This window comes from Sardina pilchardus, chromosome 10 (assembly GCF_963854185.1).
Source record: "Sardina pilchardus chromosome 10, fSarPil1.1, whole genome shotgun sequence".
Lineage (NCBI taxonomy): Eukaryota > Metazoa > Chordata > Actinopteri > Clupeiformes > Clupeidae > Sardina > Sardina pilchardus.
This window is the reverse complement of record NC_085003.1, coordinates 20,615,037-20,755,929: the sequence shown is the minus strand read 5'-3', so window position 1 is coordinate 20,755,929 and position 140,893 is coordinate 20,615,037. Positions and strand designations below refer to the sequence as shown.

The 140,893-nt window shown below is 44.6% G+C and overlaps 9 protein-coding genes across 17 annotated transcripts in view; 6 read left to right on the top strand and 3 right to left on the bottom strand.

Moving 5' to 3' along the window:
• The window catches only part of LOC134093424 (chitin synthase chs-2-like), an 8,689-nt gene extending 556 nt beyond the window's left edge, over nucleotides 1-8,133 (bottom strand). Inside the window, exons 1-17 of the mRNA XM_062546476.1 lie at nucleotides 8,102-8,133; nucleotides 7,500-7,635; nucleotides 7,203-7,391; nucleotides 5,517-6,571; nucleotides 5,333-5,422; nucleotides 5,055-5,213; nucleotides 4,752-4,926; nucleotides 4,179-4,280; nucleotides 3,732-3,873; nucleotides 3,308-3,508; nucleotides 2,256-2,540; nucleotides 1,910-2,089; nucleotides 1,345-1,750; nucleotides 1,126-1,160; nucleotides 943-1,007; nucleotides 736-846; nucleotides 108-325 (exon numbers count right to left, since the gene is read on the bottom strand). Of these exons, the coding sequence (XP_062402460.1) occupies nucleotides 108-325; nucleotides 736-846; nucleotides 943-1,007; nucleotides 1,126-1,160; nucleotides 1,345-1,750; nucleotides 1,910-2,089; nucleotides 2,256-2,540; nucleotides 3,308-3,508; nucleotides 3,732-3,873; nucleotides 4,179-4,280; nucleotides 4,752-4,926; nucleotides 5,055-5,213; nucleotides 5,333-5,422; nucleotides 5,517-6,571; nucleotides 7,203-7,391; nucleotides 7,500-7,635; nucleotides 8,102-8,133 (3,581 nt within the window). The remainder of the gene's footprint in view (nucleotides 1-107; nucleotides 326-735; nucleotides 847-942; nucleotides 1,008-1,125; nucleotides 1,161-1,344; nucleotides 1,751-1,909; nucleotides 2,090-2,255; nucleotides 2,541-3,307; nucleotides 3,509-3,731; nucleotides 3,874-4,178; nucleotides 4,281-4,751; nucleotides 4,927-5,054; nucleotides 5,214-5,332; nucleotides 5,423-5,516; nucleotides 6,572-7,202; nucleotides 7,392-7,499; nucleotides 7,636-8,101) is intronic.
• A 1,926-nt stretch (nucleotides 8,134-10,059) lies between these two features.
• nr1h4 (nuclear receptor subfamily 1, group H, member 4) lies at nucleotides 10,060-28,380 on the bottom strand. Of its 2 annotated transcripts, XM_062546936.1 has the most exons (10): nucleotides 28,165-28,380; nucleotides 25,544-25,742; nucleotides 23,656-24,036; nucleotides 20,533-20,673; nucleotides 17,629-17,771; nucleotides 17,035-17,133; nucleotides 16,656-16,755; nucleotides 15,884-16,030; nucleotides 13,021-13,134; nucleotides 10,060-11,059 (listed from the first exon to the last, which is right to left on the bottom strand). In XM_062546936.1, the coding sequence occupies exons 2-10, from the start codon at nucleotides 25,638-25,640 to the stop codon at nucleotides 10,821-10,823; spliced, it is 1,461 nt and encodes a 486-aa protein (XP_062402920.1). In that variant the 5' UTR covers nucleotides 25,641-25,742; nucleotides 28,165-28,380; the 3' UTR covers nucleotides 10,060-10,820. The 2 variants fall into 2 exon arrangements, with proteins under 2 accessions (XP_062402920.1, XP_062402921.1); XM_062546937.1 differs by lacking the exons at nucleotides 25,544-25,742; nucleotides 28,165-28,380 and adding an exon at nucleotides 24,792-25,439.
• A 4,261-nt stretch (nucleotides 28,381-32,641) lies between these two features.
• On the bottom strand, nucleotides 32,642-43,449 carry slc17a8 (solute carrier family 17 member 8). The gene is made up of 12 exons (XM_062546475.1): nucleotides 43,344-43,449; nucleotides 40,113-40,365; nucleotides 39,606-39,724; nucleotides 38,581-38,695; nucleotides 37,698-37,785; nucleotides 36,449-36,535; nucleotides 35,701-35,837; nucleotides 34,695-34,844; nucleotides 34,199-34,331; nucleotides 33,761-33,871; nucleotides 33,164-33,291; nucleotides 32,642-33,016 (listed from the first exon to the last, which is right to left on the bottom strand). The coding sequence occupies exons 1-12, from the start codon at nucleotides 43,442-43,444 to the stop codon at nucleotides 32,642-32,644; spliced, it is 1,797 nt and encodes a 598-aa protein (XP_062402459.1). The 5' UTR covers nucleotides 43,445-43,449.
• A 2,408-nt stretch (nucleotides 43,450-45,857) lies between these two features.
• Nucleotides 45,858-64,777, top strand: bmal2 (basic helix-loop-helix ARNT like 2). 2 transcript variants are annotated; one of them, XM_062546984.1, is made up of 18 exons: nucleotides 45,858-46,183; nucleotides 47,800-47,954; nucleotides 53,547-53,676; nucleotides 53,873-53,926; nucleotides 54,033-54,074; nucleotides 54,302-54,459; nucleotides 54,831-54,910; nucleotides 55,173-55,265; nucleotides 55,429-55,546; nucleotides 56,008-56,157; nucleotides 56,865-57,102; nucleotides 58,252-58,358; nucleotides 58,875-59,025; nucleotides 59,159-59,226; nucleotides 59,550-59,664; nucleotides 59,983-60,073; nucleotides 60,429-60,525; nucleotides 60,951-64,777. In XM_062546984.1, the coding sequence occupies exons 3-18, from the start codon at nucleotides 53,588-53,590 to the stop codon at nucleotides 61,106-61,108; spliced, it is 1,809 nt and encodes a 602-aa protein (XP_062402968.1). In that variant the 5' UTR covers nucleotides 45,858-46,183; nucleotides 47,800-47,954; nucleotides 53,547-53,587; the 3' UTR covers nucleotides 61,109-64,777. The 2 variants fall into 2 exon arrangements, with proteins under 2 accessions (XP_062402968.1, XP_062402966.1); XM_062546982.1 differs by lacking the exon at nucleotides 47,800-47,954.
• A 1,671-nt stretch (nucleotides 64,778-66,448) lies between these two features.
• Nucleotides 66,449-69,974, top strand: si:ch211-245j22.3 (uncharacterized protein LOC563798 homolog). Its single transcript, XM_062546473.1, has 5 exons — nucleotides 66,449-66,519; nucleotides 66,863-66,995; nucleotides 68,867-69,016; nucleotides 69,276-69,381; nucleotides 69,772-69,974. Exons 1-5 carry the CDS (start codon nucleotides 66,449-66,451, stop codon nucleotides 69,972-69,974), a joined length of 663 nt encoding a protein of 220 aa, XP_062402457.1.
• A 688-nt stretch (nucleotides 69,975-70,662) lies between these two features.
• Nucleotides 70,663-101,975, top strand: ppfibp1b (PPFIA binding protein 1b). Of its 6 annotated transcripts, XM_062546924.1 has the most exons (30): nucleotides 70,663-70,822; nucleotides 78,875-78,959; nucleotides 81,123-81,328; nucleotides 83,160-83,246; nucleotides 83,377-83,490; nucleotides 83,920-84,051; nucleotides 85,843-85,935; nucleotides 86,194-86,286; nucleotides 87,611-87,728; nucleotides 88,037-88,081; nucleotides 89,344-89,405; nucleotides 89,661-89,745; nucleotides 90,045-90,184; nucleotides 91,437-91,522; nucleotides 92,323-92,383; nucleotides 92,556-92,588; nucleotides 92,741-92,770; nucleotides 93,195-93,372; nucleotides 93,911-93,943; nucleotides 95,473-95,614; nucleotides 95,828-95,956; nucleotides 96,498-96,648; nucleotides 97,024-97,135; nucleotides 97,482-97,570; nucleotides 98,095-98,217; nucleotides 98,357-98,482; nucleotides 99,061-99,249; nucleotides 99,847-100,014; nucleotides 100,572-100,637; nucleotides 100,819-101,975. In XM_062546924.1, the coding sequence occupies exons 2-30, from the start codon at nucleotides 78,896-78,898 to the stop codon at nucleotides 100,900-100,902; spliced, it is 3,039 nt and encodes a 1,012-aa protein (XP_062402908.1). In that variant the 5' UTR covers nucleotides 70,663-70,822; nucleotides 78,875-78,895; the 3' UTR covers nucleotides 100,903-101,975. The 6 variants fall into 6 exon arrangements, with proteins under 6 accessions (XP_062402908.1, XP_062402911.1, XP_062402910.1 ...); XM_062546927.1 differs by lacking the exon at nucleotides 86,194-86,286; XM_062546926.1 differs by lacking the exon at nucleotides 86,194-86,286 and having other exon boundaries at nucleotides 88,028-88,081.
• Nucleotides 101,976-102,684: 709 nt separating this feature from the next.
• Nucleotides 102,685-106,606, top strand: endouc (endonuclease, polyU-specific C). Its single transcript, XM_062547288.1, has 8 exons — nucleotides 102,685-102,778; nucleotides 103,077-103,139; nucleotides 103,381-103,480; nucleotides 103,584-103,695; nucleotides 104,252-104,373; nucleotides 105,261-105,373; nucleotides 105,483-105,633; nucleotides 105,853-106,606. Exons 1-8 carry the CDS (start codon nucleotides 102,768-102,770, stop codon nucleotides 106,111-106,113), a joined length of 933 nt encoding a protein of 310 aa, XP_062403272.1. The 5' UTR covers nucleotides 102,685-102,767; the 3' UTR covers nucleotides 106,114-106,606.
• Nucleotides 106,607-107,677: 1,071 nt separating this feature from the next.
• polr3b (polymerase (RNA) III (DNA directed) polypeptide B) lies at nucleotides 107,678-134,352 on the top strand. The gene is made up of 28 exons (XM_062547161.1): nucleotides 107,678-107,868; nucleotides 108,094-108,126; nucleotides 108,374-108,430; nucleotides 108,515-108,579; nucleotides 108,669-108,744; nucleotides 109,211-109,311; nucleotides 109,442-109,533; nucleotides 109,652-109,769; nucleotides 109,910-110,018; nucleotides 112,395-112,517; nucleotides 114,513-114,629; nucleotides 114,768-114,902; nucleotides 116,840-117,001; nucleotides 117,387-117,587; nucleotides 117,782-117,944; nucleotides 119,207-119,360; nucleotides 120,255-120,329; nucleotides 121,056-121,154; nucleotides 121,298-121,425; nucleotides 123,225-123,434; nucleotides 124,117-124,275; nucleotides 124,561-124,678; nucleotides 124,841-124,983; nucleotides 130,749-130,852; nucleotides 132,348-132,514; nucleotides 132,667-132,780; nucleotides 133,147-133,320; nucleotides 133,828-134,352. The coding sequence occupies exons 1-28, from the start codon at nucleotides 107,797-107,799 to the stop codon at nucleotides 133,955-133,957; spliced, it is 3,399 nt and encodes a 1,132-aa protein (XP_062403145.1). The 5' UTR covers nucleotides 107,678-107,796; the 3' UTR covers nucleotides 133,958-134,352.
• A 4,761-nt stretch (nucleotides 134,353-139,113) lies between these two features.
• Nucleotides 139,114-140,893, top strand: part of rfx4 (regulatory factor X, 4) — a 19,267-nt gene continuing 17,487 nt past the window's right edge. For both annotated transcript variants that reach the window (XM_062547287.1, XM_062547286.1), the window contains exon 1: nucleotides 139,114-139,494. In XM_062547287.1, the coding sequence (XP_062403271.1) occupies nucleotides 139,452-139,494 (43 nt within the window). In that variant the 5' untranslated portion in view covers nucleotides 139,114-139,451. The remainder of the gene's footprint in view (nucleotides 139,495-140,893) is intronic.

The following is a 140,893-nucleotide window of genomic DNA, read 5'->3' as shown; positions in this document are numbered from 1 at the left end:
TAAACATGTTTTGAAAGGGTCAAACATAGATGACTAGCCAACAAATGAACACAAAACCCTCCAATTTGTTACTATAATAAGATAAATTTTGCCAAATTTGTAATCACCTGTGATATAGCATGGCAACGAATTGGACTAGTAGAAGACATGCAAAACTCAATAGAAACATTAGCCCAACAGGGTCTATTGAATAGGTCTTGACTGGGTCAATGGTGCCATTGATGTATATCTTTGGAAATGTTATGGTGACAGCTTGTCCAATGGCTTGAAGAAAAAAAGTGGCCACCAGCCATAGAGCATTGGAGAAGAAATAGATGAAGGTCACCTATGGAGATAAAACCTGAAAGTTCATCACATGCATCATTCACAAACGGCAACCTGGACCTATCAGGATGAAATATACTGTAGCCTACTGACTAGGTCCTCATTCACAAATGAAATCATTAACTTTTCTGCACCTACAGCACTTTGGTTGGCAGCCTGGAAGTGTTGTTTGGTAAGTATGACGTTGTCAGGATAAATGAGTGTCCTGGGTGTGTTCCAGTTCAAAGTGTTGCATGTCTGTATTCTTTTCTCCCTCTTGGGCCTCTCCTCTTTTGATTTTACTTTGTTTTGACATTTTGTCTGACAGCAATATTCTATTTAATATTTTCAAGTCCATCTAAAATACACAATGTTCTTTAACATAGATTCAATATATATACTGTGAAATAAACTTAAGTGTTGTCAAATCACCTTATTTCGTAGATCTTTTAAATCATCTGCTATTTTTCTCTGCTGGTCCCTATCCTCCACCAGTGGTTCCAGATATCTTTTTAGGAGTTCTCTCCAAAAGTCTTCCTCATCCTAAAGGGAGAGAGATTTGTTAGTGGCTTTTACTGTACCTCAGGAAATAACATAATCATGATTCATGCACAGTAATTGTGCTCAAAATGAACTCACCCTTGTGAGGTGACTCTCAGCTAATCCAAAACCATATGCTTTTTTCTGCAACTGTGCAATCCAGTCTATAAAGGAACAAGTACAAGAAGAGAGCAGAAGCCTGGTTATAACCTGAACACACATCTAAATTGTTGTAGGACATAATGGTGTTTGTGAATGGTGCCATATGCATCTGGTACTTACTCTGCTCAGGATATGGACCCGGAGGCTCCAGGGAACTACAATTTGAATGTATTTTAGTTTAATTGAATGAGCAAAATGATTTGTACATCAGACAGACAATGCACACACTGGTATCATGCTATTGGCTCAAATAACTACATTTTAGTTACTGTAGTTTAGCACTGTAGTTACTACAATAGAAAAAAAAAAAACAGTAGATATAAGGTGATCTTACTGTACCTCTCTTGCGGTTGACAGTCACGGTGGTCATCCAGGTCTTGCATTTCAGTCACTGCTGTTGTCTGAACCACCACTTCTTGCTTGGGCTCCTCCACTGGGGGGGCCTTACAGCAGAGGCAGTTGCACAGTTTGGCCTGCAGGGCGCGCCGTTGCAGGGCCGCCACGGGGGCCTTGGCGGCGCCAGCCCCGCTCTCGCGCGTGCCCCACGTCACGTTGTTCATGTTGACGATGGAGTAGATGGTGAGCAGCAGGTAGCCGCTGGGGATGCACAGGAAGTAGAGGAGGCCGTACACCACCAGCGAGAACTCCTGCGGGTGCAGCGCTGCCGTGGTGACGTACATCAGCACCATGCTGATGAAGAAGATGCCCGCCGGCGTCACAAACGTCTGCTCCTCCACCATCTGGCCTGCACAGGGACATGCGCTTTTGTTACCCAAATGGATGGATGACATGAAACTGTAGCCTACTACGGTAACCTTCATGGGTTCTTGTTAACATTTTGAAGTCTTTTTTAAATGACTGAACTCCTTTTTGTATAAAATGAATTCATTCTAAAATAATTTACCAATGATTGCTGGAATTGTCGCTGTCATGAATAAGGCATATATGATGCTCATCACTGCAGCTACTTTGATCTGCGTGTCTGACTTCAGTTTGAAGCAGAGCCCGAGGTAGACAGCAGGGGGCACTACTGCGACTACCAAGGCAAGATTGGCTCCCATGTTGAAAATGTAGGTGAAACTTCCTGAAAGGGAGAACCACAGAAACTTGAATTAATTTCAGTATTTTCAGGAAACTATTGTAAGTTGCAATTTGTAGTGTACTGTGTTGTTTTGTTGTCACTTTTCATGAAGACCTCTTCCTGACATTATATAATGTGATCTTTTTTTAATCTTTTCATTTTTTTTTACCTGCGATCATGAGGCAGATGGTGGACGGGCCCAAGATGGAGGCCATCATGGTGACGATCTGGTAGAGGATGAAGGGCATGGAGATGGAGCTGTTCTTCTTGGAGGTGACCTGGCCGGAGCCCAGCAGGTCGATGGTGTTGGCCATGGTGGAGGGCCCCCAGCGGCGGCGCTGGTTGTAGAACTCCTTGAAGTCCTGCGGGGCGTTGGTGTAGGCGTCCGACGCCGCGTTGTACTCCACCCTCCAGCCCTGCTGCAGCAGCAGCGTGCACAGCCAGCGGTCCTCCCCTGTTCACATAGATAGATAGATAGATAGATAAATAGATAGATAGAGACTTTATTGATCCCCAAGGGGAAATTCTAGACACACAGGCAGGGTACAAGTCCTGTGTTAGTTAGTAGCACATGACAGGTCTTTGTCTTCTGTCCGGAACACGCTTTAGGATGCCCAGCTGTAGGAGACATAAATACAAACACTCTTTCCTCCCTTAGTCTGTGTCATCATTACTCAATCAACAGAGGAGGGTAAAGTAGATCCCTCACTCCTAGGGTGCCTCTCATTCGTCTTTTATACATCCTCCCTTCCTTCCTTGGTCTTTGTCCTCACTGATCTACATAATGGGGTGGCACCAGTGGGATAGTCTATCCAGTGTTAGTTACAGATCAGTGGGAATGAGCCTGGAGGACTGAGCATCGAGGATCGAGAAGAGAAGTTGAGAGGCACCCAGTCTATTGGGCATTATCTGTGTGTAGGTAACACCTGTTACATGTGGTGTGAATGTATGATCCTGAATGTAATTTGATTTTAATATCTTTCTATGCTGATTGCTGAGCTGAAATGCAAGACAAATTTCAGTGTAAATGGACATTAAAGTATCATCTTATTATCTTATTTTAAATGCAATGTCAGATAAGCCTGATTAGTCTGTACAAATCATTTTTGGTTTAAATTTGCTATGGTATACCAACATTTTCTTCTGTTTTCATAAACACATAGGCAGTTCTACTGCGCGACAGCACACACAGAGAGTGCTCCTAAAGGTGGATTCACTGACCTTGGTCATACTGCACGTAGTGGCCTGCCTCGGAGGCTTTGGTGGTGTACCTCTTCATGACGTTGTCGTCCATGAGGGCCGAGGCCCTGAACAGACTGAAGCAGCCGGGGCTGCAGAGCACGCAACCCATCACATGCTCAGCGGTCTTCTGCATCCAGTGGCCCACCGCGTACTCAAACTTCTGGTACCACACCATGGGGCCTAGACACACACACACACACACACACACACACTCACATTTCACCTGGATACATCCCACAGCACACACTACACACCGTAACTAGGAACTGACATCAATGTAAAGATATGTATATATTGCACAGAATATTTTGAATCCGTCTCAGGTATTTGAACTATAGGAGCAAAGCAGGACAGAATGGTGCCCGGCAGAATGATTGACATGCGTTGCCCTGGAAACACATACCTGCGCCAGTAGGGTGAATCCTGCCACACGCTGCGCCCACCTCGGAGTACAGCTTCAGCCGGTCGATAAGAAGCATCACTGCACATGGCTGGAAATCCGTGTCCCCGTCCAAAGCCAGGATGTACGTGTCGTCCTTTTCTTTCTGGATTCAAAGAGAGCCTCGTCTGGACTGGTTCATAGCATGATGACTTTACTGGAATATACTGTATGTGTGACTTGGAAAACTCCAGCTTCAGTGAGTAAAAGTCCAACCACATACTGTATCTGTGCCAACCATTCATTTAAACCATGTTGATTCTAATTAGCACAACTCTTCAGCTAGGTAGAGCAGCTAATTGATGAGATCACCAAGTGCACAGGTAGAACCAATACATGGTCGGACTTTTGCTCACTTAAGCTGGGGTTTTCCACCTCTGGTGACTTGTGTACAGTATGTGAGGTTTTTACCTTTAGTTCCTCTGCCAGAGAATTCTCATCTACTCCCCGCTCAAACATTCTAGCATACTTGTTGTTTAGTCTCCAACCAAGCAGATAGTAGAGGTACATTATCTGCAAGGGAACAAGATAATCGACACTGAGTGTGTTTACTTGCACACAAAAAAAAAACGATTACTGGCATTGATCGGGTAACTGGAATAAACTGTTTAAGGTGTGTAGGCCTACATGTCTCAAAGAATCAGAATATTGACAGAAACCTGGGTGCGTTAAACAGATTGTTTATAAATCGATAACGGCAGTAAACCGATAATGAATATCCATTTACTTCCGTTTACATGAGCACTTGAATAACCAGAGAACTATAGTACAAAACACCAACAATAATCAGTCTTTATCTTCAAATCATGTGCTCTGAATTAATAATTGATAAAATATCAAATATAAAACGGAGAGTTAATCAGTATCTACTCCTGTCTCTATCTGACAGATCAAGAGTGGTACAGTATGACAAGACCTTGGTACAAAGTGATATGATGAAAGCCTTGGAAGCAGCCTCATTTCTGTGCCAATGCCAATGCCTACCTGTGACCATCGCTTCTTGTGCCGAATCAACAGCTTGTCCTTGAAGTGCACCATGAGGGTGTTGCCCTTGGGCAGAGTGTACTGAAGCCGCCCGCCATACGGTGTGGTGATGATCTTCTGACTGGGCAGCAGAGGCCTCTGTGCGAATAGACTCCGGTCGTCCTCACTGAAGATTCTGTCGGGCAAATGTGGCACACAGTGATTCAGACGCTATCATGATTATCATGTTGAGGTACACTGCAGGACACTGGGCCCATTCCCAGTTGTGGAGACTGAGAGGTTGAACTCGTGCTTTTGACTTACATGTACACTTCCCTCAGGACTTCCACGAGAGTCTCTGCATATTCGTTCACATGCCGTCCACTGCTGTCTTTGACATCTCTGAAAGCATCATCGAAGAAGATGTGGAACTCAAAACCCACATCACGGCTCAGGTTCCCCTTTGGCCTGTACTTGTCCAATCTAGCAAAAAAAAAAGTAAATCAGAGTATCTTTGGTTAGTAGCTTAGACACATATCTGAAATTGAATTTGTTTTCCTTATTACCTCCGCCAAGGAGGTTATGTTTTCATCGTTTGGTACCTGAACATTGAGATGATAATCTTCATCATTTCGCTGTAGTTTTCGTGCCACATGGTAGCACACAAATAAACAGTCACCTTCTGTTGCGTTCTACAGAGGACAGACAAGAGAAGTACTTTATAATTTAACACAATTTTGATCAACTTCATTTTCAGATACGCAATGAAAGGATTAGAGGACTAACCTTTTAGACTTGCTCATTTTCAAGATCTCAAATCGTGTGTTGAGCAGCATGGACTGTTCTAGAAAAGCCCCTTCATAGAGCCTTCTGACAAACAGGTCTTGGGTTCTCTCGATGCGCTGAATGCGCAGAAACCAGATGTAGACGGTGCTCAGGATGAGCCCCAACCACCAGTTAACGGTGGAGCAGAACAGGAAAGCGAGGGTCGCCGTGTCCAGGGTCCGCACACCCGGCCGCGCACACAGCGTGTGTGTGCCGTCGACCACTAGCTTCAAGGCCCATTCTGGACCTCTGAAGATTTCGTTGAAGTTTTTGATGTCTTTCAGGTTCTCACAGTGAGTAGCAGTGTCTTCCGACGCTCCAGAAATGAAGATCATTGGACCCAAGAACACCGCTAGGACGGTCACTGAAGCCAAGTACATGGGCACGGCAAAGCTACTTCTCAGGGCGTGCATCTTGCAGGCCACCACCACAAACCAATGACACAGGGCAGAGGACGCTATCTGTGAGAAGAGCAGCCAAAGGATGAATGTTCTTTCTTCATGTTGGACGGCTGTGACTGAGGACCAGTCTTGGCCTGATAATGGAACATATGCTCCAACTACCCCTGCTGTCACTAAGACCCGCACGGCACTTGACAATATGCACACCATGTTCCGAGATTTGGCAATGTCCTTTGAGATATTCTCTAAGAAGGGAATGTTGAAGAGGGTGGAGTAGTTTTCCCACCAGTTTAGGGAGACGAGGACGGACCCAAGTATGGCTATTGTCACCGATACTACCATTTGAGTTTCGATCTGAGAGTCATTGCTGTTTTCTAGGAGAAAACCAAGGGCAAAGAGCAAGTACCCCAGGACGATCAGCACAACGGCCATGATGGGGATGGCAATGATCCTCTTCCTCTCTCGGGCGATGCACTCAGCCCCCACCTGGAACGCTGCAGAAAGGACACTGACGCTGTTCAGCAGCGTCACGTTGGTGATGATGTCGAAATGTGGCATAGAGACCACAGTGAGAAGAATGATTCCTAGAGCCACCACAGACTCCACACACAGCACCTGTGAAAACAGCCAAGATATCCATATGCACCATTATTCAGACATTTAGAAGTACACTTGATCCTACACAATTACATGAACTTCAGGTTTTCCGCAGGGGAGTAGGCTGTTGCCCTGGCTCCAGTGTATCTACCTACAGTATCTCATTCAGATAAGCCAGAAATGAGGCCAAGCACTGCTGTGTCATCAGCAAATTTAGCAATGGTGTTGGAATCATGTGCAGTCATGCAGTCATACAGTCATACAGTATGTACCATCATTTCCCAACTATTGCTAAATTTCTTTGAGGTAAATGCCCTTAATATGTTATATGGTTTTGTGTCTTTTAGCTTGCATAAAACATTGCCCTGCGGCTTACACCCAATGCGGCTAATACACAGGAAATCACTGTATATATGGAATACAGCAGAGGACCAAGAACACAGCCCTATGGTGTCCCGATGTTGAGGGTAAGAGATGAAGAGGTGTGACTACCACCCATAACACCGGGGTCTACCGATCACAAAGCTGAAAATCCAATTAAACGGAAAGTTGTGCAGTCCAAGGTCCTTGTAATGTACAGTAATGGGTGTAATAGGTTGGATTGTACTGCATGCTGCGCATATCCAACAAAGAGCGGATTTTTACTCACCCACAGTATGGTTTTGCCTTTGGGTTTGTTGGAGTCTTTGAAGAAGAGTTTCCACAGGCTCTTGATGAAGAGAAGGACACTGGGCCCAATCACAGCACAGCCGATGCTTAAGAACACAAGGGGCTTCTGGTCTGATTGCACCGTCTCTGTCGCATTGCTCGCCAGGGTAACCAGAACCAAAAAGCTGGACTGTTTCGAAGAGAGAAATAATATTGGTTTTAGCTTTTCAAGTACAAAATATGTAAAAATCAGATATAGAATGCAATTATTTATAAAAACAAGCTCTTACAGCCGTACCTTGCTTATCAATGCAAGAGCAAAGACTAGTAAGCCGACAATTATGCATATGAACCACTGGAAGCATGTCACTCTTTTTCTGGGTCTCTGCTCATCCTGAATAATGGGAAGTTCTCGGCAGGCATCCCATGCCCTCCTGACACAAAGAGACATAAAGCATGGAAAACAACAATAAGTGAGCCTCCAGATTTAAAACAGATTTCAAAAGAATGTCAGAAAATTACTCAGGAATGTGATTTGTAATGGATACAAATGGAACAAACAAGTTTAAGAAAACTTCATACAAATTTCACTTTTGTTCATACAAAATAACTATGCATAGTTATGAATAGTGTTTATTGTTGGCAAGACTTATATAAAACTTATACTAAAAACTAAAATGTTAAATATGCTATAACAGTTGTGACCAGAAATAACAAATGAAAGAAATCAGAAATCATCCCGGCTTTATTAATTATTTGTCATTTACAATTAAATAAAAAGTTACTGATTTATTCTATAATGTTTATGATAAGAAATACATTCTATTTCATAAAATATCTGGAAAAATATGGTTAATATCATGGTAGCATTTCATGTATTATTATCAAATAGATTTCTACCTGACACCAGCCTCTGTCTGCTCTCCCTCCATGATCTTGCTTAGAGATTGCTTTGGACACCGCTGGCACCTCTTATATGTAGCTACAGACAATCGTCCCCTCTTTTTTTTAAAGGGGGATGGACTTTGTCCATTTCCTTAGATTTTGTCAGGGATAAATAGTGAAGGAGGCGTCATTTGTGATAAAAAGGAAGGTTAACGTGTATCAAACAAGGAAGGAAAGAAACATTAGTGTCCCTAGGGTAAAACCCCTAGAGTCCAAAGTAGGAACAAGGAAAGAGGCAGGAACAAGGACATTATTTGTAATGCTATTTTTCCAGAACAAAAGTCATTTGAAACCTGTAGTATTTACAGTATTTTCCACCGTTCCCATTCCCAATATCCCTAAAGAACATGTGTTTGATTCACATTTCCTTCTGTATCTAATTTCAAGACTTTACTCATGACTGGGACCTGGCCATTCACTCACATAGTCACTGCATTTTTGTCCATTTTGATCTGTTTAAGCAAAAACATTAGGTCAAGGAATAACTAAGTTAAGTTTATTACTATATTTTTATAGATCAAGAAGCACCATTTCCATTTATTTCCTTGACACACATCAGGTTGGTGATTCATTAAGGATTATTGGAGTTTCATGCGCAACATACCTCTGCACATCAATTCATGGCAATTCATTATTTCCAAAAGGCTGAGCATTCAAGGAAAGACAGTTTTAGGATGTGATGTTTTACTATCCAGAGACGTGACTGTGTTTAGTAACGGTGTGGCACCATTTTCTCCAAACGTTTCGCACTGAGGATGTTTTCCACAAACAGCCCAATGAGAAGACAGAGGGTTAACTATAGTTTATATGGCAGAGTGAATCATGTGAGGGTAAGATTATGTTGCATTTATGTTGTCGTAATGTACACATAACATAATAAAATAACCCTACAATAAGATAAACTCAAGGAAGCTAACTGTAAGGGGGAGGAATGCCAGTCCCTGAAGGGCCATAACCTCATTTTTACTCTTTTATGATTGTTATATGACAGCGTGACTGACACTGATCCAACAGCCAGGTCCTGTTATTGATTATCTATTCCATCACTTTTGCAATTAAACCATTCCAATTAAACACAACTTAATCTTATCAAGTCAGTCAGTCCTTAAACACACAAATGACCATACCATCGAGGGATGAGGTTACCTGCATGAGGTTATCTTCATGAGTTGGGAGCTGCTAACGTAGCCAGGAAACTACTCCGTGGGCATGTAGCCTACATGGGGACTCACGGACATGTCCCCAACTTTTTCTCCAATTTTGATTCATTGATTTGTTCCCAAATCTTCAAAATGATGTTGGTCAGCAATTCTCCTTTGTGGTATGAGTCATTCTGTGTCAAATACAATAAGGCTATTGCTGCACCGACTCAGATTTTGTTCAACCCTTGTCGATATTATCAGTGGGTCGCAAAATCCCAGCATTAAAATATTAAGGATAAAACAAAGAAAGGTTGCAATTTTCAGTCATTTTCAAAGGACTGAAATGGCACGTGGGGTAACTAATAGACACATGAAAATCTATATGGAAGTAGTTCAATGTATGGGCAGGGACAAGAATGTGCAAGACAAATTTCCCTTTGGAACAATAAAGTATCATATCCTATCAGATATCAAACCAGGTATTCAATGCAATTATAAGTGTAGCCTATTTATCTATAAATGAAACATGGTACAACATTGGCAGTTTATACAACAAATGTCTATTTCTACATACATTTTCGTGTTCCAGTAGCCTACCCCATATACTTTTTAATCCTACTAAAATGACCCAGAAATGCATCACACATTGTTTTATCATTACTATCTTCATATGCATTTGTTGTGGAGGCATCAAATACTGGCACAACACTAAAGGAACATTGTGGGTTGATGCATTGTGGGTAGAAACACAAAAAAACAGGACTCTCAATATTACTCCAAGGCCTATAAAATTAATGGACATGCAGTACAAATGTTTAAATAGTCCAGTCATGCTGCGAACATGTCGTCCATCCTACAAAGTCTGAGCAGGCTGGAAATAATACTTTTAAGATACTAATGTCCAAACATGGCCTCCAAGAGATAAAGGTGATAAAAATGAATTAAAACATCTGAATTGTGTAAAGGTGAAGTGCTGACTTCTGCGGGAAAAGTGTGGACCCCAATTAATTTGAGAAAACAATAGCTGAAGAGATATTTGGAGTTACAATAACAACAACAACAAAAACAACAACAATAATAACAATAATAATATTCTCAGCCTTGATATGCCATTAAAAAACAGAGATTGATTCGAAACAGTCTATTCAAACATATTTAATAAGAGACCATTACTTCCAGAACAAGGGGCCGTTTTATCAAAACTCCTTACACCTTTAAACACTGTAATAACTATCTTCAATCTTTCTTGATGTGGCCTATAGTACAAGTAGTAGCATGTAGTGACAGCACAAGCCATTCCCACTGTCTGCCAGCCTATGCATTTCCATGTCAGTGTAAAGTTTTTTGCTGAGACAGTTGCATCTCCTCCCATCCTCCTCTTCTTTCTTCCCGAATCTTTTTCTTCCGCAATTTGTTTGCTACTCCTCCTCTTTCTCTCGCTCTTGTTTCTTCTCTCCATCTACCATCCTTCTTCTCTCTCTCTCTCACTCTCCCTCTCTCTCTCCATCCCTCCCTCTACTGGCTGTCCGTGGTCACTGCACGTCCCAGATCTCGCAGAGCAGTGGTGTGAACTTGTGGTCGCTCATGCGCCAGGAGGTGAGCATCTCGGCGTGGTGGTGGTTGAGGGTGCGCAGCTCCGTCAGGCGGCCCAGCAGCCGGGCGAAGTGCTGCGGCTCCCGCGAGTGCTGCAGCTTGCAGAACTTCCGCAGAACCTCCAGCATGGTCTCCTGCAGCCGCTCCACCGCCGCCTGGTCCCGCACGTACGGCCGCTCTAGAGGGGGGGGGGGGGGAGAAAAGATCGGTGTTATCGCTGTGAAACGTTCTCCAGCAGAGCTTGTGATGCATACTGTAGCAACTCTACTGCCAGTGAAACACTCCAAAAGACTATCAGTGCTATATTGATTGCTTTGTGGGCCATTGTCATGGGTGCACGTTCATGAGTTCTGTGGAACAGTAGGCTTCCTTGCCCTCTTAACCGCTCTGAATTTCTCTGGTATTTGTGCGTTTGTCTTCCTGTTATCTGAGAGTTATAACAGTTAATCTTTTCTTAAAGATCCAACAAAAGGGGCAGCTGGGCAACGCTGCAGTGCTCTCCACTGAAGTAGTGCCATGAGCACACATGCACACCCAGAGCAGCGGGCAGCCCTTCACACAGCCAGGGAGCAGTTGGGGGTGTTTGAGAGGGGGAGTGGATATACAGTAGAGCGGAGAAAGTCAATGTGTGCTTCTTTTACCGATATCTTTACCGATATCTTTTGCATTACTAATCCAAATATTGTTTAACATGGCACTGCACTTACTCCTGCCCGTTGCAACCCATATGAAAAAGAAATAGAAAAAACGTATACTGCCAGCAATGTGTTTTATATGGTTATGGTTATGGTTATGGTTATGGTTATGGTTATTTAGCAGACGCCTTTGTCCAAAGCGACATACAAATAAATAACAATACAAATTAAATAACAGTGAACAATTACAAAAAGGGGGAATAGCAATATTATCAATAAAACAATCAATTAAGCACTAACCTAATGAGAAATAATGAGAAATATATACAATTTATATACAAAACTTGTATGATTTACTCTTGAAAGTGGCCCCTTTCTCGTTTTCCTCATACATGTATAGCCCTTACAGTTTACAAAGTTTTATATGTTTCAGGTTACACAGATTTACTAAGGATCTTATAATGGTCTTATATGGGACAAGCTTCCAACCCATATGGAAAAGAAATAGACAAATCATACACAATTTTACCATGTTTTATCTGAATCCTGATAGATGTTTATATGACAGTGAAACCATTATAAGATCCTTAGTAAATCTGTGTATGACATTGTATGAGGAAAACGAGAAAGGGGCCACTTTCAAGAGTAAATCATACAAGTTTTGTATATAAAACACATTGCTGGCAGTATAAGTTTTTTCTATTTCTTTTTCATATGGGAAGACACCTGCTACATTGGAAATCAATCAGAGAAATGGTTTGAGAGATAAAAACAGACAGACAAATGAACAGACAGATAGACGCTCCTGTAATTTATAGATAGATGGTATGTAAATCAAAAAGATATTCTAAAACTCACAACTATTCTATTTTGATTCTGATTTTACAGATGAAACTGGATCCAAGAATACTTCCACTGGAAAGGTGTTGATTTTGCCATGGCTATGGGCAAAGATCCTTAAGGTGGAGCAGGATACGTCGTCGTAGTTCATGTCTATATGGGCGCAAAACGGAGATCACTTCCTCTGCATAAAGGGGTGTGTCATGCCCATAGACTTCAATGGAACAGCTCTGCATAAAGGGGGATTTTGCCCCCCCCCCCTCCCTCTTGCGATTCGGGTTCCAGGAAGTGGCTTCTCATGAAGTATCTTGCTCCGCCCTTAATGATCTTTGCAATGGGCTCACCTGGCGTGAGGTGTTGATTTTGCCATGGCAATGGGCTCACCTGGTGTGAGGTGTTGATTTTGCCATGGCAATGGGCTCACCTGGTGTGAGGTGTTGATTTTGCCATGGCAATGGGCTCACCTGGTGTGAGGTGTTGATTTTGCCATGGCAATGGGCTCACCTGGCGTGAGGTGTTGATTTTGCCATGGCAATGGGCTCACCTGGCGTGAGGTGTTGATTTTGCCATGGCAATGGGCTCACCTGGCGTGAGGTGTTGATTTTGCCATGGCAATGGGCTCACCTGGCGTGAGGTGTTGATTTTGCCATGGCAATGGGCTCACCTGGTGTGAGGATGGTGATGGCGGTGAGGAGAGCATGTTCCTCCTGCAGCATCTGCAGCTCCCCGATGCTCTTGTAGAAGTTGAACATGGGCGTGATGAACTCCTCAGAGATCCCTGGGGAAACAAGAGGGAGAGACAGATGCCATTAGACACGGACACTGAAGAAATGCTTTCCCATCAGGATCATTAACTGCATTAAACTGTAATGTATATCGGAGAATTATGCAAATGAATATTTCAAGGGTTCTTTGCTAGTTATACTGACTTATTACAAATACCCATTTTATGTTAAGGTTTCCCATTGTGGTTTACTTATTATGGTCTACCAGGAAATTACATGTTTCCTGAGTATGTGAGCAGAGGACACTGAGGGGTCAGTTCAGGACATTTTCTCTGAAACTTCAGGAATCAGGAAGACGCTGGCAGAGGTGGAAAAGGCCTCAGAAATTAAATATCCAACCATGCATTGGTTCTACATGTGCACTTAACACAGGTGATCTCCCGAATTAGCTGCTCTCCCTGGCTGAATAGCTGTGCTAATTACAGTGCATGAAAATGCACTGTACTATTCTTCCTTGGCTTCATCTTCTTATTACAGTGCATGAAAATGGACTGTACTTTTCGTCCTTAGCTTCTACAACTTCATCTTCTTATTATTATAGCGCATGAAAATGCACTATACTGTTATTCCAAAGTCTTCTTAGTGCATGAAAAGGCACTGCACTGTTATCCCTAGGCTTCTTCTTCTTCTTTTACTTCTTCTTCTTCTTCTTCTAACGCAGCTAGTTGCTAGTTTTATTGTCAGAAGCTGCATTTTTACACCTCTGACAGCAAACAGTGATTTCCACAAGGACGACTTTGAATTCAGAGTGGTAGTGATTAGTCAGTTTCACCACAAGGTGGCAGTATTGTCTACCTTGTTCTACACACATGAATTGAAATGGGACCCACTGTGTTGAGAAAATAAAATAAAACATTGGTTGAAATATTGATCCTTATCTCATTCATGTAAAGTAGTTCTAAATTGCGCCAAAAACCTGTTCTGTCATTTGTGTCACCGAATTAGATCATTTCCTCTTGTGATATGATAGCCTTTATGGAACATCATGCTTATGTTAGCTTATGTTTTTGTTTCCTGCCACCACCCATGATTCCTATGCTCAGATCCAGACATTAAAATCGTTTTGAAACCCACTCACACAACTGAGGCAATTGAAATGATGGCTCAGAGGGTCTCCCCCTCTGGTTTTGTTTGAGGTCTGTATCATCCACACACAGATATCTGTTATTTTGCCCATGGTGGGATCTTTTCTTATGCAAAGCAGTGGTGCTGCGATGGACAATCTCATCTGAGAGATACAACTCTGTCTCTGTCTCCGTGCTCTGGAAAATGATATGGTCAATTGACTGTGGCTCCAGTGGGAGATCCTCACCATGAGACCTATACCACCACACCAACGCTCAGATGGCTCAAAATTATGAAAACGTTGGAGATGTCCTCAAAATGAAAAAAAAAAAAAAAAAAAGTAAAGTTGGCATGCAGGCCAATACACCTGACACCTGTCACTTTCTTGTGAAAAATAAACAAATAGTCATGGGGGGAAAAAATGAAATGAAAGAAGCTTGAGTGTTTTGACATCACAGGGCTCTCAGTCGGAAGAAATGTCATAAGTGGACAGGGGAGACCGAGACCAAGAAAGATGGCAGGACAATAGCCCCTTGATGTTTAGATAGAGAACAAAAGCTTCTTTAGACAGAGCCTCTCATTCCTCCCTAGGCTGGCCTTTCCCTTCACCAGCGGAATAGAGTGACGTGTTCAAAACACAACCCCCCCACCACCGCCACACACACACACACACACACACACACACTCACTATCCATTCAGCTGCATCAGCCGGATAGCACAGGGTTGACAGGGGTATATTAAATAATCGTCAAATAATTCTGATATTTGATACTCGCAGCCCAGTTAAAAGTCTTAAGCTCGCTGTTTCTTAGATGTAAGCCATAAGTATAAGTAATACAAATACAGAAGTTCATAATAGGGAGGGTAACAACTGGTGGTAATGGAGGACACAGGCAGCATATGGCAAAAGCCTTCTCTGTCTCCTAGACTGACTTATGCCCACCTCCACTAGCTTTTTGATCCATTGACCATAAACCTGATCACAATCACACTCTATAGCAAGAACACTACACATAATTCAATGTAGGGTGTGTATTCTGCATAATGTGTCTACAACCTGTGTGTCTAAACCACACTGGAGCAATGGTATGAGAAAGGCTTCACTGAGATGTTCCTCCATTATATTTTAATGCCACCCCTGTCTGTATTCATGCGTCATTGCATGTCAGCACCCTCTCAAAATCACAGGACTGCGCAGACTGTTCTCATTGGCCACACAACCCCGGGTCTGAAGCCATTCCTGAGGATGTTGTGTAAGAGTGAGGCTGCCACTCAGTGCTGAAATGGAGCCTGCAGCACGGCGCTACCTGTGTAACACACACCTGTGTGCAGCCGGTACTTGCTATAATTCCTTCCTGTCACATTCATTTCAAGTGAGAGATCGAATCATTTATGATGAACCCTATGAAAGTGTCAAACTTCGCCAATCGTTTGCATGTAAACAGACTGGTGATGACTTTGTTGTTTGAGTTGTCAGTGATGTGTACTGTACTATAGGACAGTCAGAAAAGTTTCTGGAGTCCTCTAAGCGTGTGGGAATCTGCTGCACTGAACTGTGATGAAGTAATTGAGCAGGCCTATTAGTCTGCTCGTGTGTGTTCAGGAGGCCTATTAGTCTGCTCGTGTGTGTTCAGGAGGCCATATTAGTCTGCTCGTGTGTGTTCAGGAGGTCATACCGCTTTTGCGGATCCGCTCCTCCAGCACCTCCGTGTGTCCTTGCGGTAGTTTCCGCGTGAAGACCTGGGCCGAGCGCAGAAACATGGCCTCCACCGCAGAGCCCTTCAGGAGCGCAATCTGGTCTTCATGATCCAAGCTCTGGAAACCTGCCAATCACCATGGAAGAGGAACTATGCAATTAGCTACTGGCAAAGTACACATATAAGGCCTACACATATTCTAAAACTCCAATGCTAGTAGCTGCATGTTTGCACATTGAATTAATCACATGGCTGAAAGACAAAAATATCATCTATAAAAAAAAAACAAATCAATAACACAATCACTTATTTAGTCTTGTCTGTGAAATCCAGTAATGAGTAATCCATCATAGTGCCTCAAACATCATGTTAGTTTGCAGCCCTGGTACACGGCAACCTTTTCTAGTCTATTCCAGTTAGCTTAACTGATACCAGAATGGATGGACCAAGTTATCTTTGTCTGCTGTTTAAAGATTCACAGAAGAACGTTCAGCTTCCCCTAACGGTGGTCTATCAAAGTATGCTAAGTTATTATTTTTTTACATTGTCCATGGCTGTGTTCCATAAACCACATATGATTGAAAATGTAAGGACTATCTGAGAGCCAAAATGAGTTTGTGGTGAAATACTGTAGGAGCTACACTCCTTTAATTAAACATTAGTCTACATGCATATTGGATTTTTATTGGCACAGGTGATGATAAATAGATAGCAGGTTTGAATACAAAAGGCTTCCAAAAGGCTTCCAAACCTGGAATATTTTTGGTGAATTCCACCAAGACTTGGACATGGCTCGTGGCCATTTCTGTGAGGAGCTGGAAGTTCTCCTCTGCGTTGAACTGCTCCTGGAGCTGAAGACAGGCGAGGGGAGTGGGAGCGGGAGATCAGATGGAGGGAAAAGGTGAGTCAACGTCCCGCTCAGTGGAGCAATAAGTTACATAAGCCCAGAGAACAGTGGCAGAGGAATGACTTTTACTGCCTTTAGTTGGAACGCCAACACTCATGCGGTGCTAAGGAATTTCATACCTTAACGTTTGTAACACTATTATTGTTTCAACTCAAGACTCAAGACAGGAGCCACTGGGGAATTCATTTGCACTTTACCAGTTGTACAAAGGAAAGTCACATACCAGTTTCTTTGCCATATCTGGAGGGATTCGATGTTTATTGTAAGCATCGACAATGTAATTTAGGAGAGCCTGTTCTTCTTGACTGAGTTCCACTTTTTCCTGAAGATCAAGACAAACCAAGTTACACAGTGAGTGGCATCATACTGAACATCCCCATAGCTGTCCCATTCTAGCTCCAACACACGCAGTGGCATCATACTGAACATCCCCATAGCTGTCCCATTCTAGCTCCAACACACGCAGTGGCATCATACTGAACATCCCCATAGCTGTCCCATTCTAGCTCCAACACACGCAGGTTGAATATTACACAACGTTTGAGCGCTATCCTTGAGATAGGAGAACGACACCACTGAACTATCATAAAACCTGAGCATACTGCTGTGCTTGCCAACTTCTCGCATATAAAATGAGTGACCAGGTTCAACGCATTGCAGTCGTCCTACACACCACTGATAACATGTGGGTTTAAGGCAGCATGTTTTCAAGCCAGACATTTGGCAACACGTTGATGTAACTTCCTGTGAATTTCCCGACTACACACGTGTCCTCAATGTGAAAAAAAAAAAAAAAAAAGAGCAGAGGTTGGGTCACCTTTGGGAGTCTGGTGGTGGAGGTGACCTGTTTGGTGTCGCCGCAGTCTGCCCCCTCTGGGTCGTCCCCTGCCGACTCCCCCGGGGAGCTCTTTGTGTTTTTTCTGAGCCTTTTGGACTTGCACTGTATCTCCGTTAGCAAACCTGAAGAGGACAACACATCATTATGAGTGCCAGTAACTTTTAGTGAACCTTTAGTGAACAGAAAATACTGCACTGAAATCGCAGTTACCCTTAACTCCCTTAACATGCTGGATGTGATTTCTGATGGTACAGTGATAATAAGTGGCAGTAGACTTTCCGTAATTCTGAGTGATGAGGTATCAAACCAGATTAAAGCAGTGGAAAGGGAAACATCTCTGATCAAGTCAACGACAAGAATTCAGGTTTGGTATCTGACAGATGGCTGCCAGTTCCCTTGAATTTCATATTTGATGAATTACAGCACTATACTGCAGACATGATAAATTGATAAGTGAAATTACGGTAAAATATCTTTGACAATGGGGAACATGGTTTATTATTTCAAAGAAACACAAGCTTTTCAACCTCATGAAAATACTCTCAGACCTGACTCGCTGTAAAGTGCCAACAGACAGGTTTGTAAACGCCTGCTGCCTACAATATTTATAAACACCTCCATACACTATGCATGAGCAACAGGAGCTCCGGAGGACTCCCTCTGCCTCACAGCTCCCCCCAACACACACACACACACACACACACACACACACACACACACCCTCCTCCAACTCTGTCAAATGCCTGCTCAAAATTCCACTACTTGCCTCCAGTTTATACTTATTCATTTACATACATTTGGGCTGGCAGTCGCCAGACAAGGTGTGCATTCATGTCCTGGCTGTCTCTGGTGTGCCCTTCAGCAAAGCACTCGACTGGTCCTTGTGATAACTGACATAATGCAAGTTGCTATGGATAAACGCGTCAGCCAATGAGTAGGTGTAACGATGTGTCGTGTAACCAACTGGGTGAGTTTGTGCGCATGTGGGTTTGTGTGCGTATTTTATTAAGTGCCATGAGGTTGGGCCTGCTAATGTAAACCCAGTGTCTTTGACCTTTAATGAATTCCTCATTGAGCCTACCTACCACTCAACCTGACCTCCCCCCACCCCGACTCTCTTCCCCCCATCCTACTCTCACCCTCCCTCAGCCTCTCCAGCCACATCATCCCTTCAGGAACAACAATGGCAGGACCTTTCCATTGAGTGTTGTGTGACAGGCTGCATCTCAGTGGCATTCACAACAGAATTAGAAATGAGCTCTCTCTGTGGCAGACACTCACACACGCACACACTCACACACACACAGAGAGACACACACTTGTATGCAAAGAGGATTGGATGACATTGAGTTATATAAAAAAAGGTGTGTTTGTGTTATGCACATGCATATGAGTGTGCATAATGGTATGTGTGTTGCCAATACAAAATGCTGTTCAAATGCATTGCATGACTGCCTGATCTCTTTGAAGAATAATCAGAAATAAGTTGAAAGTTGGGATCTTAACAAGCCCCATACCACGCCAAAACACACTCCTCACCCTCGGTCTCTGTCAGTTACTTTTGTTTATCCTTGTGACGTCAACGAGCCGCCATATGTTCTGACAGATGACATAGCAGTATCATTCCAATCCGAACATCTGCCAATTTGCAGGTATTCTGAGTTAGTTGCTGAGGTGTGCTAACGTGAGCTTGTAATTTGCAGTTTAATGTTGTGGAAAATGGTTCGTCACGTTGCATAAAAGGCTACAACACAATTCTGTAACAGCACTTCAACATGAAGCTTTTTTTTTTATAAAAAGCACAGAGCAAAGTGTTATGCCTTTTCATAAGCTCTCAGAAAAAGGACCAACAATCAGAGAAGGCTCAAAGAGGCTGACGAAAGGCTCACGAAAACCCTGTGAACTCCATCGATAGCGCACTTAACACTGATAAACCTTGCTTGCATTTCTTCCTTTGTTATATTTATGTCTTGTATGCCATTACCATCTTCATTCTCCATTCATTTGACACTAAAATTAGTTGCCTTCGTAAAACTCTCTCAAAAGAGGTGAATTGTTTCACAGTGTCACTTTAATAATTCAAACCCATCCAAATTGCAAAAGGCCCAAGATGGCCAGGTCAGTGGTGATCCCAGATCTAGTCCACTGACGCAGGACTAATATCACATAATGTACAGTATCATAATTTATCAGGTCTAAGCTGTGAGTGGTGGCAGCAGCTTTCTCCTGGTACTGAAGCAGAGCATTTCTTTTTGTCTTTTCCCAGAAAGCACACAGACACACACACACACACGCACACGCACACGCACATGCACACACACACACACACACACACACACACACACACACACACACACACACACACACACACACACACACACACACACACACACAGACTCACACACCACACCACACACACACACACACACACACACACACACACCACACGCGCACACACACACACGCACACACACACACACACACACACACACACACACACACACACACACACACACACACACACACACACACACACACACAAACAAATAGACGCTGCTCCAAAAAAGAAAGTAAATACTAATAGACCCCTTGCCCCTTGGCATGGGGCCTGGTACTTTGCCATACTTCAGCTCTGATAGTGTTTCCATCTTTCCAGGCATCAGGTCACTCTTTCTCAGATTATCCTTCAACAGGAAAGGCGTGGATGCCAGCAGCCAATGAACAACACCGAAGCTGAATATCCATACCCCAGCTATCATGTTGTTTACAGTACAATGGTACAGTACAAGCCTAAACACATGATGCCAAAGTACTCACACATCACAAAAGTGTGCTTGTATTCCCATGCATGTATAGTAGTATTCCCAGGTCATGTGTACTCACACTCTGCCAGCATTCCCATCTCTTTGCACTTCCGGAGTCGGCATTCCTGGCACTTCCTGCGCATGTACATGTCCATTTCACAATTGCCGCCGCTCTTGCACTTGTACACGGCGTTCTTTGTGATGCTCCTCCTGAAGAAGCCTGTGGGCAGAGGTTATCATGAGCAAATGTCATAAAACCGTGCACACAGACAGACACACACACACACACACACACACACACACACACACACACACACATGCACACACAAACAAAGACAAAGGCGCACATACTGATATTGAAGCATATTGTTAGATCGATAATACAGTAAATGCAACATTAACAGGTCATTTGATACTGGTGACTACTACTGTATATCATAACGTGCCAGTGATATTTGATTCAAGCCCTGCATGTCATTGTATCGTGTAACATCTTGTTTGCCCAAAAAGAGCCACACAGATGATTATTTTCGGTTTGGTTTTTGTGCACGTCTGCAAGTTACGTGCTATTATGGGCTCCTCGTAGTAAAAATGTCCTCAACCTCAGTTCCCTCACTTTGGATGGATTCTAATCTCACATGAACAACTGAGAACTGATCTCAGATCAATTCTCAATATACTGTAGCCAGCAGGTACAATAGGTCAATGCCCTTAATATCAACATGACCCATATTCACGACACTGAATCATCACGTACAGTAGAACTGTGATGACTGAGTTGCCAGTAATCAGTGTGGACTACTGTACATAACTTTGCACGTGCACTCTCTCCTCAGGCACCACTCCATGTATTACATTATGGTGTGATTACTGTAATACTTTCTGAAATATGGGACTAACCACTTTTCTTTTAAATTAGCATTTTTTATCAGGGTCCTATAGGTCTTTGCTCACATCTATATTTGAGACCAGGAAGAGAATGATATTTAGCAGGTTTTGAAGCGAAATTGTTTGATTACAGTAATGTATACTATGTGTGGAGAGCATTCCCTCACCATTGTCATCTCATTTTTTTGATGGAGGAGGCATTTAGATAACCTGACTTTCGCCAGATCCTGTAGTTCGCTGTCTGCTTCACACAAGGATCTGGGACTTCTCGATAGGAGATGTATTTATGAAGGCGGGTCCTTGTAAAACATCCTCGCATTTGCCTGTTATCTTGAATGACGTCCTAGGCTTCTTCAAGCTCTTGCCAAACCCGGTCGGAAGAAGAGTAAAAACATCCTTGCCACCAATAAATGTCTTCAAAACTATTCTCTGTTAATCTTTTAAAGAATGAATACTCGATAGATTCGACAAAACGGTTGAAATAGCAGAATCAATGTCAGCACAAGACTCCTCGCTACGTGCCGCCATTGTTATTTGAATCAAACACTCGCTTCGGCGCTCTTGATTGGTTGCTCATTTTTTGAGCACTGGCAGGGGTTTGGATTGCCCTCGCGTCCAGACCCTTGTGTGGAGCTCAGCGAAACGCCTCTGGTGGAGCATGGCGGAACTACAAGGGTCTGGCGAGAGTCAGGCTAGCATTTAGAGGCATTTGCTTCTGAACTCTTCATTTAGAGAACAGGAAAACAGACAGTGCTCCTAATCAAACATTCCAGATGTGATAAACATCAGTCTCATGACGTCACTGACATGGTTGGTAATTGTGTAAGTTACTGTAGATGCCTTTGAAAATGTGTCACTTTCAGCTTCACAATTAAGTTCATAACATAAGGAACTACAATACAGCTACTCAGGATACCTGGGGTCATTCTGAATGATAAAGTACAGCACAGCACCACAGCATGGACATTCACTGCCCTCAGTGAGATATTTAGCCCCAGCAAAGTCCTGTCAGAGGTTCTAGTGGTGATACATCACAAGTATTACCCTCCTGTGCCCATACTCACACATACACACACGCACGCGCACACACACACGCACACACACACACACACACACACACACATATGCATGCACAAACAAACACACACACACACACACATACACAAACACATACACATACATATACACACACACACACACACATACAGTACGTATGCACACAATGCACACGCCCACACATATGCGCACACACACACACACACACACACACACGCAGGCTCAAAAAATAGTTGAGGCACAGGTAATTACACATTCTAGCGTAGGGTGCTGAACACAATGACACACATTAAGTTTGCATGGCGCGGCATGGCTCTGGTTGCCGGTGCCTTTATTCAGCAGAAAGCCGAGAGGGAACCCGAGCCCGGCGGGCCGAACAGGACGCACGGAGGCGGCCAAGCCCGCAGCGCAGAGGACACCGGGCCCCGAGCCTGCCCTCCAGCCTTTGTCCCCGCGCACAGGTGGAATTACACTTGCAGTCGCGCACGGTGACGCGCGCCATTTTGCCACAGCTACAAATAGGACAAGGGTCAGATGTCATGTCATCCCTCTGCACAAAAAAACCTGTCCACGTGAAAGCTAATATTGAAGCAATTATTACTGCTTTATAAATTGCATCAGATCTATGGAACTCATGCACAATGGGACTCAGGTGTATTTCCAGGTCCCCCTTTCTTGCATGTCCATCTTGTCTTTTGAATCGCATGCTTATAATCTCTCCTTTTGTATCTCCTCATGGCTCTGCACCATCAAATATGTCAAGTGTGTGTGTGTGGGGAGGGAGTATGAATGGAAACCTCTGCTCATGCATTCTTGATGCCATCTGGCATGACAAGCACTCAGGGCAAACTGTGGACTTGTCTAAAAACTCTCTGCTCTAGACACAGTGGCCCTTAATCTAGTTAACTATGCTAGTGCCAAAGAAGGTGTGTTTTTATGGTCATTTGTTGGTTTGCTTGTCTGTCCATAAGCAAAAAACGACCTTGCCAGTTATAAAGAAACTGGGAAGGATGTGGCAAGGGCCACAGGAGATGGCAGACCTGGAGCCAGGGGCAGAACACGGAGTTTTAACATTGTGAGATGTTTGACTGAGATCTGCATTCTCTCAGCACCCCTCTATTCTACGTAACATGTTATCACATCGGCTCTGATCAATCCCACTATTATTGCATTGTTACATGATTATTACTGCTGTAGAGATGTTTGGTTGTGTGAGAGTATGTTGACTGTGGCCACAGGGGATGAGTTCTGGCCTTACCTTTGCAGCCTTCACAGGTGAGCGCGTTGTAGTGATACCCAGAGGCCTTATCGCCACACACCACGCACAGCTCCTCCCCTTTGACCCTGCCGGGATGGGAGCCGTGTCGGGTCCTCTTGCACACGGAAGGCACTGCCACGGAGGTGTCCTCCATCTCAGCCTCAAAGCTGGCACCCTCCAGGGGCCCCTTCCTCAGTTCGTACAGGCTGGGCTGAGAGTACCAGTCCTCTGAGTTGTACGGTGGGTAGTAGTGCTGACTGGAGTAGTACGACGGGGACGACATTGTGGGCTCCATCGTGGGGTATTGCATGCTGGGATAGCACGTGAAAGGAAGCACTTCGGGATCTGGTAGAAGGGGGCTGCCCTGATCTGCCAGTATATCTGAGATGGAACACAAGACAGCAGCAGTCAGCACAGAGGAGTAGAGAGATCACTTGGGTTTGAATGGTTCTGTGAATGCTGTGATGCAGAAGTCATTGTACATTTCTACTGGAGAGATATTACAAAATAAGCCCTTAAAACATTTGAATTCTTCCACCTCACACAGAATGGCGCTGTCTTGGCTCTTACATAATCTTTGCTACTCACACCGCTGTCTGTAAGGAGCTGTTGCAAGAAGCTGATTAGTATGGTATTACAAAGTCAAACCTGAACATTTACCATGTCCAGTTAAAACATCAACAAATACTCAAATGACTGTTAATGTACAGGTAGCAGTTAGCATAGAACAGATACCTGTGGCAATAGTAGTGATGATGACAGGAAAACAATTTTCAAATCTAATAATAGATTGACGATAGTTTATTGAATACATAAGTGAAAAGGGTTATATAGTTATCTCCCTTCAGAAAGTAGATCAAAACTATCAGTGGAGCTTTCATAGTCGAGGTGAAACACCAACATTCATGAACCAAAGATGTTTTTACTATTGTAGGCCTAATATTATTAGTTGCTTTGGACAAAAGCGTCTGCTATGCAGCCATAAATATAACCATAACCATAACATGTCACAGTAGTTTCCCTCTACTCTGGTAGTAATCATGCTCACAAATGGTCATTGACCCGCCATCTGATCAGACCACAATAGACACACTGAACTGCATGCTGTCCACCGGGCTTCGGGTGCCGCCACTGACCTCCTTGGGACTTCTCTTGGACCATGGCCATCTCAGGGTGACCCCAGCAAGGTAGGGGGAAATATATCCAGCCCCTGTTCAATCCAGTGGCTCTGACAACCCAAACTCAGCCTATTCCATGGCACAGGAGAAGATCCACTACCCCGAAGAGAAGATCCGCTTCTGTGAAGCACTTTGCTGCCTACCTCAAGAGTGCCAAGGGGACCAAAGGTTGCCATGGTTGCTCATTAACTGATAAGTCACATTTTTGTGCGTTGTCACAGGTGGTTGGCTTGTTCCTCGTCAAAGGAGCTCACACTGTGACAAGCCTCTGTCTAGTGGTGTGATATTGAGACAGGTGTGGCTGTTTTAAAAGATAGAGACTGTATGACTCAAGTGGCCTGACCAGGTGAGGGAGGCTCCAGTCAGTTGTCCAACACACTATCACTGGACGTTACAGCTACTCCTACTGCCCCTAGCTCTAGGCATTAATTACTTTATTTCTGTGGGTGTTGTATAATGATATTTCAGCAATTAGTCTTCAAATGCTGAGAGACTTGGACTTTGCACTGGTACACAGTATTACATAGCAAGTATTTTTCCACCAACATCGCCCTATGAAATTGTATAAGACCACCTATTCCAGGCATCACCCTGTCTCAGGCATACAAACTACAACTCACTTAGAACAATACAGGATGAAAGAGGTTAAAGGGGTGGGCAGTCATTCAGTTCCAGATGAGATGATTTTAAAGGGATGGCAAGTAACTAACCAAAGAAGTGGGAGCTCTCTGCGAGACAGAAGCCATCGCTGGCTGGCACCTGCAGGGGCCCCACCACGTTGACGTCTGGGCCCACCCAGTCATTCATTCAGAACACTTCCTCAGGTTCAGCACAGAGGAAAAAACAACTCTCCGTCAGGATGCTTGAAGAGAAAAGAGGTCTGGGAGAGAGCTTAGATATCCAAGGATCCTGAAAGACAGAACAAATCATTAAAAATCACCAATTAGAAGAATGATAAAGGCATGTAGATCTGCATGTAACAGCACTTACAATGAGAGTGACTCTCTTTAAGAAAACAAAAGTCACGTCTTGCGTCATCTATTGTACCATACTGTAATCTCACCATATCATAACATGTAAAATGTATATATAACCTATAAATATAATATAAATGTAAATATAAGCTTTGGTAAAATATATAAAACATAAAACATAATTATAATACTATTCTATCATACCATTTATTATGATTAACACTCTTTTTTACTTTTATTGACTTTGCATTATGATTTTGTCCCCAATGGTATCAGGGCGATAAACAGTGCAGGGACTCTTACTGGAAGTACTTCAGTTATTTTTTAAGTCAGTTATTTATCATATTTATTAGCTAGCCTAGCAATGCATGGAGTGCTTAGGCCTATTTATTTATTGACTGGTATTTATTGACTGGCCAGGCTTGTCTGTTTTTCATACGATATGCAGTGCTTCTGAAATTGAATGTGTGGTGCTTGTCTGACCTGTATGTTGTATGTTGTATGTTTTATGGTGAAACTAAAGACGAATTTCCACTTTGTGGATAATAAAGTTTTTTGTATTTGTATTTGTATTGTAAAATGTGCATGTGTCTATGATTTCCAATAGGATTTACTCTCACCTAACCATTTGCTTTTGACCTAATTCACTCTGTATAGGTTTGTGACCTTTGATCTTAACAGTGCATTTACTGTAAGCAATATGGCACGAGTGAGATTGGGGTTGATAAGAATGTGGCACATTATAAACTAGATAAAATATATAAATACGTGACTAGCTAGCTAGACTGGCACTAACTGTTGTATTATATGATGTCCAGGTATGCCTCCATGTTGTGCCATTCCACCATTGCTGGATGGTAAGGCTCTGATGACCTGGCCCTGAGGGTCAGCTTGGCCCAGCCAACGGGTTTCACTCTCAGGCTGGTCCCAGAGAGTCTTAACTCCTTAAGCCTTTGGTGATGAGACTGCACAGAGCATTAGGTGACAGGATGCCTCCACACACGACACGCGGCTGTAAGTCTAGTACTTCCTGACTTCAATTCAGCGAAGGGGAAGATAGGACGGTACAAATTACACCCTTTTCCGTGCTCATGATAGGCGTTTGCTCCTGATGAGCCAATGAATGTAAGTGGGTCCATAGATAGGATTTTCACCACAACACACTTGAAGCTAACAAGGCAGAGAAACAGGTGTGTTCATTACAACCAGGGCTTTTCTGTAATGGAGACCAACAGGGTTTTTGGGCAACTTCACACATCCATTGTCTAAATGGCTTGTATTGCATAACTGACACAAAATATTCAGTTGTATACAGCACTGTGTTTCCGTATTCAAGATGTCGGTGGTAGTGGTGTGTGATATTATGACACACCATGGGTGGCCAGCTTGGAGCCTCCTCTCCTATCTCCTACTGTTTGTCAAACCCCAATCCACCCACCCACCCTCATGGCCTTCTTGACATGACATACCAGACCACACCATACCAGACCCGTGTGACAGCAACACTGCGCTGTCACAGTGACATCGGCAAGTACGTCAGCTGTCCGTTAAAACTCACAGCATACTTTACTGTTTGCTTTGAGGCTACATGTAGGCTAATGTTGTGTTTTGTATTTTATTATGTGACTTTACGTCATAAAGATGAGAAGTCCTAATACATCAGTCAGCCCACTAATTTGCCATGCTTAACCAAGGAAGGACACTAGAAAGGTTGCCTTCTCGGATAGCATTCACTGGCCACACTGCAACCTACAGTATATCAATAATCTATAATCTAAATACATAAGAATCTGCAATGTATATCAATACTAAACAATCCCACTGCTAAAGCAGTGCTCACAAGGTCCCCCGACCAGTCCTGGTGACATGTAATATGTACCATGACAGTGAGATACAGAGAGAGGTAAGAGGCAGAATTAAAACGGGTAGTTGCACTTGGAGCCAATCCAGCAGCCCTGAACACTGTCATCATATCAATTGGCAAAGACATGTCATGCTGCTTTTCTATTAGAAATACTAGTATATGTGGATCCCTTGATGTCTGTACAAAAGACTCATGGTTAAAACTGGTGGTGGTGGGGGTTCTTTAATATTTCCCTGCTGAGTCTGGTACACCATATAACAGTAGAGTTGTAGGCCACAGGCTTGGAGAATGCTAAATCACAGCTACACATTTGTGCCATAAATCTAATCTCCGAGAGAGGAAATTCAGCCTGTTTAATTTCCCTGGAGTGCGAGCAGACCCCCACGCGGAAATGAAAAGACCCTCCGAGCGTCCTTATCCCCGCCGCTAACAAGTCCACAGGCAGCGGGGGGCCCGAGCAGCCCCATGAACACCAAGAATTGCACACGCTCACCTTGTTCTCCAGTCATTTGAGCTCCAGAGTTCCTCTTTTGCTGTAAAAATGTGCTCCGCCGCCGGTGGCCTTTCACTTAGATCCACGTTTAAGCCACACCATTAATATTTGCAAATAGACATCTCTCCTGTGTAGTCTGGGGCTGCTACAGACCGGACTGGGGTCATGGTGAAAGGGGACCGTGGTTATTAATTAAACTATCCTCTGCGCTCTTCACAAACGCACTGCACTGCCCGCCCTCCATCTCCCAGCTCTAATGGCCATCACCAGCCCCCCCCCCCCCCCCCCCCCCCCAAAAAAAAAAAAGATTTTGGGAAAGAGGGAGGCCCTAATTATTCCCTGGAGGCCTGATAAGAACCATCCCACGCCTACACTCTTATACACATCATATCAAAATAAACACATCAATTCACACATAAACTGGAGTCTTGTTTGTTTAATAATCTGATTTTGCACATGCTTTATATGATGCTCATGTGATGGTCCATCACTGTAGTATTCTAGTGTTATGATTTCACCCTTTGCTGTGGACCTTGACTTGCGATAAATGAAAAGAAATCAAGTACCAATCAGCACACAGGTAATAGTGTACTGCCACAGCGTAAACTCACTTTGATCCAAACTGCACACTGTTTGCTGTGTGATATCTCTTGCCAGCACCAAGTTCAGCGCATGGTGTCTGCGATGTAGGACAGGTGGAGGCTAGTTAGAGTGCCTTGGACATGCACGACTCACATTCTTACCTTACGCACAGATGCTGAAAAAAACAAATCAATAGGACGTGCGGCGCAAACTGAACTAAACCTCTGCTGATTTCATTGGTTGCATGCAGACATCAATGTGCCCACCTAACTGGGCAAGGGTGATTGCTGCTAGTGTACCTTGGCAAACTGTCGTACACTTTTAGTTTGCCCTGAGAAAGAAGCTCTTCATGCTACAGGGAAACAAAAAAAAAGTGCACCCTCAGCTCCTCTGCTCTCTGGAGCCTCATTAAAGCTCCCTTGTGAACTGTTTGGAGCCTCTTATCACTGTGAATGGAGTTTGCCTCTGGTCATTTCTCCGCATTGGGCACGTGACATGTGAAGGGTCCCTCTTCACTCCCCACTCCAGCTCTGATCAGCCATGCTGTGGTTTATGGGATTAGGGATGGGGCCCGCTGTGATGCAGCATAGCTCTGCATATGTCTAAAAACAACCTCTTAATCATTGACTGGCTCTTGCTCCATCCACAGAGGCCCTTCTGTGTCAACAGACGGCACCCGAAATAAACAGAACCTTTGCCATTGGCTGCTGGCTGTTTGCGTACACGTCGCTCAGTGGCGGGGGTGCCGGGATGGCCTTGTGAGAAGGACACGTCCCTGGATCCTTTTCCAAAAATGTCGGGAGTCTCTGGTCAGTGAGAGAGATCACACTGGGCCAGAGGAATCCGTCAGTCTAAAGACATGTTCAGAATTCATTACTCCCTAACTACAGAAATCCATTCCTCGAAAAACAGGCCAAACTTTTCTATTTGTCTTTTCATTTTTAAAAAACAGTTGTGCTAAAACCATTTTCTAACTTGGATCTAGACGGGACTGCCCATCCATCGCCCGTGTTAAAAAATGTCACTGCGTCATGAAAATAGTTCACAAAACCTTGAATATCTGGTGATATCTTCAAAATCAGCTGTAGCAATCTACAGTGTCTACTGTTCTGTTGCCATTGCCAAACCATAAAATTTGACGAGACATAGAGATAGAGATAGAGATAGAGAAGACAATCAAACAGCTGAAGAGAGGTTGGTTAACCACCTTTTCAAATAAAAGTTTCCAAGGTCAGTAACAAAATAAATTACTGAAAATGTGTGCTATAACAAAGTCCATGACCTTGAACCTTCCTGAGATTTATCTACAGAAGGACTCGCATAAAAGCAGATAAAGTAAAACACTCAGCGACTATATACAGAACTAAAGTGTAAATAGCAGTTGGATTCTAGCTCGTACTGCATATCTTTCAAAGAATGCATTTCAATACAGTTTAGTTTAGTGTCTACACTACAGAAAAGAATCAGACGAATGGTAGCCTACACTGTCAGTGATACAGCATGAAACTGAAAGAGAAAGCAAAGCACTCTAATTTGAGAATTTATCTTCTTGTATAAAATAATTACTGTGGCTATTGTGTATGTTTCCTAAGAGTGTGATAAGTCGGAAGGATGTTTACTCAGAAGTGATGGAAAGCAGAGAGAACCGAGTCCTTAGCAATCTTAACAATGACTAAGTGGGCTCTTTTGAACCTTGTAACGTAAATACTGTGTAATGTGTTGTTTGAAACACATCCCAGTTTAGCTGATAAGCTCGAGTGATAAGAAGCTACTGGTGCTATGGTCATGCCTGCAGCATACCTCATTACTGTGCCATGAGTCAGGGAGATGTTCTAAGACATAGCTGTGTCCATTGTGTTCTCTGCATTTTATTGTCTTTCTGTTTCACCTGAACCAAACTACTATATCAATTTGATTGATCATTGCACATGTTTAGGTGTTTTTCCTTTATTTCCCTGCAATTCAGGTTCAGAACTTTAACCTCATAAATGAAAGTATATCTGGAGTACCATCATTATAGTAAACTGTCTTTTATCTCTTCACAAGTAAAAAAAGGTTCTCAAACGTGATGAGGGAATAATTGCACAGTATGGTCTGATGACCACTTTTTACTCATTCTTCAGTCATGTAAACAGTACAATTAAATAAATAGTCAAACATTCAAAACAGTGGGCAGGCCTCCACATTGAGTGATAAAGCTAAATATCCTGTCTTACATGTCTCTGTCACAGCACCATAAGTAGCCTATACAAGAGTATGATTGGTTGCTCCTGATGAGCCAATGGGGTGTGATGTGTGGGTGCAGAACAGAGACGTACTGTACAGGAGGTCCACCACAGCACACGTAAAGCTAACAAGGCAGAGAAACGGGCGGGTTCGGTACAACCAGGGGCTTTCTGTATAGCGGAGACATACAGTGCTTTTGGGCATGTTCACACATCCACCATCTAAATGGCTTGTATTGCATAGCTGACACAAAACATTCAGCACTAAATGTACACTATTCTCACTACTGCGTTTCATATACAGAATCAAGAAGGATTCAACCAAAGAGGGCTGGGGATGGTGAAACATGGTTGTTATGATAACAGGGGACTAATTCTTTTGAACAGGAAAATAGAAAAAATGAAAACGAAATAACCCTCTGACTTCCACACTGTTTGTGGCCTTAAGGGTCAGCTAGTCCATATTCAAGTGAATCTGCTGCTTTTATTGTCAGGAGTATTTCATGCCTTTCAGGCTGCAAGGCAGTATTTTATAAATATTTAATGAATCTGAGCATGGTTTCCTCAATAATGTACCTCTGTGCAATAAATGTCGTACTACACTACACAGTGTGCTGAGGTGAGAGTTAATGAAAAGGTGAATGCTTCTACCCAAAGAGAGTATAACATCCTTTACCTCAGCAAAAACACACATGCCAGTCTACTGAACTCTACCCACTTAATGTCTATTCAAATGCATGTACTGTATAGCACAGCATCTCTTTTCACAAAGGAGGCCAAATTAATGATGTTAACTTGAAACAGAAAGTGCATCTGCTTTGTGGGCACCAAGACATACCCTTACAGTTTGCTAACTCTATCCTACAATCTCAGAGAATACTGAACTGACATGCTTTATGCCATAATAATATAGTTTGGATTCTCCTAGCCACTACAAGTCTCAGAGAAAAGCTATACCTCTTCTTTCTGCCATATAATTTTTTATATAAGGGAGTTTAATATGAGTGATGTATAAAAGGGATTCATGATTCATGATTCAGGATTGAATGGTTGAATCTGAATTGAAACATTGAATCAGAAGGTATGTACAACTACTTCAATTAATTCTACAGAGTAAACAAACAAATAACTCTTTCTGAGGTACGGAAAAATCAACACATCACAATTCAACAATCGACTGCTAAGTCAAATCTACTGCATTTGCAATTTAAACGTGACTGGTCACAATGTCACATAAGGAGGATTCTGTAGTGTGTAATGTGCCGTGAGGAGACATTATTCAGCAAACTGTACATCATTGACTCTCATTCACCAGTTGCTTGATTCAAAGTCTTGTGCAAAGCAAGAACTGTAGCCAAAACTTCATGACTTTCAAAAGTCAGCCGACTTTACCATATCTGGCACCGTGTTTGGTCACAGGAATCAACATGCTAATTTACAGGAAAAGACAGTCCCAGTGTTCAGGGTGCCTACAAAATGAATTGGGTTTGTTTGTGTTTGGAGCAAAACATAGTCAAATTCAGCCATAAATATGTAAATGAGTCAATTCATTAAAGCAGCAAAATTGTCCTTTCTTAAATCACTCATCTTGGTGAGATGGGTCTACTGATGAACGATGCCACTCTTCTGAGTGAATGCTTGATAATCCAGTGGACTATCCTCTCTCAGTGTCACTGATATTGTTCCTGAAAGTTCCCGTTCTCGTAGTGGTACTGGCCCTCCTCGTCCTCCTCGTCCTCCTCCTCCTCTTCCTGCGTGGTCACCCCTCGTTTCTTCTTCCAGCCTTGCTTACGTCCCGACTCGTGGTCCGTCGTCACGGCACCGTAGGTCTTCTTCCTGGCCGAGGCCGCCAGGGAGCTTTCGCAATCTGTTTCGCCGTCGTCGGCGAGCTCGTCCTCGCCGAGGATGCCGCACTTGTCCTCGCTGGTGCTCTCGGGGTCGGCCCACTCCTGCTTCTCCCCCGAGGCGAAGATGGCGTAGAAGATGACGCCGGTGTAGTGCACCATGGACGCGATGACAAACACGTTCTGCCACTCCAGACGCGTCTGCAACAAAGCCAATGAGATCGTATCATAATCAGTCAATCAAAGAATACATCATTCATGGCGTATTTTGGGCGATAAATACACACACACACACACACACACACACACACACACACACACGCACACAGTTGTAAAAAGAAACTTCACCTTGTTCTTGGTCAGCGCTCCTACAATGAGTGGACACACCATTCCTGACAAGGTGCCCACACCATTTGAGATGCCCATGAGGATACTGGCGTAGCGAGGGGCAATGTCCAAGTGATTCACATTAAAGCCTGATGGGCACAAACATGTGGAGAAAGACAAGTTCATACCAATTCTTCTGTGGAGAGAGAGACACAGACATCTACATTCTCATGAAATACAATGTTTACTGCGTAAAGGGTGACTGAGAGTTAGAGCACAGAAACAGTTTACTGTTTTTCGAGGGGTAAAATAAATCTGTTTAAACCTACTGGGTGCTATGACCATGAGGATTTATTCTGACAAATCACCTCAGTGCAAATGCAGGCCCACACATCATCCATAGCTACTTCATGTAACACTCCACCAGATGATGATAATAGAACCATAAAGGCCACATTTACATTTAGATCATTAACATGAATCAGCACTTATATCAGCACCATTCTCAGAGACAAATTGCTCTCTCACACAAAGGAAGCATACAAGAAAAGCCTTTCAAGCTCCAGCGCACTATATCCGGTGTTAGTCCCTGGACAGCCTGATGAGAGCCCGTCCTACCTGAGATGGCGAACCCACTGAACCCCACGGCCAGCACCAGGAAGGAGATGGCCACTCCTCGCGTGTGGGAGAAGCCCACCACCAGCAGCAGGGTGGCTTCCATCCCAAAGCCTGCAACCACAAGAGCAACACCTCAACGTCCATGGGATAGTTAATATGTCAAGCAATTACATTTGGACTTCTAATCGAAGGGACTAATAGTACTATATATCGAGAGGCAGTCCAATAATAAACACAAAATTCAATTAAATAATTTCACCAACATGCATATGTGATACATTCATTGGGGACAGCAGCAGTCACAAGTTACTATGGGACTGTCTGTCAGAAAGCTTCTGTGAAAAAAGGTGTCACTGTTTCACTGTGTTACTCTGCGGATCTGAAACTGCACACATCATCACTGGGGAATCCATCCACAGTGTTGTTTGCTTCACTCACCTCCACAGTTCATGATCTTACGGACGGCGGTTGTGGACAGGATCTTATGGGTGCGGAGGAAGTCTGCCAGCTGACCTCCAATGGGCACCACGATGGTCATCACCATGTGGGGCACCGCTGAGAGAAGCCCCACCTGAGGGAGACGCACAGCCAAGTCATTGAGAGTCAAAATGTTAGTACTCAACTCATTAAATGTATCACCCCACAAATGCTATCTACTGTTATATACATGGCTACCCATAATTACTACAGTAATTATCCGCATATAAGCCGCATTGTGCATAAGCCGCAGGACAGTGTTTTATGCTAGTTAAAAGAAACAAACCTATATGAACACCATATTAACTGCCCCCCTGTATTAACCTCATAGCGGAAGATATACATTGATTGCAAAATCAATGTATAAGCCGCGGCTATAATAGTCGGGGAAATGACGGTCAAAGTCAATTTGAGATGACATGGCTTGACATGTTGCAGTGTGACACATATCATGCACCTTGCTGATGGGGAAGCCGAAGACCTCCTCGAAGTAGGCCGGCTGGCTGATGAGCAGCAGGTAGAAGGTCCAGCTGCGGCAGAAGTTGGCCACGATGATGGCGTACACGGGCATGGAAGTGAAGAACCTGCGCCAGGGAGTCTTGAACTTCTACAACACACACACACACACACACACACACACACAGTTAGAGTTATACATGTACACACAGGCATGGATGTGAAGAACCTGCGCCAGGGAGAGGCCAACGCCCACCAGAAGCGTACGCGCCGCGCCGCACCACGAAAAAAAATAGAATTTCATTGTTTTCAATGGAGCAACGCCCACTGGAAATGTCTGCCGCGCAGCAGCCGCACAGAGATAGAAAACTATTCTAAAATCCTGCGTGGCAAGCCCAGACCGCCCAACACCGCTGAACGCCGCTTCTGGTGGGCGCCGGGCTTTAGAGTTATACATGTACACACAGGCATGGAGGTGAAGAACCTGCGCCAGGGACTCTTGAATTTCTGGCAGAAAACAAAGACAAGCATCCATGTTCTAACCATGCCAGAGTGAAGGGGGCGGAGTCATGTTCACAGAATCAATTCATTAGGCACCTAAATTGTTAAGCCACACTTACAGAATTGATTTACTGGGTTTCACTAGGAATCAAGTGGGCTTGGGTTATCACTATGGGAGTGTCTCTGAAGTGCTCCCCAACCCCTCTTTTGTTATTATTTTTTCTATAGTGTCTATTTATTTATTTTTCTTTTTAATTTATTTCTGTAGTTGAATGGACACTTGCGCACAAGGAATTTCATTACTTATAAATTATTTTAGTGCTGTGCTGTGCTGTGCTGTGCTGTGCTGTGCTGTGCTGAGCTGTGCTGTGCTGTGCTGTGCTGTGCTGTGCTGTGCTGTGCTGTGCTGAGCTGTGCTGTGCTGTGCTGTGCTGTGCTGTGCTGTGCTGTGCTGTGCTGTGCTGTGCTGTGCTGAGCTGAGCTGAGCTGTGCTGTGGGGGCCTCACCTGAGTGGTACTGGGCATATTGTTCCCGATGCTGGTCTCGATGAATAGCTTCTCCTCTTCACTGATGGTGGGGTGGATCGCTGGACTGGTGTAGGCCAACAGCAGCCAGAAGATGTACCACAGCATCCCAAAGACACCTGAGCAGTGCACACACACACACACACACAGACACACACACACACATTACACTGTCATGCTGGGTGTTGCACGTGGGTCCAAAGCATAAGGATGCTGCCTGTAATACGTGGTAATTACATTGTAACACATAGTAATAACATGCATCATTCTCCCTTTTACCCTTGTGATGTATCAAAGGCATGAAATATGGACTCTTCTAAAAGTATGAAATTCAGTGAAGAGATACAGGGAGAAAATTAAAAGTGCTTTGGATCTGCCCTGCACTTTATCTGATGTTTCATTTTGTAAATGTTCTGAAAGATGAATGAGGCGGGAGAGCAGGCAGGAAAAAGCTCATTTGAGTCAATTAATCTTCTGATTAAATCAGGTATGATGTGGAAGAGGAAGATAAGAAGTTCAGCGCAATGTTGTCACAGCTGCACCTGCAGTTTAAATCTAAATCAACCAATTCAATGTAGTGTTCAGTGCTGTAAAAATGTCCTCAAGAGCAGGCCGAGGCATGAATCGTCTCTGTGTATGTGTTGTGTGTCTGCACTGTTCACTGTCACTGTAACTGAACTATTGTGTGTGTGTGTGTGTGTGTGTGTGTTTCTTGTCTCGTGTCTCTCACCGTATATGTAGAACACCGAGGGCCACCCCACGTACTGCACCAGCACTCCCGCCAGAGGCATGGCAATCACTGCGCCCGCGTAGGACCCTAACACACACACACACACACACACACACACACACACACACACACACACACGGGCCTGTCAGTCAATCAGCACGGCACAACACATCAGCCACGCAGTCATCAGCGAGGGGAGGAACGACTGGGAAAGACTGGCAGGTGGTCACTGATGACAGATGACAGAGTCTGCGGCTATGTTATGTGCATGTTTAGACGCTAATCAGGAGGCGAGTGCGTAAAATGGAGATGCGGTTGGGCACGGCGACATGGCGGTTTGTGAGAGAGCAGCCGGTTGGCTGGGCTGATTCCAGAGATGGAGCACCCATGAGGGTGGCGTCACCTGCACCCCACCGTGAGTGTTTGTGAGGGAAATGAGCTTTTAATGAAAAGCTGTTGTAATGTATATTTCATTACTTGGTGTGCACACACACACACACACACACACACACACACACACATGTCCATGCACACACACATTCATACACGCACACACATCCATACACATACGCCTGTGTGTTTGGAGTTGGGAGGCAGCACGAGTGTGCTCTTGAGAGTGACACTTCATTTGGCTGAATATGCGAGCGCCTTTTCCACAGGAGCGGGCGAATCGTTGTGTGGCCTTCTCCATTCAGACGCCATGTCAAGAGGGTTTTGAAAAGCGTGGGTTGCCATGGCAGCAGTTTATTGAGGGGCTGGGTGTTACGGGGCGGCGGCGGTGGCGGTAAGTGGAGAGGGGGAGCTGGATGACAGACAGTCATCTGCAACACAAAACACACCGCCAGCCTGCTGGGCGGGTTTACACCAGGACAGCTCAGCTGGGAGGGAGAGCTGGGATCAGGTGGCCCTGGAGCACATCTCATGAACCTACAAGCTCCTCGTGAGCACACTGGACAATCACGTGACCTAGTGGGGATAAACAGTTGGGAAAAGGGCCTTCACAGAATGAATGCATTTTCTGGAGGCTGAAGTCATAATTGCTTATTTATATATTGCTAGGCCAAAGCTCAAAACATTGTTATTTTCCATTTAATTTTGATATGGCAATGAAATACCTCATGTAGAAAATGCTAAGTTGAGTTCCCTGCACAGAATTCATATTACAAACATGATTGTTTTCAAATGCTTTCTGCTTATTCGTAACTTGTCGATATGCTCCACTCATGTAAAGACAAAGATTCCAACTCACCACAGAATGACGTGGTGGCCAAACGACTTCTCTCCAACGGGGGAGCCCATTTGGCCCACAACCCATGGCATGCTGGGTAAGTGACACCCTGTGACAGCAATGTGAGCAGGGTCAGAGGTCAAGGCTCTGTGCTACCTGAGTATGTAGCAAATTAGCCCTGCTGGGAGGGTCATTCTACATACTGTATACTGTACATTTAGTAATGAACATGTCACAATTGTCAGAGCTTTTAATCAGAACAAATGTATAATTTATTTGTATTATTTATCAAGCCTCAAATTATTTATCAGTTCATCGTAAGAGTTTTCAAATAAAATGATGTCTTCATGATGTAAGTCAGAGGGGAGGAGATTCACTAAAATATGGGAAATAACTATTTAGATTATAGAACTATCTTGAAAGGAAATGTTGAAAGTACAGTGTTTATAAGAAATTTGCATACACATTAGTCTGTATTGACTGATGGCAAAGCTCTCTAGCTCACAGCACATGTTTGTGTTCACTGACACCACCCGCTCATCTAAAATACATGTGACTCTGGCAGCAACGCTGGGCTTACACTAAGTCGCCAGGACACTTTGTTTGTCTGAAGCACCAGAGCACCACTAATACATACAAGATGTGAAATACTGCACACACACCATTTCTCAGTCAATGTAACTGATCTGGTGCTATGATCAATTACAATGGTATTGCAGATTAAAATATCCATACATCATAATCTATTTACTAATATAGATTTAGAGATTATAATTATCAAGGTCATGGCGTATGATGTACATGCAAGGAAATCCAGAATTTACAAGCTTGAATAACAATAATCTGTAAGGAAATAGCACTAATGAATTAGTATGCTCCTAGTGCTTATGTTGTGTGTCCTCACCTCCACCAAACCCTGCAGGATGCGGACGAACATGACGCAGCCATAATGCACCCTGGCAGCGGACGGGATGAACATGTTGAGTATGGAGGTCAGGACGATGGCTGCCCCAAACACCCTACAGAGGATGTGTTGAGAGGTCAAAATACTGTATAGGCTACCATAGTGTTATAGTGTTCTCATTACCCTACACAATCATTACAGTGGAATAAACTGAAGAAAGACTGGTTTGTTTCTTCCACATGAATCAGTTCCCTTATTGTACGCTACACATTTATTTTTGGTTGTTTGTGGGGTTTTCTGATTGTGATCTTCAATATGCGCTTGTTTCCATATGACAGCCTCATTGTGAGTGACAGCAGAGGGTGGGGTTCCACTAGACGCTGCAGTCTCTCGCTGCATGTCTGGCACATTAAAACCAAATTAAAACCAAACAGAGAAGCAGTTGTCAGCTTCTGGTAGATGACTGTGCCTCGCCGTCTCTCACTCATATCCTGTTCTTTGGCGTCCTGTCCCATTCTCCCACTGTCAGCTTGATTGGACATTTGACTCCTGCACGGCTAACACTGCGGCCCAGAGCGGCCTCGAACCTGAGTCACCGGTGGTCTCGCCTGATGAGATCTCTTTATCGCCTCACACACTCTATCTATCGCTCCGCTGCTCTCTTGCGCTCTCTCTCTCTCTCTCTCTTTCTCTCTCATTTTTTTTTTCCAAAACAGGGTGTAAGTGAGACTTGTAATATTGCCGTGGCTGGTGTTTCGGGAAGAAATCAGAGGAAGGATCTTTCATTATTAACTCTGTCAATGACGTGTCCTCCTCTCCTGTGAAGCTTTTATTACACAGACGCTATCTCTCCATCAGTTCCCCTCACCTGCACACTGCTCAACATTAACCCTCTCAGAGCAAGCAGCTATTCCACTGCTATTCTGAGGATGCATCTTTGTGGTGCTTAAACTCTGCTGTTGTGTCAGTGTGTTTGGATCATTAGGATATACAGAATAGTGGCACACCATGCAGTGATCTCTCACCTGTCGGCAGCCAGCTTGTTGGCTATGAAGCCACCAGGGATCTGTGTGACGATGTAACCCCAGAAGAAAGATCCGTGGATCAGACCCACTATCTCAGGGTCCCAGTTAAACTGTGCTGGCTGGGAAACAAATGGAGAAGTTACATAGATGGAGAGGAAAACACATAGATAGACCCCACTTTGAGGAGTTAGAAAGTCATGATGTTCTTTGGTGCATTTTGAAACCATGTCCTGTTTTTCATCATTGTCAACCTTTCAGGCCCTAATTTAAATGCTGTGCAAAGTGCAAAGTCGGTGTATGAGCAAAGTTCTTATACATGAACTTACGGCATCGACAGTTTTTAGCCAACTCATCACAGTGCATAGGATCTTAATCATGATATTAAATTTGCAAATAGATTTTGCAGTTATTAAACAAGCTTTAGTTCGACTTTAGACCTATAGGGCCTGAGTTGAAACTCTATTTTGAATATTGACTATTTTGATATGGTGCTCGTCAGATCGTGACCTGCATGACAGCTGTGCCGTTGATGTAGACGGTGTTGTTGTTGACCATCTCCACGATGGCCACGCCCAGGTTGCAGCGGATGCCGAAGGAGATGCAGAAGCCGAGGCCGCTGAGCATGGCGATGATGTAGCGCTTGGGCAGTCCGCAGCAGCTGCAGTCCAGCAGCGGGGCGCTACGCTTGGGCATGGACACCGGCCGCCCGTCCTCCGTCAGCTCCACCAGGTCCTCGTCCACGTTACTCCCATCGATCTTCCTGTGATGCACAGTAATCAATTAGGTTATATATCCTGTGTGAGATATCAGGGCATTGTAACACTGCTAGTCATGTTGAGTCATTTTAAAGTATGAATATTGATCATACGTCATAACTTCAACTACAGACATGTTATTTCATTTTGTTATGACAGTAAGATTATTAAGCTGACACTATTAACTGAAGTATCCTGGAACATATTTAACATATACCTGATCTCAATAAAATGTGTGATGCCATTGTGCCAGGACATGCAGTGAACAGCAGTGAATGTAAAAACAGTGTAATTCTTGCCTTTCTTCAAGGCACTAGTCTGGAGTTGTAAACATAGAAGAGTAATGCACTCTCCTGACTCTCTCGTCACAATACAGAGGGAGTTCTGGAGTGTCCAGAGAGACCAGGAGACTCTATCATGACAAGTGTGTCCTGTGAGGGTCACGGCACGTCTCTGAGTCGCCCCTCCACCTCCATCCACCTGCCCGCATCCTCACACCTGTTCCACTACCACTCTCATCGCCTGACGCTACACACGGGAATGGCTTTCGTCTGATCTCCCTCACTCACACACTCCCTCAGTTCCCCTCAGTAGAGATGGCTGAGGGGGAGCAGGGGAGCTGATGGAGGCCCTGTCAAAGGGCAGCTCTTTCATGAAGCCAGAGTGAAGCACTTTCCCTGGTGCACTCTCTCCATCACACACACAATAGTGGATTTGTGTTGAAATGTTACAGTCCAAACTGATTGAACAAAGAGGCTGAGCTGCATCTTTACTTTCTCAACAAATGATTGTACCTCGCTATCCACAATCTTACACTTACACACTGTTATTGGGAACCCTATGTGAGAATAGACCAAATCCATAGCGTTCAATGCCATGAGAACAGTTGATTGTGATCAGGAACATAAAATGGTGCTCATAGCCACTCTGCACTTACTGTAGTCTCACTCTTGGTTCATAATCAGAGTTGAAATGGTTCATTTATAACTTTATCAAGAAGCAAACAGTAAAAAGGTTTAAATTAAAAACAGACTAAAATAACTGTAAAATAAAACTGAACCATTAACTAATATTCAGAACTTCGAAAAAACAGCAGTGAAAGGAACAACGCACATACTAGTAAAATGCTTCACACCATATAAAGCACACCTTATATATCACTCAGCTCAAAAGACTCTCTGTCTAATAGACACCTGTCAGATTGTTCAAAGGATTAATGTCCATGTTTAATGTTTAATGTTCCTTTTGTAATTCTAACTGAGGTATGAATAACACAATGTACGGTAATGACGTGATGAATTATCATTAATTATTTACAAATAATGACATAACGGGATCAAACTACTTATGTAATGCCCTAAGAGTGACAGCTCGAGTTCTTTACATCTACTGTATAGCAATGCATATATTTGTATAATAATTTACTCGGGCATTTTGTGTAATTGCTTAACAAAAATGATAGAACACTGGATTCTGAAAAGTGTCAAAAGTGTCCAAATCCAAAATTAATTTTATTTTCGATTTCCTTCTTTACGTCGCATTGCATGTCATTCAAGTGTGCAGCTGAAAGAATTACTTGTGCCATTAATGTTTGTTTTTGTCTCCTCAGTGGAATGGAATTTATCATTAAGACCTTGGTTACAAATTACAACACATTTTAAAGTCTGAATACTATAATCAATTATGAATAAGTCTCTAAATAATGGAAGTTGTTACCATAAATTCTGAGTTACCTTCTGGAAATGGACCAGGTCGCCCTAAACGCATTACGTTCCTCTCTTCCCTTGTTCCTTCTGCAGCCTCTCTATCTTTACATTTGGCCAGGGCATTTTATTGACGTGATTGTTAAATACATAATTTGAAGAAATATCTTCATTTAGATTTTTAAAAAAGTATTTCACATCATACAACAGAGGGGATCCATCATATGACATTATTGTAAGCATTTGGTAATTATCACTTTAAAGGAATAGTCTATCTTCTTATATTTTCTCCTTTTCAGTTTCACAGATGGGAACCTGCAAGTGTTTTATCTATGAACAAAATAATATGGGAGTGTTTGGAAGACCTCTCAATCACCCATGGAGCAATTTCACACCACTACCGGATATTACCTGAGATATCAGCGTTTATCTCCAACACAAGACAGCAATCGACTTATTAAATGCAATTTCCATATTACTTTAGTTGTACCCTTGTGAAATTATGTATCAGATTGTTGCTTAAAGAGGATTATAGGCATACTTTTGACACATCTTTATTGTTTTACACAACTGAAAAAAAACATACAGTATTAACCTCGCCAGAGGAGAGTAACGAACAGTCTGCTCCTCAGCACTATCACAACTTACAGGAGAATCTCACATACAGTAGTTCTAAATCATGCAAGGGTGGTGCTATCTGAGTTGATGCTCTGGGCAAACACAATCTTATGAACCCCCTCCATCATAACGGCTTAAAAATGCATGTGTGCTGTGCTATCCCCCTGCCCACATTATGCATAGACTTCAGCATGCCTACAACAGCCACTGATTTTGGAACTGTAGTTCTTTTATGATTGTGGTTATGGTCATAAAGTGTTTGTAATTAATATATTGAGATAAAAGCCATGTGAATTTAATATATGAACAGTCGGTATTCATTTTATACTTTCACCAGTGTAAAGGAGATATTGGCCTTATCTCCTCAACAATATTTCAACAATTTACAAAACTTTACGAATAAAGCGTCATGAATTTCATAGAATTAGAGAACCTTGCATCTCCTCTCTGTGTTTTGTGCTGTTGCATGTATTACATGCTTTTTGACAAAGCTTTCTTTCTAAACACATTTTCTCACTCTTTTTACTCTCTCTCTGTCTCTTTCTATCTCTCTGTCTAACTCTCTCTCACTTACACACACACACACAAACACAAACATACACTCTCAGACACAGACACAGACACACAGACACACACACACACACACACACACACACACTTACTTCTGCAGGTTCCCCAGCGAGTCTCCAACAGTGTTCTTCACCTCCTCCTTCCCTGGCTTCAGCACCCGCTCCTTCAGACCTGCGAATCCTCCGAAAGGCATCTCGCTCCTTCTCTTGTCTATCCTCTATTCACGCAGAACCCTTTAATGTCTCCAGCTCCCTTGTGTCTAATGGACACCCAGACCGGACTGACTCTCTCGGTAATATCCTCTAAAGGCCGCGATGGTACATCCTTGCGGTACTGGACGTGGGTGTCTTGACAGGCTCTCTGGCAGGTGTGTCCATGCGGAAAAGTCGGGCTGTGCCAACCCACAGCTCCCCTGAGGGTAGAGACACACCACAGAGAGAGTGGAGGATGGAGCTTCAGGTAGCACTGGCACGTGAAACCTCAAACTGTCCCTTATAGTCCAGGTGTCTAAGTCCAATCTCGGAATGACTGTATTCCAAATCCTGAAAGTCCAATGAGGGCTGTAGCGAGGAGAAACACAGGGAGAGACAGACAGGGAGAGAGAGAGAGACAGAGAGAGAGAGAGAGAGAGAGAGAGAGACAGACAGACAGGGAGGAAAAGGATAGATGTCTGAAGACCTTCTCACTGGATCAACATGTTGCTCAGTTTGCGCCTGTTGCCGTAGCTGGAGTGACGGACTACATAAATGCTCACCTCTCTGGCTAACAATAGAGTTTGAGAGGATGTTGGGTACCTACCCCCCCAAACCCCGCCTTCCATGGCCTCTCCTATCTGATACCAATGCAGAAGAATAGGAGAGCGAGGAGATTAAATATTGAAAGCAGAATGGGGAGCTAACACAATCACAGTTGCTGATCCTATATCTGCTCAAACATATGCTCTATGGCATTTGGTTTGCTACATGTGATAACCCTTTGGGAGAATTATGTCCATATATTCTACTATATTTTTACATTTACTTCTATAGGCTCCATATCTAAGGCTGTCCTGGCCATGCAGATTCAACTCTTGCTGTCTTAGTATAGTAGTTGAGAGAAAATGCTCAACATACTGTGAATCTTATAATTCATGTGAAAATATAAGGAAATATTAATTAACATTTACTCATGAGTGCAAATCCAAGTATGAGCCAGTGATACATGGTGTAAAAATCTGTGGTCTGCTACAGAAAAGATATCTCATTCCATAAATGTCACCTTATTTATTCTGCCAATACATTTTTGTCAATGAAGTTGTGAGCTACTTATCAAACTTTGACTGCCATCTAGTGGATACACCAGCAGGGCTCTGAAGGCATATGAAACACAACGAAGTCCTCACAAACCCGAAATATCTCTGGTGGCTCCTATGAGATTTGCAGATCTGCGTTGACAACATGTATATTCATTTTCACTGTTTTTCATTAACATAAAGCCTAGTTGTTGTAACAGAGTTGTAACACTCTTCTGGACAAATGTATTAAGTTAAGGTTGTCCCATAAAACTGGAGGCCACAATACAATGACAGATTGACAGGCTGATTTAACAGATTAGGACTTTAATTTAATTTACCGGTGAGGAAAGAATGCATTTCTGAAGATTTTTTAAGCCTTTACCAACCTGACAAGACCACTAGCATTCAAAGTAGGACAGCAGAGCATTGTCAGAGATTTCATGGCGACAAGAATAACGAGGGCCTCCATTATACTTTTTAATTTAGTTTGAAAGATTGGATCTGCTCTAGGCCTACCAAAAGCAAATTCCATCATCAGTTGTGTGGTAGCCTAGTTCTAGAGTTATTTATTGTCTTACTAGTAGCCTATAGAGTAGAGTAGTATGCAGGTATAGCCTACCTTGGGTCTCTTGCAGCCTGGGCCCAGGGGGTCTGTTCAGAAATCCATCCCATGTTTTTTCCTCATTAAAATCCCGTTTGAAAATTACAAATGATGAAAAATGGATTATCATTAGTCCAATTTCATCGCAGTCTCCCCTAGTTTTGCTATGACAAAAAAAAAAAGAAAAAGTTTTTGAGGGAGAAAACACAAGATATCATTTAACAGCAACAGATTCATTACATTAAACTGCACACAATTTACAAATAATAAGTAGGCTATTTTACAACTGCCCCAATGTTTTCTCAGTGTCATGTCCTGCCTCTTCTACGGATAGGCCTACTACGACACATAGCCTAACAAGTGCCCTTTCAGAGAGAGTGAAATAATTTTCATTGTGGGAAGATGAGTTAAAAAAAAAAGTCGACTCTGTCACCCAAAAATATCCCAGCAAAATAAGTTATCATGATGAAACAAAAGCATGTCTAAAATTGCATTACAGACAGAGCACAGTTATGGCTGGCCTAGGCTATGTTAAAAAAAATAAGTCAATTCTGTCACACCACCATAGTCCTGAAACTGATATTAAAAATGACTTCGAGAAATTGGGGTAGGAGTTTGTGAAAACATCCTCGTTCACAACCTGCACACCGCAGCCAGGGGTCTCTCTTTACTTCAGATAACGGTACGCTTGGCTTGAGAAGCCCCTGGTTGTTTTTCTATGCTGCCCTCTGCTGTATTGCCTAAAATATCGCGAGAGTTACGAAGTCCCAGAAGAGAGAAGACAGGAGTAGGCTATGCTTCTCCTTCCGCATTTTCCCGGATTCTTCCTCAGTGTTCTCTTTTTACCGTGTATTCTTTCGCACGTTTCTGCCCTCCCCTCTCCCATCCAACTGAAAGGGTGGAAATAAAATTACTTTCCAACAAACGCTAGTGTAGCTAGTAGTAAGCTGCTTCGTCCACATGCATTGGAGTCCTGGGCCCCGGCGTACCGGCTCCAGCCATGTCGGCGAGGAATGCAGTGGTGAGCGACGGTGACAGAGCATCAGAAAAACAGTCAGGTAATTTACTACATACGGCGAAACTGATATCTTTTGGGGAAAGATTTAATGGGGTTTTTAATTTGTGTACTGCGAGGATGTCTCATGTTAGCGCCGTGCGGCCAAGTGCGGGGCTGTTGGTGTTTTTCAGTGGGTACATTAGTTGTACTCCGCGTTCTCATCGAAACTAGGTCAGTAGTTCAGTAGAGCAAACTCTGCAGCTAAGTTCTTCTCAAATAGTCAAACCCGTAAGGGTACAATTATTGGCAACTCCATTGATGATCCATTATGGGTATGCCTAACCAATTCATAAATGGTCATTTCAATTGATTTTAAACGTTATGTCAGCCAAGAATGCGGGGAGATAATCATTTATTAGCCAGCTGAGGCCTTTCCAGAAACTCGAGTTTACGGAATTGTGGCTAGCTTGCGTTGCGTCCTTTGCTAACATAGACCGTCTAATTTTTGAAAAGATGCTAGTACTACAGTGTGAGCAAACTCGTATACCATTGTTGACGTGTCTTCATCGTAACCCATTCACAAATCGTTAGTTTCAATGCCTTGACTGTTTGTAATAAGCTGGTGAAGCCAGGTATCCTACTCTGCAGTTATCTAACATCATGTCGCCGAATAATATGTGAAAAACAAACCGTTGCCATCGTAGTAACAATAGCCGAACTGAAGGATGTGACAGCTGAAAAACAGTGTTGCATCATGGTTCAGTGTATATCAAGCCTATGACCGTGGTGAGTCAAAATCAGTAGCTAGAGAATGTTGTTATCTATTCACTATTTCCTCTCTGTAGTAAAGTGTGCCATTGGCTATATTAACTGTTAATGCAACATACTCACAACACAGGATAAATGGTCTCGTTTTCAATAACATAAACAACTTGTAATTTGCTGTTGGATGTAGATGAGAGCTAGCTGACCTTGGGCAACTAAATAGTGTAGAATGTGTGCCTGACGTTATCCGTTTAGGCTACCCAAATGGCAAAACGCTATTATGCTACCATACGGAACGTGTTTATGTTTATAATGTCTATTTGTTTTTTTTCTTTGAGTGTGTGTGTGTGTAACCTATATGCATTTAACGTCATGTGCTGGTAATCTTTTGTGTTGGTGACTTATTTTGATGAATAAAGCCGTTATTGCAGTGTGATCGTTATGTAAGGTAAAATGTAGGTCAAACAGCGAAACATTGGGCCACTGGTGTAACGCAGGCTCTCTTCCTCCTCAGGTCGTCGCCTTTCACCAAGATGTCTGTTAATTTCACCGAAGATAAATTGAACATACTTTGTGCGTGCTGCGCCTGTTATTGTGTATCCAAATGTATTTTGTCGGCTGAAACGTTCGAAGGAACAAAGTAGCTCGTGGATAGTGTGTCAAGTTATGTGTGACGATTCGAAAACACTGTTCCCGTATTCATCTTGGTTGTGGCGATGTTTTTGTAATTTACTCAAATATTTGCAGTGAAACTGTAATAATTCGGATGAATTGTTTTTGACAAATATGTGGACTGCGAAATATAGCCTGTAGCCTACATAGTGACCCGCATTGTATAGTCTTGAATCTTGGACTAACTGTCCCCTTCCTTCAAAGAAAATAACACACTTTCCTTTTACACTCATTCCTAAGTTAAGCACAAGAATGGGCTGCTGTAGTGCTCTTCGGATGGTGCGAGGTCTTGACCACACCAGGGAGGAAATCTGCACTGTCTTGTAAGGACACTGTCCTGTAAAGACACTGTCGTATTCACCTGGAACTGATGGCTTGAAAGAGACCATCACAAGGCATGTTATCAATTTTGTATTCCACATGGAGGTGGCTCTCTTACCAAAACAATGCAATCTGGTTACAATCTGCTACAATCAAAATGATTATGATTTTGGAAGTAGGTCAACCCATTTGAATTTTTTTTTTTCTGGTATATTTTCTGTACATATTACAGTTTGTCGTCTGACAAACCTGACAGACAGTGCTGTTACGTGCAATTACAGCACCCATGTAGCAGTGCTTCACCAACATATAGTTACGATATACCATATATTCCACACACAGAGAACAGAAGGGCACCTCCTCATCTAACTATGAGGTAGATGGCAAATGACCTGATGAACCCCAACATTTGGTGTGTTCCTTTAAGTTCAGCTCTTAGATTTATGCTAGAAGTTTCACCTTGACCTTGGCTTTCCGACCCCTTTGGTGACGAGGATTTCTTGCTTCATAGGAATTTTCTCAGGGGAGCTTAAGAACACACCACTGGCACATCTTTGTTCACACTGCAGGAAATGGCGTGACCTTTCTTCCATTCAGAATTGTTTTCTGGATTAGTAGATACATGCCCAACTCTATTTAAACTGTTGTCAATACTTTAAAATGTATATCTTGTATGTGTGACTGACTTCCCATAACTGGAGTTGTTCAGTTATACCCCAGTTGACCATTTTTTTAGTACACTGTTACTGTGTGCTGGCAAGATTTATAGGTTTTTTTTCTAACTCAATTGAGACAGTGGTGTGAAAATCAACACACCACCCAGGTGTCAATGTTGTTTGCAGGAAATTGACACTGAAAAAAACAAAAACATATTTGTTAATCCAGGCATGATGAATGATTTGTGGTAAGGAGTCATCAATGTGTGTCTTGAAATAATAGAGCAGTTCACCAAGTGTAATATGCAATCTGAAGTGTTTGTTTGAGCTACCATTATCATCAAAGAGACTTACTTTTTTTTAATCAGAGAATCAATCCCTTAGTTTTTACACTTCTGGATTTGTTGCGATATATTTGGACTTTATTGTGGAACGCTGTTTTACACACACGGAAGCGGAAAGGTGGATTGATGTGACCCTCCAATTTTACCACCTATGAGGGTACCGTAATTTCCCGACTATTAGCCGCGGTTTATACATTGATTTAGCAAAATTTCTTCAGCTATGAGGTTGATACAGGGGGGTAGTTAATATGGTGTTAATATGGTTTTGTTTATTTTAACTTGCATAAAACACTGTCCTGCGGCTTACACAATGTGGCTTATATGCGGGAAATTACTGTAGTCATAGAGGCGAAACATGTGGTTCCGGCACAAATGTAAATGCGTCAAGGCCTGCGTCATGGGGGGAATCTGGGCAGGCGTTTTGACGACGCTACTGTACATGTCCAACCCACCTGGGAGATTTGTAATCTGACTGATCGAAAGGCGCAACAGCAGACACAGCACAGTACAACAACCTTTAAATCCAGTCATTTAAAGGGATATTCCGCCATTTTTGGAAATACGCTCATTTTCCACCTCCCCTCGAGCAAAACAATCGATATGTACCTTGTTCCCGTTCATCCAGCCATTCTGTGAGTCTGGCGATACAACTTTTAGCTTCAGCCTAGCATAGATCATTGAATCGGATTAGACCATTAGCTTCTCGCCTGCTAGCTTCATGTTTAAGAGTGACTAAGATTTCTGGTAATTTTCCCATTTAAAACATGTCTCCTCTCAAGTTAGAAAGTGCAATAAGACCAACTGAAAATGAAACCTGGCGTTTTTCTAGGCTGATTTGACATGGAACTACACTCTCATCTGGCGTAATAATCAAGGCAACTTGCAAACGTACCATAGGCGCAGTGATATCTTACGCAGCATCTGAAAATAGTCCCCATAGACAACAAGCAGTAGTAGTGCCAGTAGCTGCAAGTTGCCTTGATTATTACGCCAGATGAGAGTGTAGTTCCATGTCAAATCAGCCTAGAAAAACGCCAGGTTTCATTTTCAGTTGGTCTTATTGCACTTTCTAACTTGAGTGGAGACACGTTTTAAATGGGAAAATTACCAGAAGTCTTAGTCACTTTTAAACATGAAGCTAGCAGGCGAGAAGCTAATGGTCTAATCCGATTCAATGGTCTATGCTAGGCTGAAGCTAAAAGTTGTATCGCCAGACTCACAGAATGGCTGGATGAACGGGAACAAGGTAAATATCAATTGTTTTGCTCGAGGGAAGGTGGAAAATGAGCGTATTTCCAAAAATGGCGGAATATCCCTTTAATAACTCCTGCTAGAGCGGTTGCCTCTAGGTTGGAATGCATCGGGGGGCAATATATCCTAAAATCCAGTGATAAAATAAAGCATGAACTCCCTGGAGCGTCCGTCTTAGCAAAAATACCTCTCACATGTTTGCTTTTTCTGTTCTGTCAAACCCAAATATGTGTATGCATCACCTTTTGGGATTATATACAGCCAAACTAAACAATGAGTGGGATGTCTGATCACAGATATATGAGTCTGAAGTGTGATGACCACCTTGCCAGAAATGTAATCATAATAGATAACCTTTTGTAGCATTCCAAACATTACTGCTACTTTGCATGCTACTTGCAGGCTTGTGTTCTGTGTTGGACTGTGCTCAAAATGTATCATTTTATATCAAGCAGGACATTAACGTCTAAACATCCATTAATATGCCAAGTTATGTTACGTGCAAGACAACAACAAAGACCCCCCCCTGCACACTCTACAGTATAAACTACATAACATCAGCACATTAGCAAAATTTCAGTTTAACAAACAAACTTTCTAGATAGCAACGGGCAATGCTTACTTTGACAGGAAACAGGCAAACACAGCTAAACTTAGTGACGCTGAACTGTTACCTTTTTGGTCTACTGCATGTTATCCAGTTATCCATAGTTAAGTCCTCCATTATTTCAGTCATGCATTCTTGTCAATGTGAACTAGTTAGCGATCGTGAGCCTGGCCGTATTCTACCATCACACAGATCTGACAGCATTCAACATTCTCTCAAAAAACACTTTGTATGTTGGAGCTGGCAAACCAAAACTTGCGATTGTAACCAGAAGGCTTAATCCTTACAAACTGTCATAGCATGATGATGCACAGTTTTTAGCAGCCATAAGAAAAGCATTTTTAGATGAATGGCCAACATATCTATAGCCTACAACTGACTCCGGGAATAGCAATGTTACAATCCTTCACTAACGTATCCCACAACTTTATTGTCATTAACAGGCTACATGGCAATTTAAAAACACATTGAAGAGGATATCTGTTAATTGTATCACTTTATTTTCAGTTGTCAAAAAAAGTGATGGTTAGTGATGGTAAAATGCTCAGCTAAACTGATGCATGTCAAAGATGTTGTTTTGAGAATCATGCACAGGTATGACAGTGGCTTCATTAATTACTCTACACATCCAGTGTGGCACGTGACGTTTCAATTTGCTGTTTGATCTAATTTTTCATTATGTAAAAATTCAGACTGGCAAAAAGGCACCAATTTTTCACCTACTTTTACATTACATTAATACACAGGATTAGGTGTTAACATCCCTTGTGCCAAAATCCAAGGTAAAAACATATTAAGAAGCCCCTGTCCAAAATTTACTTAAAGAAGCAAGCTAATCACGGTCAACCAATGGTCACAAACGCAAGACAAATGGCCAATCTCACAGCAGTATACAGTATATAGCATGTCATCAGAGAGAGATTAATCATGAATATAGCATCTGTTGGGTAACAGAGCACCAGTGAAATGCCACTGAGCTGTACGCGTGATGTGAACCACATGTCTTGTAGCTGCTGTCAGTGCTGACTGCTGGTCACCTGAGTTCAGTAGCCACCATGAATAAGATTAGGAGGGATGGGGAGGGAGGAGCTGAATGAATGACTGAATGACTGAATGAATGAATGAGTGAATGAGTGAGTGAGTCAAGTCACATTTATTGATACAGTGCATGTTTGTATGCAAAAATGAGTGCAACCTAAAGTGCTCAAAGTTTGTGTGTCTTCTCAGGGTCTCGGCACCCCCCCTGTCCGCAAAGTCTAATAATCTACCAAACAGATCTTTACTCGAGATCCCAGGATTAAAAATCAGGCTGTGGTTGATCTGTTAATGGTTATTTAGGTCACTGGGTCTGTGGAACAGGGTTAAAAATAGGAGCCGCACTCAGCTCGGCAAGCCTCGTCATCGTGCGCTGAGCTCCTTTCGCGCACGCACCCTTTTTGTGTAACGCACCCGAAACGCAGGCCGGCGCGGGAGAGCTGGACCTGGAGGTGTCACTCTGCTGGACGGCCTGGCCAGTGGGGAGTGTGTGTGTGTGTGTGTGCCAGGCGAGATTAGGTCATGAGGCGTCTCCAGCTGTTGGCCCACACCCAGCCCCCTCCCTGAATGAAGGATCTCATATTCTGGGTCTGAATCTACCAACATGGACCTTTTTCTAAAGTAGCATTATCATAATTAATAGGATTCAAGCTAGCAGCAGTGTTGGGGGATGTTGTGTACAGTCTGACCCAGGACTAAACCCTTTGATGTGCGGAGTTGAGTATCCATGAAAGCGTAAATCAGGCCAGCTGTGCTGCGGATTATGATAGAATATGAGCAGTCTTTATGAAGCATGTTCTTTAGATTTAATTCTGGTTTTTGCAATTGATCGGAGCTTGGGACAGATACCTACTGTATGCTCGTTACTGCTCGCCCCAAACGAAAGGTCAGTGGATTAAGAAGCCTCATTTAATCCAGGTTACTGGATTAATACACCTCAGTTAATTAGGGCTGCAGGAAATTAATCGATTAGTGGTCAACTATTAAATTAGTCGACAGCTATTTTGGTAATGGGTTCATTTGTTCCATTTTGCCAAAGAAAACTCCTGAAAATTCCCTGATTACATTCTCTTAAACTTGAATATTTTCAGCTTTGCTTACTCTTCTGTTGCCTTTAGTATGTAGACAAAACAAGGGATTTAACGACACAATCTTGGGCTTTGGGAAAGTTTATATATCTGGAATAAGAAGAACACACCTACATAAGGTGTGGTGTTCTTATTCCATTCCATTCCAGTTTCATGGGAAAGATGTTAATTGTTTGGAGCTATTGAGTCTATAAATGCTTCCTCTGAAATAAACAGCTAGGCCTATACAAGCGCTAGACTACTGACTTGCTTTTTGCTCACCATGGCCTTTTAAGGTCACAGATGTTGAAATCTCTCCCTTTCTACAACTGCATCTGTTTGTAGACCTCAGACCCCCTAGGCTGTCCTTCAGAGGCTGCCTAGAAACCAAATTGCTGTAGGGCTTCAATTATGTCTCCCTTTCCTGTACTGTCCTGGTGCACATACAGAAAGACTAAACTTCCCCATTTCGCTAACACGGTGGTTTATTTGGCCTCTGGCCTCATTAGACTCCATTTTGACACATCTAGATATGAGCAGACCTGTTTATACGGATGTTCTGGTCTAACAGGCATCCTTAACGGCAAAGCATTTTTTTAAGTATTGCATCATAATATTTTGACTTCAGTTTTTTTTACACAGTGTTGTTGGCTTGAAGGCATTTAACCGTATTTACGTTTGTTTCTCTGTCTGTTTGGCCACACAGGGGATGTGCTGGGGGAGGAACTCCAGAGCAATTCTCTCTCCATGTCGGGCCTGATGACCCCTAGCTCTGCTGCTGCTATGGCCTCTGGCGTCGACATGCCCAGGAAGCGCAAGGGCAGCATGGACAACCAGTAAGTCTGAGGGTTCGTTGGGTTCGTAGGGTTCGTAAGTCCACCAGTTGATGAGGCTAGGATTGCCAGTATTGGCTTCGTCAAGACTGTTTTTACATTGGATATTGTGAAGGTGTGTGCGTGCGCGTATGTCTTGTGTGTCCATGTTCATGTCCGTATCTCGGCAGTAGCATAAATATATCTTTTTTGTTTCCAGGGAAACTAAATCTGCAATGCATGTGGACGAGGACACGGAGGAGGACCAAGACAGGTAGAGACTCCAGCTGGTGCACACGCACCGACATGCCTCACAGCGCTCGCGCTCTCTTCTCGCACCATCTCGTGTTTGAGCCGTGTGATCTTTTCCTCTCTTCCAGGTCGGAGGGGGACGACCAGCATGCCAAGATCAAGTGCTTCAGGTACTAACTCTGATTATTTGCATACACCCAGTAAACACTACATGGTTTATATTAATACGATAGACTGATGGGCATGTTTGTATGTGTACAGATACAGTACAACTGAAAACATCAAAGCACACATTTCTTATTTGAGCATACGCTGTCGTTTCTAGCACCCCTCCACACCAGGCGGAGGGACGTTGTTCTGAACCCCCTTTTCTGAACCCCCTTTTCTCCATCCTCAGGGAGCCGCACAGTCAGATCGAGAAGCGTCGGAGGGACAAGATGAACAACCTGATAGACGAGCTGTCGGGCATGATCCCCTCCTGCAACCCCATGGCGCGCAAGCTGGACAAGCTGACCGTGCTGCGTCTGGCCGTCCAGCACCTCAAATCTCTCAAAGGTGAGCGCCACGCAGCTAACGCGAGACACGCTCGAAAAATCTGTGTGTAGATGCAAGGATGTATTCTAGCTTTTTGTATTTGGTCGATGTGCTGGAAAGTAATTGCGTGTTTGCTTTGTAACAATAGATGTCCCTCGAGTGTATGAGTGCTTCAGATCACCTAAAGAATGTGAGGAATGCCTTGCTCATAGATGCCTTTCTGCATGAATGTAAAGCTGAACTCATGAAGTCAGTGTGTCAAAGAGCCTTCACATCAACAGATGAACTGCGTACTCTGCTCGAGTGTTGCCAGACCTTGATCTGTTTAAGTGGCTTTTGAGCCGTCCACCAGAAACGGTTATTTCAGTCACTTATATTTTGCGAACCTCCAGGTACCACTAGTTCCTTTGCGGAAGCCAATTACAAGCCTTCATTCTTGCCTGATGACGAGCTCAAGCACCTTGTTCTCAGGGTAAGGACTTTGGATCAGTTGAAATGACAGATTAAAGCAGTAGGTTAAGAGGTTGGTGATCAGTCATTAAAGGATGATGTCACGTCTCCAGGGTAGTGGCACACATGTATTTTATTCTCTCCATGATGTACAGTATCTGTCTTTAACAGAGGATTTTTTAAATGAATGAAAGCATGCAGACTTGCCTTTGTAGTCTTGCACAGTCTCTTGATTTGTCCGTTTGCGCGCTTAACCTTCCCATAATCCTCCTCTTCATGGCCAGGCTGCTGACGGCTTCCTCTTCGTGGTCGGCTGTGACCGTGGAAAAATAGTCTTTGTCTCCGAGTCTGTTTCAAAGACCCTGAATTACAGTCGGGTAAGTGACCATTGCCAATCAAGTACTGTGTGAGCCGATACAATTTGAATGTTTGTGTTAAAGTCTTGAAGCAGAGAGGGAGAAGGTAGAAGCGTCGGACATCTCTCAGACTAGAGAGATGGTTAATTTGAAAAGTGTCCTGTCTTTCTGTGCTGTCTCTCAGGCGGAGTTGATTGGACAGAGTCTGTTTGACTACATTCACCCAAAGGACATTGGGAAGGTGAAGGAGCAGCTGTCCGCCTCTGAGCTGTACCCTCGCGAGAGACTCATCGATGCCAAAAGTAAACACTGCAGTGCATCTACTCCTGATGTTTTGTGTTTTTTGTGTGTGTGTTTTGTGGCTGCTACAAGTTGGTATGTTTTTGGGGACATGTCTTTTTTTGTTTTTGTTTGTGTTGTGTGCATTGTGTGTGTGTGTGTGTGTGTGTGTGTGTGTGTGTGGTGTGTAAGAGTGTCCTAACCGTGGCCCTGTGCTCCTCCCTCAGCGGGGCTGCAGGTGCAGGCAGACCTGTGTGTGTGTGTGTGTGTGTGTGTGTGTGTGTGTGTGTGTGTGTGTGTGTGTGTGTGTGTGTGTGTGTGTGTGTGTGTGTGTGTGTGTGTGTGTGTGTGTGTGTGTGTGTGTGTGTGTGTGTGTGTGTGTGTGTGTGTGTGTGTGTGTGTGTGTGTGTGTGTGTGTGTGTGTGTGTGTGTGTGTGTGTGTGTGTAAGAGTGTCCTAACCGTGGCCCTGTGCTCCTCCCTCAGCGGGGCTGCAGGTGCAGGCGGACCTACCTGTGGGGGCGGCGCGCTTCTGCTCAGGGGCGCGGCGCTCCTTCTTCTGCAGGATGAAGTACAACCGCATCACGGTCAAGGTGGAGGAGAAGGACTTCCCCTCCGGCTCCTCCAAAAAGAAAGGTGAGGCCTGCTGGCCTGCTGGCCTACTGGCAGAGTGGGGAAACCGGTCCAGTAAGCGGCCAGTTCCTCAGATTGCTGCTTTTGTCTACCACAGCAGCAGAGTTACTTTAAAAAAAAAAAAAAAAAAAAAGCATGTGGAGATTTTCATTTCATCAAATCTCACATGCTTATCTCCAACGGGCCTGCCTGTTGTAAATGGGGTAAAAGCAGTTCGTACATTTGGTCAAAGTTTTCATTCTGGCACCAAAAGCCAAACATGTATATCATTGCAAGCCAGTGGGAGCGACAGGTATGTAGGGAACTAATTCTTATAACACCCTAGACACACCTTTAAAAGCCCCTACAAACTTGCATTTTTTTAAATGTCATTTTAAATAGCACAGGCTGAAATGCCTTTCTGTCACTCATCTATCTAAATGTTGCATGAAGCCACAAAATCATACCCCACTGTTCAACAGTATGACTGAAAAAAAGTCCTCCTTGAGGTTGTTTCCTGGCATAGCCATTTTAAGTGCTGGATTGGCCTGTAAATGCCTGGTTCTCTCTTGACTCTGGCTAATTTAAAATACCCCATTTGGCAGTGATTTGTGTGTACACACAGCTCCAAAAGCGTACAGTTGGCACAGTACAATATTTTGATTTCATGCAGTTTTGTGCACTCTGTTGCTGAGAACCACAGCGATATCATACGTGCGTGTGTGTCACAGAATCCCAGAGATACTGCACCGTCCACTGCACGGGCTACATGCGCACGTGGCCCATGAGCCAGCTGGAGCTGGAGGAGCCGGAGGTGGACAAAGAGAGCTCCCATTTCAGCTGCCTGGTGGCGGTGGGCCGCGTGCACCCCCACTCCACGCCGCAGCTCAACGGCGAGGTCAAGGTCAAGCCCACCGAGTTCATCACGCGCTGCGCCATGGACGGCAAGTTCACCTACGTGGATCAACGGTACGAACTCTTGAATTTCCCCTTGGGGATCAATAAAGTATCTATCTATCTAACTCGACACCGCCAGAGCCTCGCATCAGAAGTGACGCACGTTTGGGGACCGACATGAGTCACGCGAGCTCATTAAGAGGTCACGTTACCGTGTCGGTGTTGTCAGGGGAGACACATTTTGCTCAAAGCCAGAGGGACGTACAGTAGGGCGTCTTGCGCAGTCTGGTGTCTCAGAGCGCAGAGTTATTATTGACTAAACGCTAGTGTAGCAGATGGGGCCGATAAACTAGATTTAGCATTGTGGATGCCTGGCTCATCCTTAGGATATTAAAGATACACACATCAAGCTGTTATTCGCCGTATGTTGCATATACAGTACACACACTAGAATATCTTTATGTATAACTTCTGTAATGGATACTCTATGTTTAAATTTGTGTGTGAGTCCTGGGTGTTCAAGGCCTTAAGCACTGAGCGGTTTGGGTCTGTTTCTGTGAGTCGATTCATATGAGTCATATCTTTCACCCAGCAGCGGAGATAAGAGACAGCATGACATTTCAGAAACACACACACACACACACACACACATTGTACCTGCACTTCACTGCACACTCTCTGTTCACAGTCCCATCTGGTGCCCTTTGTACACAAATGAGTGTCAACAAACAGTCACCCTCCATTCACACTGACCAACTGCCATCGCACATGGCCACCACATGCTGAACCACATGCGCTCACACTCCCAGTAGCCTAGTCTAGTGCTCAGGAAATATCAGATTATGTTTAAGGTTGTTTCAGTTGCAAAGGCTAGCTCATAACACTTTTGCAGGAGTGATATCAGACTCCTGAGTGACTTTGTAGGATATATCGGTACAGCTGGTGTCTTGTGTGGTCCTAGATAGTCTAATCTAAAGCATGTGTGCGGTGAAAATGAGTACTAGTCCTGTGACTAGAAAGTATTTAAATTAGAAAGCTGACTTGAAGAGACACACTGTTTCAGAAATAGTAATGTCGTAAGTAGTAGGACTTTTGGCCCTACTTTAAGTAAGCTGTTTGTGGGGCACATGTGACTTGAAGTGAAAGTTGCAGGTTTAAGTCTCTCTCTCTCTCTCTCTCTCTCTCTCTCTCTCTCTCTCTCTCTCTCTCTCTCTCTCTCAGAGCTACCACTGTTCTGGGCTATCTTCCTCAGGAGCTACTGGGAACATCATGCTATGAGTACTTCCATCAAGATGACCTGCCCCACTTGGCGGAGAGGCATCGAAAAGGTAGGGTCCATAACAATCCTTTCTGGAAAAAAGAATGTAAACGTTGTCCTCCTCTGACCCAACCAGAGTGGGATTTATTACGTCAAAACATACCATGACAAGACACTACATGAAGACACAACAAAGTCCAAATCAAGAAAAGACATGCCACGCCACGCGTACAAACAACACTAGAAAAAACATACAGCCGTAACACATAACATAGCACCGTAACCAAAGATTATACACACGCGGAGCAACATATTTCATCAGGAGACACTTCTAGGAACCTGGATTGCACAAGGGGGCGGGTCAGAATCCCCCTATATGCAGACCAGAGGCAGCTACTGCTCCATTCAAGTCTATGTGCCTCTTATTACAGACAGGATCCCATTTCACGGCCATAGACATGAACTATGAGGAGCCATCTTGCTCCGCCTTTATATAATCTTTGCCCTAACTCTGCCATATTGAACACAAACCACAGAGAAAATCTAATCACAAATCTAAGAAATTGTTTTCTTTTACCTTCCACAGTTCTAAGGACTAAAGAGAAGATTGAGACAAATTGCTACAAGTTCAAAACAAAATATGGCTCTTTTGTCACCTTACAAAGTCAGTGGTTTAGTTTTATAAATCCCTGGACCAAAGAAGTAGAGTACATCGTATCTACAAATACTGTCATATCGTAAGTACAACTTTTTTTTGTTCTGTGTTTTCACGTTAATGCTTGTGCTAATGTTAGCGCTAAATTGTGATGTGCAAAGTCTCAAAGTGCGCCGGAGGTTCCACTGCCCTGTGCTCTCCCTTCTCTCTGACAGTGGGAAGAGCAGTGCCAGTGGGTCAGGGGACCGGTCTGGACAGCCAACCAACTCCAGGACCTCTGAGGGTGAGTGCACTCAGAATGACCCTGTGCTGTTCATTACATTACATGACATGACATTACATGACATTTAGCAGACACTTTTTGTCCAAAGTGACTGTATTGTCCCTGGAGCAACTTTGGGGGTTTTGCCTTGCTCAAGGGCACAACGGTGGAAGCTGGGAATTGAACCAACAACATTCAGGCTACTACAAGCTAGCCCAGCTCCTTAACCACTACACTACCACCACCACCCCATGTTAATTAATTAATGAATTCACTGCTTCATCATGGGACTATCGCCCCCAGTGGATTGGATCAGGTTGAACGCAGCAGTTTGTCTGTTTCAGATGACTCTAAGAAGACTCTGCCCATCATCCCAGGCATCTGCACCACTCCAGGGACCATGATCTATGCCGGGAGCATCGGGACCCAGATCGCCAACGAGCTGCTAGACTTCAACAGGTTAGGAGTCACTGCAACAAGAACAAAACCCCTTTGTTCAGAACATTTAGTTCAGAGTGCCACATTGTAAAGATATACAGTATGCAAGTAAATGTAAAGCAGTAAAAATGCCAAATCATCTGAGACAGATCACACTGGCCTTTGCAGTGCTAAACAGAAGGAAATGGAATAATTCTCAGAATGTTGACAAGTAAAAAGTTCCTCCATCCTTACTGTACATGTGCTCACATCATCACAGAGCCACTGTTCCACTACATTGCTACTTTTAGTGTTGTTTTCTTTGCACGTTTGTGGTGACGGTGGTGTATCGTTCTCCAGGATGAACTCCTCGCCGTCCAGTGGGAACGCAAGCCCTTTCAGTATGCTGCAGGATAAATCCCCACTGGCCAGTAGTCAAGCCAGCAGCAACGTGAGTGTGTGTGTTGTGTTGTGTTGTGTTGTGTGTGTGTTGTGTTGTGTGTGTTGTGTTGTGTGTGTTGTGTGTGTGTGTTGTGTGTGTTGTGTGTTTTGTGTGTGTTGTGTGTGTTGTGTGTGTGTGTGTGTGTGTGTGTGTGTGTGTGTGTGTGTGTGTGTGTGTGTGTGTGTGTGTGTGTGTGTGTGTGTGTGTGTGTGTGTGTGTTGTGTGTGTGTGTGTGTGTATGAGCACGCACATGTTCTCATGTGCTCTAGCAGTCAGCTCTGTTACTGTTGTGTGTGAGTGAGTGTGTGTGTGTGTGTGTGTGTGAGAGAGAGTGATATGACTGGTTGTGTTGTGTGAGTCACAGATGCAGAATGGCGAGGTGGCAGACATGGAGGTCGCAGGCAAGTCCAGCACTGAGGACGAGACGAGAAACGCGCCGTTCAGTGGCGACTCGCTCATGGGTAAGAACTTTATTCACGTGCGCCTCACAAACACGTACTGTATCTCATTTAGACCACTCTGATGTCCTGACTCGCTCATGGGTAAGAACTTTATTCACGTGCGCCTCACAAACACGCATCTCATTTAGACCACTCTGATGTCCTGACTCATTTCCAAACCAACAAGTCCTCAGCACTACCGTAATTTCTTGACTATTAGCCGCGGCTTACACGTTGCAAAATGTCTTCCGCTGTGAGGTTAGTACAGGAGGGCAGTTAATATGGTGTTGATATGTTTTTTTTTCTTTTAACTTGCATAAAACACTGTCCTGCGGCTTATACACAATGCAGCTTATATGCGGGAAGTCACTGTATCTATGGCATGCCAGAAATCCACCTTATGTGTAACACAAATGACCTTTGACCCCTTTGTCTGTCCGCTCCAGAGGGCAACCCCCAGCTGGATTTGGATGGGGTCGGGGTGGCGGGCCTCGGGAGCCTGAGCAGCGACGAGGCGGCCATGGCGGTCATCATGAGCCTGCTGGAGACGGACGCCAACCTGGGCGAGGCCATGGACTTCGACGACATGCACTGGTCCCTGTGACGTCCTGCCACCAAGCTCCATTTTTCAAAAAACAAAAAACAAACAAACAAAAAAAAAACAATCGTTCTTTTTCACTTTTTAAGGAAAGACTTAAACTCCCCATTCACAAAGCATCAGGTGTCCCCCTGAATATTCTCTATTTGTTGTGTTTTTTTACATACAGTATATATATAAATATATATATATATATATCTACGCATAATTTATTGGGTTTTTAATTTCCCTTCTGGACAAACTGCCCCACTGTGGTGACCAGAGACTGAAGCCCAGTGATATCCCCCCCATGGCTGTGGTGGTAGTCCTGCTTCTGGGACACAGAGTGGTGATGAACTTGTTACCGCTTGGACTTCCTGCCTGGATCAGGAGGCATGGGACATAAGGCAGTGCCTGATGGGATACTGGAGGACCTTACGCTACCCGCCTTTACCAGACTGTTTAGCAGTACTCTCTGCTTGATGTCAGAGGTTGTTCAGCTGGTTCCTAAAGAGACATTGAGTTTCGGTTTTCCTCTGGTAAGAGGAGTAGTCTACACTTGAAGCATGGATGTGATCAAGCGAAAATGCGCTGAATGGTATACTATTTTGGAAGGTTCCTACTTCCTTAAGGGACAGCAAGGGAATATTGTGTGTTTATTGCAACTTAAAGTGCAAGGGGCAACTGTTTGTGTGTATGTTTGCGTGTGTGTGTGTGTGTGTGTGTGTGTGTGTGTGTGTGTGTCGTAATGACAGAATTTGTGGCCATAGAGATTGGAGCGACTGCATTCATTTCTGTTATCAAGTATTTGAACCATACAGGATCTGTTCACATTTTATTAAGGAACATTTATAAATGTAGATAATATATCAATGCTGTGATTTCAATATGGCCCTTAAACAAAATGAGTACAGACCAAACGCCGATGCAAATATTAATATACAGTAGTATATGACAACATTTCTCTTACCTCCACCCACTATTCAAAGGAATGAATGATTTGAATGAATGAAGGAATGAATGCGTTTATAACTGCCCCCGTATTTCTGTCCACTACACTTGAATTTAGTTTGATGGTAAACTCGGTCCAGGGCCTTCCCCTAATGCCACAGACACCTCGCCTGCCCTCCAGCCACGCCGCTGGTCCCCAGCCAGAGAGGACAACCCCCCGAGCACTGGCCGCAGCAGAGACCCGCGAGGACGAGGACGCTAGCTACAGTACGCTGTCGAAGAACAATCAACGGAGGACATGTTTTTAGCTTTCTTTCTGACACAGTCATTCCAGCTGAGGTCACTTCTCAGGGAGCAATGCAGTGGGGGAACCCCCCCGAGACCCCTATACCTCCAGGCATACACCCCCCCCCCCCCCCCCCCTCCCCAAACACACACGAGGTCGGACACTTGCGCTAAACCACACCTGTCAGCCATGTGGGCGTCCCGCTGCTTATGCTACGTGTTGCGTCGTCACCCGCTTACATCTCTGCTGCTGCTGCTGGTGAGCTCGTCATCAGTGATGGATGAGGAAGGAACAAACGGATGTCTGCTTTTGGTCCCGTGAGAAGGCTGTTCAGCTGCTGGGGTGATGACTGCTAATCACCCCTCTGCTCCCCCCCACCCCCACCCCCACCCCCACCCCTACCATACGTATCTTCTTATGCACTGAGGGATTGGGCTCCGTGAGCAGGCTAATGTGATGGGGGTGGTCCACGGTGGAGACGGCCAAGGCAAAGCTATGCAGTTTATATTCCTTAGTAGCTCAGAAACTGTCTCTGTTTTCCATGCTTGCCCTTTTGGTCCCCGGCACTAGAGCAGAAGACGTATTTTACAGAGGCGTTAAGAGTGCTGAAAACACTCGGCCACATGACTCTCTTTTTATACCTTTTTCTGTGTGAATTGCGAAATGTATTATGTGAACAATGAATATTAGGACACTGTCAAAAACGTTTTTTTCCCCACGGTAAAACAATATTCCATTGGAAGATTAAGGAATCTCCATGTGGACTGAGTTCAGAGCGGGGAATGTCTGGACTGCGTATGTGATCATTGTTGTGCTAAGGGACAAACCAAAGGTACTGTACTGTACGCGAGGGCATTTCACAAAGTCACATACAGTGCACCTCGAGTTTCCATGCCCTCCACAATGACTAGTTTTAAACTAAGTTGTTGGACAACCGTATAAATGACAGCGGGAGTTGGTCGTGTCTGGACCCACATGCGTGTAGCGTGCTTGGGTTGAGAACTTAATGCAAAGAAGGAACAAACTAGACCCACCCTGAACCTTGCTGTGTGACTCTGGCATGCCTAGTGGTATTTCTGCACAAACACAAGCGCTGTCCACCAATTTTTTGCGACTGCTTACTGAGGTCACAGGAGACCAGGTGAAGGCCTGACCACACAACCCCCCCACCACCCAAAATGGAGACCCCGACTGAATGGGAGGACTGTATGATATTGGCTGCCTGGCAGTAGACAGGGCTCAACAGGCAGAGCTGTGTGAGACCTCAGAGGTCGTCGTCACAAAGGTCACTCACGCATCAGGTCCTGGTGGGGGCTGGGGCTTGACCAGAAGGCTCCCACAGCCTTAACCCCAGCGACGGCTCACCACCCAAGACAATAAAGCACTGACTTGTGATGCATGTGCCATAAAAACAGGCTGGTCCTACACAAGGCAAAAAGAAGTGACAGGATTTGTTTTTATTCGGGTCTTTAAAAAATATATTATACATTTTTCATTTTGTTATTGTTTAGTTTTTTTTTAATCACTGTACTGTACATTTTGATGCTTTGTATGTATGTGTGTTTAGTGTGTGTGTGTGTGTGTGTGTGTGTGGCTTTTTCCCAGAATAATTCTTGAGTCTGACCACCGATGACTGTTTCCAGTATGTGTGCATCTACTGCTCCATAGGCCTCCAGTCAGGGACACCATGCAGACATTGAGTACTGTACTGTAAATGGGTTAGACATGCAGACCTGGCCATAGTTACCCGTCAGCTGTAATGTCCAGCATAGTTATTTAGTCCCCTCCCGTTTCTGTTCTTTTAGCTTTCTTTTCCCTGCAATCAGCATGCCGCCTTCCGTACATCCTTGCTTTTGTAGATTTTTTTTTTCCAAAAAGGTCTTGGTTTTTACTTTCAACATCTGTTGGGTCATAGGATAAAAGTTTGTTTGCCTTATGGAACATGCTGGGCTTTTCTTACATATGTGTGTGTGTCTGTGTGTGCGTGTGCGTGTGTGTGTGTGTTTAGTGCAGGATGTTTTGGATCTGCAGTAGTGGCTTGTTATGTCGCGGTGGTCGAGCACTCGGTGGCTAGTAGCTCGGAGCATTTCACTGGGATCTTCGCATCAGTGACTTTAATATTTCTTTGCTCCTGGAATTTCTTGAGAACTTGGCGGGAAAGTCTCGACTGGTCATAGCTCGGCCTGCCACGGACTGCAGTTGTCGCACACAGGATGGCTAGATGGACATCTTGTCTTGTGTAACAAGACACACAAGGGGCCCACCTAATGCCAATGGTAATTCCTTACCTTTTTGTGTATTTGTTTTAATGTCATTTTTGTTGTTGTCGTTGTTGTTGTTGTTGCTGGGTTTACTATGAAGCGCCATTGCTGCTGCTGTCAACACAGCTGATCTGGTGGCACAGGGCCCATGTCTCTCCAAGCTGTCATGTACAAAGATTCTTAAATAAACATTAGTTTCCTGTATCTTGTCTCTGGTCAATGAGGCGCTTTCACTCACATACACACACACACACACACACCAGGGCCCATGCTGATGCAGAGTGTGTGACTCTGTAAATGGGCTGGTTGTTATATAAACATTATGGGGTGAAGCTGCTGACATTTGTCTGAAGCTCAGTTTCCATCTGGAAAAAAAAACCTTTGAAAGGAAAATTGAGGTTAATGTTCTCCCATCAAGTTTTGAATGTGGTGGTCAAAAACACCATTAATATTAGTTGGGCATGTCATAAATGTGCTGCTATTTACATTCTTAAACATCTGGGTAAAACGAACCTCAGTGCCCTATATCCTCGTATATCATTTTCCTTACAGTGGCTTGCAAAAGCATTTTATTGAGAACACTTGAGCTGTAGTGTGTTTATAGGCTAAAAGCTACATTTATTTGTCTGCTAAAATAAGGGAAAAAAATGAATAAACCCCCATAATTCCTTTAGCATAAGTATTCAACTTCTCGACATCAACTCATTGATGGAGAAACCTAATGCTGCAGTAAATCCTTTGAAATAAGACTGTACCCGCATTGTACATTTTTTTGCAGTGTTTCCTCTTCTTCTTTTCAAAACAATCTACAGTATATCGAGGATGATGGAGTGGTGTTCAGATGTACCACAGATTCTCAGTATGAATTTGATCAGGTCTTTCATTGAGCTATGCAGTGTTAACTTCAATGTCTTTCAAATAGTGTTTCAGATTGTCTTACTGATAATCCCTTTCCCAAGTCTTTTGAACAACAAACTGCAAAAGGTTTTCTTGTGATCATGTAGAATCTATTTCTGTATCATTTGTAGAATCCTCCTTTCAAATCCAGAAAGTTTCCCAGTTTCTGCTGACCATACTGTACCTGCATCATGATTTCATGATTGAGGCAATGTTATTTTATGCCGCATCTAGAGTTGTTTTTACAGATGGCTCTTAAGATTGTGGACTCACAATCTGCACCACAATCCAGATTTTGTCCATTTTGGGGTGTTAACGGTTAGATTGGTGGTCCTAGAATATCTTCGTTGGATGCTTGGTTTGGGGGACAACTGTTGAAATGTATGAGAGATGTTATGCTGAATGGGATATCACTTTTTTTTCAAAGTTTCTCTTTCACTCTAACACTTTTAATCACCTTGTCTCTTAATTGTCTCTTGAATGATATTTTGCCATCTAGCCAACCCTAAGAGATGTCTATGTCCAGAGGGAGAAATCTTTTAACCACTTATTATATTCAAGTAAGTGGCTCTTAAGTGGCCATCATTTGTTGTATGACTGAATCTGAAACAAGTAGTATATCTCCATTTCTAATGAATCATCAAACAAATAGCTTTATACACACATACATTTTCATCTATACATAAGCGCAACAGAACTCACCCCGTCTTTATCTTGTTGAAAATAGCCACAGTGTGCCTCTCGAGTGGTCTTTCCCCAGCAAGCCCCCACAGCCCAGTCTGAGCTACAGTAATTACATTTGCCTCGGCTCTCCTCTCCATCCTTGACCTCCCACGGGGAGATTATACTTTTGCCTTTTATCTCCTCTGCAGAAGGTCACTGGTAAATGTGATTAATTGCGTGAAAGGTAAGCTGGACGCTGGTATATAACGGGACCCGGGGTTTGGGCTCTGGCTTTGGGTTTAGAGAAGGATGGGTCAAGCGGCCTCACTACCCTGCAGAAGAGGAGGCACATACATCACCGAACTCTATGACTGGTTCAGGTAAGAGTCTGGATCATGAGTGTAGACTAGTTGCATTATCATTTCATTTATTTGCAGGTTTTTAGGACAGGTGGTGGAATGGGAAGGAAAGTTAAACTGGGATAGCTGGACTGGGCTTTGTAGACCATTAATCTACTTGTGATTCATGTATTCATTGCTATTTAAATGGAATTTAAATGGAATTTGTTCTAATGACTCGTGTAGTTATAATACTATTTGAATGGGATTTGTCCTAACGGAACATCATTTATTTCTCTTAAAGTCAATATAATCTGCTTAACATGAATGCAATACTGACATGGATATCAAGCATTATAATCACACATTTAAATATCATTGTCAGAAAGTTCATGAACGAGTGTCCAAGTGGTCTGATCACTCTGCACGAGTTCAGGAGGCACTTTTGCGACGGCACCGCAGGGTCCGAGTCGGCCGAGTATGCCGAGCAGATCTTCCGCACGCTGGACAACAATGGGGTAGGCAGCACCTGCTTCTGCCTGGCACCGTCTACAGTACCCTGCTAACAGTGCAGACCCTCACATACCTCAGATAATGCTGGGATTATCCTCTCCCCTGACAGATCTAACCAGCTAGCTACAGCAACAAAAACAGATGTAATGAACATTTACAGTTTTTCTCAATTGTTTACACACAATTTCTGGTACTTGAGACACAATTCCCATAATATGTAGCTCATGCACCAACCTCCTGAACCAATTCTGCTGAACTATAAGCACAATTTCTGCTTTACACTCAAATTGCAGTTCTATAACACACTGTTTTCAAAACACTACACACAATTCTGTGCATTAGACACAATTTTCATGAAGAAAATCTCTTATTTTCACAAAGAACACACTGCCATTCAAATTCTAAAGCTAACTGCCCTACCATGCACACTGACTCATCAGATGGGCAAACTCCTGTCACACAGTCTTACAATTAGCAATCAGAGCTTTAGTATTACAGTAGTAGTACAGGCAGAGGCAGAGCCAGAGGAGTGAGAGTAAGAGGAGGAGGATGGGGAGGCCAAGGACGTAATCTCTGATGAGATCAGAGCCGCTAGAACATTGCTGCGTATCAATACAGTACAGTACCGGACAGTACAATACAGCTCAATGAGCACAGTAGTATAGTATTGCCTGTGGGCTGTTCTGTAAGACTGTAAAAATAAAGTATTTGGGGAAAGTAACCACTTTGTATTCCTACACAGTTTACAGTATTTTACTATTTGTTTGGCAGCCGAAAGATTACCAACACAAGGGCTTCTGTCTCCTAAACAGGAAACTGAAATCATGAGCATTGAAAAAACGGCATAACATTACAGCAAATACAAAGAAAAATAATAGAAAACAATGAGATATTTCAAAATATTGATAGGGTAAGCATATCAACTTACTGTATCAGCTTATCTACTGTTTGTAGTACTGTTTGTAGTGTAACACTGAACAAAAAAAGGCCCAAGTCATTATAATGAATGGAGAAGAAGTGTTTTCAATTCATCGCAGTGTTTTACACTGAGCACATCAGTGTTCAACTGGTCCTTATAAATGTCTTGATATATGATGGTTTGTGTGTGTCTCTTGACAACAAAAGAGCATTTTGAGGTGAAATTACATTGTTTTGAAGGTAAAGTGTCATTTTGCAGGATAATTGTGGAGTTTTGCCCATTGTGTGTGTTGTTTTGGATTTGTGTGTAGAGTTCTGAGAATATGAGGCATGTTTTCAGAAAATGTGTGTTAACAATCGAGAAAAACTGTAAGTATAGGGAAATGAGAAAAGCAAATTAGCTTATTTGGAATTCAATTAAAGTTGTTGTTGTAGTTTTTTGGCTTGTGTATCTGGAAATGTTGTATTCCAGTCCCTTGAGTGGAATAGGCTTAGCTGAGGGTTTCCTGGAGATGCTCTGTTTTTGATGCTCAGTGAGCTATTTTTTGACCAAGTTCTTTTGTATTATATTTATCTCAATTCTATGTGGGAGATCAGAGGAAATAGTTAAGATGTATAAGTTATTCCTCTTAAGATTTTGAGTCGTGGGATGGATGAAACTGGCCAAGTTAAATGATTGAGCAGCTGTCATGCAATTCCCAAAATAGAATTCAATTTCTCTGACCACAAGAATACTACAATGAAGGCCTTCCAAAATTACCTTCTGAACTTTTTCATATTTCTGAAAACAGCTGAGTCAGACAAAATAGTCAATTTCCTTTTTCACAGTTCTGGTTCAATCCTGTCAGGTATGATTTAACACTGTAGCAAATCATCATCAAGGTAATGTGTATATTGGGTGACCTTTTACATACATGCAAACTGATTTTGAAAACTGTAATTGGGCTATGCTTTGCAGGATGGAGTTGTTGATTTCAGAGAATATGTGACAGCCATCAGTATGCTGATAGCAGGCTCATCAGTGGAGAAACTGCGTTGGTCTTTTAAGCTCTATGACAAAGACAAAGACGGAGCCATAACCCGAGGAGAAATGCTGGAGATCATGCAGGTATAGCGCCCTCTTCCTGCCCATGATGGCATTTCACAGTTCTTTTTAACTTGTAAAATGTGTATTTATATTTACACACATGCCACATAGTTGTACATGTACAAAGATATATTCTGTATTCTGTTTTGGTTACATTAGTCTTTGTATTTTCAAACTTCTCATGTCATATTATGTATGTAATATCTAGTTTGTCCACAAGGAGTCAGGAGAACATCTGTTTTCTATAGTTCCTCACTGAATCTTCCCTATTTGATCTCAGGCTGTTTACAAGATGAGCGTGGCCGCCTCTATTACCGAAATCAACCCCCTCACAGCAGAGGAGTGCACCAACAGGATCTTTGTGCGACTGGACAAAGACAAAAACGGTGAGGATGCTTTTGGTACTGGTAGCCTACAACATGAGTAGGCCTAAATCATACAGTTCAGTAATCCTTTTGGCAGCAGATATATAGCCTACTCCCAGATCACACAGCTAATCATGGGATAACATCCATTATATGTTGGTCAATATGGTTTCTAAATCTCAAACCATCTGAATTCAATGTGGTCATGTTTGGGTTCACTAACTTAATCTAGAGACCTGAGTTGACATGCCGTAAAATGAGGCCTTGCCTTAAAATAGGCTACATAAATAACTCAAAGCAGAAGAACTTGATTCATGCCTTGCATCATGCCAACCTATTAAGCCACGACTCAGCTATTTCAACTATGAGTCAAACTCCTGTGTTGACTAACTCCTCTGTCCCTTCCTCAAGCTATCATCAGTCTGGAGGAGTTCATTGAGGGAGCTCTGGGTGACGAGTGGATCCGAGAGATGCTCGAGTGCGACCCCAACACTGTGAAGGTCGAGCGGCCACCAAAACGGTCTCTGCCTGATGAACATGCAACTGGGGTGCTGGACGACCTGCAGCTCACATCTACACCCCCTGATAACAATCCGAATCCAAGCCTGCTGTGATTATTAGGCTACAGTACATAAATTATTTTCTGATTCCAGGTCAAGAGACTGGACAGTGAATGCACCCATTATTCACCACCTCAAGAAGAACTGAACCCAGATCATCTCAATTTTAGATATGAATGAATCAGGCAACAACTTTATTTTTCTTTGAAGCTATAACAGAAAAACAAAAGAAAACACAATCTTACCTATGCTTTTTTGCTCTTACTGTGTGGCCCAATGAGAGAAAATATCACTAAAATGAAAGAAAAAGGTGTGTTGACCATAATTCGTTTCAAAAACTTGCCTTGATCTACCTTGACTTAGAGCTACAGTGACTAGACAACACAGTCACAACTCTACATAACTGTTTCTTTTCCATTAGCCCACAGCGATTATATCTTCAAAGCCGTTTCAATGATGAATGGCTGTTTGACAAGCAACCCACCAGCTGTTCTGACAACCGAGTGGTTTTAAACTTATTTTGTTCTTTAAGCCACGTATAGGCTACATTCCAGGATTACGTAGTCTAAAGAAACTAATATAGGCAGGCTTAACAATAATATATCTTTTCCATATATAGCCTACGTACAGTAGGCTACATTCAATGTGAAATGCCATGCAAGCCGCCTGTGTGATCCCACAACTGGTGCGTGCCCCCGTGGCGGGATGTGAGCGCGCCATGACGTACGGCTTCCCTTCCCATCCCTAGCTCTTTACCGTCATGGCGCAGGCGAGGGGGCACTACGGACGACGAGACAAGCAAACTGGACTAAGTTAAAAAGAAGAAAAAGTGCAGATTTGTTATCGTCTTGAGGAGTACTATTGATCGAACATAGGTTGACGTTTAGTTTCATCGATATTTGGTAAGTAAGCTTTTTGTTTTAACGCCTATCGTGTTAAGCCTGACCGAAAATCTTGACGAGTCAATTCAGAGAAAACTTGGTTACTTGAATGTAAGGCAAAAGTTTGCAAATTCGTTCAAAAGTAGGTTGTGCTGTAGTTACAGTATTATAAACGTATTTTAACAGAGAAAGGACTCTGCATTGAAGAGAAGAAGTTGCTTACATAGTACAGGAATTCCCTTCGTGATGGCGTTAATTGTCTCCAGTTATTAGCGTAGGCTACAAAATGAAAACATGAATCAAGTGAAATCGAACGCCGGGGATTCTCACAGCTGCGGAAAGAACACTTTGTTACTTCGGGTTCCTCTGCTCTAACATGTCTTTCTTTAAGCACTCGTAACTTGTGAAACGTAGCCTAAAGATATGGATTTAATAAATGGGCTTGGCAAAAGCTCAGCAAACATTTTGCGAATGTTGCGAAATCGCGTTAGACTCATATTATGGATTTAGGCTACATATCCATCATAAAGTAGCCTAATCTCAGCTCTGTTACTTTCTCTGACTGAAGTTGTTCACTTGAATGCTCACTTCACTGTCGTGATTCACACATTCCACGTAGCATGTTCCGAGAGACACCTCCGAGCCTGCAGTAATAGTCAAAACCTGCTGCCGTTGGCACTGCAGTTGGCGAACCTCACCAATCCATATCACCAAACGTCCTCTTGCATACAATTCAGATTGTTTCTCAAATCGGAATCACGTAGCTGGTGGTATAGAATTACAGATTTTCAGCTGTCAGCTTCCTGCAGTCCACCACCAGCTGAACAAGCATGACGACGAAGCATAAACTTTATGTTCTTCTGTACACGTTGGATATTGTAAACATCAGGTGATTTGTTTAGTGTGGCTGGTTTCAGTCATTACATAAAACTATGAAAGATTGGCAAAACATCCAGCCATGTGTAGGAGATCTGTTTTTCAGATCTGCATCTGTTATTGTCTGTCAACTCTTGCTGTTGGCAGTGTAGAGAAGGAAGGTGGGATTTGCCGATGTTTATATTGTCTGTACTCATCACAACTTTGAGAGAGGTTTCGGTTATGATTCATGACCTTAGAGGACTTATAAGGATGTGCATGGACTCTGAGAAGCTGTGGCTCTTAGTTCACAGCCAAAGCCCTTTACTGAATCATCTGCCTTGTCAGTCACACATCTGGACAGTTCAGTTTTTTCAGTTCCCGTTAGAAGAATTTGCTAAATGTCTTAAGACAAACATTTGGCACATGGCTACTTATCTGCATTTGTATGCTTTAATTCTGTGTCCTCTTGCAAACCTTGGGCTTTTGGTCATTCCATTGCGGGGTTATATTGAAAAAAGAGTTTTCATCAGTAGCTAGATTTTATTTGCTCTTTTAAGCATAAGCTGTTTCTAAGACAGTCACCCCCTTAAAGTAAACATAGACAGTTAGACCAGCCAGCTGGGTCAGCCATAATTTACAAATACGTATGTTTACTTAAACCCTCGGGCACTTTTATTTTTACTGTTGGGGCTATATTTAAGCAGTTGGAAGCCCCCTGCCTCCTCAGGTGCAAGCCGCATGTCTCACTCGGGCATTTGTGATGAGTGTAAAATTAGTGATGAATAACTCTCTCTCTCTGCCTCACTGCCCTCTTGGGCTCTCATCTGTGTTTATTTCCGATGCATGCCTGATGGGCGTCCTCTAGGATGCCTGGAATGTGTGCCGATGTTGGCCACACTGTCGACAAGATATGAAGGCTATGGCTCCTCTGGTGTACCCTCACAACCCTGCACGTCAGTCTGCTGTGATGCTTTTGGTCCGAGTATCCTGGAGTTCTGAAACGTGCTGACCGCCTTTAACCTGAGCCCAGTAATGCAGCATCTGTGACACGGGTTTCTCGGGGTCATGAAGAAAAGAGCTTTGCCTCAGTGAAAGGCACACTGTTATGGAGGCTAAGTAACTGGAAATCCAGAAATAGTCCTTTCTTTCACTGTCTCAAGTGCGGCACAAATCCCACTGCCTGATGACACTGAGCGGTCTAGCCTGGGGACAACGTTGTGATCCAGGCTTTTGTGCACTCATGGGAAGGCAACAACAGCATTTGCCTCGGATAGCTTCGGTTTCCCCCCCTCTAAATCCCTCACAGACCGTTTTACTGTCCTTCACATAGAATACCGCTTAGCATCTCTCTTTCACAGAATAGTTTATATTTATAGCTGCTTCACTAAGCATGACACAATGAGTTTGAGCTTCTGTACTGCGCCCAACGCGTTGCGGGTGAAAACAAGATTTGCTCTAAATCCACCCTTTGCAGACGCGTCTCTCTCTGCCGCTGCACATCTCCGCTCAGGCGAGGCCTGTCGACTTAACTTGCCTGCCACAAATACTCTCTTCCTCCCTCCATTACAGAGATGAGTGACCTGAAGGCTGACATTTCTCTCCAGATTGTGCCAGAGAGGGGCTTTCTATCAGAGATCCAGGGTTCAGAGCAGAGGCAGTAGTGTGTGTGTGTGTGTGTCTGTGTGTGTCTGTGTGTGTCTGTCTGTGTGTGTCTGTGTGTGTGTGTGCGTGCCAGTACCAGATCCCACTGGATGGACTCTGGTGCTTTGTTAGGCCTTTAGGGCTGATGGATTTGAGACCTCATTAGGGCTCCTCCTCCCCGCTCACACACTGCTACGCTTATTTCTCTTTGCTCAAGCAAATGTTAAGCCTTGTTATTACTCTAGTGGTAAAACATTTTAAGCCAATCGGTTAGCATTTTCTTGGACTTAAAGGAAGCGGAGGCAGGTGGGTTTTTAAAGCAGAACTATGCAAGGTTTTTTTTAGCTTAATTTGCCCTAACTAATCAGCTTCGGAGACATTGGAATGGTTATTTGACTTATTTCAGGTTGAATGACGGCTGTCTCACTTCCCCCCAGCGCTTCTGAGCGGAAAAACCATGCATGCAAGTTTTGTGTCACCGGGATGGTGGCACTTCCTAACAGAAAGTCTCCAGCCTCGCGATCATGCTCATGAAAAGGCAGACTGACCGATTGAGGAGTTTTGTAAACTGTACACGCTAAAGCTGTAGGGGAAACTCTGCAGAGAAATCTGCACGCATAAAACGAAAGCGAAATCGCCAAACCTAAACCTAATTTTGTATTGAAATGATCAATTAGATACTTTTATTTTCTATTATTTTCTATTCAAACAAGACATGATGAATTAGTCTAAACAAGGCGCCGTAGGTCTTGGACATTCAAGGCTCACCCATGTATTATTAAAGGTTGAAGAACCCCCATCAATCTTGTTGGATGTCCTTGTCAGTGAAGCATATTTTACGTAGTTGATCTGCTCAAGTGTACCATACCAACTGAAATTCCCTTAATGACTTGTATTAAATCAATAGTAGACAACAAATACATGCTGATGTGTAACGCCGGGCGCATACTGTAGGACTGGTGTCTCTGCCCCAGGACTCAGCGCTTCTTTAAGGGGCCATTCACAAACACAAGCGTCAGGGTGGAGTCTTTTGGAAATTCCACCCTTTGCGGTGAAGACAGGCCAATAAGGAGCCTTTTGATGATGATGGCAAGGTGGCCAACACTCCCATTGTCCATGAAGCTTCAGTCTGAGCTTCACCCTCCATCCTCCGTGGCAATGAATAGAAAATCTATTTTGATTGTCAGACACACGTCATGATAATCAGTCAGCTTGTTCTATTTATATGAGGAAGACGTAATCCATCAGTAACATCAGCAGCCAAAGGCGTCTCCGGGTTTGTCTGATATACTGTGACACTAAATGCAACCTTAAGCAGGATAGGTTCACCCTAACTGGGGAAATGCAACCTTAAGCAGGATAGGTTCACCCTAACTGGGGAAATGCTGTTCCCCAAACCATGCTTCCCACTCATGGATTGATGAAGGATACTTGCGGCTGCGGATGTGATTCGGCTGTGCAGGCCCCTGGCCAGAGGTGGAGTGCTGCAGATGATATTCTTTACTAACCCCAGGATCACAGGCGGCATGAAGACACCAAACTTTGATTTATTTAACTCTATTTTGATTATTCATTCTCAACTACAACATATATTTCCAACTGGAGTGTTTGGTGTAATGCATTGCCAATATAACTCTGCAGCCAAGATTAGGCAGAGGCTAATTTGTACATGTTTTGTACTAGTTTGTACACTTGTATGCTGCTTTGTACACACCTACTATATTTGCTCTTTTTCCTCACTGGTCAAGTGTAAAATTAAAACTCGCAGCCTATTTAAGTTTTCACTCGGTTTTCACAGATGTTTGAGTTCTTAAAACAGTGATGAATGAATGCAAAATGCAAGCGGGAAAAATTCAAAGATAAACGTGGCTCACTCTCCTCTTTCACAGGTCATCTTTCTCTTATGGCACTACAAGGAGAAGAACATGTTTCCCAAGTTCTCCTTGCCTAGTTGACAGTATCAACATTAATAAGATACTCTTCGACAATCCCCAGAGGGGTTCTTGGGCCACCCTGATCTTTCTCAGCAGACTAAAGTTCAGTTGGATCTTATGGCTGTCATGTCCATGACATGTTATTTAAAATGTCATCTGTATGGTAATGTTTGTTGACGTGCATTTCTGAAATGCCTCGAATTTTCTCCTATTGTGAAAGGCTGGGATTCTTGAATGCAGATGCTACAATAGTAAGCCTGTGTTGGGCCATGTGATTTCAGCCCGAAAAGAGCGAAACTTGAGCCCCACAAAGGCCTCATGTGTTATCGGCTCCACGGCTCGAAGCCATTGTGTGTCGAGGTTCCAGGAGGAAATTCCAGCCTTGCAGGGTTCTGCTATGCAAGGCAACCAGCCCTCTTTAACCAGAGCTCTCCATATATTTGGAATGCTGATATGACATGGCATTCCAAAAAAGTGACAGAAGCTATTCTGCAATTATGCCCCTGTTTGAGGCAGTGTTGATTTGCCATTGAAATGTTGTTAGAGTTTCAAGAGACTTGAGCAAGACAATTTATCTATTGTTCGTTCCTGCCTCAGGCAGCCTCTCAAGGCTGGGATGTTGTCCGGGCCTTAGATCTCTGGTGTTTGAGCAATGGTATCCTGTTTAATATTGTTTGATTTGGACATTCAGTTATTCCTTTTTTTTGTTTTAGTGTGTTGACTCCGGGGCCAGGGCCAAGATAGCCTTGCAAAATGGACTTCTGTTTAGTTTATGTTTTTGTCAGCATCAACCCATAGACTCAACACAAGCTCTCAAAGCTACTGCCTGCGCGTGGTTTACTACCAAGGGGAAGGCATTTTTTCTCTCCAAGCAGCTCTTATCAACTCTCTTCTGCTGCTTACCTCGAATAGCCCAATCTGCCAGCGCCTTGAGAAGAGAAGCCCCAATAAGCGATTTGTTCCGACCTTGGGGATTTTCATGGCCTCGCGGGCATGTTATGCACTGCTGCAGCTGCCTGTGGTGTGAAGTGGCGAGACAAACATGTCCTCGGGGCAAGTTTCCTTTCTCTTCATCCCCATTCAACAGGAACTCTCCCTCCTATGCCCTGCCCTCCCTCTATAACCCAGATTAGCCGGATGAGTTGAGAGCAAAGAGGCATCTAAGGGGAGTTCTGTCCTGAGTCATCATGGCCAAGTGGAATTTGGGTTTTGCTGAAACATGCTGAAATGCCTACATTTCTTCAGGGCAACTAAACGTGGGCACTCTCTTATATATGGCTCAATATTCCATCTCCATTCTTTACGTCTTCGGGAGAATATCCAAGCAGTTACCTCAAATTCTACAGTAGAATTGCCACACAAAAGTGGTAAATGTTTAGCTGAGTGACAAAAAAGGCTTGACATTTTGAAAAGATTCCTGCCCTACTAGTCACTCCCCTAAACCTGCATTTGTGCAAAATTATGGCTTAGTGCCTTTGTGGCACCCTCTGTAGAGGGTTACCACCCTAATTAGCAAAAGTACAGTATAAAACATATGCATTTAGACTGATGTTAAAAGGGTTCTGCAATCCACACCCTCAAGATGATGATTGTGTGGAAAGTTTTTAGGGTCTCTCTTCATTTGCAGATGAATATGTGTGATGTCCATCTTGCGGAGGACCTCCGGAATTTCTAGGAGGGGTCTTTCAGGCCAGTCCTAAAAAGAAGAGAAGAGACACACACTGTCAGCACTGCTGTGGGGAGTCCTCAGGAAGTCGGGCAGCTGGTTAAATAGCAGACTCCACCAACAAAATGACTCAACACTTTCTCCAACCACTTTGACTGTTGACTGTTCTGTTGGAAAGCACTGACGAGTGGAAACACTAGGATCACTTGTTGTGGGACTCTGTGGTGGGTAGTACGCTTTCGTGTTACATTGCCCTGGTCAACAGAGGTGAATATGTCCTCTGTGTAAAGTGTGGAGATGTTTGGTCAGGTCCTTGGGTGCACCACACCCCACCTACTCAAAAGGTCTGTTGTGAATGAGGTGGCCTTTGCTTAAGTGCAAGTATGTGGTGATCAAGCTTTTGTTGACGGGCAAGTACACAATGGACATTCCTATACCCAGGTATCGATCATTTAGTTGCTAGACATTTCTAGGCCTTCACACCATTTCATATGGAAACTGACGACTGGAGATTATTACAACGTAAAATTATGAGCTGTGGAGAATGTGACTTTGAGCTTGGTGTGGCTGTGACTGTTGAGCAGAGGTTAGACTGAGAGGCCACTGTGTTTCTGGGCGGTTGTCCAAAGGAGGCCCCACTATGTGTCCTCACTGTTGGCCAAACAAAGTGCCCAGTGTCCATCGGCAGCAACTCGAAATGCAGCGCCAGGGACTGAGGCGACTGGTAGCCACTCTGCTCTGGAAAGGGTGTCTGTTGGTGTGAGGCCATCTGGGTAACCCAGGGAAAGGCGGAACAGCCAATCCCTCAACCTGAGACAAGTGGAGCTCCTGGGACGCTTTTACTGCACTCTTAACGACCACGCTGCAAAGCCCCGAAGATTCCCCACATTCCAGACGCATCTCAACAGACTGCAGACACCTCCTAGACACCTCCTGAAATTCAGTAGGTTAGGGTGGTGATCTTCCTCACTTTACTTGCAATCTTCTGAAGTTACTAATTATATATCAAGTTGATAATTGACTGAAGACAATGTAACATCAATGTAACATATAGTCAAATGCACACCATTCTGCCTTAAAAAAAAAAAAAAAACTTTTCTTTTGGAAGTACTAATGCATCTACATCATACATTGTAGTGTATTATTTGGGAGCTAGAGCTCTCTGTGTGGGCATAGCCCAGATCTAATTGGTGTCCCACTCATTGGCTAGCGCTAAGTAAAGCTCTCCTCTCGGTGAGTTCCTGGTGCTAAATGACAGGCCCCGTGGTGGGAGCCGCTCATTAGGGACCGTGTGAGCGCAGCACAGCGTCGCTGACAGCCTCCCCCGCTCCCACTCGGCCCCAGCTCCACCCTCTCCAGGCTTTATGACAGAGTCAACACACAAAGAACAGCCATTACGCCGAAATGAAAAGGGTCGGCTTCTCAGCCCCCATTGTTTTTGGACCTCTGATCTACCAAGGTCCCATTTGCCGTCTGACACGTGTACAGCTGATTGTCAGTGTTTCCGTTGGTGTGTGGTTGGGGGGTGAGGGCCAGCTCCCTTCGTGCAAGCTGCGCCCTAAAGCACTGTAGTTGCTAGCTCAAGTTTTGTGGTTAGTGCAAGTGTAGTCTGTTGTGCTTTACTTGCCATCTTGCCCCAGTACCCTTTAATATGAGTTCCACCTCCCCATGGTTGCCAAGCTAGATGTATTATCATTCCTGGTGCCTTTTGTTATACTATCCTATTGTTAATGTGACCTGAAAAGACCTGCTTGCTATATGATATTGTTATCATCTTGTGTTTTGTGTAATGCATTGTCATTGTTAAGTTTAGGGTGTGTTGTGTTCTCTTGAATTTCCCCTTGGGGATCAATAAAGTATCTATCTCTATCTTTTGCTTGGGATTGTGATGTTTTATACTGGTCTGTGGGACATGACATGAGCATTTATTCTATGTCTTGACATCATGTGTCGTGTGCTGTGTTTGTTTCTCAGGGTTGTGGCTGAGCTGCCAGAATGATGTCGGACGCCAGTGAGATGTTGGCGGCGGCGCTGGAGCAGATGGATGGCATCATCGCGGGTAAGGGGCCGTCGCCGTCGCTGTGCCTAACCAGAACACCTGCAAAAAACTTCTTGTCTAATAAAATCTAACCAAGTGTTTTAATCTTATATCAAGATAAATAAACTAGTTGGTATTGTTTTCAGTACAAAGAGACGTACCTAGTGCTTTCTTTTGAAATCATTTGACTTAATTTAAGAAAAGTTTGTCTTATTTTAAGTCAATTCTTCCTGAACACAAGCAAAATTATCTGTCGGTCCGTGCAGTAAGTAAATTTGTCGTAAAACAAGCAAAATGATCTGTCTGTGCAGTAAGTCAATTTGTCTTGATAAGACTCCAAGTCTTCTTAAATTAAGAAATGTATCTTTTGAGAGAGCGCTTGGTAAGTATTTCCATACTTAAAACAATACCAAATAGATTTTTTATCTTAATATAGGTTAATTACACTTTGTTAGATTTATTTTTTTGCAGTGAACACCTGCACAGCTGCCCAGCTGCCCAGGCTCCACCTGTCAAACCAGACATGCTAATGTGCTTCAGCAGGACTTTCTGTTAGCATAGAGCTCCTGACCAATATGCAGAGTTTACAAGCCACAAGACTTAAGATTAGTGGGTTGTATCATATATCAGAGCTGTCTGCACATTTTAAATGACAAAAGTGGAAAAGCAGAAGGTCCATGTTGCAGCTGAGAGGTTTGTGTGTTTACTATAGTGAGCAATATGTGTGTTGTTAACTGCTGGTATTTCTTGCCATTTACTGCTTTCTTTTTTGAAGATGCTGCGTTACATCATCAGTGCCATCCACTGCATGAGAGTATGAAGTCGGGTCATGTTTCTGTTTCACTTGTTCCTTAAGTCATTTGAGTTGAAGCTGGCAGCTCGGTAACTCAAGCTCAGAGGAATAGGCAAATGTGCTGTAGTAGTGGCTTGTTTTCCCTGTCTGTTAATTATAGCTGACATTTCCAAGTGGAAATGGCCTGTCGGATCACATGATAGCCCCAGGTTCCTGTAAGACCACGGCTTTTCTTCTGTCCTGACCATCCCTGTGGTCTGCTCGGCCGCCGTCTCCTCTATCTTTGCCCGTCTCCACGGGGATTAGAATAGCTTTCCTCTCACGTCATGACCGTACAATAATGTGCTCTCTTTTATGGCTCTGTGACGACGAGTCCCTTGTCTGGGCTCTGTGTGCCCAAAAGTCTCAAAAAAGGGGGTGGGGGGGAAGCTAGTTCTCAAGGGATGAACCAAGGTTTAGGACTTCTCCCTCTTTCTGATCAAGCAGAAATGCTGCAGTGCCATTCTTTAGCCACGAAAGAATAAGGCTAACTTGGATAACACCGGGGCCTTAAGTGAGACTCCGTTGTTGTGGTTAAAGGATTAGAACTGCTAGCGCCCCTTTTCGGGGTGCCTGTCCAGTGACGTGATGTCCTGCAGCGGAGCAGTTACTGCGCGCCCCGGGTGTCCGGAGCCTTTCTGTTGGCCTCGAGCGAGCCTTCTCGTTTAGCGAGCGTCCGTCCGCTGCTAATCTGTTCCTGGCTGAGCACGCTCAGTCCCGCTCAGCAGCTCATCGTCCTCACACGCGGTCCGCCTCCTCTGGCGCTGCACGGCTGAAGGCCTGGTGGGCGCTCGGAGATTACATCACAGTTTTCCTTGGCTGAGCAGCCACATGGCGGTGGATGACTGTTTTAGAAGTGAACAGATACAAAAGTGTGTGTCTGAGACTCCACTTGTAAAGTAGTAAAGTGAGGAATACTTGCCAGGAGCAACGTTTTGGCTCCAAATGTTGACATCTTGTGGACCTAATGCTTCCAAAGACCTTTTTCTTTTCTGTCAAGGGATGAAGTTGTTGAACGTTTTGTTCATTTCAGTAATTCTTCTTACATCTAAACCTTTAATTGGATGACAAAAAAAGATACAGTAATTTCCCGCATATAAGCCGCATTGTGTATAAGCCGCAGGACAGTGTTTTTGTATTTAAGTTAAAAGAAACAAAACCATATTAACACCATATTAACTGCCCCCCTGTATTAACATTGTAGTGCAAGAAATTTAGCAAAATCAATGTACAAGCCGCGGCTAATAGTCGGGAAATTACGGGTACATATGTTTTGTTGTACTTTGTTCAGAATGTTTCATTTTAGACAGGGTCCTTTTATACTGACCCTCATGACCTTTGCCCCCACTCAGGCTCCAAGGCTCTGGACTACTCCAACGGCATGTTTGACTGCCAGTCGCCGACGTCGCCGTTCATGGGCGGGCTGCGGGCGCTGCACCTGCTGGAGGACCTGCGCGGCGTGCTGGAGATGATGGACGGCGACGAGAGGGAGGGCCTCCGCTGCCAGATCCCCGACTCCACCGCCGACAGCCTGGTGGAGTGGCTGCACGGGCCCTTGGTGCGTGGACATTCATGTGCTCTTAGCAGGGGTGGAAATTAAAATTTGAAAATGTGACAATCTATCAGCCAATAGCAGATTTCTGGTCAAATTAACCAGCCACTCAATGTTAAAATATGACTTTGTGTCTGAAATCTACCAGCCATTCTCACATTTTACCAGCATTTGGAATCCCATCCCTGGCTCTTAGTCTGGTTTTCACCATACTAAGCTCCATTTTTTAAGATTGAACATTAGTCTGGGGAGGCTGCGCTTTGTTTCTACTGCACTTCATGTCGCTTACTGTAAGTTTCGTTATCGTCACGTCACCGGCCAATAGCGTGCCAGGACTAGAGTATGGCCGTTTATGATTGGAGCCAAAGGTTCTGGCAGTAAACAGAGAGAATACTGTAGATCTGCTGGTTCACCCAGCCTAATGTGCTCTTATAATCATAATATGTGTCCACTATACATACATACATGGATAGGCAATGTATTATGTGTAAACATGTGTGTCTGCTTGCCTGTCTGTGTGTGTGTGTGTGTGTGTATATGTGTGTGTGTGTGTGTGTGTGTGTGTAGTAACTTGTGCACACACACATGCATCCGTATGCAGGCTATGCACCCATATATCTTTACATGTATAAATGTACACACATGCACTTCCATCACCCATGGGGGTATTCCCTTATTTCATCGCCCATGGTCTAAGTCTGTGTGTGTTGTGTTGCTATGCTGAAACCAAACAAGAGAAAAGTTATTTATATGTGGCCACATAGGATATGCCATCAGTGTGAAGTTGAAGTTATGTTGAAAGTGCTACAGGATCTTATTTTTATACATGCCAATGTTAATTTTATGGGAAGATGCAACGTCTGCAATTTGAAGCGGTAGCAACACAAGATATGATAAAGCAAGATATTTTTGATTTATTATGGCAGTAAAATACCAATCTGCTTGGTGACACATTTAAACATAAGCATTTAGTTATGAGAGCTCAGGTGGACGCCAAATCTGGAGATGCTCAGATACCTCAAAGACTGTTGATGGTTAATCATAGTCATGATTCCAAAATAAATATCCTAAGCAATGCCTACAAAATGGTCTTACATTGGGCTCATCAGTTGGGAGTAGCTGTTTTTTTCTTGTTGTTGTTGCTCTGATTATTCCAGTAGAGTGCTGGAGTCCAAGCTGAGCAGAGAGTAGAGTAACTTGACTCGCCATCACTCAACTGCCTCCATTCTTGGCCGCAACCTTAAGCCACGTGACTGAGTTGTTGGCTGTTTGGTAGTAAGCTTTGTTGCCTGTTTGATAGTAAGCTTTGTTGGCTGTTTGATGGTAAGCACTGCCGTCTGAAAGCCCAGACACAATTATGCTGTTTTGCTGGATTTGAAGTAGACACTTCAGCGGCAATGTTGCTGGTTGTCGAGGTTGTTCTGAGAAAACAGTTTGACTGGTCCCATAGTGTCTGCACAATAGATGTTTGGGGGGTTGTCGGGCTAGCACGGGGGGGGGGGGGGGGACGTGCATTCCTTGCGCCAGCAGTCTGTAGTTGCTGGCAGACAGCCAGATAGATGCCAAAGCAGGCGTGTAATACCATAACTCAGTGTTTGCACTGAGATCTCCTCTGGCGGCCCATTCTCCATTTAAGGTGCTGTTGGCAGAACAAAAGGCTGCAAGCGAACACAGCTCAGGTTTCAGCCTCTCTGAAGATTTTTGAGCGGCCTGCTTTTGACCTTGAATGTTCACCTGTGCCTTTGATGTGCAGACATGTACAATTTTGTGGCAATTAGCTGCTCAACCACACCACTTCATTTTATGTGTCTTATTCATTTTGTCTTCCATACTGCAGTCAAATGGCCACATCCCTATGAGCACCGACCTTTACCAGGACAGACTCGCTCGGTTTGAAAGTGACAAGGAGTCCCTAGTGCTTCAGGTATTTCCTACATTAACACCATTTAAAAAATGAGTGGCCATGGCATTTCTCAATTAGATGTCAGGCCACAGTGCTATCAGTCACATGCTCTGATATAACATTCTTTGGTGAAATGCGATTGTATGGACAGGTGAGTGTGCTGACGGACCAGGTGGAAGCACAAGGGGAAAAGATCAGGGACCTCGACCTGTGCCTTGATGAACACCGGGAAAAGCTAAACGCCACAGAGGAGATGCTTCAACAGGTAACCCAACACTATTCATGTTTGTTTGTTTTTTTTAAACAAATGATTCCTTTTGATATTCATACCATATTTTCCAAGATTTTATTACAGGATATTAAACCCCTAAAACAGTGATATAGAAGCATTGTTAGTACAATGTCTCATTGCCATGGTTTGCTGATGATCGTGATATGCACACTGTACTGGTTGTTTTTATGTTGCTGCCTTAAGAATGCATGTGCACGAATTTACCCTGCAAAACCATTGTACTCAACTTGGAAAGGAACTAACTCATTGCAGCTCTTTGATATGTGCAGTCTTTAAAGTGCTACTAATTTTTAGTCGCCAAAAAGGACAATATAGTGTAGAATGTTCTGTCTTATGGTGGGAAAACTTTGTTCCCTGGCCGATGTTCCCTTGTCTCACGCTGCTGTCACATGGGTCCCTCAGGAGCTGCTGTGCCACTCGGCTCTGGAGACGCAGAAGCTGGACCTGCTGACCGAGATCTCCACCCTGAAACTCAAGCTGGGCGCCGTGGAGAAAGACCGGCTGGACTTCCACGAGCAGTTCAGAGACGGCGAGGTACGTATGAGGAACGAGCCCTCTCTCTCTCTCTGTTGTGCATAAACATGTGTCTTTGGAATGATGGGAATCCTCTGCCTGAGGAACTGTGGTGCAAGTCTGGGTCTGCACACTGTCCCTGAAGAAAGACTGTAGCAGTGCTTAAAGCATGCAGTTCAGAAAGGTCAGAAAGGAGTCAGCAGTATGGTCCATTTCCATCAGAGATTGTTTTTGTTCCCAGGTATTGCGCAATTGCAATTAAGTGTTTGAGTTGAGACAGCGCTCGCAGAGCACAGGCTCGCTTTTAAGTGCAAACTAGTGCCTGCAGCGGCAGGACTTGCTCTCCACAATGTGCCGAGGGGGGAACATTTGGCCGCGCACCAATCACGTCATGTTGTCGAGCCGGAGCCGCAGCCGCAGCAGTCTCTTCCAGTCCAGTGGAAGAGCGGGCTTTTATCCATGTTGTGCTTCACTTGCTATGTGGACAAAAGGGGAACGGCGCAAAAACAGCCAGAAGCCATTTCCTCTGTAAAGCTGTTTTGGGTGTTTTTTTTTTTTTTTTTTTTCCCTCTCCCTTTTCCCCTCCCTGGAAAGTAGTGATTACCCAGGAAGCCATGGGCCTCCGCTCACACACTGGCCTGAGAAGAGCAGAGGCAGCTTCCTGAGCATGTGGGTGTTATATCCAGGGATGGGCTTGTGCTGTGCTGTGCTGTGCTTGTGGGCTAGAGTTTTGCAGGGAGTGTTTGGAGAATGAAACAAATGTGATATCTCTTAGAAATCTTTTGCAATTTGAGTGTTTATCCAAGATTTGATTTCCGAATTTGGACACAAATAAAACATTTGTATTCATTCATTAGCTGATGCTTTTGTCCAATGCGAATAACAAAAAGGAACAAGGAATGTGCGGTGCAAATGGGAGGGCTGGTTATTCAGATATGAAGTCAACATGGAGCAGAGAGACACTATAACCTTTAGAGAGGCGTGGAGGCAATAACTGAGGGGAAATGGCTCGGAGACAGGTGTCTGAGGTTGTGGCGGAATGAGACCGTAGGTGAAGGAACAGACGATTGTTCTGACAGACACGCATTGAACTGGATGAAATGCTGGTCCGATAAGTGGAGAGACGTGGTGTCTTGTACAATTTCGAGTGATTAGCGTGTTGAAGAGGAGGTCATCCAGTATGAATAAGGGACAGTCATCATGCTCAGGGATGGAAGACAACAGATTGTCGAGCTCATCCGTAAAATCCCCCAGTTGACCTGGTGGACGGTAATCACAACCACACAGGCACCATGATGGCATGGTATTGGAAAGTGTCCTACTTGTTCTACGGCAGCTGTGGAGGCCCGGTCCACACAGGCTCTGTGTCCAGGCGGACGGGAAGTGTGGGAGAATGCAGCCAGGGTAGCAATGGTGCGTGGCTCTGATGTGTAGCGTATGGTGTTTAGGTCTGTATGAAAGCTCCCCGAACTATAATAATTTTCTACAGATTTCTCTCTCAAAGCATTTTCTGTCAAAACAATGGAATTAGTTGTTTACAATATAAGCATTTCATTTTCTTTTCTGTAGTCTGTAGACCATTTATGGTCTTCACTCTCTCTCCTTCACCCACCCTCCCTCTGTCCACCGTGTGTTTTTTTCAAAGCTGTGACTTTTATTGATCAAACCACTTACCAACTCTGTGAAATGTAAATGAATGTCCAGCTGGTCCCTTTGTGCCTTTCTAGCATTTCACTGTTGGCAGGCTAATTTGTATGTGGTTGGGTGTGAGTGTAGCTAAAGTGGTGTTTGTGTGTGTGTTTCTCTGCTCAGACTTTAATCCTGGAGATCAATGAGCTGAGGTACAGGGTGAACGAGATGGAGAGCGAGAGGCTACAGTATGAGAAGAAGCTCAAGTCTACCAAGGTGAGTAAAGCTAAATGGAATACCAGAGCAGACTCACTCACCCACTCCCCTCTGCACTCAAACATGTGCCTCTCACTGAGGCCAGTCACTGTTTGCCTTCACATTTTCTGCTACTGTGATTCCTCTGTGAGATTCTTGGCATATCTAATCACCTTCCTTCTGCTCTTGTAGTGTTTTCTGTCTTATCTCTTGCCTTTTCTCTCTCTTTCTCTCTCTCTCTCTCTCTCTTCCTCCCGGGCTAACTCTCTCTGCCGCTAGTCGCTAATGGCCAAGCTCTCTAGCCTGAAAATCAAAATGGGCCAGATGCAGTATGAGAAACAGAGGAAGGAGCACAAAATCCAGGCGCTGAAGGTTTGCCCCTCGCAGGCTGGATTTTTGTTGTTTTATTTTGTTGTTGTTGGTGTTGTTGTCGTCGTCGTCGTTGCTGCTGTTGCTGCTGTTGCTGTTGCTTTTGGTATGTTGTGTTCCCAGTCTATTTTCCTCTCTTTTTTGAAAAGATATTAATGAGTTCAGAAAGAGTGCCAGCCAGCTCACTTCATAACCAATCAGCAGTGATGGCCCTTAAAGTAGCACATGCCCCCTACCCACTAGACCTGTGATTGATGAATGATTGACAATAGCTGCAGACATAACCATTGATATGAATGGTTTTTGGCAGTCGTTCCTACAGGGGAGTGAGAAGGAGACAGATATGCGGTTACAGCAAGCTCTTGCAAGCACAGACGCAGGTTTTCTTTTGAGGTTTAAATGCACCATAAGATTTTGAGCCTTCCAGAGAGGTATCCTTGAAAGCACTAATTTTGGATGCAGGCACATAAACCTCACCACAAGTATGCTCACATTTAAGGGCTTCCCACCCATGTCAGCTCTCTCAAGGATACAGTATTTCAAGAAATTCTAGAACGAGGATATGATTTTAACATGTAGGCTGTTTGTACAGTAGTACTAGCATTGAAGAGTTATTTCGCATTTATTATTCTAGAATTGGCTGTAATTTTATGTTACGTCATTGCATCTAAGGCCACAAGTTTGAGTGATCAGAATGACTGCAAAATATCTTTAGAATGCCAGTTGGCATCTTGCCTTCCATTTTATGTCTTTTAGTTGCATGCCAGTTCATGTTTGTTTTCTTTCAGTTAGATTGCGTCTTGTAAATAATGCTGAGTATGTTAAACGCATCATCCACTAAAACCCAGTTTATTTCTAAATAAACGCATCATCCACTAAAACCCAGTTTATTTCTAAATGGGGCTCCGCCATTGGGTTTGGGATTTGGGTTTCTTATTATCTGCGGACTCTCACTGCAGTGAATTGGCTTCAGTAAAACAAAAACACTGAACAACACAGGAAAGGAACATCCCACTTCAGAGGTGACTCAGGGGTCAAGGGTGGATGCTGCCAAAACTAGACTCAACAGTCATGAAGGCGTTTGTGTGAGCTATGCATCCTGGTTGTTTGGGTTTGAGATGGGCTCTGAAGATTGTGGTGATCTCCAGTGTGTTTGTAACTGTAAAATAGATGGTTTCTCCTAATCCCAATTTCCCCAGCTTTGTAACCTCTGACCTCCTGAGCATTTACCTGGCCATTCTCTCTCTCCCTAAACATACTCCTGAGTGTCTGGCCTCTGTGTGGCGTCCTGTGTGTAACGGCGTGTCCCCTGTGTGGGCTCCTGCAGGAGGAGCTGATGATGCTGCACCAGCAGCTGGACGGGAGGGACGGAGAGCTGCGGAGGCTGCAGGACGAGACGGGCTACCGCGCGGTCACGCCCGCAGGAGCCGACGGCGGAGAGAGAGGTGAGTGCCCGGTCCACACCCCGCTCCCTCGCCCACGGGGGGAAATCCCACTGCCTCCGACTCACCCCTGCCACCTGCCCCAACCTGCCCCCATCACAGCTGGTCTAGATTGGTGGTGGGGCTTTTGTATTTTGTGCGCTGTGTCTGCAAGGTGGGAAAGATCACTTAGTCATCCCGCCAGTCATAGTGGGAGACCAAATAATCAGGTGGATTTGTTTTGCTGTCATTTGGAGTCATTAACATTGAATGATGCTATCCCAATGATTTTTGCACTAACTTGGAGTGTTGTATAATTCTATCCTGTCCAGTCTCCCTCACAGAGGAAACTTATAAAAAGAGGCTGAAAGAGAAACGTAAGGGGCGTGTCCATATCTGTATCCATCTATCCATCTGTCCATCTGTCCATTTGTTCATGTGTTTGTTTGTTTGTTTGTTTGTTTGTTTGTTTATTCTCCGTGCACAGCTCTCCTCTGGCCTCATGTTCTGCATGTGTGGGCATGTACCATCTCTCTCTTCTGAAACAACAGAGAGCCCTCTATCACTTTGGCACGCTGAAAAATGCACTTCCTGACACGTTAGTGAAGGAGTTGTTTGATTTAGTAGGACCGCTGTGGCAAGCGCAGTCATGTCCATGCAAATAGCGCAGTAGACTATTCTGAGAAGAGTGCAAGAAGTGACGTCTGAAAATAGCCCTCACAAAATGTGGTCTCGTGGGGTGACAGGACACATAGAGCATGTTGTCTCATGCTGATTGGTGTGTTCAATAGGGTAATCATATTCCCACCACATCATTGGTACATGATCTGAGAAGTAAAAAGTAACCTTTTTCAATCAATCATCTTCTGATCACCATATGTGTCATGAAATTATACACTTATTTGTGGAGATTAGCTTTTGTAGTACCCAGGCAAATTGTATTGGTAAGGAATAACTCTATGGCTAAATCTCTAGGGTATTTAGTGATGGGGTATCAACTACGCTAAGTAGAGTTTACCTGCGGTACGTTTCTGGACTTGTTGGTAGGGTGATATTGCAGTTCACCAGGGTCCTTGGGAGGATCCTCAGGAGGTTGCGTGTCTGGTGGCCATTCGGCATGTCGAGAGCGTCTCTGTCCTCGTCCCACCACCGCCGCCTCCTCCTCCTCCTCCTCCTGCTGTTGTCCCCTCTGTCCACTTGTGTCTCCTCCATCAACAGTCATCACCCTCTCCAGCCTGGAGCCTGCTCTCAACACCTCTCCTCCGTCACCTCTCTCCATCAACACCCACGCCTCGGCCCTCTAACCACCCTCGGCCCCCACTCTCTCTCTCTCTCTCTCTCCCCACTCCCCACAGCATCCCTTTCCCCTCACTCTCCACTCTCACTGGAGCTTTCCAGAAAGTCGTCCTCGTCCAGCTCCTTGTCCATGGCTGAGCTCTGTCCCATGTTACAGCAGAGGCACTGATCACCCTTCCCACAGACTGCATCCCGAGAGTACCTCTTGTGTACCTCTCGATCCAGTTGAAAACTTGTCATTTGTTCTGTTTTTCTTCCTATGTTGCCTCCTTTTTAAATGCTGAATGTGCAAGCCTGTGTTGCTCAAGAGAGGTCTCTCACTGTGGGTTCTCTGCCTTAACAGATGTGGAGGTGCAGAGAATGAAGAAAGCCATGGAGTCGTTAATGGCTGCCAATGAGGAGAAGGTACAGCCACTAGTATAATCTCAGCTCCTTGGAAGGGTTGGTCATGGTAATACTGAGCCTTCTGCTGCTGACTACTCTCTCTCTCTCTCTCTCTCTGTGTGTGTGTGTGTGTGTGTGTGTGTGTGTGTGTGTGTGTGTGTGTGTGTGTGTGTGTGTGTGTGTGTGTGTGTGTGTGTGTGTGTGTGTGTGTGTGTGTGTGTGTGTGTGTGTGTGTGTGTGTGTGTGTGTGTGTGTGTGTGTGTGTGTGTGTCTCAGGACCGCAAGATTGAGGAGCTTCGGCAGTCTGTAGCTCGGTACAAGAAGGTACAGGAGATGGTGATGCAAGTTCAAGGGAAAAAAGGTGAATTTATGCGAATGCTGTCAGCCTAGTTAACATGAAGTTGTCTTTGTGACAGCCTCATCTTGTAGTTCCTATTTCGTCAATGGTTTGGTTGTACATTAGCATTGTCTCTTGTGTTTTGCTTCATTAAGGATTCAGGAACTAAACGTGTCTTGGCAGATCACATCCAAAAGTGTGAAGAAAATAAAGTGAAAACATGTGTGTGCTTGTGCATGTAGCCCACGATGGCCTCCTAAGACTGTGTGTACACTTGGCCTTTTCTCTAAACCGTGCCCCCCCTCCCCCTCTGTTCACCTCAGATAAAGTGAAAGATGGAGAAAGTGATGGGAGTCATAGCGACAGCTCTGGCTCGGTGTCAACGGCCCTCTCGGTCGCCATGGAGGTGGAGAAGCTGGCGCTGGCCGGCCTGGAGGAAGCAGAGGGGCGGGACCTGGACGAGGTTTGACATCCGACGCGCTCCCACTCACTCTGTGGCCGAGAACAGAATAGAAAATAGAATAGAATGCCTTTATTGTCATTGCATTTAAGTACAATGACATTCATAGAGCCACTCCAGCAAAGTGCATCAACACATATACACTATACAAATCCATTTACAACACATTCATTGCAAATTTACACCCTCCACACACAGACGCACATGCACATGCATACACATGTTTCAATACATCCTCCCACCATCCATTGCAACATGTTTGATAAATAATAAAAGCATATGATAAATAATAGTAAGAAAAATATAAATGAGCGTAAAAGTGCTGAGTAACAATGCAAATAGCATTATTAAAAAAGTTTAGCTTCATTTAAAATTTATATTGCCATGGGAAAGAAACTATTCCTAAACCTGCTAGTCCTTGTTTTTAGACATCTATAACTTCTCCCTGAGGGCAAGACTTCAGTGAGTGACCAGGGTGAGAACAGTCCTGTGTGATTTTTGTGGCTTTTGAGAGTTGGCCTTCAGAACTGCCCGCTAGAGAAGTGTAGGGTGACTGTCCGATCACACTATAGCAGCTTGGCTCTCAACATTAGCTTCTTCCTGCTGTAGGCTTCATTCCTGAAGAGCCTCGTGCTGCTACTCTGCCAGCAGCTAGTCAATAGACACCCAGTGTGTTGCCTGTGTTGTGTGTGTGTGTGTGTGTGTGTGTGTGTGTGTGTGTGTGTGTGTGTGTGTGTGTGTGTGTGTGTGTGTGTGTGTGTGTGTGTGTGTGTGTGTGTGTGTGTGTGTGTGTGTGTGTGTGTGTGTGTGTGTGTGTGTGTGTGTGTGTGTGTGTGTGTGTGTGTGTGTGTGTGTGTGTGTGTGTGTGTGTGTGTGTTGCCTGGGGTCCCGCTCCACTCTGACACTTTTAGAGCTCCAGTCACTCTGACTGAAGCAGCTGATGACATGCAGATTGGGCTCCGGCCAAAACAGGCTGCCAAATTAAGAGAGCTGCTCTGAGATTAAAGGGTCAATTGAAGTCAAGGCGACACATGTTGTTTATGGATGTGTCACTGAGCAGCGCTGATAGCAGCCTCTCCGTATAGCTAATGGTGTGGGTGAATGTCACGGGTGACCGTTTAGCTGAGTTAAACTCAATATGGAACACTGGATCACAGGTCAGAGAAATGCATGTTTACACATACTGTGTTGAGTTTTAGCTGTGTCTGTGTTGTGGTCATGAGGCTTCATCTCCCACTCCTGTCCTCTCCTGCAGGAGCCGTCCCTCACCCCCACCCCCCCTGCCAGGCCAGACCCCACCCAGAGCCTGGAGCAGGAGCAGGAGCCTGCGCTGCCAGACAGGTGAGCGCCCCTCAGGATGGCCTCTGTTAGAACACGCACCTCTGCTTTTAAAGGGACACTTCATCGATTAGCATTACGCTTTGTATCTTTAGAAAACCAGTCATGTTTTTGAATGGTTGTGCATCATTCCCTCAGTTTGCCTTGAGATGGGAGAAATACGGATTTCTATGAAACCCATGAATAGGACTTCCTGCTTTCAATGATGTAAAATAATGATTTTTACATCATTGAAAGCAGGAAGTCCAACATTGAAATCCGTATTTCTCCCATCTCAAGGCAAACTGAGGGAATGATGCACGACCATTCAAAAACATGACTGGTTTTCTAAAGATACAAAGCGTAATGCTAATCGGTCCCTTTAACATCTTGTCCTAACCGAACACGATGCGAGCGAACATTAGCGATAAAATCCATTTAATTCCATTGTTTTCAATTGGAGTGTCCAGACTGAAGCGACGCAAGCAGCGCAACGTTTTTACTTTTTACTTTTGTCGGACGCCCCGTTTCTATTTTCTTTTTGTCGCTCGCATTGCTCTTCTATTCTGAATGAAAAATATGGAATCCCGTGACTCAACACAATGGCATATTTAACGGATTCAGTGTAGACAGACAATATTAACAGTATACACTTGGATCCGGTTAGGACACAGCAGTGGAGCAATAACCGCTCCACCACTCAGTCATATGTACATCTTATGGGCTGCTTTGATTTACTGTTGTTTTGGAAATCTTCAAGCTGGAACGGCTCGCACATCTGCTAACTGTCCCTGGTGGTCTTGTTTGTATTTCTCCCCCTTTAGTACCCCAGAACCACCCACATCTGGCAGCCAAGACCACCTGGACATCAGCAGCAGTGAGAAGGTACAAGACCTGCCACGTGTGTCAAATGCCATGGCGCTGTTGTAACGCTCGAGTGATAATTAGGCTTGCCAGACTCTCACTCCTGTGTCCCAGTCCACCTCTTGCCCTGACCTCAGTCACTTGAAAGGTTTGATAAATGTCAAGTGTTGTTTGTGTGTTTGTTCCTCCTCAGAGGCCGCTGGCGGTGCAGGAAAGGCCATCGGAGGTGAGTAAACTCCTCTCCAGTCTGCTCTGTCCATCTGCGGTGTCCTCTCTCTGCCCCCCTCCCCCTCCCTCCCTCTCTCTTATCAACTGTCCCTTTTCTCTTCTTTTTTCTCTTCTCTCTCTCTCTCTCTCTGGCCTCTGCTGTCTCTGCAGGCAAATGACAGCTTGTTTCTTCTCCTCAAGGTTAGCAGCCACTGTCCACAGCTGTGTTTGGCACCTTGAATGCCCTGTGTGTGTGTGTGTGTGTGTGTGTGTGTTTGTGTGCATGTGTGTATGTGTATGTATGTATATGTGTTTGTCTGCTTGAGTCATCATCAAGGACTGCTTTCAGAATGCATCATCCCAAGATCTTGTGCCCAGTTTGTCTTTTATTTATGTGCTGGTCATTTGTTCTGCTTGTGTATTCACTAACTCATTTAATGAAGTTGGTACACTAAGGCAAATCAAATCACTAACCCACTCAAATCCCGCCTCAGATGTACCATGTGGCCATGTCATGAGTGTCCTAATTTTGTGTGTTATGTTTGTGTGATGATGACCAACTGCTTCTGTCTGAGCAGAAGTTCAGTGGTTTATTAATTAAATGCCGTTCCCTCGCTGTGTGCAGAGCAAAGCCCAGGAGGAGATGAACAAGATCACCTGCCTGCCCCCCAAGTCCCCCCCCACCGCCCGCGCCACACTCGAGGAGGACAGCAGCTTCGGAACCAAGAAGGCGCGCTCCTCCTTCGGCCGGGGCTTCTTCAAGATCAAAGGGGGCAAGAGGACGGCCAGCACCCCCAACCTGGGTGAGCAGGCAGTGTGTGTGTGTGTTTGTGTATGTCGGATACGACCCAACCTGGGTGAACAGGCAGTGTGTGTGTGTGTGTGTGTGTGTGTGTGTGTGTGTGTGTGTGTGTGTGTGTGTGTGTGTGTGTGTGTGTGTGTGTGTGTGTGTGTGTGTGTGTGTGTGTGTGTGTGTGTGTGTGTGTGTGTGTGTGTGTGTGTGTGTGTGTGTGTGTGTCGGATATGACCCAACCTGGGTGAGCAGGCAGTGGTTGGAGCGGTCTCACACTCTCAGTGGCCTGTGTGTGTGTGTCTCAGATATGACTGTTTTCCTTTCCTAGCTGACCTTTACTGTACTGTGCTGTGTGTGTTTTCATATCAATGTTGTTCATATATTTGTCAAAGTTGGAAGAGCTTCTGGTGTGTTGGAATCTGTCATTTTTTTTCCATGTCAGTACAGTGTATGGCTGTTATTTTCACTGTCGTAACTCTTTGTTGTCCTTTGTCCTTCCTGTCGTGTCCCGGTGTGGCGTGTGTGCGTGCGTTGTGTGGCGCGTGAAGACCGCGGGCGAAGTGCGAGCGCCCCTATGCTAGGTACGGTATAGAGCGCCCCCTGCAGTGCGGAGGCTGCTGTTGCATGGCCTCTCTGGAGAACTGCAGAGGAACAACTGGATTCCCCCTCCCCCTCCCCCTTCATGCCACCCCTACCCCCCCACCCCCCCCTCCTCCATCACATAACTCTCTCAGCTAACTCCCCCTACAGTCACTCCTGAATGCACCCCTTCCCCCTCTCTGGGTGCTTCTGCTCATGCTCCTAGCATGGAAGCCCAAGCTGAAGGATAACTGCAAGGCATCCCTCTTAAGGAGATCTTCAGTAGAAATAGACAGAATGGTTTAAGAAGGAGGCCAAAGGCCTTTTTTTTTGGTTCAGGACCTCTTGATTCAGTATTTCCCCCCCTGTTTCCGACCCCCTCTTGTGGGAAACCTCTGTGGCGTTTGACATGATCGAAACTGAAAACGTGGGATTTCCTTCCGGAAGCTGGAGCGCAGGCCTCAGACATTCCTGGGTTTTTTCCGTCTGATGTGCTGAAAGCCAAGCGGAGTCTCTGTGCCCCATAATCACACGTTAGTGCCCCCAGCGCCATGGTCCTCGGCTTGGCACTCCGCCTGCAGACGCACAAGCCGCAAGCAGCAGCCCCCTCATACCCAGTTTCCTGAGCTTGCTTCTGATTTAGAAACAGGCTTGCTGCTCATAACAGCGTTTAATGAGCACCTCAGTGCTATCAAATGGCAGCGGGTTTGCTAGTGTGTGTTCCAACATGTGTATGTGGTAGATAAGTGTGTGTGCATGTGAGTATGTGTGTGCACACATGTTAAGGCTGTGCAATCAATTGATTTAATTGTCAGTTAAGACTTCCAACAATCAGAAAAGTACATGATAGAAATATAAAAATTATTTTGCAACATTCTGTTTCAGCACAGTGCTCTTGTTTTGTCTTGAGTTCGAGTGCACTCGTACAGAGGTAACTGTTGTATACAAAGTAATGATAGTTATGTTATTTACGTGTTTCCGATTTTTATTTACTATTAAGTTGAATTACAATTATGTAAAATGTCAAATGTAAAATTTAATTCACTGTAGCAAAATATTAAGTTTAGATTTTTCCAAAATTGTTAAATAATAGTTTTATATATATTGTTATTAACCAAAAATAATCAGGATTATGAGTTTTGCCATAATCGCACAGCCCTAGCACACCCCTTTCATACTCCAAAGCAAGTGTGTGTGATTTGATCACCAAGCCTTCCTCCACCATACTGTACATCCAGTTGTTCTGTAGCTGTGCCCAGATGTCATGAGCAGGAAGCCTAGTGAGGCTGTCCAACCTCCTCTGCCCTCAGCTGCCCTTCTCGTCCCACTGTCCCTTTGACTACCTTTTCTTCTCCTCTATAACATCTTTCTTTTCTTCTCCTCCATCATGGAGAGATGTTCCTGCTTTCCTATGTGCTGGCTCGCCGCAGCTTCACAACAAGGCTGTCCTTGTCTGTTCCTGATACCCTGTTGCCTCAGATGGATGCTCTGTTTGGAATTGTGGGTAATGTAGTTGTATGTGCACACACAGCGGAGACGGAGCGAGAGGGAACAGACCACCTAGATCTGGCTGGGATGCCACAGCGCTCGGCAGACAGCGACAGCACAAACACACTCCCCACGTCACCGGAAGGCAAGAAGAAGTCAAAGGGAATCAAAGCTTTGTTTGGAAAGTAAGTGCTTCTCACTGTGACACACTGTGAGCGGTTTATTGGTTGACCATCTTGATTAATCAAATGTATGCAATATAAGAATCTTTTTTTTTTTTTGCTTTTGCTGTTGGTGCCAAAATACAAGCTGTAAACTGATGTACTGTCTTCCTGTTCCTGACTCCTTTCTCTTGTTCTCCCGGTCTTCCTCATTGGCCTCTCGTCACCTCTTTGCAGGTTGCGGAGGAGTCAGTCGACCTCGTTCAACCTGGATGACAATCTGCCGGAGGGCGACTTCAAGAGAGGAGGTGTCCGGGCCACGGCAGGCCCCCGCCTGGGCTGGTCACGGGACCTGCAGAACAGGAGGTGAGGAGCAGCGCTCTTACCACAGCACAACTTTAACAACCGTATACAGTACTGCTTGAACGCATTTTTACCAAAAAAAATCAAAATAACCTTATTTAATTAATGCTTACATCCAAATTCAAATTTGACCTTGGACTTTGACGAGGCCAATCCAGAGTATGAATTCTCTTTTATCTTAAGCCATTATTAATTACCTACTTACTTGACACAGCTGGGGGGTCCACTCACTTTTACATGCATTAATTCCATGTTTCATGACATTTTCTGGTGTCTGACACGATTCCATCTTAAGTCCATGCATTTGATATAAATATACACACAGTTCATATTTAAAAACTAGTGATGATAAAATAAGAATCATGATGAAATAATAGAAAACTCCAAATTGTATGTTTAGAAATGTGTTCATTTATTTATTCTTATTTATTTATTCAGTAGTTATTTATTTTGTGTAAGTAAAGCTATATGTCATAATGATCTATAATCTATTCATTTAAGTGGTATGCTAAATGCAGTGTGTGTGTGTGTGTGTGTGTGGTAGTGAGCTGGACGCACCGTTTGCGCGTTGGAGTCGGGAGCAGGTGTGTGAGTGGCTGCAGGATCAGGGCATGGGCCTGTACGTGAGTCTGGCTCGCCAGTGGATCTCCTCTGGCCAGACTCTACTGCAGGCCTCACAGCATGACCTGGAGCGGGTAAGAGAACGTGCGCACACACACACACACACACACACACACACACACACACACACACACACACACACACACACACACACGCATGCTGAGGCACACTCGACCACAGACGGCCTTCCTTGCCCCTGTAAATGTCATGTAGTGCACATGTACTGAACAGGAAGACAATGTACAGAAAGACAAAACATAATCTTTTGTTTCCATTGAAGGGTGAAGTGTTGAATGTCATTGCAAGCCCTTGGCGTAAACAGTGTAGCTGCTACGTGGTGCATGGAAATAGAACTCCGATTTTTTCCGATGCCTCCCTTCATTGGCTGGCTGTGTGTGTGTGTGTGTGTGTGTGTGTGTGTGTGTGTGTGTGTGTGTGTCTCCCTACAGGAGCTGGGCATTAAGCACCCTCTGCACAGGAAGAAGCTGCAGCTGGCCCTCCAGGCCCTGGGCTCAGAGGAGGAGGACGGCAAGGGCAAACTGGACTACCACTGGGTCACCAGTAAGAACCACCCCCCCCTACTGCCCTTTGCATCTCTCCCATCAGTCAGACACATGACTTGCCCCTGTGCCACAGGCCAGGGTGCCGTTCATTCAGCGTTTATACGTCCTCCCTCGCTCCTCAAGCATCGATCCTCACTGATCTACATAAAGAAAGATAGAAGAAGGGATAGACTATCCCATTGTTGCCGCCCCATCATTATTTATGTACATCAGTGAGGATCAAGGCCCGAGGAGCGAGGGAGGACATATGTACGCTGAATGAGAGGCACCTACAGTCTCCTCTTCTCCCTATGCCCATGCGCTCATCTCCTGTGCTTTCCCCTCCCCTCCCTCCTCTCCACCAGGGTGGCTGGATGACATTGGCCTGCCCCAGTACAAGACGCAGTTTGACGAGGCCAGGGTGGATGGGCGGATGCTCCACTACATGACTGTGGTGAGTGTCTGGAGCGTAATTAGAGAGGAGCATCGCATTTGCTTTGTCATTTCAGGGAATGTAGTGAACTCATAAACACTCTGATTTCTGGAAATCCTATCTGTTATGCACAATTAACAAAAAGCTGTATATGGCATACAGGTATCATCATAAGAATGATGAACATGATGATGATGCGTTATTTGTAATGCACATTTTATACAGAGGGCAGATCTTTGCATTGCATTTGGATCATTTAACACAATAATAGAGTGAAAAACTAATCGTGATAATACAAACAATTAAATACATGAATATAATATAGAATTTAGAATAAAGTAAAAATGAATGAATGAATTCACAAGATAAGGAGATGGATACAACAACAAATACAATACAGTTAATGCAGTGAAAATAGGAAGACTATATACTATACTCATCCTGTACTTTCCCTTTACTGTCAAGTGCAGGTTTCAGTTCCCCTAATGATGTTGCACACTCACAAGGCTTGAGTTGACTCTGGCTTTGGTCTTGGTCCCCTTTAGGATGACTTGCTGTCTCTGAAAGTGGGCAGTGTGCTGCACCACCTGAGCATCAAGAGGGCCATCCAGGTGCTGCGTCTCAACAACTACGAGCCCAACTGCCTGCGCCGCCGGCCCTCCGACGAGGTGAGGGACCGAGAGAGCTTTACGCCGCACACACACGCGGGAGTCCTTGAGACAGTTACTCTCTGGAGGATTAGTCCATGCCGGTGGTTGTGATGGTACTAGCACTGTGGTGAAACAGCTTGTTCCTTGTGACCCCCAGAGCAACATCACTCCGGCGGAGATCTCCCAGTGGACCAACCACCGCGTGATGGAGTGGCTGCGCTCCGTGGACCTGGCCGAGTACGCGCCCAACCTGCGGGGAAGCGGCGTCCACGGGGGACTCATGGTGAGGAGAGACCGCGGGCGCATCAGCGCCGAGGGCTTAGAAACAAGCGCACTCACTAATTCATTCTTTTTACTTTTTTGTTATCATTCAGCACCATGCCTAAATAAAGCATACTGTACACTGAGGACGGCTTGACACCAAAGCGCGTTTGTTTAGGCATGGTGCAGTAATAAGGAATGAGCTAGTGAGTGCGCTTCTTTTGCACATTAGAATTGGATACTTTTAACTCGCACCCGCAGAAGAAAAGAGATCTGATGGAGTTTGAGCACGCCTCTCTCTGCGGTTTATAAACAAGTCCTGGGCCCGAATATGGGAATAATATTAATGCAGAAATGTGCCCTCACAGAAGCTTTTGATTGTTTTGATGTGTGCGTGTGTACTACATACCACATACACTGTATGACATTGCATCTTTGTGTGTGTGTGTGTGTGTGTTCGTGTGTTTGTGTGTGTGTGCGCGCGTGTGTGTGTGCGCATGTGTGCGCGTGTGTGTGTGCGCGCGTTTGTGTGTGCGCATGCGTGTGTGTGTGCGCGCGTGTGTGTGCGTGTGTGTGTGTGCGTGTGTGTGTGCGTCCCAGGTCCTGGAGCCGCGCTTCAACGTGGAGACCATGGCCCTGCTGCTGAACATCCCCCCCAACAAGACGCTGCTGCGGCGCCACCTGGGCACCCACTTCACCCTGCTGGTGGGCAGCGAGGCGCAGCAGGCCAAGCAGGAGTGTGTGGAGCACCCCGACTACACACTCCTCACCGCCACCGCCAAGGTCAAGGTACTGTACAGTATAGTACGCAGCGCAGTTTACAAACGCTTTTGCACACCTCTTTTGTGGGGACAGGTGCGTCGGGAATAGGTTACCCAGTTATACTTGAAAGAGAGAATCCCGCACACTGTCCATTTAATCCGCATGCAAACATTTATTCAGTATTCGCAACGTTTCGGTCATAGACCTTCCTCAGGTGAATTTACCAGAGGAAGGTCTATGACTGAAATGTTGTGAATACTGAATAAATGTTTGCATGCGTAATGGACAGTGTGCGGGATTCTCTCTTTCAAGTATAACAAGGTACGCAGCACGCCACACAGCTGGCAGACACCAACAGTTTGCCTGGAGAGCTGTTTAGGATCAAGATGACACGGAAACAAGATGTACCCAATGACCTTAAGAATTCAGATCGTGTCTACCACCCCAAAACATGGGATGTTCAGTATTTTCTTACTTCCACCAAGCAAAGTAGAACATAATTGTGCTGTACAGAATACAGAACCTTTTTTGGCAGTAATACACACTGAGTGGGTCTTTAAGTGCTTATTGAAGTCCTCCACCCCTTCCCTCCCTTTAACCGGGTGCTGATCTTCGTGTTCCCAGCCCAGGAAACTGGGCTTCGGCACCCTGACGAGGAAGAAGAAGCAGGAGGATCGGGAGGAGTATGTGTGCCCCATGGACGTGGAGATGCCCAAGGGGCGCAGCTTCCAGAAGGGCTACCGGGGCATGGAGCTGCAGATCTACGAGGATGACCTGGACCGGCTAGAACAGGTGAAGAAGGCTGCACCGGGCCGCTCGATGGTGTTTTGAGCCCCCAACGTCGTCTTCCAGGCAGCGCTGCCAATGTTGACTTAAAGGCACTTAATCCTAACCCTAACCCTAACCCATGCCTAACCCTAGCGCCTGCCAGGCAGCGCTGCCTTGAAAACAACGTTGGGGGCTCAAAACAGAAACCACCGGGCCCCATTGGTATACTGTATTTGGAGGGCATGGCTCATTTCATATAGTGTTAGCTGCTATCCAGTTGTCACACTACAGCAAAAGAAAGATGTGAATGTGAGATGTATTTTGGGAACATTTTGTATATTTTAATTTAGGCCAGCAAAGTAAGATTAGCAGTCAGCAAGTAGGATAATAAGCATTCATTCATTCAAAGATGGCACAACCGTGATCCAAACTAGGTAAATACAAGCTTTCTGCACAAGACAAACTTGAGCGTTCTCTGCAGTAGGGGGCGGAAGTGAGCCAAGATGGATTATTCTGTCTGCTAGTCCATTCTATCCGTGACTAGGAACAGACCACGTTCTCACTTGTCTGTGTGTTTGTAGATGGAGGACTCGGAGGGCACAGTGAGGCAGATTGGAGCCTTCTCAGAGGGAATCAATAACCTGACGGTAAGAACTCACTTGAGCAGACTTCAGATGAAGTGAGGCCAAGGTTTTAATCCAGAAGGCTTGGGCGCATCATGCAAATGAATGTTGTACAAGTTTGTGTAATTGTGTGGTGTGGATGTGCGTATTTTGTTTTCTATGTATGATGTAATGTATACTGATTGTTGATGTTTTGTGTCCGTAGAGCATGTTGAAAGACGACGATATGTTTAAGGAGATCTCCAGTTCGCCCAATCCCAGCGTGACGGATGACGACTCTAATGTTTGACACTATTGTGCGAGGAGCCTTGCCGAGGCGCCCACTCCTCTAGATGCTGCTGCGATGACTGCCAAACCTGTGCCAACCTGCACCCCTCCTCCCTCGTCCCTCCTCCCTGGGGCAGTGCCAGTCTTGATGCCCGCTCCACCCTCAGACTCCTTCTGACAGACAAGACAGCTCATAGTCTCGGTGCCAACACCACCTCTGCTACAGTATACTAAGGCCATGACCTTAAACGTTAGTGTTCACATTACAAAACAGCATCGCTCCGTATTCCCAATGTCTTCATGTCAAATTGGAGCAGACCGGTTGCCTCACAAGCAGGACACAGTCACCCCCGCTGTACCAATAATGCATTTCAGCTGTCTATGTGTATTTAGCAGTACAGGTTGGAAAACATTTGATTCGATCTGAAGTGTAAAAACTGAGTGAGCTCATTGCATTTTCACCCACCTACCAGCTGGTTCCTGGAAATATTTTTTATTACGGCTTTTTTTTTAATTAAAGATCTAGAGCGCCCTTTTTTATAACCCGACGGCACGATGACACTTTTTCCTGTCTGACGCAGATATTGGTGGAGTTCAAACTAGGTTTTATAAAAGAGTGTCAGAATAAAAAATTAAACCGTTTTTGAGGTTCTTGTGCTACTGAAAATTGCATCTTTGCGTGTCTAATGCCAAAATATTGCAATGCATCCACCTGGCACAGGGAATATTGCTGTACTTTCCACAGGCTGGTGGCATACAGTTGCATGCATTCTCACTCGCGTATTAACATGTAACTCATCACAGTCAATCCTGTTTCCTGGTTGTAAAGTATCATTGCATGTTATTTCTGTCCTGTTTGCCAAAATATGGAGCATGTCCTAACACAAAGAAATAATCTTTTCTATATCTGTAATAACAGAACTGTGTTATTGAATCATGTTGACCGTTACTATGTGAAAATATACAGCGAGGCTGTGTTGGCATGTTCATCTGATACTGGTCTCAGGCAGCCCTAGCCACATAAAGAAGAAAATGTGTACTGTGTCCACTTTTATCCGTTTTTATCAGGTCAATAAAGTTATTGAATTAAAATCAGTTGTCTTCTGGAAATTGTTTTTTAAAATGGGGTTTGGGTGTCAGAATCCAGAACTTAGTCTGGTTCTCCAAAACATACACTGTTAAACCTAAACATGTTACACACCTAGGACTCACTCACTGTAGTTTTGAATGCTCAGCACACAAGACTACACCCACTTTGTAAATGTTCTACCAAAGAAAATGTTAAGCCATTATTTATGGGTGAATTGTGCAATTGAGCTTGTGTTAAAGTAATGCACACATAAGAGCTTGACCAGAGTGTGTTAAGATGTGTACTGAACTCAAGTCATCCACTCCTGCTGTATGTTAGGAGATGGGCTTGTGCTGCTGTATGAACTTGTGGGTGATGCCATGAAATCTATGCAGAACTGGTCCTAGACCATGACCAGAGCTCACTTGGAGCGCTTGACTGACCACATTAGCGATCCAGTCCTGTCGCCACAAAATGTAGGCCTATCGAATTTTTGTCAGGGTTTAAAATGAGATTATGGTAATTATGGTATTTGTCATCTATAGGTATCTCGTCTCGTGGGAAGATCTCGGTAATTTTATGCGAATTTGACAAACTACCTTGCCAGAATGGCACTTTGCACGCTAGTGGCTTTCAGATGAAGTAGCTTGCCAGTTACTGTCCCTTTCTTCCCACTCTTCATTTGACGTCAACATCACGTAAAGTTAGGGCTCGTTACCACATACCACACAGTTAAGAGTTAATCACCAGCGGGGAGGGCTTGGCCGCTCACAGGGTTATATGCTCGACTTTAGTCAGTTAGGTGGAGGACTACAACCATGGCGCACGGGTGAGTACTACTCTCTGGATTTTCATTTGACACTGAAAGAATTCCACTGAAAGAAGATTATCTTCCGTGAATGCAATTCAGTGTGAACCTAATACGTTCTTCACTTTTGTGACACCAAATGCAGACTTTAGCCGAAACATGTTACCAGGTTCACCGTTTGCAGCATAGTCTAAAATCGTTGTACTGATTGATGTAGCCTACAATGCATGCTATGCGTAATAGACTTCACTTATAAGGTGAATTCTAGCCAATGGTTAAACCTCCTCTACAATATGTGACTTACTGCTACCTCTTTCAGAACAAGCTGTGGAGTTTTGATGGTTCTGTTGACAGTGGCCCAGCCTCTGGTAAATGCAGCAACGTAAGTGGTGGTGTTTTTTCAGACTGTTGTTTTTATGTGCAAATACTGTAGCCATACTGTATGTGCCATAGATAGATTGATACCCAACAATACACAACACAGGCCACTAGGTCCATCGTTTTTAAAAAAGATAGTCATGCAGTCATTAACATTAATCTCATTAGTCTACTTACTGACACATGATCTCATGATGATGTTATCAGAAGCATAGCCTACTGTATGTTTGACCACTGTATTGCAGTCAACCAGTGAACCAGGACCTGACAAACATTATGAATGAGCTGTGGAAGCTGGACAAGAACCGTTTGTCACCAGGGACAGACTACACCATTGATCTGCAGGTGTGGAGTCTGATACTCTTCCATTGTGCACAAATACATTGCAGTTCATCTGTTGTGATTTTGAAGAAATGACCAAAAGACAACACTTTTCATTTGTAACCAGGGCAAAGCAGGCTATGTTACCCAAGGAAGCACCTATGCAAGGGATTATGCTGCAAAACCTCTCTTCTCCACAGTTGATGAGGTTAAGCTTAACAGCATAACCACTTATGCCCGTGAGTATTTGGTCTGTAGTAACACTCACATATTCACATTATGTGGCATCTAATGTAGCCTAATAAAGACCATTCTGTTCAGACTTGCTGGTGAAAAGACTGGTTTTATATAACTTGTATTGTTTGGCTAAAGTATCCACAGTCATTATGTAGCTCCACCCTAATGTTGTGTGAGGGCGCAACGGTTTTGGGGGGTTCTCGCTGGAACAGGCCTCTTTCAGCGGGCTGATGCAGAACAGGCCTCAGCATGCTATTGTGCAACAGCCCATAATTCGATTCTGGCACACAAAGCAAGCCTGGATTCAGTGTGCTTTCCAATCATACTGCCAAAATGTTGCCACTACATATACAATGAAACAACTATGACTACAGTTTTACAGAAGTTTTTATACAAATCAAGAGTTTAAGAGTTTTGAGCAGGAAATCGGTAGAAACATTGTGAAACAAATTCAATGTGTTTGAAATACTTTTATATTTGTCGACATCACTTGACAATATAAATGACTGTCTCTAAGTAAATTCTAATTTGTCCGTTCTGTCTGGGTTGTCTCTCCAGGCTTCATTAAGCTGCTGGATAACTATGAGATGGCCACAGGCACGGCTGAGAGGGTCACCCCAGAGGAGGTCCTAGAGAACAATGAGTTCCTGGATGCCATCTTGGAGACTGAAGTGATGAAGGTTAGGCCTGGAATGTCACTGCCCTCACTCAAACCACTCAATCTCAGTGTCGATCATTCAATCTCTCTAATGCATGGATGCCCATCACTTCTGTCAACCCTTTTATAAAATAACGTTTGCATGTCCTTACCCCTCCCTATCCCGACCTGAACTGTGCAGAGTTCAACTCTAGTGGGAATTCTGGTACGTCCTGTCACACTCTGTTCTTGGAAGCCACTTGCCAAAGTCCGGATAAAAACAACATGCTGGAGCAATCAAACCATCTGTTTCATTATTTGTTGCCACACAGCTGTCCTTTCACTTTTGCCCCATCCTTACTTCTGCCTGTGAATGCTTGTGATTAACATAACGAAGTACTGATATTAGGCTTGTTGTAGTAGCAGCAGTCTTGTATTACTGATAATGATCTTGTAGTAATGCTGTTTCAGCTCACGGTTATTTCCAATTAGATAGTGGTTTGCAACTCTCCTCGTGCAGAGCCAGATTTTTTGTACAGTGTACTTATGGAATGGCCAGCTAGTGATCATGACCCATGAAGAAATTATTGCTGAACGTGACAAAACAAGGTTTTGAAATCATGTACAAATGCTGCCTGCACCTTCAAGGGTGTCTTATGCTGATGCTGATAAGGGTGTCTTAAGCAAATATGAACCAATATGGCCATAGTAAACATTAAAACAGTGTGTTTGAACACTTTCTAGAGAAAAGGATGAGTGCATACATTGAAAGACAGGCAGCCTAAGTAATCAGACACGGGTGGATAGACTAAAGTGAAACACCACAAATCCCCTTTCACCCAATCTGTCATAATCAATATAGAGAGTTCTATTTGAGATGCAGCCTACACTCAATTAACATGAACGTGTGTCATGCTATGCCTCCCTCAGCGAGCGCACACATACCTGGTGGGGAAAGGGCAGGCACGCGCTAACCTGAGCCAGTTCAAGACGGATCTGTATGAGATCTGGTTCCGTGTCTACCACAGAGACCGCAATGGGGGGTGAGTTAGAACTCCTTTTGAATTGTATGTGATGGACCATGTGTACGTATGCTTCATTGATGGAGTTCACTCAATCAAAGCTAACTAGCTCATTCACTCTGTGAGACAGGGCTGACTCCAGTGGATTTGAACATGTGTTTGTTGGAGAGAGCAAGTTTGGCAGAGAGATTATGGGCCTCCACAACTGGGTCCAGTACTACTTGCAGGAGAAACACAAGCACCTCGACTACAAGGGATACAAAGCCTCACGCAATGATCTGGTAAGTTTATACAGAGAGCCAATTCAGTCATAGACACATGAATAAACAACTAACAAGATGTTGGTTGCATGCACTTGCTGTGAAGGTTCATTACTCTGGTTATAAATAAAACAATATATCAGCAAATAATACACCAGACTATGTCAGCAAACAAAATCATTTTTGACAGCGGTTCTTCAGCAAGGGTATTGATTACCGTGTCTTTCACCACTCCTCCAGCCGGACTCCGATGACCACGTCCTGAACACACAGTTCAGCTGGCATGGCCTGATCAAGCCAGTGGGGAGTGCCTTCGTCGGAGTCAGCCCTGAGTTTGAGGTGGCCATCTTCACCATCCTCTTCCTCACCTCCACATCTAAGTCCACCACGGCTGTGGTGAACCTGGATGAGTACCAGCTGGAGATGGTGGTGTACAGGCACGGGCGCTCCATTGGCACTGCCTACCCAAAGCTGCTGAGCAGTAACAAGAGGCACCTGTAGAGGGCGCCCACGCTGCACCTATTGAACCACACTTACTTCGGCACCGCGCTGCCAATTTTCTCTGCTCTGTCGCTCATCAGTTAGCGATGCTCACCATGCCTGAGACCCAGCTGAATTTAAATAATTAAGTTAAGGTTTCAGGGTGATGTTGAAATACAGTGCTTAAGAAGGTTTTTTAAATCTTTTCAAATGTGATTGTCCTTATCAATAGTGGATTTGTATCTGTCATGTCTGTTGCTTATGGCCAGATGTTCTGCTGTCAGCTGTGTCAGCAGTACCTTTATGCAGTCAGCAATGGTAGTTGTAGTTCTCTAATTTATGTATGAAATCTAATTGGAGAACAAAATGTTTTTTTACAACACATTAAACCTGGCTTTTCTGTTTTTAGGGTAAATGGTAACTGTTAAAACAGTGTACATCCTGTTTGTTGCTTTTATAGTACCATTAGACTATATGTAGTTTGGCTTAAGGTGAATAAAAGTTCTGTTTACAACTGTGTTGACTGTATTTAAAAAAACTGTATACCAACTTTTACTAAGCTCAACATTTTTGTTGCACCTTGAATAACATTTATTTTCTCACAGATATATTATACATGAATGATTAAATAATATGTATATCACACATAGGCCTACAGTTAGGAAAAACATATTCATATGCCTGTTGATTTCATGTTGATTTTTTCTTGACCAATATTTGCTCAGACTGAAAAAGGTTGTAAGACATTGTGATAGAAACATGGAAACAGAAAAGACGTGTTTTCATCTTTCTTTTTTTAAATCTTTATGAACAATTGCTTGTCCAAAATGATTCATACCCTTTTTGAATAATCAATGGAAACATCTTTGTTTGCCATAACAGCTCTCAAAATGGCCCTCATGAAAGTGCACCTTTCAGCAGAAATCTGGATTTTGAGCAATTCTTTGCCAATTGCCATCACTCTAGCCTTGCGCTCACTTATTTTTCTGGGGTCTGTATTTTCATTATCTTGTTTTTCTACATTGTCTTACAACCTTTTGGCATGCAGCAGTGCCATTTTCAGTCAGAACAAACATATTGGTCAAGAGAAAACCAACATTAAATCAATGTTTGCCAGGGTATCATTTTGTTCCCAACTGTAGGCTACAGTGTATAATGAACAGTGACATTTTTAAAGATCTCAGTGAAGAAGCATAATCAGGGATATAGTGGTAAAATGAGAGGGGGTGACCATGGTAAGGTGGACTGTGCCATGCTGTATCCGATTTTTATAAAAGGCATTCATGTTTGATGATGGTGGATGTTAAATGGTTCTTGGAGCATTGATGAGTGGGTGTGGATAAATACATTGTGATTTTTTAAAGTTAAAAGTGGCCATTGGTGAATAAACTCTTCTGACAAGTGGATAAACTTATTCCTGAAATTTCAGAGGTGGCTAAACTGCGTTTACTGTACTCCAGTAGGCCTAACTGCTCTGCTGCTCTGATAATATTCACTGCTAAGATGATGACTGTCCGCCGGAACGTGTTCCATACCCACCATCTGCCACACGATGCCTTTATGGTGCAACACTTCCCAGCTCACATGTACGAGGAACTTCCGACAAGTACATGCAATGCTGCTGCAATGTGTAAATATGAACTAATGTTAGGGCAACAACTTTATCGTTTATAATTACTGGGTGTGTTATAAAACGAGTAAACTATGGAAGCTCTACAAGAGGAGTTCATGGGCATGACCCATCAGGAACTGGCGGCACCAGTAAATACTGTGGAGGTGAGAAAACTCGCATGAGATGTGATTGGAAACGTGATAATATTACAGACGGTTATACTAGAAAATATTATGAATGTGTTCAGCAGATATACTCTTGGTTGTTTAGTATGTCTATAATTTAGACTTTAACTTATTGGCAGGGACTGTAGATGTAGCAGATCATTCAGATAGGCTAACAAGCTATGTGTAATGGAAATAACTCTCAATCCATGTCTGTTTACTCAGGAAAAATGGAAACTGCTCCCGGCGTTTTTGAAGGTGAGATTAAACTATACGGTTGTTCACCACTGTGTCTATTATTTCTGCTTTTTACACTGACGTGGATTCACTTTAAACTTCCAACTTACTCTGAATATAGCCAGTAGATCTCATGGCGGATCACTCTCATTTAGAAACCTTTTGGATGCAGCAAGTGATTCCATGCAATTGTAGACTGTTTGCATTGTAATTTGTTGCATACTTGAGACTGTCAACCTTCAAACTGTCATTTCATATCCATCATTAGGTCAAAGGCCTTGTGAAGCAACACATAGACTCATTCAATTACTTCATCAATGTGGAGGTAAGCTAGTGCAAATAATTGACATCTATATGTTTTCCATAAGCATTAGTCAATCTCTCACTGCCTCCCACCTTTCACCCCTAGATAAAAAAGATCATGAAAGCCAATGAAAAGATCACAAGTGATGCTGACCCAATGTGGTACCTCAAGTAAGTGGCTCTTTTTTTTATGTAGTTTTTCATGTAGTAAATTACCCCACATGCTCACACACTCCTACTCACAATGTCTCTGTTTTCAGATATCTCAATATTTATGTTGGCATGCCAGATGTGGAGGAGAGCTTCAATGTAACACGACCAGTGTCTCCACATGAGGTGATTATCTACAAACGGTTGCTAATGGCTCGCTACTCTGTGCTCTATATGTTTGTAACAGATTATAGGTTTATTAATTTGTGGACTGCTAAATGAATCAATATTTAACCAAAATCACAATTTTAACTAATGCAGTTAGCTTATCACAAAGGCTGCAATTATATTAATCGTGCTAATCTGTCCCAGTGCTTAATCTTCTCATATCTATGATTTTTATATTTATGTCATCCCCCTTGTGGGACAGACAGTGAATATTGAACGGTGGAATTTCGAACTAAAGCTTCACTTTCAAATGAAATCACAAATCGAATCACAGTTGCTTCATCTATCAGAAAAAAGGCAATTAGATCATTTCCCCCAAAGTGGTGCAGCCCTAGAGCTTTGTAGCAAATGTAAGAGCTGATCGGTGTGTTTGTCTGTCCGTATGCCTGATCAGTGTGTCTGTCTGCTCTCTTATACCCCGTAGTGTCGGCTGAGAGAAATGACGTACTCTGCTCCAATCACAGTGGACATTGAGTACACCCGAGGGAGTCAGAGAATCATCCGGAATGCCTTGCCTATCGGAAGGTTAATTAGCTGTGTTCATGCTGGTTATTGTAGTCTTTTTGGTTGTCAAGAGGCATCTTTTTGAAGTCCTCCAGCAGTAGTTTTGATCCATCGTAAGTAAAGGTGTCCTTTTTTCCCCGTTGTTGCCTAGAATGCCCATTATGCTGCGGAGTTCCAACTGTGTTCTAACAGGAAAGACGCCCATGGAGTTCTCCAAACTAAACGAGTGTCCACTGGACCCAGGCAAGTCACGCTTCAGCCAATCAGTGAACCACATGCATCCAACTCTCAGACACAAACTGCTACATTTTTCTCATGCTAAAGTTTGAGTCTTTGGATTTCATATTTTGTTTGTGTGCAGGTGGCTACTTTATTGTCAAAGGCCAAGAGAAGGTTATTCTGATCCAAGAACAGCTTTCCAAGAACAGGATCATTGTGGAGCAGGACAGGAAGGGCGCAGTGGGAGCCTCCGTGACCAGGTAACCTTCCAGCTTTTTGGTCATCCAGAATGGCCTGTACAGCAGGTGCTCCCAGTTGATAACCTCTCTGGTGCCTGAGCTTTTGTGTGAGTGTGTGAATCTGTGGTCTAAATGGTTTGTCTGGTGTTGTGTGTCCACAGCTCCACCCATGAGAAGAAGAGTAGGACCAACATGATTGTAAAACAGGGCCGCTTTTACCTGAAGCACAACACCTTGTCAGAGGATGCACCGATTGCCATCATCTTCAAGGTAGGACCTTTAATTAATTTACACTTACACACACCAGCAACTGCACTGATAAAAGCCAATCAGCTTGCTAGCTGATTTATTGTGGCAAAATATTTGTCACTTTTAAGCAGCAAAAGCTACCCTAACATTTCCATGGAGTTTTAGACCCAGATCAGAATGCTACAAATGTGTATAGCTTGGGTGGCTGGCGAGAACAACAGACCTGTTTATCACTCATTCTTATAGCCATATGACAATAAAAGGAGGATTTAAAGGCCATTGATGGTTGCAAATGGCAACAAAATATACTAAAAATGGTAAGAACAAACATGTAAATGATTCTTCAGAGTCTGAACAGTAGGTGTGTGATGGAGATATGGCAAAGAATGGCCAAAAGGGGGCGCCACAGCCTAACCATAGTCTCACAAAACCCCTTGAGGTGCCTGTGTCCTATAATTATGGAGAATGCAGACAAAGTAGATGTAATAGATTTCTCATACAGTGGTGGACCATCACAGCTCATGCTCCTGTAAATTATTTTAATGAGTCATTTGATCTCTTAATGCAGCACATATTGAATGTTTTACAGTCGAAACAATTGATTGTATCTTGTCCTGTCTGTTCAAACAGTGCTTCATAGAAAAGTCTGAGGCTAATTAAGAGTTTCTCTTCCATATGTTCCCATGCCCCAATGGGAATCTATTCATCTGTTGGTGCTTGTTCTATCCTGACCTCCGTTTTTTAATTAGCATGCCGCGCGCACCCCTAGATCCATGTGAGCCCAAGAACCCAGCGCACTCCTCATCCATATGGGAATGCAGCTCCTGACTGCTCCGATGGCTCCGTGGCTAAATTGGCAGCTAAGTGTCAGTTTAGAGTGTTTACTCTGCACTCGGGCCTGCACAGCAAACGCCTGGGAGCCCCTGCTCCACAGAGCCTGCAGAAGGGCCAGACCCCTCTGCTCCCTCCGCCCTGAGCCTGCGTCTACTCCCCCCCCACCCACCACACACACGTACACACACACACACACACACACACACACACACACACACACACACACACACACACACACACACATACAGCGCCCACCTCCCAGCGCCCAGCTCCAGCGTTCCCACACAGCCCCATTAGCATAAGCAAATGTCAGGGAACCCTGGGACTTCCCTCTCCACTCCTGCCAGCCGAGCTCTCCTTTTCTCTGCCTCTGCCTCTGCCTCTGCCTCTGCCTCTGCTCGCCCCTTCCTCTACCCCTGCCCCTGCCTCTGCCCCTACCTCTGCCTCTGCCTCTGCCCCTACCTCTGCCTCTGCCCCTGCCTCTGCCTCTGCCTCTGCCCCAGCCCCTGCATCTGCCTCTGCCCCTGCCCCTACCTCTGCCCCTGCCTCTGCCCCTGCCCCTGCCCCTGCCTCTGCCCCTGCCTCTGCCCCTACCCCTGCCCCTGCCCCTGCCTCTGCCTCTCCACACACACACCCCTAACCCACTGACCTGAAATGAAATCTGGATTGTATGTGGCTCTATTCTGATATATTATTAGCTTTCATTAATTGTGTATGTGTATGTGTTCCTGGAGGTGAATGCAGGTGTATGGGCTCCTGTCATATGTTTATGTTGATGGTTATTTTTTTTAGCAGACATTTCTGTCCAAAGCGACATACAAATGACAACAATACAATTTGGAAATTGGTAATGCTACATTAAGGAGAATAGCAATAATAAACAACATTGTCAGTTCAATTAATAACTCAATGAAAATGATTAAATACTATGATATGCAAGCCATAACACATAAGAAATGCTTAATAAATAAAGTGCATGTTGAACAGATATGCCTTTAGACCCCTCTTGAAAGAGTGGTGGCTATACTGTATAGTGTTGGAGTATCTAAATGTCACCTGTTCTCTACGCATCCCTACATCTGCTACGGTAGTCTCATTTTGCTTTCTCCTCCTGGAGTCTAATTTACATTCCTGCCTAATTAGTGCACGAACCACAACCAACCATTGATATATTTTGTTTTGTTCATGACACAAAACCTCATAAAAACCTACTCCAGTGTTTAGCTTCATGATTAACAGCCCATAGCATAATTTAGCATCACTCAGTGTACTCAGTCTTCCCTTCAAGATATATGCATGTTCACTCCTCCCTTAACTCGTACTCTAAGACAGTCTACCACAGAGGCGTCCCTTCTTTTTTCTTCCACGAGAGTTTAAAGTGCTCTGGCACTGCAGTTGAATTTTAATTGGGCTGTGTTGCTTAAGATTTGTAAATTAATACTTACTTAAATTAATACTGCAATGAGACTTTAAAAAAGGACAGATCATTTCAGGCGTATGAATGTTCTTGCCTTAAGACCTGTTCCACCATGTCCTCCCCTCCTCCCCTGTGTGTCCTGCCAGGCGATGGGTGTGGAGAGTGACCAGGAGATTGTGCAGATGATCGGGACGGAGGAGCATGTGATGGCTGCCTTCGGCCCCAGTCTGGAGGAGTGCCAGAAGGCCCAGATCTTCACACAGACTCAGGTACAAACACACACACACACACACACACACACATGCACACCTACCTTTGGCTTGAAAGATCAGTTCACAGCAAACCAGATCTATGGCAAAATAATAATAGGTGGAAAGAAGATCAGAGTGATATTGAATAAGTTTGACATTAAATCCTACTGTACACTCCGCTTGTGTGCCTGGATGTTAAGGACATCAGGGTCTTGTTATGATGACATGTTAAGGACATCAGCGTCTCGTTATGATGACATGAAAGCATGCAGTGGAAAAAGGTCTGTTGGTTTGTTTGATGGCGAGGATATTCGTTCACACATTACCTAAGAAGTCATTTTATCTTCTACAAAGAGAAGAGGAAAAAAAGCTTTCATGTGTTGGAGCCACTAGTCAGCCCGGTGGTATTTGAGCACACGAGAGCAAGGTTCAGACCTCTACCTCCTCGAAGGGTGAGAGGGCTTCCGCCGCGGTGGTCGTCCCTGCCTCCTAGCAACCCCTGTCTGAGCCCCTCTGAATGTCTGCTTAGCGTAGCGCTCCTGTGGCCCGTCCCTGCGGCTGTGCTCTCATTGTGCTCTATAGGGCTTTAATGAGTTATATGATAAGGCCGCGTGACCTGCCTCATTGTCCACAAGACAAGACACATGGTCACAGAGATTACAACCCACTGCTGTAGCAGGCTGAAAAATTACATCTCTTTATTGATTCATGTAGAGCTTCTCAGTGTCTGGACAGCTACACCGGTCATTTAACATCCAGTGCGAAGTCAGCTTGTATACCCACCTAAAGAAGTTCTTGGTAGAAGTTTTTTCTTTACTTGCACCAAATGAATACAATTGTGCTCATAACTTTTGACCTTTTGATGCTAATAAGAGGAATAACAGCAAAATCATCTTTTGGAAAATGTATATTAATGCCTTAATTAGAAAAATGAGGAAAAATTCCAACCTTTGTGAACACAAATTGTCTTTGTGAAGGAATAATGTAACGTAAATAAATACATGTTTTTACTTTCATACATTTAGTTCAAGATGAATTTCCAAAGCGTTATTTTTTTATTCCTCTTTTTCTCAACTTTGGCATGGGTTCATAAACTTATGAGAGCTGTATGTGGTCGGTAATTTTTTAATAATAGTGTCACATTTGGTGGTGAATTATCTACACAATTACAATTATCTGGATTTAGGACTTTTAGATAAAATTGCATCCTCAGTTAATGGGATGGGAAGCCCATAGCAAATTAAAGTGGGCATGGACTTGCATGGGAAAAAAGAAGCCCATGCAGCCTGACCGGTGCTGCCCATGCAGCCCAATAAGCCCATGCAGCCTGACAGGTGCTGATTGTGTGTGTGTGCGAGTGAAATGTCTGGTGGTGGTCAGTGTGGCAGAGAGCCCCTGTGAGCTGCTGCTGCTGCTGTTGCTGCTGTCCACTGCGGTCAGCTGCTTCGCCTCCAGTGTGGGTGGTCTGCAGGAGAAGCCCGCCGCCACAGTGACCTTCGACCCAACACACCAAAGCTGACCAGTCAGCACGGCCGGCGCTGTGCTGACTCAGGTGGAGTGTGTGTTTGCGGACGGACATCCATGTGTGGTGTGCTAAAGGCCTGTCAAGTCCTCAGGCTCTGCCTTGGAAGCTCCAGCACTGCCTTGAGTGTTGGCAGGTGCATCCAGTGGGTTTCTTATTAAACAACCTGGAATGTTTCATTTTTGAACCACCTCTCCATGGCAACCTGGTTTTTGTCAGACATGATTAGTGGCACCATGATGTAAGGCACAAAAAGACAGCGTGATCCATTTCCTCCTAGCTCAGTAATTAAACCCCAATCCTCCTGTCCCTGCTCTTTCTTTGAGGAAAACAAGCACCAGACCAACGTCTGCAGCCATTCAATGTATTAATGGCCGAAAAATTGTTCACGTTCATTAAGGCATGTATAAGATTTTCTGTGCGCTCCAAACATCTCGGCCCTGTTCATTTGTCTGTGATGTAATTATGTCTGTGTTTGTGTCTGTGCTTAGGCCCTCAAGTATATCGGGAACAAAGTACGGCGCCAGCGGATGTGGGGTGGACCCAAGAAAACCAAGATGGAGGAGGCCAGAGAACTGCTGGCCTCAACCATCCTCACCCACGTACCTGTAAGTAGCCCCACCACACACACACACATACCTGTAAGAAGCAAGCACACCTGAGACCGACCACACACACACACACACAGATTCTCAGTATTCTCATCAGCTCTAAATATGCCCTCCTAATCCCCCCCCCCCCCCCAGGTGAAAGAGTTTAACTTCCGGGCGAAGTGTATTTATCTCGCCGTGATGGTGCGGAGGGTCATTCTGGCCCAGGGGAACAACAAAGTTGATGACCGAGATTACTATGGCAACAAGCGTCTGGAGTTGGCTGGCCAGGTGAGTGTGTCCAAGTGATGGTTCTTTCATTAGTCTCCCGCTGCCCTTACCCCTCTGTGAACCAATGGGGGTGTGTCTTTACAGCATCATTACTACATCATTACTGCATCCATTTTAAAGAGGCGTTATGAGATGTTTGTCTAAAGATAACTAGCAGCCAATATGGCGTAGGGTGACCAAAAACAGCACAGCACACTTGGAAAACTATTTGTTGGAGTGGAACGTAAACTTCTGTTAATGAAACTGTAGCTCTGCCTCCAGACTGAATTGCTCAATAACTTAGACCTACACGCACACACACACACACAAACACACACACACACACACACACACACACACACACACACACACACACCGATCCACATCCATTGATGGTTGTCGATCACAGGCATGTGCCAGCAGATATGCCCGCTAATCTCTCACCTGCCTCTGTCTCTATTCTTCCTCTCCCTTTATCCCCCTCTTTCCCTTTCTCTCCCTCTTTCCCTTTCTCTCCCTCTTTCTTTCTGTCTTTATTAATACCTTCATTATTTCTTCCCTCTGCTTTGTTTGCCTGTTTTTGTTGTCGTCCTCCATCCCTCGTTCCCAGGCGGTGTGCTTTTGTCGCCTCTGGAGTTGGTGAGGGGGGAGGGGGGGTTGTTGCGGCGGGTGAGGATGAGGGGGGGTTGGTGGGCTAAGAGATATGCGGCGGTGGCGGCGGCACCAAATCCGAGGGCTGTGCCCGTGCGAGCGCTAGCATGCGGGGTGCTTTAAGCGCGCTGCCACAAAAGAGCCGCGGCTGCCTTGACTCCTGCGATTGAGCTAATCCAGTGAGCCAGGCTCTGATAATGTAATTATGTCTGTCTTCGGGCTTTTAATTTCCAACACCCCCCCCCCCCACACACACACACACACACACACACACCCACAACACTGCCAACCTCCTCTTGGTCGAGGGCTCCGATGGAACTGGGGGGTGGGTGCAAGCTGCAGGGTCCCTTTTCAGCCAGGGCTTATACACACACACACACACACACACAGTGACACAAAAACACACACACACACACACACACACACACAGTGACACATCCACACACACACAATCTCCTCACTACGCAATTACGATTCCCTGACATTCAACTAATTGGCCCGCCTGTGCGGCTAGAGCTTAATTTCTTTATTAATTTTTTCACCGCCGCTTGTTTTGATGTATGCAAATATGTGTGTGCGCGGGTGAGAGTCAGTGGAACGAGGCGAGATGAAGAGGGTGCTCTGCTCTGCGGCGGCGCTGCTCCGAGTGTGTGTGTGTGTGTGTGTGTGTGCGCCTGCTCCGAGTGCTGAATGCCCTGGGAGAGGGTCCAGGTTAAGCTTATCGCTCCGACGGGACACCTGTTAATTAAATCGGCCTGCGCGGCCGGCGAGCCGATAAGGGGAGAATGAGATGGCGCCCGACGAGCCAGATGGGCCCGTGTGAATGGCGGCGGATGAATACGCCGCTCGAGAGACGGTGGCACGTCGTCGTCGTGGGTTGCTGGAGTGCTGCAGCACCTGAGAGATTAATCAGCTATTAAAAGTTCAGCTCAGTGGAGAGTCGAGTTAGTGTGTGTGGGAAGAGTGGAGTTAGTGCGGGAAGTTGGAGGCCCACGGCGTCTCAGCTTGTGTGAACGCTGAAAGTCTGGTGCATCCTGAACTACTTCCTGCGACACTATTGGGCCACTCGCATTTTAGATCAGTGCGCCATTCCGTGATTTGCTATCGATGTCCGCAGTGTGTTTCTGTGTACTTGAATTTCAATCAATTGAAGATCAATAAAGTATCTATCTATTTACTTCTACAAAAGAATTTAGATTGTTGAACTACATTGAAGATGTTCAGGATTGCTTGCTTGACTGACATGGGGATGTAGTTTAAGGTTCTTCTACACTGTCTCAAGTCCTGTTCATTCCTCTTCTCTGTAGCTGTTGTCGCTGCTGTTTGAGGATTTGTTTAAGAAGTTCAACACGGAGCTGAAGAAGATCGCCGACCAGATCATCCCCAAGCAGCGAGCTGCCCAGTTCGACGTGGTCAAGCACATGAGACAGGACCAGATCACTAACGGCATGGTCAACGCCATCTCCACCGTGAGTGGGAGTCGCCCGGCAGTGACCCTCTTTTGACGTGCTGGATTCAAAACCCGAGACTCTCACCGTCTCTCAGTCTGTTATATTGGCTAAATGACCCGCACGCTAGCTCAATGGTGTTTTTTTCCCCCAACGGCACCTTCCAGGCAGCACAGCCTATAAGGCACTACCTTTACCCTATTCCTAACCCTAACCCTCTCAACTCTCATCCTACCCCTAAACTGAGGGGAGTAGTGCCTTGAAGGCAGCGCTGCCTGGAAGGCACCATTGAGGGCAAATAATACCAAAGAGCTGCCAAAAGACCCTGCAGCTCATACTTTTTTTTCTCTCTCTTTTTCATCCTCTGCTTCTCACGGTTTTGTGTTCTCTCTTCCCTCCTCTGTAGGGGAACTGGTCACTCAAGAGGTTTAAGATGGACAGGCAGGGCGTGACGCAGGTGCTGTCGCGGCTGTCCTTCATCTCGGCCCTGGGCATGATGACGCGCATCTCCTCCCAGTTTGAGAAGACGCGCAAGGTCAGCGGCCCGCGCTCGCTGCAGCCCTCCCAGTGGGGCATGCTGTGTCCCTCCGACACACCTGAGGGAGAGGTGAGTCGTCCGCCCGCCCTGGCTGACCAAGCCATATTTATATATTAAGCACTATTGCATGCACCCCATCCACATTCTGCACAGGAGAGCTAAATATGTAGACGAGTGTTTCATACACACACACACACACACACACACAGGGCAAAGCAACAAATGAACAATTCAGCAGTCCGCATGTGTGTGTGTCCCTGTAGGCCTGCGGCCTGGTGAAGAACTTGGCTCTCATGACGCACATCACCACAGACATGGAGGACGGGCCCATCATCAAGCTGGCCTTCAACCTGGGCGTGGAGGACGTCAGCCTGCTGTGTGGGGAGGAGCTCTCCTACACCAGCGTCTTCCTGGTCTTCCTCAACGGTGAGCACACACACACACACACACACACACACACACTGAGAATTATGCACAGACAGAAGCTACATGCATATATACCATAGTACATAGTACAAAGAGTTGGCCTGAATTATACTGGGTTTTTGTGTGTGTTTTTTTTTTTAATGCACAAAGACGTGTCCATAATTGCTCATAATTTAATAATACTGCTTTGCATAAAGAGGTTGCCTTCAAAAAGATTGAAGCTACAGTCTTTTGTAGAAAAAAAATATCCTTTTATATTAAAAGTCCAGCCAACCCCTGGACCACAGAGCTAACCAGCTCCCTGAAGATTAGCTTTCAATGTCATGTTGTGTAGGACGGCCGCTCCAGTATTAATTAATGTATATGTTCTCTAAAGCGCTGATAAAGTGCCGTTAAACCAGCTGCCTCCCTGCTTAATTAATTAACCGCAGCAGGTGTCAAAGCAGCATCGGGCAAGTAGAAACACACACACACACACACACACACACACACACACAGACATACCCATACTGTATATGTGCGCACACAACTGCAGACAATCATAAATGGGTACACACACACAAAAACCCAGTTCAATGTTGCTTCACAAAGCACCTCTCATGTAAGCCGCACATTCGTTGTGTGTCCTGGCAGACCACCATGCACTATCCATCTCCCATACCAGCAGTGTAGCTCAAGTATGATATGTGCGTTTGTGTGCATGTGTGTTTTGTGTGTGTGTGATGTGATGGTGTGAATCTGTAGCAAAAGGAGTTAACAGCCGCCAGACTTGTAACCTGAGTATACAGCACTCAGCTGCACGTGTGTGGGGGCTAGAGGGAGGGGGTACATGTGATGTGCTGTGTCACTTTTGTGGATATACGTACATGTACAGTATGTTTATGTGTGATGGAAGCAATGTGTCTATGTTTCCTACAGTATGTGTTTTATACTACTTTTACCAGTGAGACCAAAGACGATTTTCATGCAGGCATGAAACCATATGGTTATGGTTATGCTTATTTAGCAGACGCCTTTGTCCAAAGCGACATACAAATAAATAACAATACAAATTAAATTAACAGTGAACAATTACAAAATAGGGAGAATAGCAATATTATCAATAAAACAATTATTTTAAGCACTAACCTGTAGATTGTATTGTATTGTATTGTATTGTATTGTATGCTATAATCCTGCACCCTGACAGCAATGTCCAAAGAGGCATCCCTGTTGGCATGGCAGTCAGAGACACTGACCCCTGTCTCCCTGTCTCCCTGCAGGTAACATCCTGGGAGTGATCCGTGACCACTCCAAGCTGGTGAACACCTTCCGGCTGATGCGGAGAGCGGGCTTCATCAACGAGTTTGTGTCCATCTCCACCAACCTGACCGACCGCTGCGTCTACATCTCCTCCGACGGGGGGAGGCTGTGCAGGTATGTGCTGCTGACCAGGTGAAGACGACGTGAGTCAGACCAGTGAAGCGAGTGGAACCTACTCACGGCCACCATCTTGGTTTAGACATGGAGAATATGGATCAGTACAGTATGTAGGTTAAGGACAAGTCACGGAGTGCTCACAACTCCTCCAATGTAAGGACACTTTCATTTAGTAGACTGTATATTGACTCATAACTTGATTATAGTGTTAATGTCATTGTTCGTGACATACATTCATCGGTTAGTTTCCTCTATAGTCATACAGACAGAAATATTGACCTTAAGATCCTTGTAATTAATACAGATGCATGCAATAAATCATGCTTCATTCAGCTGTGTAGATAACCATCACTAAGTCAATATTAGGAATATGAAGAGAACAGTGATCCAAAGATCTGACTTCAGTCAGCTGGAAGTGCCAAATGTCAGTCCGAATTAGTAGATTAAACCCTCAGATTATGAATATTATTTTCTGGAGGTTCTCTGGGGTGGGTGAGGTTCTAATATATGATAATGAGCATACTATATTATTTCTACAATCAATAATCTCACTTCATTATTATATGACAACTCCTACAATGCTACTTATCTATAGCCACACTACTGTTGTTTATGTAATGATTGGCGTGTAGACTTGTATCTATTGGCTACAAGCCAGTGTCTCTGCTGATAATGCGTGGTTGTCTATACACTTGCATTGTCTCCACATGCTAGACATGGAGGCGTGTGTGACGTTATCAGCACCTCCATCATCAGCGTTCTCAACGCGGCCGAGCCAAGTGTGTATGGTGGGCCTGTGTGTTGTGCCTCTGCGTGGCGTTCAGTCTCGGCAGGCTTTGTGAGCGCGTCCTCTCTCTTTCAGACGCCTCTTTTGTGTGCGCTCTCTTTCAGGCCCTACATCATCGTGAAGAACGGCCAGCCGGCCGTCAAGAACAAACACATCGAGGAGCTGTCTCAGGGCTACAGGTGCTGCTCTCTCGCCTTCCGTACGCCACCACCCTCCATACACCACCACCCTCCATACACCACCACCCTCCATACTCCATACACCACCACCCTCATACACCACCACCCTCCATACACCACCACCCTCCATACTCCATACACCACCACCCTCCATACTCCATACACCACCACCCTCCATACACCACCACCCTCCATACTCCATACACCACCACCCTCATACACCACCACCCTCCATACTCCATACACCACCACCCTCATACACCACCACCCTCCATACACCACCACCCTCCATACTCCATACACCACCACCCTCATACACCACCACCCTCCATACACCACCACCCTCCATACTCCATACACCACCACCCTCCATACTCCATACACCACCAACTACCATACACCACCACCCTCATACACTCCATCAGCCCTTAGCATAGTCTCTTATCTTATCGCTAGAGGTTACAACCACCACCACCCTCCATACACCACCACCCTCCATACACCACCACCCTCATACACTCCATCAGCCCTGAGCATAGTCTCTTATCTTATCGCTAGAGGTTACAATTCACAAGTCCTCTTGGGCTTCCATTTCACTTGTGGCTTGATTTTCCGATTTTTGTATAAGGTGAATTTCACTGTATATGAAATGTATGTATTCAGTGTAGTAACTGTAGTAAAGATGATGTATTAACAATTTACTAACGCTGTCCCATCCCCCCTCAGGAACTTTGAGGACTTCCTGCATGAGAGCTTAGTGGAGTATCTGGATGTGAATGAGGAGAACGACTGCAGCATCGCCCTGTATGAGCACATGATCACCAAGTGAGTCCTGAGCTGCTGTACTGTATGTAGTGGAGACAGGGCCTCCGATGCTGTCTGATGCTGTTGTGAGACTACTCTCAGCCCAAATGAGGTGTTAAGCACTCTCCTGTGTGTGTGTGTGTGTGTGTGTTTTCTTTTTCCAGGACCACCACACATCTGGAGATTGAGCCGTTCACTCTGCTGGGTGTGTGTGCAGGCCTTATCCCGTACCCCCATCACAACCAGTCGCCCAGAAACACCTACCAGTGTGCTATGGGCAAGCAGGCCATGGGTAAGGCACTGATTCTTTGACGATTAGTTTATGACGTCTGCCATGTAAATATGTTTATGGTTCTTAGCAGGTGCTTTTGTCAAAATTATTTTGTCAAAATTATTGATGTTTGTATGACTTAAAATATACTATTTTTAAGAAAAAGTTTGGTCAAAAACCTTGGCTCCATTTTTAGTTGCAACGAGTATAACGAGGTAGACTCGTTGGGGAAGTTGTTGATTGGAGTAGTTTGAGTAAGACCGTAATATGTATTTGCAGCGAAACGGCATATAGCGATTGCCTTGGCCGTAAATTCACTACATGAAAGTAAATCGCTACTTTAAGCCACTGCCCAGGCTCAAAATATCATTACACTTCTGTGATTGTGTGGAGAGGGTCCCTGCAGCCAAACTGTGGATAGTGACACCACTATCCACAACACACTGGCGAAGAGCAGTCACCCACACCTACAGCAGTATTCTCTCTCTCCCCTGTGACACCCACTGGCCTCCTGCATATCCTTATGGACAGACCTTCACCCACTCCAGTGCACACACTCATCATAATGTTTGTGTGTGTGTTCTGTTCACGCACACAGACACACACACCGAACGTTGACGTGCTTGCGCAGGGGCCCCATTGTGTGCTGTGTGTGTGCACAGGGGCCCTCTCCCTGCACTGTCTGCGGGCGCAGGCGGGCCCCGGCATTGTGCGGCCGCCCCCCGTCCAGGGGGTCAGTATGCTCAGCTGCGAGAGGGGCAGTGGGGAGCGGGAGACCCGTTACCAGCACGACCCCAGAGCTGTGGGCCGCCGCACACACACACACACACACACACACACACACACCATTGCCATTCAGCCCCCCCCCCCTCGCTCCACCCCCCTCCCCCCTCTCAGACCTTTACAAATAGCCACAGGGAGCGCAACTTTATTTGGTCCAGTGCCCTCTGATGTGAGTGTGTGTGTGTTGTGTGTGTGTGTGAGTGTATGTGTGTTGTGTGTGTGTGTGTGTGTGTGTGTGTGTGTGTGTGTGTGTGTGTTGTGTGTGTGGACAGGTCCTATACATGTGCAAATCTATCTGTGTGGCCCCTGGCCCATAATGGCAGGATCTGAACTTGTAGCCTGATTGTGCAGTAATAGCATCTGACAAATGTCAAGGCCCGAGGGGCGGGGGCTTTTGTGCCATAAACTGCCCCGCTTTGCTGCTCCAAACTCTAACAGCACCACACACTACCTACCCCACCCCCCAAACACAATCTCCACCATTGCCACACCACCACCCCCCACCCCAACAATACAAAGTAGCTTAAGCACATTCTGCCACTAGAGATGCATCCCCTCAGCCGCGGGGTGAAACCACTCAAGCGAGGGCGGCATTCAGCTGCTGGATGGGCTGTGTGACAGGCGATGGCTTCTCCAAAAGGATTATCTGTTGGTTAAATCTGTCCCTGTGTCCCTTAGTCATTCTGGTCCGGTGGCCCCCGCCCTGTGCTACATGCATTACGGCTCTGCCACACCTATTGAGCACACTGATTGATTGATTATCGAAAATCAAAGGCATCTGGGAGGGGAGGAGTGTTGGAAATACAAACTTAACTCATGAAGTTATTCAATCAAGTTATTGGCGTGTTTATCTGCTTCTGGTTGAGCAGTCTACAATCAGGTCTACATCAGGTTGTAGTCCAAATCTACAGGATGAATGACCGCTGCCATGTCTTAAGGATCCTGACTGAATGCCTGTTCTCTGACACCTCTGTGATGTGGTGATTGCAGAAAGCATTTTAAACCTCTAATGGTGTTCCTGTCGCCCTGACCTCTAGGCACCATCGGCTATAACCAGAGGAACCGCATCGACACGCTCATGTACCTGCTGGCCTACCCTCAGAGACCCATGGTGAAGACCAAGACCATCGAGCTGATCGACTTCGAGAAGCTCCCGGCCGGCCAGAACGCCACGGTGGCCGTCATGAGCTACAGCGGCTACGACATAGAGGACGCGTTGGTGCTCAACAAGGCCTCTCTGGACCGAGGTGAGCGGAGAGGGCCGTCCTGGCCCACTGACCCGGAGCAGGACACTGTGGGGCAGACACACACACACACACACACACACACCAGACACACACACACACACACACACACACTCACAGGGTCTCGCTTGAAAGGGAGAAACCGATGACCTGGAAAATATTAAAAGCTGACCAATCCTAATAATGGAAAGAGAGTCTGTTATTAAAGCAACATGATATTAGTAGGTGTTACTTGGCACTCACTGCTTATCTCAAATGCTATCAAAGTAACTTAAAGGGGAATTCCGGCGATTTTTCACATAGATCTCCACTTCTCGAGGTCACTGAGTATTCATTTATGAGCCTCCATGTTCAGGCCTCCAGAGTGTAGCACAGTAGCTACCTGGCTGCTTAAGCTGTTGGCTGTAGCAACTCGAACTACTGTAGGTTAAACTGATTGTTTTCTGTTTCTGAAATTCCTCTTTAACACACTTTAATGTTATTTGACAGGGAAGTGGGATGTTTTTTGGAACTTGGGGTAGAAAAAACAAAGCTCAAAAGCTTACAAAGCTAACAAAAGAAAAACACCAGATATTTCAAATTCAGCTGATTTCACCCGTGTCCGATCTGGATCCCACTAGCCGGTTGTTGCATCGTGTTGCAACAGTTGCTCGGTCCCTCATGGCCGTGTGATTGATGTTCTCAGGGTTCGGCCGGTGCCTGGTCTACAAGAATGCCAAGTGTACGCTGAAGCGCTACACCAACCAGACGTTTGACAAGGTGATGGGTCCCATGCTGGACGCAGAGACCCGCAAGCCCATCTGGAGGCACAGCATCCTGGACGCTGATGGCATCTGCTCCCCTGGTGAGCACTTCTAATGAGGAGAAGACAGTGGAGCAGGAACTCAATCCAGATATTATTAAACTCACTCTGCGTGTGTGTCTGTGTGTGTCTGTGTGTGTCTGTGTGTGTCTGTGTGTGTCTGTGTGTGTCTGTGTGTGTCTCTGTCTCTGTCTCTGTCTCTGTCTCTGTCTCTGCGTGTGTGTGCGTGCGTGTGCGTGTGCGTGTGCGTGTGCGTGTGCGTGTGCATGTGTGCATGTGTGTGTGCGTGTGTGTGTGTGTGTGTGTGTGTGTGTGTGTGTTTATCAGGTGAGAAGGTGGAGAATAAGCAGGTGCTGGTGAATAAGTACATGCCCACCGTCACCCAGACGCCACTGGAGGGCACTGCCCAGCCTGGTCAACCACAGTACCGGGATGTGCCAATCACGTAAGAATACACACATGTAAACACACACACACACACACACACACAACTGCAAGAGGCTGTTACCACACAGACACTCCTAAGTGTTTTAACTCCTAATAGCAGCTGAAGTGTGTCCAGTCATTGTCTCAGGCTGAAGTGAGGTGCTGTTTGTGTGTGTTGCAGCTACAAGGGCTCCACAGACTCGTACATTGAGAAGGTGATGATCTCGTCCAACGCCGAGGACGCCTTCCTCATCAAGATCCTGCTGCGCCAGACCAGGCGGCCCGAGATCGGAGACAAGTTCAGCAGCCGACACGGACAGAAAGGTGGGAACGCCCGGACCTGCTGCACATAACTCAGCACGGGGCCGCTACACTCCACACCACAGAACACACACACACACACACATACACACACACACACACACACACACACACACAAGCTGATATTCAAACAGACATGCACGCACGCACACACATACAGACACATACTCCTCATTTTCAGAATGCTAAGGACCTCTATTTCAGTGTTACTTCCAGTGCAATGGGAAGATTCAAGTCTGGAGGAAACAGTTAGTTCGTAATAATCGTAATATTTTTTTTGGAGGTTATTTGTGATTTTTGTATACTTTCAACAGATTTGTCAGGTACTTCTCCCACATTAGTCGATTTTCAGGAGAAATATCTAGCTGTGTTATCTATTTCTATCTGGATAGAGAATGATGAAAGACCACACTGCATTTTTTGACTGCCGTCACTGGATTACAGTATATAGATTGTAGTGTTGTGAAATTGAGTAGGTCTTTCTTGTACAGTCCTTGATTAGTTCATTTTGAAGGCTGAAGTTACTTTGTCCCATTGGAAGTTATGAAGCAAATAGTGTGGCTGTGACATTTGGAATCCCCCAGGGGTCAGTTTTGGGACCTCTTCTGTTCAATCTCAATATGCTACCTTTGGGCCAGATTCCACAAGACAACACTTGAGTGCTATAGTTATGCATATGATGCACAGATTTGTCTGTCTCTCTTACTCTGGCCCTTTGACTCCAGCCCAGTAGACTCCCTGTGTCAATGCTGAGAGCAAAGACATGATTTGAGAAGCCAATGTTTTCTTCAACTAACTAAGGGTGATTCAGAGATTATTGTGTTTGACAGCAAAGAGAAAAGTTAGTTCGTAATTTCAAACTAATTAATTTCAAATTCAGATTGTAAAAATGACAGCTTTGATGTGTAACAGTGGGGGGGATTAACTTGTGTCCTCTGTGTACTAGCTTTAGCATGCACACAGGCACTTTTTATAGATGTTACTTGCCTACTGTGGAGTCATTTATCCTATCTTGCTGAACTATACAATACTGTGCTTTTAGTTTTAGAAGTCATTCTAATGAATAAAACTCAAGGAAAAGTAATTTATTGCAAAACGCTGGACCCAATAAGTTGGACCCAACTTTTAGGCTCTCACATATGCACAAACTTTTAATCATCCCCTAAACTGCAGACTCAAATAATGTAGAAGTGAAACATAATACAGATAGAAGATAATACATTACTATTAATTAAATATGAAATATATTCCAGCATACATTTTTGTGTGAACCAGATCTGCCAGCTCTCAGACATATTCATAAGCCATTTTCAGCTGTGTCTGTTTGTTTGTGTGTGAGAGTGTAGTTTTAACACTAGTCCTACTTAGAAAACTGCCCCCCTCCCACACACACACACACACACACACACACACACCCTCAGCTTTTCGAGGGGCCATTTTTCAATTAATTGGCTCTTTGTCCGGAGCCAGACTATGCAAATGTTTCACACCACCACAGCAGTGCTGTAGGCCGCTCCTGGGAAGGAAAAAAAGCTCACCGCCCCCATTGTTTCATGGCTACTCCACAAAGGCAGGGCCAGCCTGATGTTTTAATCAGAAAGCTAACTGGCGCCATGCATAATTCACCCAGCTAATAATGAACAGGCACTGGAATAGCCAGTCACGGGCCCTGACAGCAATATGCTTGTGGCACCTCAACACACAGGTCAGGCAAGGGTCATCTATAGGGGTAAACAGGCAACTCATCACAGGCACGTCTGAGTTGTGCTGCGTAGGAGCTTTCAGTGGAAAAGTGGAAAATCACCAAGCGCTACAGTTGGGACATTACATTTCAGTAAACATTACTGAAAGCTCGTCACTATTATTTCTTCCAACAGGTCAGGTTCAAAGAGCTTTTTTCTCATTTTTCTCAATTTTTTATTTAAATAATTTTTTTATTTTATTTTATTGAGTAAATTATTTTTTTTGGAGGTTATTTGTGATTTTTGTATACTTTCAACAGATTTGTCAGGTACTTCTCCCACATTAGTCGATTTTCAGGAGAAATATCTAGCTGTGTTATCTATTTCTATCTGGATAGAGAATGATGAAAGACCACACTGCATTTTTTGACTGCCGTCACTGGATTACAGTATGTAGATTGTAGTGTTGTGAAATTGAGTAGGTCTTTCTTGTACAGTCCTTGATTAGTTCATTTTGAAGGCTGAAGTTACTTTGTCCCATTGGAAGTTATGAAGCAAATAGTGTGGCTGTGACATTTGGAATCCCCCAGGGGTCAGTTTTGGGACCTCTTCTGTTCAATCTCAATATGCTACCTTTGGGCCAGATTCCACAAGACAACACTTGAGTGCTATAGTTATGCATATGATGCACAGATTTGTCTGTCTCTCTTACTCTGGCCCTGTGACTCCAGCCCAGTAGACTCCCTGTGTCAATGCTGAGAGCAAAGACATGATTTGAGAAGCCAATGTTTTCTTCAACTAACTAAGGGTGATTCAGAGATTATTGTGTTTGACAGCAAAGAGAAAAAAAAAAGACAATTCTCATAATAAAGACCTCCACCCTCATGTAAGAATCAGATCTCTCTTCCACCAGCCATCCCAAAGACTTTTATTTCTAGTAGGATACACTACTGTCATGGTCTCTTAACTGGTCCTCCCAAAAAGACCATTGAACACCTGTACTGTAGCTCATTCAAAACAAAAGGAAAAAAAGATTCTCACGTGCTACTAGACTACTAGAGTATACACTTTTCAAGAATCAAGAAAAAGAGTCAAGTAGTAGAGCCCGGAGTCTACTCTAAGCATACCGAAGAAACATTTTGCTGTGATTCTGCATGTAGCTGGATCAAACTGCCCGATCATATTAGATGTGCCCTAAATGTATTGTCTTGCCATTTTAAAGTCAGCTTAAAACCATTGTACTTGAGCCGTATGCTTGCTCTTTTCTTTTGATTTTCTTATCTTTTAATTCTATTACTCTTTCGTATTGCCTTTTTATGTAATTTGAGCTCTATATTAATTCCGTAATAATTTTCCATCTTCTAATTTTAGTCATACTGCTCTCTTTTAATTGCTAGTATAACTGGCCTTGCCTTATAGTGAGCAGCATTCCCAGCACCCTCACGTGAGAGGACAGGGAGCTTCTCTGCTCCTGGGCCGTCCCTACCCTCCCTCCTCATTCCCTCTCTCTTATGCACTCATCAGCAGAGCTTGATCAGCAAATTATTTGTCAGTCACCCACATGTGCACACAGATATGTGTGTATATATATGCGTGTGTGTGTGTGTGTGTGTGTGTGTGTGTGTGTGTGTACATACACAGCTGTGTTGGCAGTGTTACTGTGCAGGGGAAAGTCAGCATGGGGGGCTTCTATTGTGTGAAGTGCCAAAGTATGGTAATAAGGGGTGATGGAAGACTCTACTCTCTCTCTGTGTGTGTGTGTGTGTGTGTGTGTGTGTGTGTGTGTATGTGTGTGTGTGTGTGTGTATGTGTGTGTGTGTGTATGCTTGTGGGGGGAAATGACGATCTGGGGGGACTCCTGGTGTGTGTGTGTGTGTTGGTGGACGTAGGGGGGTTGCGGTGGACCCTCGCCCCTGTGTGTGTGTGTGTGTGTGTGTGAGTGGACGTAGGGGGGTTGCGGTGGACCCTCGCCCCTGTCTTGCTTTTCTCTGCTGATTTCATGGCTCTTTCATCACACAAAACAAACAAGCCAGTGGATGCCTGCTCCAGGAACACTATCCCCTCTATCTCAATCTCTCCACTCACTTCTCCACCTTCATCTTGTCTTGCTCTCTCTCCACCACTTCTCTCCCTATTCTATCTCTTTCTTGCTCTCTCATTCTCACCTCACTTCTCGTATTCAACCATTCTCCCAACTTTTCTGCTGTCATAGCGTTTCTCTTGTTAAGTGTGTACGTTTTTAACCTGAACCAACGCAGCTCTCAGCCACACTAGACGGCCTGTGATGGTGCATCAAGCCCTGCAGGTCTCCCCTGCTGTTGCGTCTCCACACACAGGGCAGTGTCCCACCTGTTGAGAGACGGTATACGCAGCAGCGGGCACAAGGACAGCAGCTCCTCAGCACCGGTCAGTGAAACCTCCCTTCGAGGCAGCACCAGGCCAGCAGCGGGAAGTCCACCACGGGCTCTGCTCTGATGCGCGAAAAGAGCATCGTCCCTCTCGGCCCCTCTCGGCCCCTCTCTTTCCTCCTCGCGCTCGCTGAATGGCGGGCTTGGTTTTGCAGTCGAGGCTGCCACTCACTGTGGGCTGTGTTCTGTATTGGGTGCAGGCTGTTTGCTTAGCCCTCTCACTGTCCAGCGTAATCCCAGCAGTGCTCGTCCACACCCCTACCCCCCCCCCCCCCCCCCCTTCACTTCCTCCTCCTGCACCCCTCTTTCTCCCTCTCTTTAGCACTTGCAAATGGCCCAGTGATGTGTTTGCTCATGGGGTAGGCGAGGAGGGTGTGTGTGTGTGTGTGTGCGCGCGCACTGGCCCCTCTGTAAACATTTGCGTTCACACTTAGGGCGCGCTACCGTTGGCTGTCCCATCATGTGAATTCCTAATGGTTGTCCTCCAGCTCCTCTCTGCGTGTGATTGTGTGGCGCTGTGAGTCTCCACTACTCTGCTCCCTCTCTTGCTCCTCTTTTCACCGCACTGCATATGTTGAAGGACACTCACAAGACCGGTCCAGCCAAGGACCACAGACATAGACATAGACACAGCCGTAGAGCTGGGCTAGCTTTTGGGATTGGTACAGTATTGGTAGGGTCTCGGATCACAGCTTTTCTAGGCATCCTAGAAGAGCTGGAAATTCAAAGAAACTTGTTTTCGGATTCAGTTTCACGTTCATTTACTGTTTTGAATAACTGCAGAATATGAATGTGAAAACTGGTTATAGACATTCCTGATTATTCTCTGGTGATTTCACTCTGAAGGCACGAAGATGTTCCTTCATGAGCCTTATATTCATTGTATTGAAGGATTGAATTGTAATCTTTACAGTCTCTTTCCTTAAAATGACAATGCACCCAGCACAAAGAATCAGGTTGCATAATTAGGGTTGGGTATCGAGAATCGAGAATCGATGGGAACCGGGACTAGCTTTCCAATTCTCCCGGAATCGTTCAAAAGTTTGAATTTCAATTCCTAGTATCGATTCCCAGTCCGCGAACCGGAAGAAGAAGCCGCTAAACACCAACGAAGAAGGTGTTTGCATAACCGAGCTGAGGCAACAAGACGACAGTTCATAGATTTGATATTTATATTGTAGTTGAAAACAGCCCTGTGAGAAATTTATAGTAAAGTTCATAAAAAGTAAAAAGTTAATAGAATTAAAATTGATGGAGAAGATCAGACCGTTGGTTAGCTAGCTCATTTAAAATATCCAAACTTTTTTGACCCTGCCTCTTACAAGAATCGGAATCGAGAATCGTTAGGAACCGGAATCGAAACAAGGAATCGAAATCGGAATCGGAATCGTTCAAATTCAAACGATACCCAACCCTATGCATAATACTGAACATTTGTTCCAATGTCACCACCTGACATCTGATTTCCATTCATTAGTTCGACCAGCCTACAACAGTACCTCAGAGAAACACATAGCTTCAGATAGATAGATAGATAGATACTTTATTGATCCCCAAGGGGAAATTCAAGAATAAGCTTCAGAATAAACACAGATCTTTATTTTGAAACATTAAGGTAGAAAGTAATTTGGGTTATTGTGTAACCAGTGTCTATGTATGTGTGTTTTGTCTCTCTCAGGAGTGTGTGGTCTGATCGTCCCTCAGGAGGACATGCCCTTCTGTGATACGGGCATCTGCCCCGACATCATCATGAACCCACACGGATACCCCTCCCGTATGACGGTAAGATGCCCTCTGCCTGGAGAGGAGGATGGTGGGAAGAGCCAGAGCCTCTCAAAAATGCTTTGCGTTCATGTGCTTTTTTGCATACAGTACACACTTAGTTTGTTCCATAGTGCAAGTGAACAGCGTAGACCTGATGCAATCAGAGGCAATTCAATATGAGAGAATTTATGTGTTCACAAATTGCTGTGGTGTCACCAATTTTAAACCGTGATCATTAAGTCGTTATTATGGCGCTGTTATTAATGACATAAATTATTAAGCATCAGTAAGTCATGCACCTGACCTGTGGCAGCGTGTAAAGTGCGTGACCCCACTCTGGATGGTCAGGGGGCAGTGGGGTCAAAGGTGCCACGGCTCTTCCTGCCCCTGACCCTCTGGTGTGGGGATGAATGGCAGCTGCTTTGTGTGGGCCGCCGAGCGCTGATACACTTTTTTATGAGTTCCCACCATGCCCCCACCCCCCCCCACCCCTAAACTCCTCACCCCGGTTCCTGCTCCCACTGACTCACGAGATGTGCGCTGCGCTGCGGGACTGGGAGACTCTTGAGTGAGTCGGACTGGCTTTGTCTCCCCTATGACGGTGGTTTCAGTAATATTAGTCATCAATCACTATTCACGGTATTTCCCTAAAAGCGTCATTTCTGCCACCCCATTAACAAAACGCTGTTAATGCTTTCATGTTCCACCGTTACACTTTCCCTTTCCCGTTGAGTCTCTGTAGAGCTTACCCGACGTACACAAATGGCACTTTGTAGAGTGTTTATAGCCTTCGTGTGTGCTGTACCAGTAGCTGTTCACTTCACCGCACTGCTTGGGGAAAAGTAAACAAAAAGTCAGTGGAGGGATGTAGATAAACTTCATTTGTATTTCCGTTTTATATTTGCATTTTGTTAGCTTAGATTTTAAAAAAAAATGTACCAAGAAATATCTTGTCCTGCACACTTCAGTTCCAGATCATATTCAAATCGTTATAGAATCAGACGGAAACTTCGGAGCTTATGTCTCTTAACTTCAGCTACAGGTTGTAAGCAACAGACAGCAACCCTCTCTTGCTGTGCCACTCACACTCACTGGCTCATGTTGTTTTTAAAGGTGCCACTCCTGTTTTATAGCAAGACAAATTTTGTAGCCTATGAGTGATTTTGTTGAATGTTTTGCTACTTGCGACTTCTATCCATCATTGGTGGTAGGCTTAGGTAAAATTAAATTAGATGCTGCTTATTATATATTTTAGGAGCAAAGTGGCATGTTGCTGCAGTTTTTGGGTTTAGTTACATGTTAATAAGGGTGTTATTACACTCAAGTAATGGCACATAAAAGAGAATGAATATGTGATGAGGAGGGATTTTCTGTAGGGATATGAGGTGTGGATCTGAAGCTGTAGTGTGCTCGTCTATGCTGCTGCTGGATGCTAACGCTGCCTTGACGCGGGCCAGTAGTGTGCTCGTCTATGCTACTGCTGGATGCTAACGCTGCCTTGACCCGGGGCCAGGTGGGGAAGCTGATCGAGCTGCTGGCAGGGAAGGCCGGCGTGCTGGACGGCAGGTTCCACTACGGCACGGCCTTCGGGGGCAGCAAGGTCAAGGACGTGTGTGAAGACCTCATTCGCTACGGCTACAACTACCAGGGCAAGGACTACGTCACCTCCGGGATCACTGGGTAATGAGACACACACACACACACACACACACACACACACACACACACCTCTCACCAGTGCCAGCGCATCTAGACTGAGTTAGCACCCAAGTGGATGACTGATGTCTCTCCTGCTCTAAAGTGTTATGATGTTGTGTTGTGTTGTGCCATAGAGAGCCATTGGAGGCGTATATCTACTTTGGCCCGGTGTACTACCAGAAGCTGAAGCACATGGTGCTGGACAAGATGCACGCCAGAGCCCGCGGCCCCCGAGCTGTGCTCACCAGGTACGGTCAAGCAGCCCACTGGTCACTGGTCACTGGCCTCTCCTGATGTGATGACCTGAACCAGTAGTTGAAAAACAAGTAAAAAGGCAGCACTATGCATAATCACCATTTATTTACACAGACGCGTTTCGGCGTTCTGCCTTCCTCAGTGTGTATGAGGAAGGCAGAACGCCAAAACGCGTCTGTGTAAATAAATGGTGATTATGCATAGTGCTGCCTTTTTACTTGTTTTTCAATGATAGTTTATACTTTGGTCAGCTCTCTAAAAACATTATAAGTCTTGAGCGAAGCCTGCTCCCACCCTTACGAACTGAATCAGTAGTTGTCATTTTAAAGATTGTTAACTTTGATACCGTCGCACCCTAGGCAGCCTACAGAGGGTCGTTCCAGAGATGGTGGCCTGCGATTGGGCGAGATGGAAAGGGACTGTCTGATTGGCTACGGGGCCAGCATGTTGCTGCTGGAACGCCTCATGATCTCCAGTGACGCCTTTGAGGTGGACGTGTGTGGACAGTGCGGCCTGCTGGGCTACTCGGGCTGGTACGTCCACTCTGTGGGGTTTCATATGGTCATCAGCACATTCATGCTCCTCAGGCTCCTTGTTATAGACGTGTACTTCAGCATGTTATGGTCCCTCAAAGTCTCCTGTACTGTATGTGTGCATGTGTGGGGTTTCACATGTTCATCAGCACATTCATGCTCCTCAGGCACCTTGTTATAGACGTGTACTTCAGCATGTTATGGTCCCTCAAAGTCTCCTGTACTGTATGTTCTAAGTGCCCTTGAGCAAGGCACCTCACTGCTCCCTGAGCGCGGCTGGTTGGGCAGGCAGCTCACTGCTCTGGGTTAGTGTGTGATTCACCTCACTGTGTGTTCACTGTGTGCTGTGTGTGTTCACTAGTTCGGTTAAATTGGGTTAAATGCAGAGAATGAATTTCCCTCTCAGGATCAAAAAAGGATATACTTATATACTTCTACTTAAATCACCTCCTACTCCTCCAGCAGCCTGTGATGTTGTGCTCTTGTGCTCTTGTGTGTCTGCTCCAGGTGCCACTACTGCAAGTCCTCGTGCCACGTCTCCTCCCTGCGCATCCCCTACGCCTGCAAGCTGCTCTTCCAGGAACTGCAGTCCATGAACATCGTGCCACGCCTCAAACTGTCCCGCTACAACGACTGATCTGGAACCCAAGCTCACCTCTTCTCCAGACGCTCACACTCACACACACACACACACTGACTCTCGTTCCATCTGCGCACCTGTGATGTGCCATATCAGTTTTATGTTTACATGTGAGAGATGGCTTTTCCTCATCATGACTCCGTCAGTTACTGGCAATCAGTTACGTGGAGGAGGATTACGCCTCTTTGGCTCTGTTCATCCGTACAAAACAGAGAAGATTAGCACATTTAATGTGGCTAAACATTGGTTGACTGGATTCATGTAACTTCTACATGAGGACTTTTTTTGTTTGCCGTTATACATTTAGAATTGTCTAAAGCTTTACTTGTGTATATTTCTTGTTGGGTACCACAACTAAATGAGTAAATGGGTGAATAAACAGTATTATTTCAACTAAAGCACCATTCATTCACTCATTCATTCATTCACTCATTCATTCGTTTGATTTTTGTTGCCGGATTTCCTTCAGACGCTGGCTATGATTAGCTTAAAGAGGTGCAAACAGCAGATCCGTGTGCGGCCGCACAAAGCCTGCTGGAGTGGAGGCTTGGTGTTGGAGCTTTGGTGAAAGGTATTGTGTGTCCTTGATTAAGTGCTAGTGTAACAACATTGACAGCGGGGAAAAAGAGGCTTGTTTTGTATGGACCACCTCCTCCCTTTTTTCCGCCGCTGTTTTTACACAAGTCCTGAGCTCTGGCCTATACACACACACGCACACACACACACACACAAATAGGCACACATACAACCACCCACCCACACCCACATCACTGCCAGTCTTTGATTGGACAAAAGCTCGCACCACACACACCAGCAGAGCCACTACTTACTGTGACTCACCCTTTGGTGGGTGAGTTGGGAGGGTGGCGGTGGGGATGGGGGTGGGGGGTGGCATTTTTGAGGGGGCGTCCTTTTCTGCTGCGCCTGCACCTGCCCCAGCTAATGAGGGGCTAATGATACAGTGACAGTCAGAGGAAGGAGAAAAGGATGTGCAGAGAAGAAGGGAAGAGGAGAAGAAAGACTGCCCATCCCCCACCTCACCTCACCTCTCCAACCCCCCCCCCATGCTTGCTCGTCCCCTGTCTCTCAAACTCAAATTAATTAGATCTTCATTGGACCTTTCGCTTTCTCCCAGCCCATTCTGTGGACGCGTTTGATGCGTCAATGCCCATTCAGCGCCGGTGTGGGATTGGTCCGGCGTGTTGGTGTCGGGGTGTGGGGTCGCGCCAGGCCCTTCACCTCATGCTAACGCTGTAATTGGCAGCTGTGCTTTTTGATATCAGGGCCGTGAAAGGCCCGAGGCCCCAGAGATCAGAAGGGGAGAAATCACAGACCTGGAGTGTCTGAATGGGGACGGCGATGATGCTTCGAGAGGGTTTGCGGATGCCTTCTAATCACGTGCGCCCGTCACGCTACTCGTCTTTGTGCCGGACGGCTAACGTCTCCATGTCGGACAAAAGATGCCGAATGTTTGCTCGCTCGTTGTTTTTGGTGTGCCAATGGAAAGCATTCATGAACTATATCAACACATGTGCATGAATATCAAAGCAGGCAGAGTGACAAAAAGCCAAGCAAAAACAATGGCTCATAAAATCAATGGTTGCTTTAATTATTTCAGGTTATTTTTCAAAGGATTTGATCCTAATCCTGGCTAATGCGACCGAAAAAAAAAAAGAAATCAAATCAGGTGTTTGTGAAATCATATTTGACCAGCTTACAGTGAGGAGAAAATTTATTTGATACCATGCTAAAGTTGCCTAAAAAGAGGAATATAAAATCATCAATTGACAATTGATCTTAATGTCTTAATTAAAAAAAATAGTAAAAATAAAACCGCTAAGCACCCCAATTTTCTTTGTGATTGAAGAATGTTTCGTAAAGAAATAAATGTTCTTCCTGAATGCTAGGGGGAAGGAAGTATTTGACCCCCAATGTAACCCTATGGGAATTTAACACATAGGGTTAACATAGGGGCAGGCAGATTTTTATTTTTTAAGGCCAGCTATTTCATGGATTCAGGATATTATGCATCCTGATAAAGTTCCCTTGGCCGTTGGAATTAAAATAGCCCCACATCATTACATACCTTTCACCATAGCTAAAGATTGGCATGGTGCTTTTTCCAGTAGGCCTATTAGCCTGTTTGATGCTCATTGAGCTCAATGCAAATCAACAGGCTAATAGGCCAACTGGAAAAAGCACCATGCCAATCTCTAGCTATGGTCAAGGATATGTGATGATGTGGGGCTATTTTAATTCCAAAGGCCAAGGGAAATTTATGGGGATGCATAATATCCTAGATCCATGAAATAGCTGGCCTTTAAAAATAAAAATCTGCCTGCCCCTATGTTAACCCTATGTGTTAAATTCCCATAGGGTTACATAGGGGGTCAAATAATTCCTTCCCCTAGCATTTAAGGAAAACATTTATCTATTTACGATACATTCTTCAATCACAAAGAAAATTGGTGTCCTTGGCGGTTTGATTTTTACTATTTTTTTTTTAATTAAGGCATTAAGATCAATTGTCAAATGATGATTTTATATTCCTGTTTTAGCATGGTATCAAATACATGTGCTCCTCACTGTATCTGTGCCAGCGGAAGACACTAGAACTGAGCAACTGTTGCAATAGCAGGCATGTAGTGGTGGGAGGGCTTGGTCTGACTTTTGATTCAACCCAAATACAGCATGTCACATCCCATATCAAATTCAGCAAATTGTACTAGATGTGTTTATAGTCTGACTGTTCAGATGTGTACATGTGTAAATGTTCCTTTTCATCATGATCAGGTTTAGAATAGGTGATGCCATAGCAACCAAACTTGACAATCAAGTCAGTTTTCCACTTTGACAGACAGTGATAGACTAGACAATCAGATGAAGGGGAAGGTAAAAGGAGTCCAACTACATAACCTCTGCTATTATGCCTCTCTACTAAACTAGGTTATGTATTAGGTTACACTATTGGCCTTGCATACAGTATGTACTTAAAAGTAGTAGGGGTAGTGGCTAAAGATGAGCTTTGATGAGTTTGTTTGTTGTTTTTGCGTTTTTCTCAAGTATCAAGTCTCCAAAGTAATTTAGCTCTGTTAATATCATAGGAGATATGTTAGAAAAGTTCACGAGTTGATTAACAAAAGTGTACCTCTGAGAGTCTGAGCCTCTCATATGAGATCGTACCACAACAGCTGTCATGCCACATAATTACAGAGGAAAAACAAACATTACGTTTGTTTATGCTAATGTGTTCATGTACAATTAAATAACCGTATTACTTGTTTTGCCATTTTGAATAGCATTTTTGTATCTGTAAAATATTACACCAGTCAACAAAATATACTCATAGTAGTGTTACTGTGTATATGGTCATAAAAAAAAGAGACACTTGTCGTTCTCACTGGCCACCCAGGCTGCTCATGGTGTAGTTTTGTAGTATATCATTTCACCCAGAGCGGGTCAAGAACAAACCAAAAAGTATTTAAACTACTAAACTGCTGACACTGCTTGTTCTGAACCCCAGCTGGTCAAACAATACACTGGCAATCTACTATGCTGGTCAAATAATATAATATATTGGCAATCTTACTTATCAGTTTGTCTTACCGTGTTGAACTGCATTACAGTGGCAGCACTTGTGGCAGTATTTTAGTTTGCGCATTATTTTTCTTGTATTTTCCTTTCATGATTTTCGTAGAAAATCAGTTGAATGTAATTAATTTAATTGTTTGTTGGGCATGTTTCTATAACACATTTCAGTCTTCCATTCCTAGATGGACCTACTAATGAGCTATGGCTACACACTCAAGAGGTCAAAGCTGTAAGTGCATGCAGTGTGTGTGTGTGTGTGTGTGTGTGTGTGTGTGTGTGTGTGTGTGTGTGTGTGTGTGTGTGTGTGTGCGCGTGTGTGTGTGCGTGTGTTCTCATGCAGAGTATCTTTGGCTCTGAAGAGTTTTGCTATCTGTGCATGTGTTGGGACTTGTACAGGTTTCCTTGTAGCGCTCCCCCCTCCATCACTCTCACACAGCCTCACTTACTCATGCATTCTCTCTCTCACTCACTCCCTCTCTCTCAACTCTCTTCACTCTTATCCTCTCTCCGTCCAACTCTCCAACTCTGTCTTCTTCTGGCTTCTCTCTCACCCACCCTTTCTCTCTCTCTCTCTCTCTCTCTCTCTCTCTCTCTCTCTCTCTCTCTCTCTCTTTCTCTCTCTCCCCCATGGTTCCATTCATATTCTAATCACAGCTTTCTCTTCTCCAGCTCACAGGCACTCCATCAGAGCCTCCCAGCCTCGGGCTTTGCACTTTTACTTCCCTCTTTTGTGGCCAGTGCTCTCCTCCCAGGCACACTCAAATAAGGTTGCCTCAGAGGGAGAGAGAGTCCCCCGCCACCCCTCCGGATCAGTGTGCGCCAAACTCTGTGAGAAGTCGAGCGAAAGTCCAAAAAACGTCCCCCCCCCCACACACACACCCCCAACAAAGTTCTGCCCGGCCTACCTTCCCCTACGAGGGACGTATTGAAAAAGTGGACTCGGTGAGGAGAGAAAGCGTCATGGAAAAGAGAGTTGTGAGGATGGTACCACTTTTTTTTTTTTTTTTTTGCTTACAACTGCTGAAGAGAGGATTTAAATGGAGAACCTCCGAACTGAAATGTCTGTGTTCACGGATGTCCCGGTCCGTAGGCGTGGAGGAGTAGGACACAGACATCAAGCAAAAAGTCTGCAAAATAGGAACGCAGACTTAAAAACTTGAGGGCGCTGGAAGTGTTGTGAGTGAAAGTGTGTGTGAGAGTGCAAGAGAGAGAGAGAGAGAGAGTGAGAGAGAGAGAGAGGAGGGGGTATGAAAACGTATTAAATGCTATAATGGAAGACGGGGAGGCCACAGTGGAAGGATTGCGTAGATCTAAGCCTCTTTTTTTCTGGGGAGGCAGCCTTTCTTATTCAAAACAGCCCCACAAAAGGCCTCCAGTGAGCCCTGCCACATCCCCATCTGACTCGCCGCCATTCATCAGCCTCCCAGCCTATCAATGACATGCCCCCATCAGGGCTCCTATAAAACCACAGCCTTTCCCATGAAACATCAGCAAACATTTTGACGGCTCTGGCTTTTCCCCCCGCTGGATTTCTGGAGACTCTGACCCCCCTCTCCCCATCCCGCCCCACCCTTGTCCCCACCTCCTTCGGGTCCTCCGGCTGCCCAACGCCAGCCTCTCAGCTCTCTCTCTCCTCTCTCTGCGCCCTCTCTCTCTCTCTCTCTCTCTCTCTGTCTCTGTCTGTCTCTCCCCCCATGCTCCTGTGCCGTGGTCAGCAGCAGGCTGAGAGAGAGAGAAGCCGGCGGACAGTGGACAGTGGACGGAGGGAGAGGCGCTGACACTCGCTGTAGAAGGGGGCAGCCCCTCACAAGAACGCTGTGGTGGTGTGCTGCTGCTGCTGCTGCTGTTGTTGTTTTCTTTTCCCCGCCGGAGGAGCGCGAGCACTGTGGATGGGAAGAGGATGCATTGTGGGCTGCTGGAGGAGCCGGATATGGATTCCACAGGTTGGTCCGTCTACTCACTCTCCCTTGGGGCCGGGATGCGTTGGAAAGCTGGGATGCTTGAGAGAGCTGACTAGGAGGGCTCTGGAGCTCGTGGATGCTGGGGCCTGGAAGCCTGGGACCTCATCTCTGAAATCAAAGATTTTGGGGTGTATTCAACTATATATTTTTAATTAAGGTTACATATGAATGTTATTGTCATAGCTGAGAAGAGCAAGGAACTTTGATCCTGACAAACAAGCCTGTTCTATTAATTTAAAGAATGTAAGGATCTATATCATTCTGAAAGAAATGTTGGCCATTCAGAAGCAGAAATGCATGACACAAAACAAAAGTTGGGATGCAAAAGGAATTTAATGTCAGGTTTGATTCGGTTTGAATCGCTTTGGCACACAACATTATCCCATCCTGGACCGAGGCCGGAACCAAGTTTGTTTATGGTGCACCTGCTTGTAAAAGTTAAGCAAGTTAGTAGTCTATGCCGCGGAATTTTGAGCTTAGGTCGTTAAAGTAGAATAAAACTCTTGATTTTGAATGTATTTGTAATGTTCTTCAACATTTGGACAAAATATTTCTTACGATGTAGACAATTATTTTAGCGCATTTGGATTTGGACACTGGACCAAGGCTAGTGCGCACAATAGTTAGCTACATCTCACTATAAACAGTCTAATTGGGAGAAGTCAATTATGTGAGATTAAAAATGGTTTGCAAGCCTATTTTAAAAATCCAAAGTAGTTCACAAATTATCTTCTTAATTCTCGTATGACTTGTTCGACCGTTTCTTTTATTCTTTAATTCGTCGGAACACAAGACGACTAATTTAAGGGGGCATTGCAACAAATGGTCCTAGATCCGTCTCAGCTTTAGATGGAATTTAATCCAATTATTTTGAGCTCTACTTTAGCTGTGCATGCGATCAATGATTCAATTAGCTTACACCTCTATCTCCATTCATAGACTGACAATAAAACACCATGGTACAATTAATTTAATCAGTTTGTCTGGACGAAATCTGATACAGCCTTTAAAAAGACAACAAATGAATGTAGGTAGGCAAGTTTAGACATTCAATTAATATGGCTATTTATTTAATTATTTATATAATGCAATACGCCACTGAGTAAGGTTGTTGATATAAAACAGTATTCTAATAGGGTAGATCAAATTAGCATATTAGGAAAATAACATGACCTAGGCTAAGGACATTTGGCGATATATATTTTTTTTTTATCAGGTGGCCTAATCTAGGCGTTGACTCAATACAAATAGACAAAATATATTTGGCAAATCTGTGGTTATAGGAGAGGAGACTAAATTAATTTGAGATTAAAATTGTAGATTTAAAAGTGAAGGCCTAAGCAATTATTGATGAACGGAAATGAGGATGAAACAACATATA

Excerpts from the sequence above, each read along its gene's own strand:
- nr1h4 (XM_062546936.1), bottom strand. The coding sequence starts at position 25,640 with ATGAATGACTGGGTGGGCCCAGACGTCAACGTGGTGGGGCCCCTGCAG. Across the intron at positions 20,674-23,655 it reads CACCTGTGAAGGCTGCAAAG|GCTTCTTCAGGAGGAGCATC; the intron begins GTAAGGCCAGAA and ends CTCTGCCCACAG. Across the intron at positions 11,060-13,020 it reads CATCACCATCCTCACACCAG|AGCGGCCGTACGTGCGGGAC; the intron begins GTGAGCCCATTG and ends CCCCCCCTCTAG.
- slc17a8 (XM_062546475.1), bottom strand. The coding sequence starts at position 43,444 with ATGCCTTTCGGAGGATTCGCAGGTCTGAAGGAGCGGGTGCTGAAGCCA. Across the intron at positions 38,696-39,605 it reads AACAAGCTGGCTGCCGACAG|GGTGTTTGGGGCAGCCATCG; the intron begins GTGAGAGATCAC and ends CATCCTCTGTAG. Across the intron at positions 33,292-33,760 it reads CAGTGGGTTCGCCATCTCAG|GCTTTAATGTGAATCACTTG; the intron begins GTAGGACGGGCT and ends TGTGCCCATCAG.
- bmal2 (XM_062546982.1), top strand. The coding sequence starts at position 46,126 with ATGTCGGCGAGGAATGCAGTGGTGAGCGACGGTGACAGAGCATCAGAA. Across the intron at positions 53,927-54,032 it reads ACGGAGGAGGACCAAGACAG|GTCGGAGGGGGACGACCAGC; the intron begins GTAGAGACTCCA and ends CCTCTCTTCCAG. Across the intron at positions 60,074-60,428 it reads GTAGTCAAGCCAGCAGCAAC|ATGCAGAATGGCGAGGTGGC; the intron begins GTGAGTGTGTGT and ends TGTGAGTCACAG.
- si:ch211-245j22.3 (XM_062546473.1), top strand. The coding sequence starts at position 66,449 with ATGGGTCAAGCGGCCTCACTACCCTGCAGAAGAGGAGGCACATACATC. Across the intron at positions 66,520-66,862 it reads GAACTCTATGACTGGTTCAG|AAAGTTCATGAACGAGTGTC; the intron begins GTAAGAGTCTGG and ends TATCATTGTCAG. Across the intron at positions 69,382-69,771 it reads ACTGGACAAAGACAAAAACG|CTATCATCAGTCTGGAGGAG; the intron begins GTGAGGATGCTT and ends CCCTTCCTCAAG.
- ppfibp1b (XM_062546924.1), top strand. The coding sequence starts at position 78,896 with ATGATGTCGGACGCCAGTGAGATGTTGGCGGCGGCGCTGGAGCAGATG. Across the intron at positions 81,329-83,159 it reads AGTGGCTGCACGGGCCCTTG|TCAAATGGCCACATCCCTAT; the intron begins GTGCGTGGACAT and ends TCCATACTGCAG. Across the intron at positions 93,373-93,910 it reads GGCCAGCACCCCCAACCTGG|ACCGCGGGCGAAGTGCGAGC; the intron begins GTGAGCAGGCAG and ends TGGCGCGTGAAG.
- endouc (XM_062547288.1), top strand. Across the intron at positions 103,481-103,583 it reads ACTACACCATTGATCTGCAG|GGCAAAGCAGGCTATGTTAC; the intron begins GTGTGGAGTCTG and ends ATTTGTAACCAG. Across the intron at positions 103,696-104,251 it reads CAGCATAACCACTTATGCCC|GCTTCATTAAGCTGCTGGAT; the intron begins GTGAGTATTTGG and ends TTGTCTCTCCAG.
- polr3b (XM_062547161.1), top strand. The coding sequence starts at position 107,797 with ATGGAAGCTCTACAAGAGGAGTTCATGGGCATGACCCATCAGGAACTG. Across the intron at positions 123,435-124,116 it reads CAAGGCCTCTCTGGACCGAG|GGTTCGGCCGGTGCCTGGTC; the intron begins GTGAGCGGAGAG and ends TGATGTTCTCAG. Across the intron at positions 133,321-133,827 it reads CTGCTGGGCTACTCGGGCTG|GTGCCACTACTGCAAGTCCT; the intron begins GTACGTCCACTC and ends TGTCTGCTCCAG.